We start from the raw sequence: 144,179 nt of genomic DNA on the forward strand, positions 1-144,179 counted from the left end.
TGGGAGTGCAAATACGTGTGGGAATAGATGGAAAATTCATCAAGATAGTGGAGTCTATATATAGCAAACCTACAGCCAACATCATACTCAATGGTGAAAAACTGGAAGCATTTCCACTCAGATCAGGTACTAGACAGGGCTGGCCACTATCACCATTATTATTCTACATAGTGTTGGAAGTTCTTGCAATAGCAATCAGGCAGGAGCAAGAAATTAAAAGCATACAGATTGAAAGAGAAGAAGTCAACTCTCCTTATTTGCAGATGACATGATAGTATGCATAGAAAAACCTAAGGAATCCAGCAAGAAATTTTTGGAACTCACCAGGCAATGCAGTAAGGTGTCAGGCTACAAAATTAACATTCAAAAGTCCATGGCATTCCTCTATGCAAACACTAAGTTAGAAGAAGTTGAAATCCAGAAATCAATTCCTTTTACTATAGCAACAAAAACAATAAAATATCTAGGAGTAAACCTAAGCAAAGAAGTGAAAGACTTGTATACTGAAAATTATGAGTCCTTACTCAAGGAAACTGAAAAAGTGGAAAGATATTCCATGTTCATGGGTTGGAAGAATTAACATAATCAAAATGAATATACTACACAGAGCCATATACAAATTTAATGCTATCCCCATCAAGATCCCAAGCACATTTTTTAGGAGAATAGAACAAATGCTACAAGTGTTTATCTGGAACCAGAAAAGACCTAGAATTGCCAAAACAATCTTGAGAAGAAAGAACACAACTGGAGGCATCACATTCCCAGATCTCAAACTGTATTATAGGGCCATTGGCATCAAAACTGCTTGGTACTGGAACATCAATAGACACACAGACCAGTGGAATAGAATTGAGAGCCCAGAAGTAAGCCCCCACACCTATGGACATCTAATCTTTGACAGAGGTTCCCAGACTATTAAATGGGGAAAGCAGAGTCTCTTCAACAAATAGTGTTAATGGGTTGAAACATGCAGAAGAATGAAACTGAACCACTATGTTCACCAAATACAAAAGTAAATTCCAAGTGGATCAAGAATTTAGATGTTAGACCACAAACTATCAGATTCTTAGAGGGAAATATTGGCAGAACTCTTTTCTGCCTAAATTTTAAAGACATCTTCTATGAAACGAACCCAGTTACAAAGAAGACTAAGGCAAGTATAAACCTATGGGACTACATCAAATTAAAAAGCTTCTGCACAGCAAAAGAAACCACTACCCAAACCAAGAGACCCCTCACAGAATGGGAGAAGATCTTTACATGCCATACATCAGACAAGAGTTTAATAGCCAAAATATATAAAAAGCTTGCCTAACTCAACAAGAAAACAAATAACCCCATCCAAAAATGGGAGGAGGACATGGACAGAATATTCACCACAGAAGAGATCCAAAAGGCCGAGGAACACATGAAAAAATGCTCCAAGTCTTTGATTGTCAGAGAAATGCAAATAAAGACAACAATGAGATACCACTTCACTCCCATGAGAATGTCATACATCAGAAAAAATAATAGTAGCAAATGCTGGAGAGGGTGTGGGATCAAAGGAACCCTCCTCACTGCTGGTGGGAATGTAAATTGGTCCAGCCTCTGTGGAGAGTAGTCTGGAGAACTCTTACAAGGCTAGAAATGGACCTACCCTACAATCCTGCAATTCCTTTCCTGGGGATATATCCTAAGGAACCCAACACACCCATCCACAATTTGTCATAGTGAAAACCTGGAAGCAACCCAGGTGTCCAACAACAGATGAGTGGCTGAGCAAGTTGTGGTATATATACACAATGGAATACTACTGAGCTATTAAAAACGGTGACTTCACCGTTTTCAGCCGATCTTGGATGGACCTTGAAAAAAATCATGTTAAGTGAAATAAGTCAGAAACAGAAGGATGAATATGGGATGATCTCACTCTCAGGCAGAAGTTGAAAAACAAGATCAGAAGGGAAAACACAAGTAGAACCTGAACTGGAAAAGGTGGTGTATTGCACCAAAGTAAAAAGACTCTAGGGGGCGGGGGGGCGGGGGGGGAGTACAGTTCCAAAAAAGGATGACAGAGGACCTAGTGGGGGTTGTATTGTTATATGGAAAACTGGAAAATGTTATGCATGTACAAACTATTGTATTTACTTTCAAATGTAAAACATTAATTCCTCAATAAAGAAAAATTTTAAAAAAAGAAAAGAAAATGTAATAAGTCACAGAGAGGAAACTCAGACTCAGAATCAGGTTCCACACACCAAGACCACTGTTTCTTACTCTGCAACCCCACAATCACCCACACACATTTTCCCCCTTGAACTTTAACAAAGCTCAAACTAAGTGGTAGCACAAATTCCTCTCATACCTTCATTTCTTTTTTCCAACACTGTCTAAATTTTATCTTTCCTTTGCCCCAAAACATAAAAAGTCAGTAAGGGCTATCATTCTAAACTAAATTAATTTTTTAGATAAATTAAACAAAAATTTCCATAACTTTTTCTATGTCCCACCCTTTCTTTGCTAATATCTCCAAATCCCTTACTGAGAGGACACAAAATAGAATCTGAACGTTACTCAGTTACTTGAAAATTTTTCATTTTTGACATAAATCTGATGTAGGATGGCAACAGGGATGGTTGTGTCCTCTTAAAAGATTTCACACTAAATTCTAAGAAAATGATATCAAAGCTCTATTTCCCTTTCTCTAGTATCCACCAGTAAGGGCTAGGTAGGTGTTCACTGTTTTAATCTAAGTTCCCCATCTGCTTTTGAGATTCATCATCTGCTAGTAAATTCTTAGTCACTCAATGGAATTTCAGTATTGGGGTTCAGTGTTAGTATGATTCAGAAATTTTGTAGATGTATGTGTGTATTTATGTGTCTACAGAAGACATGTAACACTTTTGTTTAAATCAGACAGTACCTCCTCTTTGTTTAAGATTCTCACCTTACAATGTCTCCCTTTTTTTTTTCTCAAGTTAAATTTTCCAGTTGAGTTTATTCTTCTGACTGCTGTCAGTCACATGATGCAAAAGGTATTTTCTTCCTTATGCTTAATTTTTAAATTTTCCATACTTACTTGATTGTTGTATAGTTTATAAACATATACACACACACACAGCCTAATTTGGAATTCTAGGTAAATGTAAAGTCCTCTTCCTCCCTGTCTTTGAAGTTGTCCAACTGGAAATAATGGTTTTACATTTTTTTTGTCCATGTTACTGGTGAAAATATCTATTACTACTTTGGGAGTCAGACCCACTAAATTTTCCTGGTGCTGTGCCTGATGGAGTCTGAGCCTGATTTGTAAGACAAAGAGGTTTAGATGAACCATCTATACTTATATTGTAAATTCCCACTTTGGCAAGTGATGTCTTGATTCCACCAGGAATATCATTTGCCAACATAAGGAAGCTCTATGATATTTTGAATTATCTGTGGACCACAGTGTAGATTGCATAATACAATCCTAAGAAGTGGCAATCACTTAGGCTATAATGTGAACAGTACTCACTCCCTGTCCTGCTCAACTATATTTAAGTCTTCACTGGGAGATTTACTTCCCCTTGTATAAAGTTTTCTGTACTTTTAATAATTGATAGCTGCTTTCTCGCTGACCAGAAAATAGGTTTCACCAAATTGTAATCAAGGTTTCATAAAACTAAAAATTACTTGCGGCCAGACCCCATAGACCTAACACTGGTTTGGATACAACAAATGACACTAAACAGTTTAACAGCTTGGAGAAAGTCCAAGTTCATCAGGCAGAGAACGGACTATAAAAGATGGAAAAGGGCAAGAGACTGGCTCACTTAATGGTGGCCTTTTTGGTCACTACCACTCCACCCAATGTGATGAATCTAGACCTCTAATAGACCCCTCTCTCCACCATCACTGGTAATTTCCATTGGAACATCATAATAAGCCCTTTCGAAGGCCTCTTCAGGACTATTCCCTCACTATAAAGTAATAATGGTAGGGACTACCCCACTTTCCAAAGGGATTCTGGGTCTTGAGGAAGATTGCCACTTGAGGAAGACTGATCCTGAAATGAGTACAGCCTAGAATGTTACCATATGTGACCATGGATTATGAACTCAGACTGACAGGGTCTCAGAAGTTACACAGGTTCCTGTGCTAAATATGAATATACATGGGCCCTGGATCAAATTGATGTAATAAACAGTTCATTGTATTTGTATATTTTCTTCAAGTTTGGGAGGTACTGTCTACCCTGATCCAGATTTCTAGTTCTATCTCAACTCTGTCTAAATCTACCCAGTCTTAGTCCACTTCCATTTTAACTATAAAGCTCAAGCAAAAATTACTAAAGCCATGGACCCCTAGGAACATACCTAAAATAGACTTCCTAGCTTCTTTCCACCCTAAAATCCCTATTTTCACCTGCTCTATTCCTACTTTCTGGTTCCTATTTATTAAACATTTTGTCCTGCTTCAAATCTTAACTAACTTTCAGATACCAAGTTGCAGATGCTACTGTTATTCTATCCTGAATTCCCTGGGCAGATGACCTCACCAATATGTCATGGAAGCTCACCTCTCCAGAGCCTTACCCCACTAGAGAAATATAGAAACAGATTGGGGTAGGGGTAAGCAAAATCAATTTTGGCTGTGTTTGGAGTATTTCACCAAAGTAAAAAACTCTGGGTGGAGGGTGAAGGTAGATTTTCAGCTTCACTATATGGGGGTGAAGATAGGGACACACATATTTGGTGGTAGAAATGGTGTTAGTATATACTGGAGCTCCGCTTCCCCAGAGACCCACCCTACTAGGGAAAGAGAGAAGCAGACTGGGAGTATGGACCAACCAGTCAAGGCCCATGTTCAGCGGGGAAGCAATTACAGAAGCCAGACCTTCTACCTTCTGCAACCCACAATGACCCTGGGTCCATGCTCCCAGAGGGATAGAGAATGGGAAAGCTATCAGGGGAGGGGGTGGGAAATGGAGATTGGGTGGTGGGAATTGTGTGGAATTGTATCCCTCTTACCCTATGGTTTTGTTAATTAATCCTTTCTTAAATAAAAAACAAATTATTAACTTATAATATTATAAATAACTATTAAAAAAGAAAAAGGCTGGGGGTATGGATTGACCTTCCAATGTCCATGTCGAGCAGAGAACCAATTAAAGAAGCCAGTATTGGGGGTCGGGTGGTGGCGCAGTGGGTTAAGCGCACGTGGCGCAAAGCGCAGGGACCAGCGTAAGGATCCCGGTTCGAGCCCCCGGCTCCCCACCTGCAGGGAGTCGCTTCACGGGCGGTGAAGCAGGTCTGCAGGTGTCTATCTTTCTCTCCCCTCTCTCTCTGTCTTCCCCTCCTCTCTCCATTTCTCTCTGTCCTATCCAACAACAAAGCAACGTCAACAATGGCAATAATAACCGCAACGAGGCTGCAACAACTAGGGCAACAAAAAGGGGAAAAAATGGCCTCCAGGAGCAGTGGATTCATGGTGCAGGCACTGAGCCCAGCAATAACCCTGGAGGGGAAAAAAAAAAAAAAAAAAAGAAGCCAGTATTTCTACTTCTGCACCCAAAATAGAATTTTGGTCCATAGTTCCAGAAGGGGAGAAATGTTAGGGGAAAGGGTTCTGAACTCCAATTCCATCAAGACGTAGAGAGAGAAAAGGGAAAAAGGAAGGACACTAAGAAATAGTAATAGGTATAGGTGTGACCTAAAAAAAGAGAGAAGGCAGGACCATAGAAAAAATGAACAAAAATATAGATAGTAGATAGATAGATATAGATGATATAGATATAGATAGATATAGAGATAGAGATAGAGATAGAGATAGAGATAGAGATAGAGATAGAGATAGAGATAGAGATAGAGATAGAGATAGCCAACTGTTGTTAAAATTTTCGGAGGCTCTTGCCGGGCTGGCTTGCTTCACGGCGGGTAACAGAGACGCGGAGACAATGGCTGGGCAGGGAAGCTGTATTTCTTTATTCAGGAACAACGATTCACAAACTAAGACAAACTAATCACCAAACAGAACTCTGCTGTCTCTTTGCGGCGGCACAAGCACTCCCTCTTACTCTGTAACTCGGGAACTCTCCAACTCTGGAACTCTGGAACTCTCGTACTAGGGAACCCTCTGAAACTCTGGCACTCTCGAACTCAGGAACCCTCTCTTACTCTGGAACTCTGGAACTCTCGTACTGGGGAACCCTCTGCAACTCTTCCACCGTGGAACTCTCTCTTACTCTGTAACTCTGAAACTCTCGAACTCAGGAACTCAGGAACTCAGGAACCCTCTCTCGGGGTTCCTTGGGGCAGGGCCAAGCAGGCCCGCAAAATTAACAGGACTGATCCAATTTTCTTGACGGGGGAGGGCTAGAACAAAGCAATGTAAAGCATACGACAGCCAACCAACCAATATCTATGACCTTGGGAGAACCACTGCAATTTCCAGTAGAGGGAATAGGGACACAGAACTCTGGTGGTGGGAACAGTGTGGCATTGTATCCCTATTATCTTGTAATTTTGTAAACCAATATTAAATCACTAATACAAAATAAAATAGAACTATCTCATTAAAAAGTTAAAGATCACTCATTAAAGAGTTAAAAATAAGTGATAACAGGTGTCCATATGTCTTCCAAATCAGATGTCAGGATCAGGCAAAAACTAGTAAAGTCATGGACCCCTTGGAATATACCTAAAATAGACCTACCAGCTTTTTACAAAACAGAGACCACAAATCTCCATCTGCAATATTCTTGCCTTTAGGTTCATGACTAGCCAACAATTTGTTCTGCTTTATATCTTAACTCTTTTTCAGCTACTAGGTTCCAGATGCCAACCTGACTTCCCTGGGCAGACGACCCCACCAATGTATCCTGGAGCCTCACCTCTCCAGATTCCTGCCCCACTAGGGAAAGAGAGAGGCAGGCTGGGAGTACGGATTGATGTGCCAATGCCCATGTTCATTGGGGAAGCAAGTACAGAAGCCAGACCTTCCACCTTCTGTACCCCATAATGATCCTGGGTCCATACTTCCAGAGGGATAAAAAATAGGAAAGCTATCAGGGGATGGGATGGAGTTCTGGTGGTGGGAATTGTGTGGAATTACACCCCTCTTATCCTATGTCTTGTCAATATTTCCATTTTATAAATAATAATAAAACTTTATCTTTATTTCTCCCAAAGCTTTTATTATTTCCTAACAGAGACTTTTTTTGTCATGTTATGAAACTATTTGAGAGATGAGAGATGACATTATCCTCATTAAATCAAAGCAGATTATTGATAAGAAAGCTCACTCATAAGAGGCAAAATGTCAGAGTTATCACACCAAAAAAGCAGCAAACACATCATATTTATTTCACAATATAAAATTTATTCCAGACTAATAAATACTTTTAACACTGAATGTAGAAAAACAGCTGTGTATATTTTGCTAAGATAGTTTGCTAAAGAATGAGAGTAAAGGTAGTCTTTCATTTATAGGACATAGGTACAAAAAATTTGAGAGTAGGAATATCCTCATGGATGTCCACCACCACAAACTCTGACTAGACCTAAGTTTTTCAATACTATCTTTGTTATGTCCATTAACTTTCTTCAGACTAGCCTCAAATGAAAGTAGAATATGTCTGCTTTGGTGGCTTCATGGAAAGATGTCTCGGTTATGCTTGTTTTCTCAGACCTTTTTATCAAATCATAGGCTATATGTAAGTGATAGAAATCTTTGACTTAAAGCCACTCCTACAGTTGTGACTCTCAGGAAATGTCTAGATAGAATGAGGAAGGAAGAAGAGAGTTCTCCTTCATTTTGATATATACTCTTGTGGCCAAGAGAAGATAGCTAATGAGAACCAGAGACATTTATGCCAAGTAACTTTAGTACTCTTAGCACAAACTGACAATGATTTAAAATTGAAGCATTGTCTCAGGCTCTGAAGACTAAGATTTAGTCAAGGAAAGATACCAGTCAGACAACTAAAGAAACTTCCATAACCATGGGTATTAGAAATACAGGGCTTTTGATTTTTTTTTTTCTTTAAGCTAGGGAGGACTTTGAGAATCTCCTAGTTCAACTCCCTTGTTATCTAGAAGAACTTGAGGCCCAGAGATGATAAGCAGTGTACTGAGGCCACACAGGTGGTTATATTTGCTTTGGGATGGAGGGAGCATGGGGAGTGGCAGAAAGGCTTCAGTGAGTGATGTGGCCAGTGCAGGTGAACATCACACAATATGTGGTTAGTTATAGTTAGAACCCCTGCAGATGGAAACTTCCCAACCCTGGGCTCTCTCTTATTGATTTGTCACTAGAAACAGACAGGTCCTGGGCCACTTTATCTGTGGGGTTACCCCAGGAAGCAGATGAAGATATATGAGGATATCTTCACTTCCCAGTCCGGGAGGCCACCTGGATGGCTTTGATCCATTCAGTGCGCTCCTTGGGGGTGGCTGCTTGCAAGAAATAGTGAATTTCATCTGATGTGATGATCTCGAAGAGGTTCTCTTCTTCACTCCTCTTTCCTGGTGAAAAAGAAAATGAATGGCAGTATGTCCATTGGCAGCAGAAAGCCTACTGCATTCACCCTCATTCTGCAAGGAATGTAATCCTTATCTTGGGAGTGTTCTGAGATAATTAAAGATGTGTTTTTTCAAACTTACTGCCATTGTATGATTATGTATCATAATATTATAATTATAAAGTATTTGCATAGATAGACATATTGCATGTTTGTGAGAGATTATGTGTATACTTAAAAAATAAGAAACATGCTCAAGAGGGAACATTTTCTTTTGTAGTTTATAAGCAAAGTTTCTTTCTTTTGCACATATTTACTATTGAAAGAGTATCTAATAGTATCTAATAGCTACTTACTCTCTGCTTTTAAACATAAGCCAAGGCTGACTCTAAGATATAAAAATATAATCTTAAAAATACAAATCCAGGCTAGGGAGATAGCATAATGGCTATGCAAAAAGATTTTCATGCCTGAGCCTCTAAGATCCCAGGTTCAATCCCCAGTACCAACATAAGCCAGCACTGATCAGCACTTTAAAAAAAAAAAAAAGAAGAAGAAAGGAAGGAAGGTAGGAAGAAGAAAGGAAGGAACGAAGAAGGAAGAAGAAAGAAAAGAAAAAATACAGGACCATCACCAATACTTCCAATATTGTCTGGACTAGACTTAATCAAGGGTTAAATCAGAGTCTCTGCTAAGAATTTGAAAGACAAGAAAAAAAATCATCAGGGCCCAGTAGTGGTGAACCTAGTAGAGTACACATGTTACAGAGCATAAGGATGTGGATTCATGTCTCAAGTCCCCACCAGGTAGAGACTTCACAAGGGGTGAAACACTGGTCTATCGTTCTCTCCCTCTCTCTCTCCCTTTTCCATTCTAATTTCTCTGTCTCCACCCAAAATAATTTTAAATATTTTTACTTATTAATAGTTTGTTATAAGATTATAATGTATAGTTCCATACCACATTCGTCACCAAAGTTCCATATCTCCACCCTCCTACCTTCCAAAGATAACCACCATAGTTCTCTCAAGTCTTACAGTTTGCATGCTTCTGTTTTGTTTGGATTTTTTTAATCTAAAATAATTTTTTAGAAATACTCAAGACATTGTAAGGTGAGAATCTTAAACATAGATGAGAACGCTGACTGACTAAAGCATACACCTCAATTTTTAAAAAGAGCATTCTCCCTCTACCAAAACTAAAGCATAACTTTCTGTCAAGAAGAATGTGTATAGAACCAGAGGTAGTGTGGTCCGGTAAATAGTGCAGTGGGTAAAGCACTAGACTCTAAAGCCTGAGGTTCTGAGTTCAAGCCCCAGCAGCACTTGTACCAGAGTGATGTCCGGTTCTTTCTCTCTCTCCTCCTATCTTTCTCATCAATAAGTAAATAAAATCTTTAAAAAAAAAAAAAAAAAAAAAAGAACCAGAGATAGTAAAAGTCTAGACTTTTGTATTTGCAAAGTTTCCTGTTGGCCTTTAAAATATTATAAATCTATATTAAGAAGACACAAAGGGGCTTGGGTTTCCCCAAAGGGATAAGGTCTCCCCAGTGGTACCACCCCTGCCCCCAAGAAGACAATCTATACCTACATAGTTATTCCATGCACCAATCACATACTTGTCATCTGAGACTCAGAGATCATCTGGTTCAAGGCTCTCTCAGAGAAGGAATGTTGGCCCAGATTTGGTAGCAATCCATCCAGGGTAATGCCACTAACCATCCATCACAGACCTAACTAAAACCCAAGTACACTTCCCACTCACCACAGTGCCTCACAGCACAAATGTTTATTTAGTTGTGGGATATTTCCTAGCGCAAATATGTTAAAGGCCTCTCTAAGCAATGTTTTGGCTCAGTTACATTTATTAGGAGTTAGCAAGTGTGTGGGGGGGATTAGATAGCATATGGTTATGCAAAAAGATTCTTATATCTGAGGCTCCAAAGTCCCAGGTTCAATCCCCCACACCATCATAAGTCAAGCTGAGCAGTGCTCTGAAAAAAAACCAAAACAAACAAACAAAAAAAAACAGAGGACCTAGTGGGGATTGCATTGTTATATGGAAAACTGAGAAATGTTATGCATGTACAAATTGTTGTATTTATTGTCAAATGTAAAACATTAATGCCCCAATAAAGGGGGGAGTAGCAAGTCTCTCCATCTAAGCCAAAAGCTTTATCTCAGCCATGTTTGATCAAGGTATTCACAAAACCATCCCAATTCTCCAAGGCCCAGAATCAGGACAGCAATTGGTAAAGAAACACTTGGTGTTTCCAAAGATTTCAAATGATGGATTCATTCATGCTTACACCAGATAGTTTGAGTAAAAGAGCAATTAGTTGTCAATGGCTTAGCAGCATGCCTAGGTATGGGAAAGTGACCTTGAGTAGATATACTTCTCTCACCAAAAAAAAAAAAAAAAAAAGATTCTTACCATCTGAGTTGCTCTCCACTGAAGTCACTACACAGCCTCTCAAGTGAATTGCTCCTAATGGATCTTCCCCCTGGAAGAGAGAGGAATTTATCTTTATCCTTTCAAAGTACAATGTACACATATACCTTCCCTTGCTAGTACAAGAGCCACACTGACTCAGTATGCTGTAAATCAAGCCCCCCCCCAATATGGAGTAGAACACAAGAAGATTAAAGAAAACCCCTTCCAGATTTTCCACCTTCTACTTTAGTGGACGCAGGAAGAAACTAGACAAGGAAAAATAAGTCAACCTGTGTTTCCTCTCTTGAGGAAAATGGCAGAAGCAGTAGAGAAAGTGGAATTGCCATTTCCTACCCAAAAAAGAGCTGTTTGCTTCTGGAACTGTTTGGTATAATGTTCTGCAAGCAGAAGCTGAGGACCCATTCCATGTGGAGTTGACTTAGCAAAAAAGATAACTCAAAGCAATAACCAACAGCCCAAATATCTGTACTGAAATATTGCTCAAATCCAAGTTGGTCTGGAAAAGGAGTTCTCACTTTCTTTGCAAGCTAAACTAAAAGCATTCCACTGCATTAGTTTCCCTGAGAATAAGATATTGGATCTAGCAAAAAAAAATTGAAATGTTTGAGCTAACTAAATAAATAACAATAGAGTAATATTTTCTCCCACCCTTGATCTTATGCTAGCCTCAAAGCCCACTAACAACCACTTTTAGTAACTAGGGACAGGGAAAATTAGAGGGTGTGGGAGAAATAGAAGTGGGCTGGTGAGGAGACAGCAGGGTAGGAGCAGATCAGAAAGGATCATGAGAGGTCCTGTGAAGAGATTCAGCAGAGGCACCATCTGAATAGATTTATCAGCCACAGGCACTCACTCCAGCAGGGTCATAATAGTGCAAGTATGCTGGGTCTTCTCGCAGGACGAACTTCCTTACTTTCCAGTTCTTTCTTCGATGTCCCTGTATCCAGGATCAACACATCAAAAGGAATGGTGAGTTATTTATGTCACTCTAGATACACAGTGCCTATATAGATAGAAGGAGGAGGGGGAAGGAGGAGAAGAAAAAGAAGAAGAAAAAATCCTAACTCCAGTAGAATTAGCCCACAAACCAAGTCTTTCTCAGAGCAATAGTTCAAGAGCCAATAAACAATTTGACTGTTATTCAGGTATGAAATAAGTCCTTTCTTGTTCTATATGAACTGGGACCTCATGCATGATTTCACCATTCCTGGGCCATTCTTTCATTTGGAAATATTGAGAAAGAGAGAGAGAGAGAGAGAGAGAGAGAGAGAAAGAGAGGGAACAAGTCCAGAGTTTCCCTGGCTTCCATAGTACTGCCATGTGTTCAATTCTGGATCACGTTCCTGGCATGGCATAGGTCCCACCAGTACAGTGATCTATCTATCCCACCAAATTCCATTGTTTCTAAGACTGCTATTCCACTTTGGCATTAAACAAGATAGTACCACATAAAGAACACTATGTAGGTAGTGTGGGCTACAGGCAAGGATTTGCTCTCTTCAGAGTTTATATACTATGAGGAAATACAAAACAACAAGTGTTCAAATTAAATTAATGACTTCAAAGCAATTAAATGTATATCAGGATTTCAAAGAGAGTCTTCTGAATATCTTCACTTATTCACATAAGACACAGCAATAAGAGATGAAGTGAAGAGCTACTGACAACAAGCAGTAGAGATGGGGATGTATAAAGCATGTTCAGATGCAAAGGACCAAGCCCTGTCTGGTAGCAAAGTGGGGTTCTTAAGGAACTGCAGCAACCAGGTTACTCATGTTATAATCTGTTTTGTTGATTCTTTTAATATTTATTTATTTTCCCTTTTGTTGCCCTTTTTTTTTATTGTTGTTGTAGTTACTACTGTTGTTTTTATTGATATTGTCATTGTTAGATAGGACAAAGAGAAATGGAAAAAGGAGGGGGAGAGAAAGATAGACACCTGCAGACCTGCTTCACCACCTGTGAAGTGACTCCCCTGCAGGTGGGGAGCCAGTGGCTCAAACCAGCATCCTTATGCCAGTCCTTGCGCTTTGTGCCACATGTGCTTGGTATAACCTATTTTTTTAATAAAATAAAAAAAACATTCTACAGTCTGAAGGTTAGGTTTTGGTTTTATTTATTTATTTATTTTCTTTTTGTTGCCTTTGTTGTTTTTATTGTTGTTGCAGTTATTATTGTTGATGTCGTAGTTGTTGGATAGGACAGAGAAATGGAGAGAAGAGGGGAAGACAGAGAGGGGGAGAGAAAGATAGACACCTGCAGACCTGCTTCACTGTCTATGAAGTGACTCCCTGCAGGTGGGGAGCGGGGGCTTGAACCAGGATCCTTATGCCAGCCCTTACACTTTTCACCACGTGCGCTTAACCCACTGCGCTACTGCCCAACTCCCAGTTATAACCTATTTTTAAGACAGTTCCCAGGATAGCCACAAAGGCAAGATCTAGACCTGTAAAGCAACTCTGGGTTCTACAGCTTTAGGTGCTGGTACCTGCTTGAAGATTCTCACTTCTTCCTGCTTTGCAAGGTGCTGGCTTTGACTTCTTCTATTGGCTCTAGCCCTGTACCCACTTAATTCTTGGCATCCTGTGCCTTGGCATTTGGTAACTAGTCAGGGATTTTCAGTTCTTACTCCAAACAACAGTGAATTGCACATGCAAAACTTTCTAACGGCTGTGTTTCCCACCCAGGACTGAGTCCTTGCAATCAGATTTGACTACTACAACTCTGCCACTACTTGAGTAGAGTTGAACTCTACATCAGGCATGCTCTGATATAGTCTCACCATTTCTTACCCACAGTCCAGATGGCATTTCTTCCTTTCAGTCGTATCTATGGCTCCTCTCCTGGGTATAACCTACTCCTAATTCCTGGTAACTTTGCAGGAAGGAGGTATAGGCAAATGGAAATAGCAATCATTTCTGTCTGTTGGATGACATCCCTGAAACAGTTAATTTCCTACAACTAACAAAATGGCTTTTTTTCCTTGAAGCACCTTTTTCTGATGATACTGGTTAAAAAAAAAATGGGGGGGATTTCCCCAGTTCAAGTTGTTTCCACAGTCCACCTAACCTAATGCCACCTTGATCAACTCCTTAGATGTTTGTCTTTAATTCACTATTTTTTTTCTATTGGACTATTGTGTTGGTCTGCTTCTAAATTCTGCTTCTAAGAGCCCTTCTGTTGCATTGCTTGCGCTGTGGTCTATTTACATAATCATTGTTTCCCCCCCCCCCCCCCCCCCCGCACTAGTTTAATCCCCACTGGTTTGCGCATTTTCGTTCTCCCCACCCCCTATCCTATGTATTTCCTCTTCCTGACACTTCCACCTCAGGAGGTATATAAGGACAGGATTGTGATTCGAGATAGCTAGCTTGCACTGCATCCCCACTCCTCAATAAAGATTGAACTGTCTCCCACTCAGCCATGAGTCCATGGTCATCGCTCTCATGCCCGTGAAGCTAGACTGGCAACTGGCACCCAAACAGGGACCAGCACTATTGGTCATACAAGCACAATGCCACATTTGAAATGATAATTTAGAAATAAGAAGAATCTGGTAAAGAGGGGGTGTCCACCCACCTGCTTCAGTAAACATCCTTGCTTGATGATGACACCTCTGAATTCTTCTTTCAGGATCACATCATCATCGCTGGAATTCTCTTCACAGAAGAACCCACTGTCTGGCTAATGGGAAATCAAACAGCAAATTTATTTTATCATTCTTAGGCAGACTAATATTTCTTTCATCTTTCTCTACCCCTCCCCTCAAGTCACTGGCTTGGCTCCTTTTCCTTCTCCCTGTGGTTCATATCAACCTGAACTTGATTTATTTATTTTGTCACCAAAGTTATCACCGGGGCACAGTGCCTGCATGACTCCTCAATTCTGGGGTCATTTTTCTTTCTTTTTGATAGAAAGTGAGAGACAGAGAGAAGGGGAGATATCATCACTCCACTGCTCGTGAAACTTGCCCTCTGTAGGTGAGGACTAGGAACTTGAACCTGGGTCCTTGCACATGGTGACATATACACCCTACTAAGTGCACCACCACTTAGCCCCTCAACCTGAACTTTATAAAGATGCTCTTTTCTCTGATAATTCTTGATTCCAGACACTATTTCTTATTGCTAAAATGCTCTTTTATCTCCCCTGAAGTGTCAATATCATTTCTTTTTCTAATGTTTCCCAAACTGTACTTAATGTCTAGTTCAGAGAATTTCTTCCTTCAGAGGATTCCTTTTCTTGAGATCTCAAAGCAACATTCTTGTGAGCAGAGTTAACCTATTTGTGATGCCACACAATGTTATCTCCAACAAAACTTCTGATACTTAGCTCCATCTACTTTGAGACCAAGAGCACATACCCAAATTCAAAGACCAGAAGGGAATTTGGATTCACTCAGCTATATAGGCAATGAATCATACAGAAAAAGAGAAGTTACCAATGGCTATTTTTAAAATCCTATTACCAGATCAAAAGTCTGAAAAAAAAATACTGAGAGTGAAACTCCCCTGCCCCAAGTGAAATGAAACTCTCTCTGGTGTAGCCACTTTATTTTTGTAAGAAGACTGGTTCTTTTAAGCAGCTTCCTAACTTTTGTACTCTAGTTCCTAATAGAAATGACACCACTCCAAAAATCCCCCAGAAATGTACTATTGCTGAATTTCCCCAGTGGCCCAAGATTAGATACAAACTATGCAATATAATCTTTCCCAATCTGCAATTAGTTCAAGATGACTGGAGGAGGGGATATGTATAGATACATTTTGCATTGAGTTACATATTGGGTGGTGAAGATGGCATAATGGTCATACAGACAGATTTTTCATGCTCCAGGGTCCCAATTTCAATCCCCTGCACCACCACAAACCAGAGCTGATCAGTGCTCTAGTAAAAGTAAATAAATCACATATATTTTAAAGTACAGCTAGAACATTGTGAATACAACTCTCCCCCAGAAAGGAAGTTCTACGGGGGCTGTAATTTTTGCCCATTATTTTTTTAATTGATATATCTCTTTAATCCAGGAGAATGCCTGACATTTCTTAGGGCTTAATACATTTTTATTACTGAACTATTACGTAGAATAAGAATATATGACATAAGAGCATGCATTATCATTAAAAAGAGGTCTGTGGTGGTATGCCTGGTTGAGCACACATGTAGCAATGTGCAGGGGTCCAGTTTCAAGCCCCTAGTTCCCACCTGCAGATGGAAAACTTCATGAGTGGTAAAGCAGTGCTGCAGATGTCTTTTTATCTCTCCCTTCCCTCTTGATTTTTCTTTGTCTCTAATAAATAATAAATAAAAGTCAAATTAAAAAAATTATCAAAAGTTATTAGAGAAATGCAAAGCAGCACCACGATGGATATCATCTTACATGTGTGATAAGGCCTGATATCAAAAAAAGACAAGCAACAGCATTGGCGAGGCAAAGGATCTGGCAGACACTGTTGGTGCGAATATAAAGGGGTATGACCTCTATGCAAAACAGTGCAAAGGTTCCTCAAAAACATCTAAACTAAAACCACCATATAGTCCAGCAATTCAACATCTAGGTATCTGTCTGAACAATATGAAGACATTGATATAATTTAGTTTTATATATGTAGTTTGTGATTATTTAGTTATTTATTTTTCTTGCCTCCAAAGTTTTTGGTGGGGCTCAGAACATGCACAATGATTCCACCACTCCTGGAGAGGCCAGTTTTTCCTTTCCTTTTTCTTTCATTTATTTATTTATTTTTCTTGGCAGGGAAGGAAACAGGAGGAAATTGACAGGGAAGGAAACAGGAAGAGAGGGAGTCACCTGCAACACTGCTTTACCGCTCCTGAAGCTTCTGCCCTAGAGGTAGGGACAGAAGCTTGAACCTGGGTCCTTGCACATGTACACTTTAGTGGTGTACCACTGCCAGCCACAAAGATACTAATTTTAAATGATATCTGCACTTGTATGTTTATTGCAGAATTGCTCACAATAACCAAGAAATAGCCTAAGTGTCCACCAATGATTTATTAGACAAAGAATACACAGTAGAATGCTCAACTATAAAAAAAAAGTTAGAAAATCTTGTCATTTTGACAATATGAATGGCAATGTGGTGGTTAGGCTAAGGGAAACATGTCAAAAACATGAAGGCAGAGGAGACAGCACAATGGTTGTGCAAAAGTATTTTCATGCTTGAGGCTCCAAAGTCCCAGGCTCAATCTCCCACACCATCATAAAGCAGACTTTAGTAGTGCTCTGGTGTCTCTCTTTCTCCCTCTCTGCCTGCCTCTCTGTCTCTCTCTCTCTCTCTGTGTATTTATCTCTCTCTAAAGAAAGAAAGACAACTAGCAACTGTCTTCACTCTGTACAGAACATAAAGAATTGAAACAGTCAAACAAAATTAAATGAAAGCAGATCTTTAACCTTTAACAACAAAATGGTTGTTACCCAAGGTGAAGGGGCTGGGGTGGGAAGAAAGAGGGAGAAGACAAACGTTCTTCTGGGTGTTGGTGAAGGTGGGTGTGTTGGTGAAGGGTTACGAAAGCATCGGGTGGGGCATATTATCACACTTATGAAGAGGTGTGACTCTGTACTCCTAAAATGACATAGTATTGTAAACCAATGTTATAATTTTAAAAAATAAAAAAATGACATAGTAAACTTTAAAAAGTCAATTTAAAGAAAAATATTCAAGAAGACAAGAGTATCTTTGAACCTAATTCACTTGTACATGGAAGAGGAGGGGAGAGCTATTAAGTTAAGGCTTAGGTTATCTATCTGTTGGTTCTCTCGGACTGATCTTTCCTTTCCACTTGCCATCCCCCCTCACCCAACAATCTCTGTAGGTCTTTCTTTCACATTTGTAACTATAAACTGTAACCAACCTCAAATTTTCCCAAGGAGCCCCCAAGACAGGAAGAAAATGTGGGTAACCTCTCTCACTTACAAAGTAGTAGAAGGCATCGGGGTTGTCTAGGAAAGGATTGTCAGCCGTTCCATCCATAGCAGTCTTGGACAGGTCTCCAGCGGGGTGCAGGTACCCTTCATTAAGCAGTGAAGAGGCAATCATTAGGCCTTCCTGGCGATTCCGAACAGACTGGTTGGAAACCAACCAATCGATGACACAGTTACCTAGGTGGAACCATCAAAGGAAAGATGAATTCCTTAACAAGCCACTGACAGTCATCCCTGGAAGGCTCCAAAGCCTAATTTGTTTCATCTTCCCTATTACTCCAAGAAGGCAAAAAGAAAATCAATATAGGAGGATACCTAGAATCAAAATGGCCATGTAAGACTTTAAAACAATATTTATTTAAAATATTAAAAGGTTTAAATAAGCAGTCCATGCATTGAAGTAGATTTTACTAATCCATTCTTCTTTTTTTTTTTTTTACATAGAGACAGAGAAAAAATGGAAGATACCACAGCTTCCTTCAGTGTGGTGGAGTCCAGGCTTGAACCAAGTTGTGTACATGGCAATGCAGCACACTGTCCAAGTGAGATATTTTGCCAGTCCCTAATCCACTCATTTAATATATATATATATATATATATATATATATATATATATATATATATAATTATTCTTTATATAATGAGAGAGACTAGAGCACTGCTCAGCTCTCGTTTAGGGTGGTGGTAGTCACTGAACCTGGAACCTCACAGCCTCAGGCATGAAAGTCTTTTTGCATAGCCATTATGCTATTTTATTATCCTAATCCACCCATTTTTAAGGTTTATTTGTCTATTAGTGAGAGGATTTTGCTCATGTTTCTTTCTCTAATAGGTTAAATTTATTGAGAAAGAACGTGTGTGTGTGTGTGTGTGTGTGTGTGTGTGTGTGTGTGAGTGTGTGTGTGTGTGTGTGTGTGTATTCAATACCCTGTCCAAAAGAGAGGGAATAAGATAGTTAAGGATAAAGGAGTTATGACCTTAGGTTACTGTTGTAGCCACACTAAATGTTGGAAGCCTAGATTCCATACTAGTTCAGTATGTATAGTGAAGCTTAAAAGGCAAATTCAATCTAGTCTCCCTATCACCTGACATTCAGGAACCCTTCTTTCACATCAGCAATGTCTGAGTCACAATCTCAACTGTAGACTTGTCTCTGCACTGAGACCCACTGACTCCTATGTGAAAGTTCCACCCTCCTGAATTTCTGGAACCACCTTGACTTTTGACAGGAGGAAGTTATGAATTTCTAGCAAACTACACCAGAACTTAGAAACCTATTATGTAATAAATTTCTGACTTGCACCTTGTAACTAGATCTACACTGGAACCTCCCCCTCATTTCATTCACCCAAGCTTCTATCTTGGTGACCTTAGCCCACCAAGACTTAGAACTTTGGTCTTATAATTTTCCTTTACTGATATCCACCATCTAGTATCTTGATCCCAAATATCAGTCCTCAATTTTCTTATACTAATGAACTTGAGTCTCTGAGGCTGAATTCTCATGGAGTACTAGCTTCTTATCCCAGAACTTGCTTGCTACCTTTCAACCTTCCTAATCTTTACTGGATAGTTTTTATGAAATGTTAACTGGAAATCCTCCTGAATTTTTTAAAATTATTTTATTTATAAAAAGGGAACACTGAAAAAAATCATAGGATAAGAGGGGCACAACTCCACACAATTCCCACCATCAGAACTTCGTATCCCATCCATCCCATCCCCTTTCCTGACAGCTTTCCTATTCTTTAACCCTCTGGGAGTACAGACCCAAGGTCGTTGTGGGTTGCAGAGGGTAGAAGGTCTGGCTTCTGTAATTGCTTCCCCACTGAACATGGGTGTTGACAGGTCAATCCATACTCCCAGCCTGCCTTTCTCTTTCCCTAGTGGGGTGGGGTTCTATCCCCCTGAATTCTATATCTATCATTTCTTCTCAGAGTTTTCCTCCCTTGGTCTCTCTAGTACATGAACCATGTCTGGTATCTGACAAACCTTATTCAACTAATGAGCCATTAGTTCTACCAAGATGGTTGCTCTCTTTTCCTGAGTTTATATTCTAAATACCCCTGCACCATAACTTTGTCCTTAGCATTCTCTGTTCACTCTTTTTATTAGAATTCCTTCAGAGTCAAGCTTAGACACTACCTTCTGTTCATCTTAAAAACTCTATGACCTCTCTCATCCTCTCTCTCTACTCTCTCTCTCTCTTCTTCTTCTTCTTCTCCTTCTCCTTCTCCTTCTCCTTCTCCTTCTCCTTCTCCTTCTCCTTCTCCTTCTCCTTCTCCTTCTCCTTCTTCTTCTCCCACGTGGTACTAGACTCAAACTCCAGGCTGTGCACATAATAAGGAGCACACTCAGGTAAGCCATCTCCCAATACCCCTTTTCTTTTCTGAACTCACAGAATTTATTATTATATGTGCAGACATATGACCTCTTAATCATAATAACCATAATGTGTGTTTGCACAATTGTGTATTCAGTGTATTCCAAGAACTTTTCTAAGCAAATTACAGCAAAATAAGAGTGTTGTGATTGCCCTCATTTTTTAGCAGTGAAAGTGAGGCACAGAGAACTGCTATTTGCCTAACATTTTATAACTAGTAAGTTTCCCAGCCAGGATTTGAACTAAGGCAATCTGACTTCAAAGAACATGTTTTCAAACACTGCACTCTCTACCTAAATGTTTTTATGAGACATAACTGACAAGTTTATATTAGCTTCAGGTGTACAACATAACAATTTGATATTTGTGTACATTTTGATACTACCAGTGTAACAAGTTTAGTTAAAACTTATTGCAGGCCAGAAAATTAGCTCAGTTGGATAGCACACTGCCGTGCCATGTACGTGATCTAAGTTGCAGCCTGGCACCTATCCCCTGCACAAAGCTTTTATGCTGTGGTATCTATATACCTATCCATCAATATAAAATATTTAAGTAATAACTTTATCTTGAATAGCAGAATTCTTCTTCTTCTTCTTCTTCTTCTTCTTTTTCTTCTCCTTCTCCTCCTCCTTCTTCTTCTTCTTCTCCTTCTGCTCCTCCTCCTCCTCCTCCTCCTCCTCCTCCTTCTTCTTCTCTTTCTTCTATTTCTTTTTGTTTTTCTTTTTACTAAATCCCTGCTCATCTCTATGGTGGTGTGGGAGATTGAACCTAGGATTTTAGAGCCTCAGGTATGAGAGTCTCTTTTGCACAACATTATGCTCTCTCTGCCCTACACAATTATTTTCTGTCTTTCTTTCAGTTTCCCTAATAGGGTGTTGTGTTTGTCAGAAAGAGTTCTGTGACCACATCAACCCAATATACTCCACACCACCACTCTACACATAAGGCTTCACCCTCCTACCCCTTTTCAGACTTGCAGTTCTTTTACCTGTGAAGCAGTGGTTAAATATCTTCTTGTCCTTTTCTAAGTTCAACTCCTTTACTCCTTTTTCATTGTCTTTCATAGACAAATACAAGGCACTGCACAGAAATGAAAATAGATGAATGAGTAGGGAATTTTTCCCAATGGAGAGTTCTCTCTGGGGTCATAGCTATGGAGAGACTGGCCTCAAACATCTAACCCCCAAATATGGCTCCTGAACCTAATTTTTCCACCACCTTGCTGAGGGCAGACTTTATTTTTACATAACTCTGGCCTGTTCAGCATCCAGCAAAATGTAATAAGAGGATCTTAATTTATCTTCAATTTACTATGTTTCTGACTTAACTTCTGATACCAGAGATGGAGAGGTACCTTCCGTCAGATGTCAGAGTTCAAAGATTTCCAAGACTTGTTTTCTTTCTCTTTTCTTCTATTTTAAATATTTTTATTTATTATTGGATAGAGACAGAACAAGACCAGGAGGGGATGGGAGATAGAGAAGGAAAGACTGAGAGATACCTCCTGCCCTGATTCATCACTCATGAAGCTTTCACCCTGCAGATGAGGACCAGGGGTTTAAACCCAAGTCCTTGCACACTCTAATGTGTGCACTTAACCAAGCGCACCACCGCCTGGCTCCTTTTTAAAAATTACCTTTATGTATTTATTGTATAGAGACAGCCAGAAATTGAGAGGGAAGGGGGTGATAGAAAGGGAGAAAGAAAAAAGAGACACCTGTAGCACTGCTTCACCATTCACAAAGCTTCCCCCTGTAGGTGAGAACTGGGGGCTCAAACCTGGGTCCTTGTACACTGTGTGACATGTGCGCTCAACTGGGTGTGCCACCACTCAGCCCCTTCCAAGGCTTATTTCCTATCCCCATTCTAGATTTCTAAGATTCCCTCAACCTTGACGTTGAGTTCCTTAAATTTATTTCAAGAACCTATATGCTAGTAGACCTTTGTTTATGAAAGGCCAGGCAGTGTCACCCTTGGTAGAACACATGTTACAAGGACCTAGGTTCAAGACCCTCATCCCCGATTGCAGGGGAGAAGCTTCATGAGTAATAAAGCAGTGCTGCAGGTTTTTCTTTGCCTCTCTATCTCCCTCTTGATTTCTGTCTCTATCCAATAAATAAGTAAGATATTTGTTTCTGAAAAGTGAACGTTCTAAGACTATAGACAAAACAGTGGCAAGTACTAACTTTTGTCCTTGAAGCAATAAACTAAGAAGATTTACCAGCAAAAAGCACAGGTAATAAAACAAAAATCCACATTTATGTAGCCTGATGCTCCACATAGTACCAGCATCATTCCTCCATGCTTCCACAGTCATGACAATTTATGCTGTCTCTCAACAATCCTTCAGTTGCCTCCTCATTGGTTTTAGCCACAAAGTCTCCTTGGTAATAGAAACTACTCAGTTGCAGCTACTTCAGTACACAAATAATGCACAATGAACTCCTGTGGCATGCCCAGTCTCATGTTACTATTAGAGAAGGGGTTTTCAGTTCTCTTACAAATATTATGTCCTCTAGAAACTCCTAGAGTTCTAAAAGAAGGGGTTAATAATCATAGGAGAAGAAGTAAAGCATATAGAAAAAAAAAAACCTGTTCATTATCCATGGCAGAAACTGAGTTTACCATCAAAGTCAATAAACCAGGTCAGGGCACAGAGAGCTTCTGCCCAGAAAAAGTATTCACCCTGCTAGCCCTTGATCACTATGAATGTGTAAACTTGAACTTGAATTTAAACACAGCCTTTGACTTTTCTTACCTACCCTTATGTCCTGAAGGTTTTTCTACAAGACTAACTTTCAAGAGTAACTTCTACAGATAGTTTACAAATATAATGATATACTATCCCTCTCCCCCCTCCCCCCCTCTCTCTTTCATTCTTCCATAGTTACCCAAAATGAGAGTCTGTATACTCCATTAGTCACCTCTCCTCAACTGTTAGACCATGAAAAAGTTACAGTCATTCCTTAAGATCCAAGTAAGTATTCTAGTACACTAAGTGACAGTATTGACCTGGAGGAGTAAATAACTCTTTAGAGCAGACCAGAGAAAGCCTTGAATCAGGATCTGGTATGAGGTGTCTTCAAAGGATAATGGGGAGAAAAAAAGGGTAGAGAAACCAACAGAAAATCACCCTAGGTCAACAGTTTCTGGTAGTCGAATGGACCTCCTGGTGGATTTCCTCGCAAACTTCTGTCCTCCTTCAATGCACTTTATGGCCTTCTTGATGTCTCGAACCCAGCCATCTCTCTCCTCTAGGAAAGCTGCCTGGAAGAAGTGGTCCTGCTGCTTGGTCGTAGTGATCTTAAACACAAACTGAAACCCAAGACACATTCCATTAGAAATCAACTCTTTTCAAGGGGCTAAGGGAATGTTTGAAGGACAACAGTTTGGCAACCCTTCCCCTCTATAAATGCTTGGTCAGTGGGGCTAGGTGGTGGCACAACTTGTTAAGTGCTCACATTACAATGTGCTAGGACCTGTGTTCAAGCCCCTGGTCTCCACCCGCAGGGCGGAAGCTTCATGAGTAGTGAAGCAGGGCAGCAGATGTCTCTCTGTCTCCCCCCTCTGTTCACCTTCCCTCTAACTTTCTTTCTGTCATATCCAATAAAATTTAAAATATAAATAAAAATAAGCATCCTTTAAAAAAGAAAGAGAGAAAGAAAGAAGTAAGGAAAGAAGGGAAAAAGAGAGAGAGAAATGAATGAAGAGAGAAAGAAAGAAAGAAAGAGAAAAAGAATGAAGGAAGGAAGGAAGGAAGGAAGGAAGGAAGGAAGGAAGGAAGGAAGGAAGAGGGAACTGCTTGTTCAAGAAAGACCCAAGTATGAGGGAGAAATGTGTGATGTGGGTGGTGCTGTGAAGGACTGAACCAAAGATACTCTTCATTGTAGACTATACCTGTCTCAGTGCCTAACAAAATATTCATTGTGATTAGTGATGTTAACCTACCATCCTTTTGCCGAAGTCCTGACAAGGGCTAGTCAGAGTGCTTCCCTTCAGGGGAATCATTCCTTTGGGGCTGTTGTCACTTTTTTTCTTATAGAATTCAATTCCATCTTCTAGTAATACAACCCACATGGGTTTCCAGGTGTTGAACATACTCCCCTGTAATGACAACAAAAAGAGCTACAAAACAATGGTTTCTTAAACTATCCTACAAAAGATGCAAGACTTTGAATAGCCTAGCTTTGGTCAGCGTGGAGACAGATGACCTATATTTGTATGGACAGGTTGCTGCAGAAAAAGGCTTCTGTTAAAGAAGAGAATTGCTATTCTTCTAGAACATGACAAAGAATATTTCAGATAAAATTTATACACATCTATAATCAGCCCATAAGCCGTGTGTCATTACCAACAGAATACAGTATTTTTCTCTCCTTGCGCATTTCAAACTGACATGCTTGGCTTATTTTCTGCTTACTACTCTGCCCATTGTGTTCAGTTCAAATCATGGGTAGCAAATTGATTTTATCTCAAACTCCAACTCAGGCTAAGAAGCAGGAGATACCAGAAACTGTACCCACTGGAAAAGTGTCGTGACCCAGTGGTGGTGCTACCATGGACAGGGAGGCCATAAATGGTGGCAGGTATGCTGCAGTAACTTTAACTCTGTGGGCTAATTACATTTTATTTGAATATGAATGTCAAAAAAATTGAGACAATAACCTCATGTGAGGGGAATGTCTATGTAGTCTGAAAGTTACAATTTGTAAAATGGTCAGCAACGTCATAGTGATGTCAGTGTAGCCTTAAGGAAAATCTTCATGTAAACATTCAAAGTTTGGGTTAATAACAGTTTCTCCTTTAGCAATCAACTGACCAAACTGACTAGGTCAACGAAGTCTTTCTTATCTATGTTTGGAGGGATCTTTTCAAAAGAAAGAGAGCAGGGTTCTCTCATCTTTGGACCCTTGATGTCACCCTGTCATAGTTGCCACAAAAGGGAATTATCATTCTGGCCCCAGCACATCCTCTTGCTTATCTTAAATACTCAGAGCTTCTATATAAAGGTTCAGTTACCCCAAAGGAAGGCTATTTATGCAAAGGACATACTCATGACTGTCATTTTGCTTGTCCAAGTGTTTCTTTCATTTTCTTATCTATGGTACTAAACTTTTCTAATTTATTCATATGAACTTTTTTTTAATTTAAGAAAGGAGACATTAACAAAACCATAGGATAGGAGGGGTACAACTCCACACAATTCCCACTACCCAGTCTCCATATCCCATCCCCTTCCCTGATAGCTTTCCCATTTTCTATCCCTCTGGGAGTAGTGACCCAGGGTGTTGTGGGTTGCAGAAGGTGGAAGGTCTGGCTTCTGTAATTGCTTCCCCCATATGAACTTTTAATTATTCCCCTTTTAAGAAACTGAACAAGAGGATGGGTTGTGGCACACCTGGTTGAACAGACATTACAATGTACAAGGACCCAGGTTTGAGCCCCTAGTCCCTAACTGCAAGGAGAAATCTTTATGAGTGATAAAGCAGTGTTGCAGGTGCTTCTCTGTCTCTCTCCCTCTCTATAACCCCCTTTCCTCTCAATTTCTGGCTGTCTCTATCCAATAAATAAATAAATAAAGATAATAAAAATTTTTGGAAAAAAATTGAGCAAGGTCAAACATATATGAAATATTTTATTTTACTCAAATATCCTTCTGTTTTGCATATATGAGAGTCATATCCAGAACACAAAGAATTCCTGAAAATAAATTTAAAAAATTAAAGATAATCCATTTAAAATGGTCGGAAGACTTAAAATGATACTTAACTAAAGAGAATGTAAAAAAAACACCTGAGAAATAATGTTTAAATCATTATTCATTGGGGGAAAAGTGCAAAACTTGGCAGGGATGCTAAGTGGATCCTTCATGTATGGCTAGCAGGGGGTATATCCGAGTTGGAAAACTGTGGATATCCTTATTTTTAGAAAATACTGAGGGAGCCAGATGGTGTCTCACCAAATAGAGTGCACAAGTTGCCATGTGCAAGAACCCAGGTTCCAAACCCTCAGTCCCCATATCCAATGAGGAAATTTCATGAGAAGTGGGGTAGTTTCTTCTGTCTCTCTCTCTCATCCTCTTTTTTTTTTTAAAGATTTCATTTATTTATTAATGAGAAAGATGGAAGGAGAGGGAGAAAGAACCAGATATTACTCTGGTATGTGTGCTGCCGGGACTAAACTCGGGATCTCATGCTTGAGAATTCAATGCTTTATCCACTGCGCCACGTCCAGGATCAATCTCATCCTCTAATTTTTTTTAAAGGTACAGACCCTAAGCACTGGTGAGTTGAAAAGAAGAAGGAGGAGGAGGAGGAGGAGGAGGAGGAGGAGGAGGAGAGGAAGAAGAAGAGGAGGAAGAAGAAGAGGAGGAGGAGGAAGAAGAGGAAGAAGAAGAGAGAGAGAGAGAAAGGAAGGAGGAAAGAAAGAAAGAAAGAAAGAAAGAAAGAGAAAGAAAGAAAGAAATATTGAAGTATTTTGGAAAAAGGAAGCCTGATGTCTTCAACTTAGTTTCAAATATCAGCATAAAACTTATCTGTATGGGAGGGGCCAGCGGCAGTGCACCGCACTGGATTAAGCGCACTTAGTATTAAGCATAAGGACCAGCACAAGAATCCCGGTCCTAGCCCCAGGCTCCCCACCTGTAAGGGGGCTCCCTCACAAGCAGAGTCTTCCCCTCCTCTCTCAATTTCTGTTTGTCCTATCCAACAACAATGGGGGGGGGGGATAGCCTCCAGGAGGAGTGGATGCATAGTGCAGGAACTACTGGGGGGGGGAATATATATACATATGGAAAAATACAGAAAAGAGAGCAATTGTGATCATGTGATGTACCAATTGATGTATCTCTGTAAAGAACAGACATTTAGGGAGTCGGACTGTGGCGCAGTAGGTTAAGCTCACGTAGCGCAAAGCGCAAGGACTGGCATAAGGATCCCGGTTCCAGCCCTCGGCTCCCCACCTGCAGGGGAGTCGCTTCACAAGTGGTGAAGCAGGTCTGCAGGTGTCTGTCTTTCTCTTCTCCTCTCTATCTTCCCCTCATCTCTCCATTTTTCTCTGTCCTATCCAACAACAACGACATCAATAACCACAACAATGTTAGACAACAAGGGCAACAAAATGGAGAATAAATAAATATAAAAAGAAGAAAAAAAGAATAAACATTTAATCATAATATTTTCCTATTCGTTGTGAGCTTGAAATTATTGGTAAAATAATACATAAAAAAATCAATTCATGCCACTACTATGTATTGAATTTTGGGATACAATTCTAGGGAAATATATAGATAAACCTAGTCAATTAAAAACTTAACAAACTGAAAACAACTGAAGATATATCCACAGAGCAAGAAATATGAAGTTGAACTAGATGACTGTTAAATGACTTTCAAGTCTTAACGTTTTTAATAGTATACCTCAGGCCTATGGAAAATTAATAATGGTCACTCAGGACTTACGATTTTGGAATTGCGATAAATTTGAAAATGCCAGCCAACACTGTTTTCCCTCTGTAGAGGAGTAAAATAAAGCTACTTTGGAGCAGCTGTTCAAAATGAGTTTGTGTGCTGCTAATGAGATGTAGCCTTAGGGGTCTGCCAGAGCACTCAGGAGAATGAGTCATCTCCTCTCAAGGGATGCAAGGATTCAGTATCATTATGCCCATGGAGAAAGCCGATTCTGATTGAAACAATAGGAATCTGATGCTTATCAAGGAGAAACTTCCAGATTTGGTAATTGGATTAGTTAAAATGAGGGAAATATTGTTGACTGTAAACCCCATTGAATTGATGTGATCTGGGGCCCATATTCAGCTTAGGAGCCTATGTGACTTCTGTATCCTTGTGGATCTGAGCTCACATTCTGTGGTCATGAGGAGGAATATTCCAAGCTGCCCTAATTTCAGGACTCATCTTCCTCAGGTGTAGCATAGAGTTTGTTGTCCATCCTCCCTTTGGAGGATGGATTATTCTCTACCATTGTTGATCCAAGTTGAGGGCAAGGTCCTATGGGGGCCCACAAAGGTGTCTAATGTGTTGTTCCTGATAGAGACAACTGGAAACAATGGAGAGAGGGATTTATTCGAGGTCTAGGCCCATCATGTCTGTTTGGGAATCTCAGGACTCGCTGAATAGGGCCCCAGCTGATGGGGTGGCCTGATAGTGACTAAAGAGCCATTGTTAAAGTATTCCAGTCTCTTGCCCTTATTCAGCTTTTGCAGTCTTTGCTTTGATAAGGTTAGCTTTGGAGTGAGTGCGAGGGCTGTAATAGGAAATAGGTGAGGAGGGTATCTAAGTCTAAGTAGACACTAATTCATTTTGAACTTTATACTGACTCACTGCAGACTATTGTGTACTTTTGCTTTCAGGTATATATTTTGCCCTAATTTATGGATATATGAACCTATGCTCTATCTCACAGGACCTGGTCTATATCTAGGTTTACAATCAACAATATGTATACATCTTTCCCATATTAGGGAGCTACTCTCTTCCCTGATCCAGCTTTCTGGTCCTTTTTCCAGCCATGACATCATCTCCCCAGACAGTAACTTGGATCCACCTGCATATCAGATTTCAGGCTCAGAAAAAAAAAAAACTAGTACAGTCACAGACCCTTTGGAATATAACTGAAATATGCCTATTAGCTATCTACAAAACAGAGATTCCCCCAACTCTTCACCTGCACTATTCTAGCCTTTAGGTTCATAATTAGTCAACAGTTTGTTTGGCTTTATATATTAACTCTCTTTTCAGCCACCAGATTCCAGATGCTAGCATGATGCCAACCAGACTTTCCAGGACAAACAACCCCACCAATATGTCCTGGAGCTCTGATTCCCCAGATTCAACCTCACCCCACTAGGGAAAGAGAGAGGCAGGCTGGGAGTATGGATCAACCTGTCAACGCCCATGTTCAACAGGGAAGCAATTACAGAAGCCAGACCTTCCACCTTCTGCATCCCACAATGACCTTGGGTCCATACTCCCAGAGGGTTAAAGAATAGGAAAGCTATCAAGGGAGGGGATGGAATACGGAGTTCTGGTGGTGGGAATTGTGTGTTGTACCCCTCTTATCCTATGGTTTTGTCAGTGTTTCCTTTTTATAAATAAAATAAAATAAAAATGAGCGAAATAATCGCTAATTTCTCCTATTCTGGGCCAATATTGCAGCCACCAACTTTTCACCTTTGTAACATCCTTAATGATCTCTATTGTTTAAAGGGTTTAGAGACCAACCTATTGCTCAGCTCTGGCATGTGGTGATGCTATAAATTCAGTCTGGGTCTTTCTAATGCTCTACTCCCTGGAAATCTCTCTAGTCCTACTAGTTCTACTTTTATTGCTTTCTGTTCCAAGCTCTTAGAGTTCAGCCAAGAACAAACATGAAAGCATTATCACGGAGAAGCAATCAGGATCATCTACCAACATTACCATCATACAAGTAAAAAAATATTGAACTCCAGTTAAAAGACTGCATCTATATACCTGACCAATTAATGTAGAACTAGGTTCTAGAACCCAGAACCTAGTTATGGGTTAGAACCTACTGATTCTCAGGACTATGGTCTTGCCATTTTCCATCAGATGCCATCCCAATTTGGGCTCTTACATAAATTTGGGTTTTTTATTTTGTTTTGTTTTTTGGGGTTTTTTAAATTTATTTATTCCCTTTTGTTGCCCTTGTTGGTTTATTGTTGTAGTTATTAATGTTGTTGCTATTGATGTCATGGTTGTTGGAAAGGACAGAGAGAAATGGAGAGTGGAGGGGAAGACAGAGAGGGGGAGAGAAAGATAGACACCTGCAGACTGCTTTGCCTGTGGAGCAACTCCCCTGCAAGTGAGAAGCCAGGGGCTTGAACTGGGATCCTTATGCTGGTCCTTGTTCTTTGCACCACTTGCGCTTAACCTGCTGAACTACTGCCTGACTCCCTCTTACATAAATTTGAATCATTCTGGAATTTGAGTCAGTGTCGGGGGTAGGGAGACAGCTTGGTAGCTCTACAAAAAGACTTTCATGCCTGAGACTCCAATATGCCAGGTTCAATCCCAAATAATTAAATACATAACTAAGTAATGTCTTTAGGTCATTTAGCTAGCTATACATAAACTCACATATATGCAAATGTACATGCATCTGTATAAACATACATATGTATATGTACAGATAAACCAAAGACTGTTCAAAAGGACATTTTTCTTGAGGAGTAGTAGAAGAAACTTAATAGGGCTTACTCCCAAATAAGAATAGGCAGAGATGAGAACTATCTGTAGTATAAACTAAACACTCAATCAAATCATAATATAATAAATGCTTTAATAATAGATATGTACACTGTGCATAGAAATAGAGAACATATGTCAGTTTTTTCTCACTATGTAACAAAAGCATGCAATTAAATGCCACAACTGGTGGGCTTAGATACTGAGTCAGATTTAAAGTGTCCCAGTGAACAAAATGTATGGAACTGAAGGACATTATGCTTAGTGAAATAAAGAGATTAGTGGAACTGGTCGGTAGCACAGCAGGTTAAGTGTAGATGGCACGAAGTGCAAAAATTGGTATAAGAATCCCGGTTCGAGCCCCTAGCTCCCCACCTGCAGAGGGGTCACTTCACAAGTGGTGAAGCAGGTCTGCAGGTGTTTATCTTTCTCTCCCCCTCGCTATTTTCCCCTCCTCTCTCAATTTCTCTCTGTCCTATCCAACAACAATGACAGCAATAACAACAACAACAATAACCACAAAGGCAACAAAATGAAAAAAATGGCCTCCAAGAGCAGTGGATTTGTAGTGTAGTCACGGAGCCCCAGCAGTAATCCTGGAGGCAAAAATAAATAAATATAAAAATAAAAATCAAGAGATTAAATACAACTACCAGATGATTTCATTTATATGTGGAATCTAGGGAACTGATATATATGAACTTTAAAAAAAAACTGTCTCTAAGACTTTTTGAGAACTACGGTGGTAATCGTTGAGAGGGTAGAGGCACAGAACTTTCATGGTGGGTGCAGAGTGAGACTACACCCTGTATCTTACATTCTTGTAAGCCACTATTAATCACAAGGGGAAAATGACTTGAGAAAAGAAAAAAAAAAAAGAAGAAGAAAATGAAAGAAAAAAAATTACAGTGAATTCATCATAGGACTGTGATAGTTAATGCCGAAGAGTCTAACATTAATTAACACAAAAAGAAAAAGAATCTTAAAAGATAAGGGATTTGATTAAAAAACTAAGCTTCTGTACATTAAAAACCAACAAATGAAAGTGCATGAATACTTGTATTTGTATTGAATATTTTGTATTGTCTTAGTATCCTTAAAATAACTGTAAAGTTCCTAATAATCAACAAGAAATATACAAATACAACCCCCACCTTTTTTTTTTTACTGAGAATGCAATATAAACAGTTCTCAAAAGAAAAAATACCTAGGTCCAATAAATATTAAAAATGAATTGCTTCAACCACATTCAAAGAATTATAAAGTAAAATTAATTAATATATGATCATTTTCTTCAATCATTTCTTAAGGATAAATAACATACAGGTAAAGATTGGGGAAATAGGGCTTGTAAAAAACAAGGAAGCTCTGTGAGTCAGCAGTATGATGTGGGCTGTTAAACTAAAGGCATTGTAGACTATGTAAATGGAAGCATGTAAGTTAAAGTGAGAAAAGTCAAATTCAAAGGGAGCATAAACAGCAGGTGACCATGGGCTCTGGAACTGGATGACCAAGGATCAAACCCAGCTGTGACTTTCTATTGAATGTGTTTTTTAAACTCATTTTCTACAACTGGCAGGTGGAATTTATGCTACTGTATAATTCTTATAACTAAGGGACTATTAAGCAAAATAATTCATGCTCACTTTGGCAACACATATACTAAAATTGGCTGCTCAAAGGAGAAGGAGAGGGCTAGGAAGACAGCCATATGGTTATGCAAAAAAACTCCCATGCCTGAGGTTCCAATGGTATCTTTTTCAATCCCCAACACCACCATAAACCAGGGCTGAACAGTGCTTGGATAAATAAATGAATAAATAACTAAAATTAGAGAACGAATCAGATGAGGGCAAGTAGGTGGCTCACCAGTAGAGTACACACATTACTATGCACAAGGACCTGGGTTCAAGCCCCAAGCCACCATATGGGAGCCCCAACAGGTAAGGAAGTTTCACAAGTGGCACAGTAGTGTCTCCCCTTCTCTCTCTGTCTCTGTCTCTCTCTCTCTCCTTCTCTCTCTCTCTCTCTCTCTCTCTCTCTCTCTCACACACACACACATACACACACCCTTTATCAAAAAATTAAAAAAAATTATGGGTGGGGGCTAATGATTAAAAAAAAAAATTTAATAGCCTCCAGAAATAATGAAGTCATGCAGGCATCAAATCCCAGTGTTAACCCTGATGGCAAAAGAGAAGGAAATGATGGTCTGCGGCCATACCACCCTGAACATGCCTGATCTCGTCTGATCTCGGAAATGATGACATTCCTCTTGAAGAATTTCTAAAGGAAATGACTAGGTTTCCCCACACACATACCCCAGTCCACCCCCCAAAATAAAGGTTGAGCAGAGCAAAAGAGGTTCTATTGTCCAAGGTATAAAACATTGCAGTGGACGATGTCAAGCTCCAATAGGTAGAAAAAAAGTTTACTGCATAACTCAAAAGAAGAAGCGAGTTCCCTGACAAAAGAAATATGCAAACATTCTTAGTAACAGGTTAATAAAATAAAATCATACTTCAGTGGAGGTGTTTCAAATAAATTCTTAGTTAAATGCTAATCTTCCTTTCAAACTTTAATTTCTACATATCTATTGCAAAAAAGTCTGTTGTCCCTAATAACTACTGGACCTCACCTGAAAACTAAAAATAGATAATTCCTAAAAGTAGATGTAACATAGTCAACTAAAAATGATGACTATGTTAGGTTTCTGTGAGCTTATTTTCAGTAAGTTCTTTTTACTTCTTTATTGGAGGATTAATGTTTTATAGTCAACAGAAAATACAATAGTTTGTACATGCATAATATTTCTCAGTTTTCCACACAACAATACAACCCCCACTAGGTCCTCTGCCATTAGTAAGTTTCTTTCTTTGAGAGAGGTTCATTCAATAGATGATAAAGCAGCCTATGCTTCAAATACTGGCCTGGATATTAGAATACAAAAATACACAGTATGTGGTCCAGGAGGTGGCACAGTGGATAAGGCATTGGACTCTCAAGCATGTGGTTCTGAGTTCAATCCCCAGTAGCATATGTACCAGAGTGATGTCTGGTTCTTTCCTTCTCTCCTCCTATCTTTCTTATTAATAAATAAATTAAATTTTAAAAAAATACACAATAAACAGTTTCTGCTCTCCTATGGTTGGCTATCTAATGGGAGAAAGTAGCCTTGACTAGTATCCCCAGTTCAGTGTTTATTAACAAGCCAAAACAAGCCATTCTGGGTAAGAGTGGCTACGTGGAAACCAACCACGACTCACTGCTGAGAGTTGGAGCAATTTTGGTGTTCAGAAGCTCCCCTAGACACCTCCCCCAGAGTAAAGACACCCCGTTCAACTTCTCCTTTTTCTCAAACTTCCCTTTTCATATGCTGACCTGTAGTTAGAAGTCAAAGAAAAATTTCCTTATGATCAAAAGCTACATGGTCAATTAAAGAACTGATACTATGAATTACTATCCTCTAGTCTCTCACACTCCTGTGGCATGCTATTTAAGTTAATGCTACGTTAAATTGTTTATTTCTGCTTCATCATAAACTTGATCAAGTAGTTTTCTAGCCTAGTCCATGAAATCACCTGAACAACACCCCCACACAAACAGCATTTTGATTCCTTTTAAAATACTTATTTTAGGGACTGGACTGGAGCAAGGATCTAGGTTTGAGCCACCCCCACCCCCACCCCCTTCCCCACTGCAGGGGGGGGGGTCGCTTTACAAGCGGTGAAGCAGGTCTGCAGGTGTCTTTCTCTCTCCCTCTCTGTCTTCTCCTCCCCTCTAAATTTCTCTCTGTCCTATCCAGCAACAGCAAAAACAATAACACCAACAACAATAACAACAACAATGAAAAAAAGACCGCCAGGAGCAGTGGATTTGCACTGCAGGAACCAGGCCCCAGTGACAACCCTGGAGGCAAAGAAAAACAAATCATTTCATTATTTTTATTGGATAGAGATAGAAAGAATTCAAGAGGGAAGGGGGAGATAAAGAGACAGAGAAAGAATGACAGAGAAAGAGAGGGCAGTTAAGTGCACACATTATAGTGTGCAAGGTCTTGGGTTCAAACCCCTGGTCCCCACCTGCAAGGGGAAAGCTTCAAGAGTGATGAAGCAGAGCACCAGGTCTCTCAGTCTTTCCCTCTCTATCTCCCTCCCCTCCTGATCTTGTTCTGTCTCCATCCAATAATAAACAAAAATATTTAAAACTAGAAAAAAATAAAATAAGCCTTGGAAATCTTTAAACTTTGGCATCTAATGGAAGGTACCTCTCCATCTCTGATATCAGAAGATAAGTGCTTGAATATTGTAAGATTTGCACTCAAATGGGTATGCCTCCACCTGACTCCTAGTGTTCAAATCTATTTAAATTATTTGAGGGCAAGAAACTAATATACTCAGATATATATCTCCCAGATTGGGCAATTTCTCAATAAAAACTATTCTTTGAGCAATAAAGAAATGTCACTGCTGTCATGGTCTGGGAGGTGGCATAGTGGATAAACATTGGACTCTCAAACGTGAGGTCCTAAGTTCAATCCCCAGCAGCACATGTACCAGAGTGATGTCTGGTTCTTTCTCTATTTTTCTCATAAATGAATTTTAAAAATCTTTAAAACATAAAATAAAAAAGAAATGTCACTGCCAAATGGGGGCTGTATTGTTATGTGGAAAACTGAGCAATATTATGCATGTACAAATTATTGTGTTTACTGGTGACTGTAAAACATTAATCCCCCATTAAAGGAAACAAATGTTAATAAAAAAAAAAAAAGGAAGAGGAGGAGAAATGTCACTGCTGATTTCTGGAATCTTTGGAACTTGAATTCAAATTTCCATTTTGCTTCTTCCAATCTGTGGTTTTAGCCAAAGTATTTCATTTCCCCCAAACAAACATTAGTTCATTCATTTCTAGAATGAAGGTAGCCATGTCCTTCACTGTCATGACTAAATGAGACAATAAGCTTAAAGGGCTTGGCAGTGGCTATTTATAGTAGGTATTCAAAAGTATCAACCATATAGGTACACTAGATTATACTGTTTTGTAGGCAAACTGTTAAATAACTCTGGCATAAACTCTAGAATAATACCCCTGTCCCCACCTGCAAGGAGAAAACCTCACAAGTGGTGAGAAAGGCTGCAGGTGACTCTGTCTCGCTTCCTCTCTATCTCCTCCTTCCCCCTTCAATTTCTCTCTGTCTCTATCCAGTAAATAAAGATCATTTAAAAAAAAGTTTTAAATAAAAGTAAAAAAATAATAATAATAAACCACTTATCCTAATAGCAGTTACTTTAGAAAAAAAAATAGTTATAATATGAGCCCATGAGAACCACAAGTAATGTGGTTATGTAATATTCCTAACTGCTGAATTTTAGTCCAGTCCTCTCCCTTAGCTATATGGTGTTAGCAAGGCTCTTTTTCTTTTTGTACCCTGATCCCTCACCTATAAACTTAGTCGTACTCATCTGGTAGGGTCATTATAAGTACTAAATGCTTTAAATGGTCCCTTCTGTGGGATATGCACCACATGCATTTGCTATTATGATGTTGAATCAATAGGTGCAGGTCACCGGAGACTATATCATGGCATTGGTCTGTATGAAAGAATTTTAGGGCTAAGACTTCTGATTCTTTCTTTCTCTTTCACCCTAAGAGCTTTCCTTTCTGTGACCACTCTCTGCAGCCCCACTTGTCTTTTTTTGTATTAACCTACCCCAATTCCTGGGCCTTCTGCCAGCCACAAAAACCACCCGTATTCTTCAGCTACTCTTTGTAGTCAGTTGTGCTGTGTGAACACTCTAGATTAGTTGTCAAACTGTCAATAACAGTTAGCTCCATAAACCTCTAGAAATTAAGTCAGTTTGGTATGTGATAGGGGAGTGTAGGTTATTGACTCAAGATTCTAATATTTTTTTAAGTTATCTCCATAAAAATACTCAACTGCTGATATGCAGATCAGTCATATGTTTGCAAGAATCACCAAAATACTTCCACCAATTGCAAAACAACACCGTACTTAGAGATAAAAGGAATTGAAGTTATTTTTTTAATATTTATTTATTCCCTTTTGTTGTCCTTGTTTTTTATTGTTGTAGCTGTTGTTGATGTCATTGTTGGACAGGACAGAGAGAAATGGAGAGAGGGGAAGACAGAGAGGGGGAGAGAAAGATAGACACCTGCAGACCTGCTTCACTGCCTGTGAAGCGACTCCCCTGCATGTGGGGGGCTGGGGGCTCAAACTGGGATCCTTATGCTGGTCCTTGTGCTTTGAGCCACGTGAGCTTAACCCGCTGTGCTACTGCCCAACTCCCCAGGAATTGAAGTTATTAAGCCCAGTCTTGACACTACAATTTCTCCAGACCCTGCTGTGGCTGTGGTAAGTCCATCTGGCATCACTTTTGTTGGCTTGAATAGGTCTGCTATTCATAATACTTCATGAGACCAATGAGAAGTTAGGTTTTGATGTTAAGCAGACCAGGGCTTAAATATCCCAGATGATCCTCCTACCAGCTGTTCAGTTTTAGCAAATCACTTCTCTCTGAGCCTAGGTTTTCTAAATCTGTAAGATAGAGGTAAATATACTATTTCATAATGTGGTTATTACTACATTCTGCTGGCTTTATGGTAAATCTAAGTGTCCCCCCTTTTTTAATAAAAAATAACAAGACTCAAACAAGGAAATCTGGGTCTTATGTAGAATAAGTATGTTGCAAAATGACAGAATTATATATTTTCTTTCCTTTTACCCATAATCATGACTTAAGGATATTGGGCAAAAGGCAAAGGGAGAAAGTTGAATTGTGAATAAGAGCAGTTATTGTGCTCAAGAAAAAAATTCAAAAGCTGGAAGCATCATATAGTTGTCGCTGACCCTAAGATTTCTGACTTGAAAAAGCCCTTGCATGAACATTTTCTCTTCCTTTCCTTTCCTTTCCTTTCCTTTCCTTTCCTTTCCTTTCCTTTCCTTTCCTTTCCTTTCCTTTCCTTTCCTTCCCTTCCCTTCCCTTCCCTTCCCTTCCCTTCCCTTCCCTTCCCTTCCCTTCCTTTTCTTTTCTTTTCTTTTCTTCTTTTCTTTTCTTTTCTTTATTGCCACCAGGGTTATTACTGGGGCTCAGTGCTAGAACTGTGAAAGCACTGCTCCCAGTGGAGTGCGGGCTTATACCTGGATCCTTGTGCATGGTAAAGTGTGCATTCAGTGGGTGCACCACCACCCAGCCCCCTGCACCAGCTTTTCTAACTTGTGTGTATGTCCACCCAAAACATCATATCTTCAACAGAATTATTCCATAAAGTAAAACAAAATGTAAAAGATTTTTTTTTATCACCCTGGCATCTCAAACATATTCTAGAAAAAAGTAAATGAAGGTAAGATTAAGGTATTACTGCATTTTGTGTTGTAACATCAATAATCACAATTAAGGCATCTAACAGTCTGTCAAAGAATGATTTCCATGATCCTTTCTTCATTATTAACTTGACAACCCAGGAGGAAGATGTACATATCCCTTTCAGCATTCTTGACCTATGGAAGTGTGTTTTAATACTGATACTAGTAATCATTGTCATCTGCGTGGTATCTGCTCTATGCTAGGTTCTTGACAAACAGGGTTTAAACCACATAAAGAAGGTACCTGAAAGAGGCTGAATGTCTAAAGTATTTTAGCAACCTACTGGGAAATTCTGACTTCAGGAGCAGTTCTGCAGCTAATGCAGAACCATACATTTTTTTTAAATAACAAATTAAAAAATATTAGTATATTACCAATGGGAGTGTGAAAAAAGATAAGATCACAAAGGGCAAAAATTATGAATACAAAAATCTGAATATGAAAATTCACTACTTATTTTTTCTAGATTAACGTTCTCAGTTGACTTTTATGGGCCACAATTTGAGAGAAAAACTCACTGATTTTAAAAACTACTTACTAATTTAAGTCAATATGCTTGACAAACCTAACTTAAGCCCATGTTCTACTGGGGCAGTTATTAGAGAGTCAGCCTTCTACTTTTTTTTTAAGTTAAGAGGTTTCAAATGTGAGTAAATAAAATTAATAGCAATGAAAACTGGTGCATCCCCTTTGGAAGACTGTACATAAAGTCCTTAAACAAATAAAAATGGAACTGCTTTGTGACCCAGCTGTACTGCATAAAGGCATTTACCCAAAGGACAAGCAAACACTAAGTCAAAGGGACACATGCACCCCTGTGTTCATAGCTGCATTCTTCACATTCACCCAAGAGTAGAAGCAGCTTAAGTGCCCATCAACAGATGACTGAATAAAGAAGTTTGGAATATATATGTCAGGGAATATTACTCTGAAATAAAAAATGATCATATTATGTCCTTGAGATGGAACTGAAGGTGATTATGCTTAGCAAAATAAGTAAAGAGATGAAAGATACTAGATGGTTTCACTCATTTGTGGTATCTAGAGAACTCATAAAAATGAACTTTCAAAAAAAAACAAAAGCAGACAAGTTGTCTCTAAGATTTTGTAAGAACTATGAAGGTTATTTTTGGGAGAGTTGGAACACAGAACTTTGTTGGTGGATGTGATGTGGAACTATACAACGAATTCTTGCAAACTTGTAAACCACTATTAATCACAAAGAAAGATTACTTGGACAAACAATAAAATAAACAATTTTCATGGAAGTTACTTTGAACTGTTAAAAAAAAAAAAAAAGGCTTCCGAAAATGTTTCCATTCATCTACTCTCCTCAAGATACTAACTAAGCCAAGTAGTCAGGAAAAAAAGCATCAGTACTAATTATTACTCATAGAGAATAATAGTGCCAATATCAAAGACTCACTCTCTCTCTCTCTCTCTCTCTCTCTCTCTCTCTCTCCACACACATAAATGCCCAATTTTCAGGTATCAGTTTCCCCTTCTGACAGTGTAGGGAATGAGACTAAAGGACCTAAGATTCCATTCTGCTCTAAATAAAAATAGAACTGAGGGGGGCCAGGCTAGGTGGTAGAACACTGACTTAAGCACACACAGTGTGAAGTGCAAGAACTGGCTCAAGGATCCCAGTTGAAGCTCCCAGCTCCCCACCTGCAGTGGGTGGGTGTGTGTGGGGGGGTCACTTAGAAAGCAGTGAAGCAGGTCTGCAGGTGTATATCTTTCTCTCCCTCTCTCTGTCTTCCCCTCCTCTCTCAATTTCTCTCTGTCCTATCCAATAACAATAACAGCAACAACAGTGGAAAAAAGATAGCCACCAGGAGAAATGGATTTGTAGTGCATCATGCACAGAGGTGAGAGAGAGAGAGAGAGAGAAAAAAAATAATATAGAACTGAGTGGCATGGTGTGCTGCTGGACTGTCAGAAATGTTGTGATATATTTTTTCTATAGTTTTCTATGCAAAAATGTTTCCTTTTCTGACAGTCCAATATTTAGCCCCTGAAAAAGGAGGACATTTTAGGCTAAAATGTAGCAAATAAATAGCTTAAAACAAAGCTCCATTAAGTACTCGGTTAATTAAAAAGCTGGACATCAGTCTAGATATGATATGCTGATCTTACTTAGGTCAATGTGAACATATTTGCTTACACTGGGCTTGCCCACAGGATGCCAACAAGCCCTGTGTGAACTTACTGCAGAGTTTCACAATGACAAGAAACACACCCAGCTTTAGAAGAAAAACCAAGAGTGCTAATAAAATTCAATTTCCTGATATCCATACCAGTGAGACTAAGCATTTCTATTATTCTTATTGCCTCCATTTTCTAACCTTTAAAACAGTGTATCTTGCCTTGTATCTTAATGGCATATTATACAAACTCATTTATAATTGTGAATGAAGCAATGTCAGCTTAATTTTTAAAAAACTAAGTTTCCTTAGAACCCAAGAAGTAAACTATGTAGCAAGAGACTGGTATACTTTAATGATGACTCTTTAGTTACTATCAGACCATCCCATCAGCTGGGGCCCTAGTCGGGGAGTCCTGAGATTCCCACACAAACACGATGAGCCTAGACCTCAAATAGATCCCTCTCTCCATTATCACTGGTCATCTCCATCAGGAATAACATAATGGACCCCAATGGAGGCCCCCATAGGACCTTGCCCTCAACATGGATCAACAGTGGTGGAGAATGTTCCATCCTCTGAAGGGTGGTTGGATAACATACTCTATCTACCACCTGAAGAAGATGGGTCCTGAAATTGGTGCAACCTGAAATGTTCCTACTGATGACCACAGAATGTAAGTTCGGACCTACAGGGATGTAGACATTACATTGGCTCCTATGCTGAGTATGGGCCCCAGACCAGATCAAATCCATGGGGTTTACAATCAACAATATTTATATACTTTTCCCATATTTTGGAGCAACTCTCTTCCCTGATCCAGCTTTCTAGCCCTTTTTCCAGCCATGACATTATCTCACCAGACAATAACCTGGGTCCACCTGCATATCAGATGTGAGGTTGAGGCAAAAACTAATAAAGTTATGAGCCCTTTGAAAATAGACCTACTAAAATAGACCTACTAGTAGGTCTAAAACCTACTAGCTATTTCCAAAACAGAAACCCCAAATCTTCATCTGCAATATTCCAGCCTTTAGATTCCTGATTAATCAACAATTTGTATGGCTTTATATGTTAACTCTTTTTCAGCCACCAGGTTCCAGATGCTACCATGATGCCAACCAGACTTCCCTGGACAGATGACCCCACCAATATGTCCTGGAACTCTGCTTCCTCTGAGTCCTGCCCCACTAGGGAAAGAGAGAGACAGGTTGGGAGTATGAATCAACCTGCCAACACCCATATTCATCAGGGAAGTAATTACAGAAGCCAGACCTTCCACCTTCTACACCCCATAATAACCCTGGGTCCATACTCCCAGAGGGATACTGAATAGGAAAGCTATCAGGAGAGGGGATGGGATACGGAGCTCTGGTGGCGGGAATTGTACCCCTCTTATCCTATGGTCTTGTCAGTGTTTCTATTTTATAAATAAATGTATTTTTTAAATAATAATAATAATAAGCTATGTGAACAAGACAAGACAGCATCATGGTTATACAAAAAGTTTCTCATGTCTGAGGCTACAAAGTCCCAAGTTTAACCCCCCAAAACCTCATAAACCAGAGTTGAGCAGAGATGTGGTTTAAGAAAACAAAAAAGAAATAAGGTCCAATTAATTCTATTAGCTCATCTTTAATTGTTTTTTAATTCCTCTCTCCAAAAATAAAAGAGAAGGTGGTATTTAAATAACAAATAAATAGGCTGAGTGATCACCATAGCAGAGGAATTTGAGTCTTCCAATATACATCTCTGCTTCTTGAAAAGAATTATTCTTTAAAGCATGAGAAATTTTGCTTAGGTTCCTACTTTCCAGAATCTGAAGTTTGGGATTCTCAGACCCATGAGAGCAAGTTGTACTAATGTCCGACCTGGAGTCATGCATTTTAGAAAATCAGAATGCAACAGAGCATGTACAGACTTCTCACCCCACATTCTATATATGCTACAATGCTCTCCTATTTAAACCCAATAAGTTTGCCATTAAAATTTGTTTAATGTATGAAATGACTATTGCAAAGCTAGATTTCAACCCCCTAACCCTGTCTCCAGTGACACCTTCATAGGTGGCATTTTTGCTTACCCGCTTGACAAGGTAGCCCTCCCGGATCCGCTTTGGTTCCATGTCAGGCAGAGAGACAGTTGAGTCAACTCTCAAACAAGACCTCAGAAGCTCAGCCTCTTCTGAAAACTGAAGCAGTTGTGGGCTGTTTCTCTATAGCAAGATCTCTTTTACAATTTCCCGTCTGCTGATGAACTCATGATCACATCCTCTTCCTTTCTGTAGGGTGGAAGGTCAGAATAAGGAACTGCAGAATAAAGCACACCGTTCTTTGCTAATTCTGGAGACAGTAAAATTAGAGTTGATCTTTAAACTGAGAACTATGGTGGTTCTCTTTGGGAGGTGGGAGGGTGGGGATGCAGAACATTGGTGGTAGGTGTGGTGTGGAACTACACTCTGTAATCGTACACTCTTGTGACGTACTATTAATAAATACAAATTTTAAAGTAATAAAATAAAATAAATTACAGCTGAGTTGACCACAGAATTCTTTTTGGAACAATGTTTATTAGCATTCTTGTTATGGGTTGAGATGTGTACCCCTCCCCCCCCAGAAGTCCTAACTTCCATGTCTTAGGATGTTACTTTATTTGGAATTAAAGTTATTACAAATGTGACTGGCAAGATGGGCTCATACAGGAGTAGGTGGCCCTTTACTCCAATATGACTAATGCCAGTCTAAGGAAAAGAGAGACTTCCAGAGAAGACAGTCATGTGGCTTCAGAAACTTACACTGGATTGCTACATCAACAATCCAAGAAAAAACAAGGATGATCAGCAAATATCAGAAGCTAGAAGAGGCGCACAAGGTCATAGTGATCAATTGCCAACACCTTAACCTCAGACAGCTAGCCCCCAGAGCTGTGAATAAACTTCTGTTATTTTAAGCCACCAGTTTGTAGTATTTTATTACAGAAGCCTTGAAAAACATACAATTCTGAAAAACTGATATTCTATGGAACAAATTTGGAGAAGTTTAATCTGACCATGTTGAAAATGGACAGGTTGTTAAGTCACTCTGGGCCTAAATTTTCTCATATGTAAACTGAGAAGAATAGTCTTTTGAATGGAGTCTTTCTAAATATCAAATAAGTTAATACTTGAAAATGTTTCGAAAAGTGTCTGCAACATAGTGTCAGTTAATGTTAGTGATTCCTCATTGTCAAGAAGTTTCCATTATCCTTGATCCTCTCTAATGATAAATTGCACAAAGGTTACAGAACTCATTATAGATTTTTTACTGGTTGCCTTTATTTGTTAGACCCTTAGCTCCTTTGTAGTCATCATAAATCAATTCTGGCCAGTATAGAAATTTACTGGAAAATTTTGGAATAGCTCACAGACTTGAGGGAAATACAAGGACTCCAGTCTTTCAAGATTAAAACCCAGGGTAATCATGGGATTCCAGGAACATGAATTATGGAGAATCTCTTTAAAATACCAAGATGAAAAAATTCCAATGGTTTCAGGGTCCACAACTGTTTTCATGGTACAAGCATATAGTTAGCTTAGTGCTTAGCTCTCAGGTATCTGTATGGAAGCAAGTGAACTGACCAGCACCAATGGGGCTGGTACCTTCAAATAAAATCAAGATACAATTAAAAGTTTAAGAATGAAATGTCCAAGGGGGCTGGGCAGTGGCACACTGGTTAAGTGCAAATAGTATTAAGTGCAAGGACCCACGCAAGGATCCAGATTTGAGCCCTGGCTCACCACCTATAGGGAGGACAATTCCCAAACCATGAAGCAGGTCTGCAAGTGTCTATCTTTCTCTGCCACTCTCTATATTCCCTCCCCTCTCTGTTTCTCTCTGTCCTATCCAAAAAAAAAATGGCCACCAGTAGTAGTGGATTCACAGTGCCAGTACTGAGCCCCAGCAATAACCCTGGAGACGAAAGAAGAAGGAAAAGGAGGAGAAAAAGAATGAATGAATGAATGAATGAATGAATGAAATTCATTCATGTAACACTAACAAATGTCCATAGAAGGTATTGCAGGCCTTAAAAAATTCATGTTAAGTGAAATAAGTCATAAACAGAAGGATGAATATGGGATGATCTCACTCTTTGGCAGAAGTTGAAAAACAAGATCAGAAAACACAAGTAGAACCTCAACTGGAATTGGTGTATTGCACAAAAGTAAAAGATTCTGGGGTGGGTGGGGTAGAGAATACAGGTTCAAAAAGGATGACAGAGGACCTAGTGCGGGTTGTATTGCTATGTGGAAAACTGAGAAATGTTATGCATGTACAAACTATTGTATTTACTGTAGAATGTAAAACATTAATTCCCCAATAAAGAAATTAAAAAAAAAAAAAGGTATGGCAGGAAGAAATTCTGTTTTCAGTTTTTTCTTAAGAACCTACTGATTCACTTTCTTCCCCACCTTTTTTTTTTTACTTTGTATCTAACCACAGCTATGCCACTCTATCTTTTCACTTTTTTAATTAATTTTTTATTTATTCATTCCCTTTTGTTGTCCTTGTTTTATTATTGTTGTAGTTATTATTGAAGTTGTTGTTGTTGGATAGGATAGCAAGAAATGGAGAGAAGAGCCACTATATTCCATCGCTGGGGAGCCAGAGACGACCCCAATTGCCCCTGCGGCTACAGACAGACTATGACCCACATAGTCAATGACTGCCACCTCTCCAGATTCAAAGGAGGTCTCGAAACTTTACATCAGGCTCAACCTGACGCTGTTGACTGGCTACGGAAGAAGGGCAAACGCTAGAAGAAGAAGAGAGAAGAGAGGAAGAGAAAGACACCTGCAGATCTGCTTTACTGCCTGTGAAGCGACTCCCCTGCAGGTGGGGCCCCAGGGCTGGAACCGGAATCCTTATGCTGGTCCTTGTGCTTTGCGCCATGTGCGCTTAACCCGCTGCGCTACAGCCCGACTCCCATCTTTTCACTTTTTTATGGTACTGCAAATAGCATTAAATTATCTGAATATATACATACCATCGGTTTCTCATTGTGCTAAAATTTGTTCTAAAATATTAGAATATTCTGAAGACATGAGCAGAAGAATCAACATTTAATGATGCCTAAGCAAGTAAAAACAAAAGGGTAATTTGCTATGACTGTATTTAAATAAGTAGCTTGCTATGTCTCTGCTTGTATAAGCAATAGAAACAACTCATAGCTTTCTTAAGTATAGGTTTGTGATTAAATATGTGTCCTCTTATTTAACCAAGTAAAATTATAATTTGTTAGGATTTCTCCTTTTGTTTCTAATTAAGGCCAGTGGTCTTAACCTTTACACACAGAGAGAAATGCCATTTTGTTTGTTTTTGTGGTTTTGATATCTACAATGTAAAAGCACACCTTACACTCTGAATAATTCATTTTAAGATCATGCTTATTATGTCCCGGGTCTCCACCACTTCCAAAAACTCCCCTAATTTGCTTATCAGCTGATCATTGCTAAGTGTGGGTTAGATGTAGTCATTGCTCTTCCTCCAGCTGTTATCAGTCATTATGCCTTCTTAGCAACACCTAGTGGTCAGTAGGGGGAACTGTCTGAGTCAGTGACATTTCTACTTAAGACTTCCCTTTTTCTCTACAAGAGTTTGCGCAAGTACTCTTCCGCTTTATCAGATCTCATTTTTAAAGCAAATAATTATAACTTGTTCCAATATCTCTATGTTATAAGTATTCATATTTACCTTTAAAAATTTATTTTGAAAAAAATTCTTTCGGGGACCGGTGGTGGCGCACCTGGTTAAGTGCACACATTAGTGTTCAAGGACCCGGTTCAAGGCACTGGTCCCCACCTACAGAGGGAAAGCTTCACAAGTGGTGAAACAGGACTGCAGGGGTCTCTCATCTCTTTCCATCTCTATTTCCCCCCCTCAATTTCTCTCTCTACCCAATAATAAGTGAAAATTTAAAAAATAAACCAAAAATAAATATAAAAACTTCATTCTCAGGCTAGATCAACTTGCCAATGCCCATGTCCAGCAGAGAAGCAATTACAGAAGTCAGACGTTCTTCCTTCTGCACAAAAAGAGCTTTGGTCCATATTCCCAGAGGGTGAGAAATGTTAAGATGACTAGAGGGCTCTCAAATCCAGATCCATCAGGACCCAGAAAGAAAAGAGGGAAACAGTAATAATTGTAGTAGTAATAGGTGTATCTGTAACATAAAAAAGGAAGAGAAAAGAAGGCAGGACCATAGAAAAAGTGGGAAAATATACATGATGATAGATAGTTATAGAAACTATATCAACCCATATCTGTGACCTTGTGAGAGTCACTGCAGTTTCCAATGGAGGGAATAGGGACACAGAGCTCTGATAGTGGGAACAGTGTGTAATTATACCCTTGTTATTTTGTAGTTTTTTAAATCAATAACAAAAATAAATTTTAAAATATCACACTATAAGAAAGCACTTCTTTCTGTATTCTATTCAACTGTCCCATATTTTAATAATACTTTGGAAATAGTACAGTTTAACAGTAGAAGAAAAATTCAATACTTTAGGATAAATAAAAAAGATGCATGCTGCCACACAATAGTGGGGAAAAAACTACACATTATTTATAATATAATTTTCAAGTTTATATAACTACATGGAGTTCCTGCTTTTCCTAGTATCTGAATTATTTTGCAACTCTGCAAATTATGGATAATTGATAGCAATGCAAATGATTCTTGTCTGTAGACATGCAAATAAATTTTGTCAGATGGCTATTCAATAGACTCTATACCACTGCCCACTCCTCAAGGGAAAAGTCAAGGTTTTGTGTTGTTGTCCATTTGTAAGTTTATTTTACTCAATATACATTTTTCCTTTACTACTCCTTTGAACCAGTTGTGACATTGGCTGTCTTCCTAGTCCATTCATCATAAATAAATTTTTTATTCCATTTTCCTTTTGTTATTTATGAGTCATGATTTTATTTTTTAATTTTATTTTTTAAATTATTTATTTACTTTTAAATTATTTTTTTAAATAGAACTCAAGGAAGACCTTACATTTGGCTGAAAAATATCAGGATGCTGCTTGTGCTAAGCCTAAATGAAGGAAAACTTTTCAAATCTTGTGATGAGTCAGGTATTTTATCCTGCTAACAAGTTTACCTTCCACAGTTTCATGGACACTTACATACTTTGTCTCAGAGAGTATAATCTTTTTTAAAAATTTTTATTTATAAAAAGGAAACATTGACAAAACCTTAGGATAAGAGGGGTACAACTTCACACAATTCCCACCACCAGAACTCCATATCCCTTCCCCTCCCCTGATAGCTTTCCTATTCTTTATCCCTCTGGGAGTATGGACCCAAGATCATTGTGGGGTGCAGAAGGTGGAAGGTCTGGCTTCTGTAATTGCTTCCCCACGGAACATGGGCATTGACAGGTCGATCCATACTCCCAGCCTGTCTTCAGAGAGTATAATCTTTAACATGACTATGAGGAAATCTGCCTTTCATTCTAGAAAGGGATACTATCAATATCATTTGAGGATTTTGTTCACTCTTCAAATACTCCTGAAATGATAGTGCTTCTGCTTACTGGCTGTAGAGAAACACAAGAGGTCCATGGAGCAAAAAGAAGGCCTTGAAGAATCTATTCATTTATCACACCTGCTTGTCAGCTATCAGGCTAAGACAAAAAGTGCTAAAATTGTGGGCCCCTTGTAAAATACCTAAAGTAGACTTCCTAGCTTCTTCCCATAAGATCTTTAATTTCATCTACTCTATTCTAACCATTAGGTTCCTGATTGTTAAACAATTTGTCCTACTTTATATCTTACCACTTTTCAGCCACCAAGTTGCAGCATTACCATAACACCAATCTGATTTCTCCAGGCAGACAACCTCACCAATGTGTCCTGGAACCTCACCTCCCAGAGCCCTGCCCCACTAGGGAAAAACAGAACAGGCTTGTTGGATAGTATGCCAGCTCCCCGTGGCTTTTGCTTAACCATATGCCTATATAGGGATAGATTTAATCCCATTCAAAGCTTTGGTCTATTTACATAAATCACTTTTACATTTACATAAAGCACTCCAGGGCATTGGTGGTTCAGTGATAGGATTCTCACCTGCTCTGCCCCCTCCTTGTCACACTCTGATTTTCACCAGTCACTTTTCTCTCCACCCTCTCTATGTCACATCCTGTTTCCACCCTACTTGGCAAGTATATATAAAGACAACATTGTGAGTTTTAGGGTACTTGAGTTTAGCTTAGCTGGTCTTAGATTGTGCTGCGTCCTGCATGAATAAAGAGATACTGCCTACAGCTCAACCATGAGTCCCTGGTCGTCTGTTACCCACCCGTGAAGCCAGCCCGGCGAAAACAACATAACCCGCTGAAAACAACACAGGCTGAGGGTATAGATTTGCCTGCCAATGCCTATGTCCAGTGGATAAGCAATTACAGAAGCCAGAACTTCCAACTTCTGCATCCCATAAAGATCTTTGGTCCATGCTCCCAGGAGGATAAAGAATAGGGAAACTTCCAGTAGAAGGGATGGGATACAGAACTCTGGTGGTGGGAATTATATGGAATTATAGCCCTCTTATCCTACAATCTTGTTAATCATTATTAAAAACTAATAAAATTTTTTTAAAAAACATGACAGCAAAATAAACAAAAAAGTATCCATTTAATCCCACTAGTGAATACTCAGATGACCACCAGCTCAAAATGCTAAGTTAAATATATATATATTGAGCAACTCCCTCCCAACAGACACAAAAAGAATACACAAGGGGCAGGTGGTGACACATCTGATTGAGCACACATGCTAATCAATGCACAAGAACCCAGGTTTGAGCCCCCCCACCCTGGGTCTTACCAGCAAGGGGAAAGATTTGCGAGTGGTGAAGCATTGTTGCAGGTATCTATGTCTTTCTCCCTAGCACCCCCTACCCTCTTGATTTCTGTCTCTCTCTACCTAATTAATACATTAAAATAATTTTAAAATTAAAAAAAAACAAAAAAGAATATGCATGTGCCATTTATTTCATATAAAACATTTCCACACATATAGTTCCTTGCCATATAGATGAGAAGGCCTCAATACCTTGGGGTTTTTTGGGGTTTTTTTTTTTTGGTTTTTGGTTTTTGGTGTTTTTTTGTTTGTTTGTTTGTTTTTTGCCTCCAGGGTTATCACACTATGAATCCATCACTCCTGGAGGCCATCTTTTTCCCATTGTTGTTGCTGTTGCTGCTGCTGTTGCTGTTGGATAGAACAGAGAGAAATTGAGAGAGGAGGGAAAAACAGAGAGGGGAAGAAAAAGATAGACACATGCAGACCTGTTTCAAAGCTTGTGAAGTGACCCCCCCCTGCAGGTGGGAGGCCAGGGGCTCGAACCGGGAATCCTTCCATGGGTCCTAATACCTTGTTATTATATTAATGAAATATGTAGCCCCTCTTCCAAATTGTATATGTTAAAATTACAGTTATATCTATCTAGAACTTTTATGCAATAGATCCAGGGTCCAATTAACAGACAGATGGCATTCTTGGGTGTCAAAGTGCCCTCATTTTGGGAATAACTTTAACAAACACTGAAGGTTCCAGAAAAGTAAGCATAGCTATTTAGGGGTGCTGGCTCATCAGCACTGCTACTGAGAGTAGTACTTCCACATGGCTCCACACTGAAAGGAAGTACTGGCATCACAGACACCAGCATCCTTGGCATCAGACAGCTGCATTCTGGATACAGCAGGGCTCACCAGGCATTGTCTTCTGTGGTGGCCACTTAGTCTACAGAAGAAACTAATAAGAAGAGCCAGTGGGGAAACCCGATGTAATTAATAGGGCCAGGCCCATCTGCCACATGAGTCATCTTTAGAATCTCCACAATACGCAGAGGACCAGAGTTCATGTCACTGAAAATATGTACAGAACTCAAGAAATGTCATGTGCAACTGTTGTTAAACTAGATTGACCCCAGACTTGGGGGCCCGGTGACACTCTAGTTCTATATCTGCATCACAGACACTGGATACCAAGGATATCTTCAACCTTCAGCTTGTCCAGACTAGTCCTTTCCTAAATCAGGCTCCTTAAGATACAGCTGCTTGGAGTTCCAGGTGTCATCCTTCCTTCTGACATTTCCTGCCCACACTAGATGAGCTAAGTGGCATTAAGTGTAGCTGAGGTCACTGAAGAAATTTTTAAATAAGCTATTTTAAAAGTTACTGACATCATCAGCTCAGAGCTCTGATTTCTAGGTCAGCATACCATTTTCTCTGCAGCGGCAGCAAAGAACTGGACAGACAGTGGTAGAGGGTGGGGCGGGAGGCACCTTAGGGGACTGCCAGCAGCTAAGTAAGATCCCATTAGCAGCAGGTTTCCTATAAAAAGTGGAGAAAACCCAGCATAAGGATCCTGGTTTGAGCCCCTGCCTCCCCACCTGCAGGGGGGTCACTTCACAGGTGGTGAAGCAGGTCTGCAGGTGTCTTTCTCTCCTCCGTCTATCTTCCCATTCTCTCTCGATTTCTCTCTGTCCTGTCCAACAATAATGACAGCAATAAATAACAACAACAACAGTAAACAACAAGGGCAACAAAAGGGGGGAAAATGGCCTCCACAGGCTGGGAGTATGGATTGACCTGCCAATGCCCATGTTCAGTGGGGAAGCAATTACAGAAGCCAGACCTTCCACCTTCTGTACCCCACAATGACCTTGAGTCCATACTCCCAGAGGGTTAAAGAATAGGGAAGCTATCAGGGGAGAGGATGGGATATGGAGTTCTGGTGGTGGAAATTGTGTGGAGTTGTACCCCTCTTATCCTATGGCTTTGTCAGTGTTCCCTTTTTATAAATAAAATAAAATAAATAAATAATAAAAATAAATAAAATAAATGGCCTCCAGGAGCAGCAGGCACTGAGCCCCAGAAATAACCCTGGGGGCAAACAAAAAATGGAGAAAACCATCCCAACTTAAATTTAAGCCAAATGAAATATCAGATCATGATAAATTCTGAAAATATGTTCACACTTGAAAGTTTAGAAAAGTATATTTGTATCTCATTCTGATTCAAATAGACTTCCAATTTCTTTAAAAGACACCTTAATCTCATTAATGAAAAAAAACTTAATTTCGGTTTATTTAAACATTTACCAACTAACTCTGGGAACAAAAACTGAACTGGATAACATCTAAACTCCTTTCCAACAACCAGATTGTGTAATTATCTCAAATGGATAATATTTGTTTTTAGTAGTTTAATCCTTTTCAAGTCTCTTATTAAAACTAATGACAAAAGAGAAATGATTCAATTCTTCACAGGAAGGACAGATGTCAAAACATTGAAAGCTTGTGTTATTCTTCCAAATGTTGCTAACCATACTCAAAATGGCATGCTTCTTAAAACTTTAATTAACATGAATCCATAATAATAATAACTTGCAATTGTTGACTGACTACTATGTTACCATTGTGCCAGATCCTTGACCTATTTCTAATCTCATCTAATCCTCCAATTTCATATGGAAGCTATTATTATTATCCCTGTCTTACAAATGAGACAGCAAGCACAAAAAAGTAAAGTACCTTGTCCAAGGAAGCTCAGTTTATGAAAGCAATGAACTAGGGTTTGACCCAGGCCACTCTCACCCCTGGGCCTGCAAACTCGACAAAATACAGTCCCCTCTAGGCTGACTAGAAACCAAGAGAAATCTCTCATTAAATTCACACCAACCTTGGGGGGAAAAAAAAATTCATCACTTCCACAGGAGAAACAAAGCTTCTTTGCCTTGCCATTCTTTCTTTTAAAAATAATAATGACTACGGGGGTTGCAGGAGGAATAACTACTAGAGTGTGCATGTTATAGTACACAAGGAACCAAATTCAAGCCTCTGCCCCCCACTTGTGGGGGTAGGGGGAGCTTCGTGAGCAGTGAAGCAGTACTGTAGATGTCTTTATCTTTTTCACCTCTTTCAATTTCTCTCTGTCTCTATCTGAAGTAAATAAATAAGTATAGATTTTACAGAAGTCAATGAAAGCCGGAGATAACTTACCTGTAGATTCTGTACCTTTCCATGAAGGGTCTTGGGAAGTCCATATGGGAGTAGCGTGCACAGGACTGGATGAGCTCAATAAATGATGCTCCAGTGCTGAGGGATCTGTGTTTCTTCCTTTTTTTTTTTTTTTTTTTGCCTCCAGAGTTATTGCTGGGGCTCAGTGCCTGCCTCCATGGGTGGCCAACACTATATCTTTTCTTCTCCAAAACAGAAGATTCCGGGTGCATCTGGGTGACAAGTCTAGCAGATGGAGACTTGTCTCAAGTAGCCTCCCCCAGGGCTCTGTTCTGGCTCCTACACTATTTAATATTTACATTAATGACCTCCCAGAAACTTCTTCAAGGAAGTTCATCTACGCCGATGACATCTGCTGTGCAACTCAGGCATCCAAGTTTGACATCCTTGAGGAAATACTCACGAAAGACATGCCTCTGATATCTGATTACTGTAAAAAATGGCGACTAATCCCTAGCACTGCAAAAAATGGTATCATCTGTTTTCCATCTACACCATGCCTCGGCCTTGCGCGAGCTTAATGTGCAACTTGACGATACAAGAATCCAGCATGAAGCCCAGCCAGTCTATCTTGGCGTTACTCTCCATCACACTCTGTCATTTCACGAACATCTCATAAAATCTGTAGCAAAGGTGGAAGCGAGGAATAACATCATTGCAAGACTGGCCAGCTCCTCATGGGGTGCGAGCACTTCCACACTACGATCATCATCTCTGGCATTATGCTATTCCACTGCAGAATACTGTGCCCCAGTATGGTTCCGTAGTCCCCATGTCCACTTGGTTGATTCCAAATTATATTCCTCCATGAGGATAATTTCTGGAACCATCCGTTCCACCCCGGTTCCATGGCTGCCAGTTCTTAGCAACATCGCCCCGCCAGATATTCGTCGGGATGCGGCATCATCTAAGTTCATTTCCCACGTCTACGCTCGACCGGACCTGCCAATATACGTGGATATCTTCACCCACCCTGTCCAACGCTTGACGTCTCATCATCCAATCTGGTCCCCTACGCCTACACTGAACTTCTCTGTTCCAGACTCTTGGAAACAGAGTTGGCAGTCAGCTGAGGTAAAGAACAAACACCTCATCACAGACCCCTGCAAGTGTCAACCCGGCTTTGACCTAGCACGTTATGATTGGGCCCTCCTCAATCGCTATCGAACAGGCCATGGCCAGTGCACCACTGTGTTCCACCGCTGGGGAGCCAGAGAGGAACCCGGCTCCAGACAGACTATGACCCACATAGTCAACGACTGCCACCTCTCCAGATTCAAAGGAGGTCTCGAAACTTTACATCAGGTTCAACCTGACGCTGTTGACTGGCTATGGAAGAAGGGCAAATGCTAGAAGAAGAAGTGCCTACGAATCCACTGCTCCTGGTGGTCTTTTTTTTTTCATTTTGTTGCCCTTGTTGTTATTGTTATTGCTGTTGTTGTTGGATAGGACAGAGAGAAATCCAGAGAGGAGGAGAAGACAGAGAAGGGGAGAGAAAGATAGACACCTGCTTCACCACCCCTGAAGTGACACCCCTGCAGGTAGGGAGCTGGGACCTCCAACTGGGATCTTTACCCTGGTCCTTGCACTTAGCATCATGTGTGCTTAACCCACTGAGCTCCCAGCTGCCCCCCCCCTTTTCATCCCTCTTATCTGTCTCTCCTCTCTTCTTTCTTTCTCCCTCTCTCTAAAAATAAATAAATAATTGGGTGAGTCTCACTGATCAGGAGTAACATGTTTATTAATACTGTTTATTTCCCCATGAAGCATTTTTTAAAAGTCATATGAATGGACAATCGTTTCAGTAAATATAATCTTGAATTTTGTATAGCAGTATTTTTAAATCTCTCAGAAAATATGATATAAGGAAGTGAATCGTCAACTTGAAAAGACATTTCTTCTGCTAGACATTGAAACACAAGGAATTGCTTAAACAAAACATTCTCATCACTTGCCTCAACTCAGAAGTAAATCTTAAAATATAAATATACATCACACACATGAAATCTCATATTAATTGTCTTTAAACAGATTTCCAGATAAATCCTTTCTCATCACAGTGTTTAGGGTAAAAATTGAAGTTAGTCTATGGCAATGGCCTAAAAGTTCAGAGCCCTAGTCAACATCAGCAAAGGGAGGGAGGAGCTGTAGATATCTCTACTTCTCTCTGTCTCACTGTCTCTATGTCTCTCCCTGTGTCTCATTCTTTATCAAAAACAAAGAAAAATGAAAAACAAAACTAGTATAGTCATGGGACCTTTGGAATATGCCTAAAATAGACTTACTAGCTATCTGTAAAATGGAGACCCCCCAAATCTTTATCTGCAATATTCCAGCCTTTAGGTTCATAATTAGTCAACAATTTGTATGGCTTTATATGTTAACTCTTCTTTCAGCCATCAAGTTCCAGATGCTACAGGATGCCAGTCAGACTTTCCTGGACAGATGACCCCACCAATATGTCCTGGAGCCCCACTTCCCCAGAGCCCCACACCACTAAGGAAAGAGAGAGACAGGCTGGGAGAGTATGGATCCACCTGTCAACACCCATGTCCAGCAGGGAAGCAATTATAGAAGCCAGACCTTCCACCTTCTGTACCCCACAATGACCTTGGTCCATATCCTAGAGGGATAAAGAATAGGAAAGCTATCAGGGGAGGGGATGGGATACAGAGTTCTGGTGGTGGGAATTGTGTGGAGTTGTAGCCCCTTTTATCATATGTTTTTTGTCAATATTTCCTTTATAATAAAAGAAGAAGAAGAAGAAGAAGAAGAAGAAGAAGAAGAAGAAGAAGAAGAAGAAGAAGAAGAAGAAGAAGAAGAAGAAGAAGAGGGGTCTGGTGGTAGCGCAGCGGGCTAAGTGCACTTGGCACAAAGCACAAGGATCTGTGTAAGGATCCTGGTTGGAGCCCCCCAGCTCCCCACCTACAGGGGAGTCTCTTCACAGGCAGTGAAGCAGGTCTGCAGGTGTTTATCTTTCTCTCCCCCTCTCTGTCTTCCCCTCCTCTCTCCATTTCTCTCTGTCCTATCCAACAACAAAGGCATCAACAAATTATACCAAAGTGAAGTAAAATAAATATACCTCTGCAGGTGGGGAGCCAAGGACTCCAACCCAGATCCTTGTGCTGGTCCTTGCTCTTCGCATCATGTGCGCTTAACCAGGTGCACTACCATCCAGCCCCCAATAACATATATTAATACCGTAAGTAAAGCAGCTTGTGGAGATGATCCTGAGCTTACTCCCTCATAGCACCACTCCCTGTACAAACATTGTCTATAAAAAAAATAGACTATAATATACCATGAGTTGGTTTTCTGTCTTGGTCTATACTTGTTCATCTTATCTACTTGGAAAGCAGCAAACCAACACTCAAGTAACTGGAGTCAAATGAAGAAACAATTCACAAATTACATCAGTGCATTCTCTGTTTCAGGATGAATCACACATATTTTTAATCTTGTTTTTGGAAATTCTATTTACATACCCTGCATGAATTTGCTGGAATGCTGATGAGACCAAATAAGCTTTCCATGATCTTTTTTTTTCTCCTGACCTGCTTCTGTGTCTAAAATATTCTTCATGCTAGACTCATTTCCATTGTGTCTCACTGGTTGGCTTGCCAGTATGAACCAGCAACTACTTCTAAAAGTGGGGAAATGTAAAATCCCCCCCCAAAAAAATAGACTGCATTCCTGTATCTAGAATAAGATTAGAAATTCAATAAATAATACTTATTTTTTAAATTTTTTTGTTTATTTATTTATGTTGTTTTTTGTTGTTGTTGCCCTTGTTGTTTTTCATTGTTGTTGTTGTTGCTGTCATCATTGTTAGATAGGACAGAGAGAAATGGAGAGAGGAGGCAAAGACAGAGGGGGAGAGAAAGATAGACACCTGCAGACCTGCTTTACTGCCTGTGGAGAGACTCCCTTGCAGGTGGGGAGCCGGGGGGGGGGGGGGGGGGGGGGGGCTCAAACCAGAATCCTTATGCCAGTCCTTGCACTTTGCACCATGTGCATTTAACCCGCTGTGCTACCACCCGACTTCCAATAACTTTGGTGCAATGTTGATCTTCCTTCTATCTCTCTGTCTCTCTGTCTCTCTATCTGAACAAGTAAAGAGGCCTGGAGTGGTGAAACTATATGTGCAAGGCTCGGTTTCAAACAAACACATACACAAACTATTCCCACCCTTGTTTGGGTTCCAGGAATATTCTGACTTATTACTTTCTGACAGTTCTTTCTTTTCTGGTCTCATAGAATTTCCCCCTCCATGTGCACAGATTAGTAAGCAGCCAAGACTCAGTGCTGGGTGGAGGTACATCGAGTAGAGTGCACACATTACCATGCATGAGGACTAGTTCAAAACCTAGGTCCTCACCTGTAGAGGGGAAGCTTCCAAAGCAGAACAGTGTTGCGGGTTTCTTTTTGTTTCTCTCTCCTTCTTTATCTTTCTTTCTGTCTCATCTTCTATCCAAATAAATAAATAAATAAAATTTAAACAATAACTCTTAGTCTCTTTCCAGTCTCCCCTCACTGGTTTTCTGCTGTAAATTCTAGCCAGCCACCCTTACTTCTGATCTCTGTTCTTCAACTTAGTACGTCAACTAGGCTCTGTTTCTGGCATGCTTACTGGCCCAGAAATTACCTTGGAAGTGAGTTGGAATTATCCTAGGGCTTCTCTCATGTATTTCTCTCCTTTCAAGCTTCACAGTTCTACAGTGCTTCCTGCCCACTATCTGAAAAAAAATAGTAATTACACTTATTTTGCTCAGTCTTCTTGTCATTCATTACATAAGAGAAATATTTTTTAAATATTTTTATTTATTATTGGATAGAGAGAAATTGAGAGGGGAGGAGGGATAGTAAAAAGGAAAAGAGACAAAGAGACACCTACAGCCCTGCTTCACCACCCATGAAACTTACCCCCTGAAGGTGGGAACCAGGGGCTTGATTCTCTGTCCTTACATTCTGTTAAATAAGAGCACTTTTCAGCTCTGGATGATGGTGCTGCAGGGGATTGAAGCTGGGACTTGGGAGCTTCAGGCATGAGAGTCTCTTTGCATAATCATTGTGCCATCTACCCCTGCAGGGTAAATCTTTTGTCAGTTAAACCTTCATCGGAAGAGGTAATTTTGTTCTTTGTAGCTTTGTGATAAAGAAGTAATAATGAGCAACTCCAAAGTCAGTTTAAGTGAGTTTGTAATCATGCTAAACACAAACACACAATTCTTATCTGTCAGAAGTTCTACTGCTATATCTATAAACGTTCTACTGCTATATCTATAAACTAAGCGATAATTTCTGGGATTTGCTTAAAAGACATGTGTGAAGTGGTTTTGAGGGTGATCTAGCCAAAACATCTGTCATCTCATTAACCACCAAGTTGTTTCAGCTGGTCTGACTGGCTATGTGGATGTCCCCCTCCTCCCTCACCTATCCACGTGTTTCCTACCCTAAATGGAAGTTGTGCACTCACTAGAAGACTTCTTCTTCTTCTAGCGTTTGCCCTTCTTCCGTAGCCAGTCAACAGCGTCAGGTTGAAAGCTGTCAGGAGCTGCTTGTTTCTGGCTTTGAAAGTGACTGGGATCCATGTGGATTCAGTCGGCTAGGAAGGATCGTCAGTTTCCCCAATGAATGGGTACTCACGGGATGCGCCACGAGAAGGTCGATCCAATGCATGACTAATTGCCCAGAACAAAGACTCACCTCCCTTCCTTTCAGTGGAAGGCTCCTCTGCTAAGAACCTCCAAAAGAGTTCTCAAAAATACGTGTCAGGGTGAAGTAGCACACTGAGAGACATTGATCATAAACTGATAATTATAAAGTTGAGTGATGAATGCTGTCTACATTTTTTATGCTTGAAGTTTTCCATAGTAAAGCATGTTCTTAAATCAATTAAAGATACTTCTATATGGCAGCCCATTAACTGATACCCCTCCTCCCCTGTGCAGGTATTTGATGGCAGAAAGAAACAGTACACACGGGGAAACTGTGTACAAAGAAAACTGCAGGAAGGGAAACTGACAAGGGCAAAAATTCAAGGGTGCTAACTCATCAGTTCAGATGACCACTCTCATTGATTCAGTACCTAACACCATACCAGGCTGAGGAAAGTTTTTCTACTTAGAGCATGGCTGTAAAGTGACAGAAGTTCTGTCCAACATCATGCTGTTTCTGTGACTGCCTACCTGGTCCTTATTTTAGAGAGTGAGATTTCACAAATTACAAAAACAATCTGTCCTGTCATAAAAATTTTTAAAAATCCATGGTAACCACACAGGCATACAATTGGGGAGGGGTGTGTACACTTTGTCACAACAGCAGAAAAGAAAGTGAACAACAAAGATGAAATGTAGCAATTTATACAGCCCTAGGATGCAGCCTAGAATTCTGCCTCCTCTCTACCCTGTGACCTCTTGTAAGCAATTACATTTATAAAGCTACAGTGTGTGTATCCAAAGAAGATACCTCCCCTGACTTAAAGAAAAAGGCTAGAGATACTAAGTAACTCTTTAAAGTCTAATATGTATCAAAATGGGCTTGAAGCCAAGATCTACCTGATACCAAGAACCATATCTGATCCTGTAGCCTTAAACATTTGCATGAGCTCATTCAGAATCTCTCCATGCAAACCCCTATATCATCACTTATAACTAAATATGATGAACATTATAAAGGCAAAAGTAAACATAACAATAATTTTAAGCACTTAAAGGTCCTGAGTAATTAGGAGACTTATATTCTGTCCCTCTCCTCTCCTAAATTTCAGCCACATAAGAATATAACATGAGAATAAAATGAGGGTGGATTCTTAAAATGAGATATGTTGCGGATGCTTTTCTTCTGATGACTCTAAATCCCTTTCCATTCCTTTTCTAACCTCTAGAATGCACCTGCATTTTTTATTCATAGCTCCAGCTTCCATTTTTAAAATCAGTAGCATCAATTTCTCTTCTTTTCTCTTGCTGCCTCCCTTTCTTCCTGTTTATTGTCTACAATGTATCCATACTACAGTTGGTGGGCATTTGATTATTTCCCAAAATATATGGTATTTTTTTAATGGATTGTTGCTACTTAGTCTAGTTGGATTTTAAAATTATTCTTGGGAGTCAGGCAGTAGCACAGTGGATTAAGCGCACGTGGTGCAAAGCTCAAGGACTGGCATAAGGATCCTGGTTCTAGCCCCCGGCTCCCCACCTGCAGGGAAGTCGCTTCATAAGCAGTGAAGCAGGTCTGCAGGTATCCATCTTTCTCTCTCGCTCTTTGTCTTCTCCTCCTCTCTCCATTTCTCTCTGTCCTATCCAAAAACAGCAACAATAATAACTACAACAATAAAACAACAAGAGCAACAAAAGGGAATAAATAAATTTTAAAAAAGTATTCCTATATCTACCTTGAATATATATACTTTACAGTCTCTTTTGACCTAGTTCATATCTCCATCATCCATTCCTTTAAATATTTCAGCCACAGATATATTAAATTTCCTGTATGATAGTCCAACATCTGAATTTTTTGGTGGTATGGGTTTGTTGGTTTTTATTTGTAAAGAATCTTGGGGTATTTTTTAATCTACATGATTTTGTGATCCTTAGTTGTAGAGTGATATTTGGTTAATATTAATCTGTTGAAAAATGTGTAGCCTATGCTGAGGATTCTGTCTCCAGATAAGATTTTTAGTCACTTCTTCAAGGAGTCAGGAACTGTTACACATCTGCAAACAGTTTACATTAATACTTGAGCATAAAAATTTAACTACTTTTTCCCCACCAGGATTATCACTGAAACTCAGTACCTGCATAAATCTACTATTCCTGTTGGCCATTAATTTTTATAGAGGATGAGAGACAGAGAGATAATAAAGAAGAGAAAAAGAGAAAGAGAAGAGATATAGAGAAGGAGAAATACCAGCAGTACTACTCCACCACTTCTGAAACTTCCTCCTTGCAGATGGAGACTAGGGGCTTGAACCCAGGTCCTTGTATATTATAATGTGTGCACTCTACTGGCAGGTCACACCCATTTTCCAGAATTAAACTACTTTAAAAATTGTTTTAATTATTTTTATTTATTTATTGGATAGAGACAGCTAGAAATCAAGAGGAAAGGAGGGATAGAGAGGAAGAAAGACAGAGAGAAACCTGCAGCACTGCTTCACCACTCATGAAGCTTTCCCCCTGCAGGTGGGGACTGGGGACTCAAACTTGGGTCCTTGTGCATTGTAACATGTGCGCTCAAGCAGGTACACCACCACCCAGCCCCAAGTTAAACTACTTTTAATCAACTTTGGGGGCACCAGGAGTTTTCCCATTCCCTTACTCCATTTTGCTCTAGTCTAAGAAATTTGTTTATAGATTTCAGAGCTATTACCAAATTTCTCCACCCTCTTGCCTTCAAATGAACACAGCACATCAGAGAGCCTATAAATTGAATAAAATACTAAAATTTCATTCTGAGATATTAACCCCTAATACAGATTCTATTATCAATTTAAAATTCTTCATGTTACTTTTTTAAAGCCACTTTCTAAAATTTATTAGTAATAATGTTGTTAACATTACAGGGAATAATTCCATACCACTCACACCACTACAGTCATATTCCCTTATCACTTATAAATAACAAGAACATGATCTCAAATATCCTTTTAAATCGGAGATTGGCGAACTTTTCTTATGAAGAGTTAGACAGTAATATTTTAGAAGTTGTAGGTTCTATTGCTGTCTGGCAATTAATTACTCAGCCCTTGTTAGTTTAGTTTAATAAAAGAGCATCTGTAGGCAATACAAATAAATAGGTATGGCTGTGCTACAATACAATTTCATTTGTGCACACTAAAGTTTGAATTGCATAATTTTCACAATTAAAAATGTAAACTCATTCTTGGTCCATAGTCATAAAAAAAAAAACAGGGAGATCCAAATTTGGTCCAAGACCCATGTAGTTTGCTGTCCTGTGATTTAAGTATTTGTAATGCAATCTCAGTCTTTTAAAGGTCACATGTTCAAACAAACAAACAAACAAAATCTCTAAGTTTTTGTCCTACCTTATTAGGCAAATGCTAGAAGAAGGAAGCTGTCAAGAGTTGGTCTGACTTTCCTTAGTAGAACAATCTCAATAAATGATTTTGGGTCCGTGGCATCTAATCTTCCAATGTCCTCAGTGACCTTCTACTTTTGGTCATTACTCTTTATACCTTGTATGCTCCTCCTCCCACATTACAGCAGCATAAGGTAGATGTGGCAATATTTCACTTCTAAAAGTAAGTTATCAAGACAATGATTCTTTTTTAACAGTTTATTGGGAGGGGGCTAATGGTTTACATTACAATTGTTGACACTTGGATACAGTTTCTAATCTGACCATGTTAAGTGTCTGTAAAATATTCACCAAGACAAATGTCTGTGAAGTCTGAGCTTAGGTCCTTGTCTACCACCAAGGCTTGGGTAGACTCTCCCTCTCTTTGATCTCTGTCATGTTGTGAGGTGAGGTCCACATGACACACAATGGAAGCTTCCATCCAACAGTCAGAGAGGAAATGTGAGCTCCAGGTAATACCCACATGAATGAGTCTGGAAGCAGATCCTCCACTCCAAGTTGAGTCTTCAGAATGAGTCCAGCTAACAGCTTGAAGGTAACCACATGACATGAGTCTGCACCAAAATCAGTCAATTCAATTCCCCTGGACTCCGTAAGTGTAAGGTAATAAATACACACTGTTTGCAACTGTTAAGTTTGGAGAGGGATGGTAATTTTTCACACATCCAGAGATAACTAATACAACATTAATGTTAGCCCAAGATCTGCTGAGCTCTTAACACTAATCCCTCATATGTTGCTGCTTTCCAGATTCTTCTGTTCTGACTCAAACCCAAACCCTTGCCTGGGTGTCCAGTTCATGAACTAGCTCTGTTGCACTCAGACACTCCCTGAAATTGAGACTTAGTTCCAGTATTTGGAATGTCTATGTATCACATATGGGACTAGTCAGAGATGGGAAAAATTCCCTGCACACTATTTTCCATAAAATACTGCTCAGACTTTCTGAATCTCATAGTTTAATAGTGTATTTCCACCTCCAAAAAAAAGTTTTTTTGTACATTTAGTTCTTGCTTCCTAGCCCACTCGTGTGACAACCCATCTCCCCTCTTTCACAATAAAAAAAAATGCAGACTGATGACTGGAGTTGGTGTATTGCACCAAAGTAAAAGACTCTGAGGTGGGTGTGGGGAGAGTTCAGGTCCCTGAACATGATGGCAAAGGACCCAGTGGGGGTTGTGTTGTTATGTGGAAAACTGGAAAATGTTATGCATGTACAAACTATTCTATTTACTGTTCACTGTAAAACATTAATCCCCCAAAAAGGAAATTTAAATTAAAAAAAAATTCACACTGGAGATTCAGAAACCTGGTGGTAGAAACCGTATGGAATTATACCCCTGTTGACATGTAATTTTGTAAATCAATATTAAATCACTAATAAAAAATTCAGACTGTATACTATGGTGATTTTTGTCTTTAAGAGCTGTGATTTGGTGTGGTCCGAGAGGTGGTACAGTGAAAAAAGCATCAGACTCTCAAGCATGAGGTCCTCAGTTCAATCCCCAGCAGCACATGTACCAGAGTGATGTCTGGCTCTTTCTCTCTCCTTCTATGTTTCTTATAAATAAATAAATAAAAACTTGAAAAAAAAAAAAAGAGCTGTGATTTGTTTCTCAATCACTTGACTTTCCTCTGTAATGCACAATCTTTTCCATTGTTTATTGTTTCTCATTCATCAACATTAAAAGTCCTGTGATTATTCAAGCTGACATTCTGTCAAACATAAGGCAGGAAAAGCAAGAAAACAATGGTCACTCTGCCAAATCAATCACATGATACTGACAGAAGCTTGGAGCAAGAGTAGTCATCATCAGACAAAAATAACTTCACTGTATTTTGTGATTTGAAGGCAAAAAAGTTTCTTAATGTTCACAAATACCTCCTATGCATTAGAAAAGCAATTGAAATTATTCATTCTTTAATATTTCTGTGTGGGGTAATTTCAATCATATAAGTATATGGGCACAAGTGTGTGAATGATAAGAAGGGGGTGGAAAGTGGGAAATATTCAGTTGCTGTAAATGCTCTTACTCAATTTCTTCTTTTTTTTTTTGGCCTCTGGGGTTATTGTTCTGGCTCGGTGCCTGGACTACAAATCCACTGCTCCTGGCAGCAATATTTTCCATTATTGTTTTACTATTATTATTGTTGTTGTTGTTGCTTCTGCTGTTGTTGGATAGGACAGAGAAAAACTGAGAGGGGAGGGGAGAGATAGAGAGGGGGAGAGAAAGATACCTGTAGACCTGCTTCACCCCTTGCTAAATGATGCCTCTGCTGGGGAGCTGGGGGGGGGGGTGGCTCGAACAGGGAACTTTGAGCCTCTCCCTGGGCTTGGTACTGTGTGCACTTCACCCAGTGCACTACTGCCCACTTCTCCCCCCCTCTTTTTTTTTATCAAAGCTCAGTTCAGCTCTGCTTTGGCTTATAGTGGTGTGAGGGATTGAATTTGAGACTTTGGAGTCTTTTTAAAATAAGCATTATGTTAATTCCCCCCACTTAATTGTTTCTTTAATCCCAGATGTAGAATACACTTTGGAAATCACTCAAAATTATTATCTTGTCTTTGAAATCCTAAATTATGTCTACTATAGGATTAGATAAGGTCAAGGTAATGTTATACATAGGGGGCTGAAGGTGACTAGCTTGAAATGGTCAAAGGCTCATCAGACATGATGCTAGACTATGACTGTCTCAGCTCAAATTTCTCCTGAGTCATTCCTTTTTAGGAAAACAGCACACTCTAATAAGTGACCCTACCACTTCAACAATCTGGTTCTAAATAGTCTACCTGGGATGCCAGAGATTGTACTCAGGACTTATACCTACGAGTTCAATACTTGGTCCACTGCATTACCTTCCAGGTCCCTTAACCATAATTATTAAAAGGTCTATATTGACATCAGAAAATTAAGGAAGGCATCTCCATGAAATCTCATTGTAGTTAAATTGGTTTTTGTGGAATTATGTAGAAAAACTATACCCTGCCATCCTAGTTCATGAATAACACCTATGTCAGGAATAACAGAAGCTTTATTTAGATACAAATAAATAAATGCAGGGGGCTGGGTGGTGGCACACCCATGCAGGAATCCAGGTTTGAGCCCCTGGCTCCGCCTGCAGAGTGGAAGCTCCGCAAGTGGTGAAGCAGGTCTACAGGTGTCTATCTTTCTCTCTCCCTCTCTATCTGCCCCTCCTTTCTCAATTTCTCTCTGTCCTATTTAAAAAATGGGGGAAAAATGATCACCAGGAACAGTGGAGTCATAGCATTAGCACTGAGCCCCAGTGATAACCCTGGAGAAAATAAATAAATAAATAAATAAATAAATAAATAAATAAATGCCTGTGCTAAACTGCTGCAGAGCAAGTGCAAGAATGAGTACTCAGACTACCATCACTGAGTCAGTGTCTACCTATGTGACTGTATGAGAACCTAACCAGCTTCCCCTTAAGAGTCAAGCAGACAAACAGAGGCATACTGTCTCCATGGCTACAACACCTCTTGGGCCTAAGGCTCTTCAGAATTGGTCCAGGACAATGGCTTTGTCTTCTAGCCTAGCAAAAGTAAAGCAGAAAATAAATTCATAATACAAATGTACAGTGAACTACTTGAGTCTCTGATGCTAGAGCATCTTAAGACAGGAGAAGGGATGGAGTCTGACACATCATAAGTCTGACACACTGATTTAAAAATAAATGATTCTTGGCATATTGCACCAAAGTAAAAGACTTTGGGGTGGGTGGGTGGCGAGAATACAGATCCAAGAAGGATGACAGAGGACCTAGTGGGGGTTGTATTGTTATATGGAAAACTGGGAAATGTTATGCATGTACAAACTATTTTATTTACTGTTGAATATAAAATATTAATTCCCCAATAAAGAAATAAAAAAATAAAAAATAAACGATTCTTGCAGATGTTAAGCTAGACCTAAACATAGACTTAATGAAAAACAAAGTAGTTAAGTGCACTAGATTGAATGATATACATGTTCATGCATACACACACAGAACCATGCCCCATGTCATAATACTCAGTGAATTTTAAAACCTATAATATGAATTCATCACAGAGACCAAATAAAAAGCATAGGACATTTTTGGCTTGAGCTGGGGAGACAACACAATGGTTCTGCAAAAGCCTTTCAAGCTTGAGGCTCCAGGTCCCAGGTTCAATCTTCAGTACCACCATAAGCCAGAACTGAGCAATGTCTGGCTTCTGGAACTGCTTTCCTGCTGAACATGGGCATTGACAGGTCGATCATAATTTTTTTTAAGTCCTCTGACAGGCTGGGAAGATAACACAATGGTTATGCAAAAAAACTTTCATGCCTGAGTTTCTGAGGTCCTAAATTCAATCTCCAACATCATTATAAGCCATCGTTGAACATGGTTCTTCTTCTTCTTCTTCTTCTTCTTCTTCTTCTTCTTCTTCTTCTTCTTCTTCTTCTTCTTCTTCTTCTCTCTCTCTCTCTCTCTCTCTCTCTCCATCTCTCTCTCTCTCATTAACAAACAAAACAATTTTTAAGTCCACTGGGGCAGTGGAATTATGTAGGCACAGAGTCTTCCTCCCTTCTAGTGGAGTCTGAATGGCATAGTTAATGTAATAATTATTTGAAGGGCCTCCTTTCAGAAATCCTGTGGTAGATACTGTTGGGCAAAGTCTTAACTGGGGAATCAAAATACACTTATATGTAAGGAATATGCATCACTGTTTTTAAGAGGGTTATTTAATATCTGTAGCTCTGGTGTGGTCGGGAAAATATGTCCAATATCAGATAAATTAGTAGTCACACAAAATTCTGCAGTCCTTCAGAATTTAATAATCACTCAAAACATGGCATAGGGACTGTGAATATAGCTCTCAGGACTAGCATGCATGAAGTCCTATTCCAACAGATTTGCCTAGGCTGAATTATGAACTATGTTCAAGGCTCTTCTCTCTCTCTCTCTCTCTCTCTCTCTCACACACACACACACACACACACTTTTTGTTTTCATTTGAAAATGTAGTGAAAGGGATATTGCATATAATTCTGAAGAGTGCTAAAGCTTATTTACTTTCCTAAGGAAAAAAAAATCACTTTCAAAATGACGTCATTTCTAAAGAAAAGCAGGATAAACCTGAATGAGAACTGTGGAACAGACCCTCCCCTACCCATTCATTCTCCATAATCTGCTTCTCCATTGCCCAGGTGTGCTCACCGGCTCTGGTGCTATCCACCTTGGTGGTGCTGAAGCAGGTGCTCATTCTCTGCGAACGCCATTCCTAGCACAGTCCCATACCTTTGGTCTCTCCTCGCGTCCAAAATCATAAACTGTCAACGCATTTCTGCCATATGGACACTCTGCAATAATGCTTACGGTACAGATATAAACTTTATGTCGTCAATGTGCCCTTTTGATTGATCCCTCCTTTTGATTATTGTCACCACTTATGTCCTAGATACACTGTTAATTGCCTTCTGCAGAGTTAACAGCATCGTGATCTTGTGGGGAATACATATGGTTCAGTACAACACATAAGATTCTTAAAACGGGAATAGGGTAATGGAAATTGATACCCACAAGAAAGTGTAGGTCTTTTAACACGTATTGGTTATCTTCCTTTCCATTTCTTTGGGCACTTTGCTAATCCAGAGTGGTCTGCAGTCTACATTCGACGGGAACTGTTTTCCCTCGGCCATTTCCACCAAGCTTTGGAAAGGCTCTTATTTCCTGACATTTAAATCACTGGTTAAGCAGTTTCCTGCTCCGCTTCGCATCTCCGCTGGGCTGCTCCGCAGGGGCGGGATCCGAGAGCAATGGTGTCAGCACCGTTTAGCTGACCCTGGCGGTTTCCAGATTCCGGAGGTCTCGCTCCCTGCTGCAGTGTGGCCGAAGCCCAGTACCTTTGCCTTCCCTTCCTGCCCTCCCCTCCACCAGCCCGTCACAGTTCTAGGAGGAGCCTAAATGTCCTCTTCCCCAGATGAAGGGGATTGTGGTGCGTAAACAGGTTTAACTCTCTCCTCTCCGACTGAGTGGATTTGCCGGAGGCCTGCCGGCCAGAGCAAACTCACCTGCGCGCCTGGCACCGAAGCGGGAGATGGGGCCTGTCGGGGCCTCACAGATGTCAGTGCTGGGCTCTGCCTGGCGGGGCTGGTCTGGGGGCCTCAGCCTCAGCCGATGCTCTTCAGAAATCCGGACGGAGGGCCGCAAGGGCGCGGGCTCCTAGCCGCAGCCACCCCTCCGCCCCCTCCCTCTCCCTCCGCGCTTCCTCTCCGCCCCCGCGCTCCCGCCGCCGGGTAGCAGCAGCGCTGTCCTCCGCCCCCGGGAGCCGCCGTGCCAGCGCCGCGCAGCAATGGGGGACCTGCCCGGCCTCGTGCGTCTCTCCATCGCGCTGCGCATCCAGCCCAACGACGGCCCAGTCTTCTACAAGGTGGACGGGCAACGCTTTGGCCAGAACCGCACCATCAAGCTGCTCACGGGCTCTTCCTACAAGGTGGAGGTCAAGATTAAGCCCACCACGCTGCGGGTCGAGTGAGTGCCTGCGCGCTCGGGTGCACACTGAGATAACCCTGGTCTCCCCTCCGGGGGGGGGGGGGCTGCTATACCCTCGCGCCTCCGCGCAGAGGGCTGGGGGCGGGGGGGGGTGGGGAGACTTCAGCTCCCTGGCCCCCTGGGTCTCTTCTGCCTTTACGCCTGTACTTCCTTGCACCTCTCAGTTCACCCATCCTCCAGTGGGATATTTTTAAAGCTACTGGAAGCGCGGAGTGGGGGGGGGGGCTTATTTGTAAATTCTCTTCCTCTTGATCCTGCTAGCGGCATGGATCCCCAAATAACCAGGGTGGGGCAGAAGGGATGACATCCCTGCAGGGGTTCACCCACCGCAGCCCTGGGCCCCCACCCTCCTTGGGTCTTGGCGAGGTGCCTTGTTCAGCCCAAGGCTGAAAGTGGGAGAAAGGCTGAAGAATCAGGTGTGTAAAGGCAGAGGGAAGGGAGTGGTGTCTGGATTTCTTGAGGGATGGTTCCAGATCCTCCATTCGCCCTTCCTTGACTGGGGACCTGAGAGAAAAAACCGCAAGCCAACGAGCAAGCAGCCTCTCCTCTGCTTAAATCTATTTTCAGTTTTCCTTGCATAGTGTATTACCCCCTCTCCTGAGTTGTCTCAGCATGGTGATGGTGCCTGGACACAGTAGGATCCTTACAACAAAAAATTATTTATTTTGGCTTATCTGTGGCAGGAACAATCTCTCCCCTGCTATCACAGAAGGATGCACCTAGTAGACCTCTGGCAGAGGTCAGCAGCTGGGCAGTGTGGGCAGGTGCAGTGGCTCATGGGGAAGTACCCAAGGGTAGGGCCCTTTACTTCTTGGTTTCTATATAAGCAATGAGTGTAGTCTAGTGTGAATGGAAGATAAGCTAGCATTTATATTATCTACCTTATACTGAAGGTCAAGCAAGGAGCGTCAGGCAGGAAGGAGGGCTTTGAATCCCACCATGCATTGCTTAACTGTCCATCAGTAGGCATAAATTTAATAAACTGGCCTGGTAGGTATCAAACCTAGATTGTTTCTGATGCTGGTGCTCCAGACAAATCTTTATGTCCACATCATATACCTATAGTATTACCCATCACACTTCCCATTTTTTGTTTGTCTCTCCTGGTAACTGCTCTCCCAAATTATCTCCTCTGTCCACCATGTTCTTTTTTCCTTTCTTTCTCTCTTTCTTTCTTTTTTTTTTTTTTTTTTTTTTTTTTGTCTCCAGGGTTATCGCTGGGGCTTGGTGCCTGCACTATGAATCCACTGCTCCTGGAGGCTATTTTTTCCCTTTTCTTGCCCTTGTTTATCATTTTTTGTTATTATTATTATTGCTGCTGTCATTGTTGGATAGAACAGAGAAATTGAGACAGGAGGGGAAGACAGAGAGAGGGAGAGAAAGATAGACACCTGCAGACCTGCTTTACCACTTGTGAAGCAACCCCCCTGCAGGTGGGGAGCCAGGGGCTTGAACCAGGATCCTTGTGCTTGTCCTTGCGCTTCGTGCCATGTGCACTTAAGCAGCTGTGCCCACCATTTTCTATATGGTAGTAGTTCTCTGATTTTTTCCCAAGCTAAAAAAAAAAAATCAGGAGAAAACACAAGTAGAACCTGAGTTGGAGTTGGTGTATTGCACCAAAGTAAAAGACTCTTGGGAAGGTGGGGGGTGGGGAGAGTACAGGTTATGGAAAAGGATGACAGAGGACCTAGTGGGGGTTATATTGTTATGTGAGAAATGTTATGCATGTACAAACTATTATGTTTACTGGTGACTGTAAAACATTAATCCCCCAATAAAGAGGAAAAATGTTTTAAAAAAAACATATTTGTGCAGCCAAGGGAGGTAGTTAATAATATAGTTTAAATAAAGTACCTAGTCTAATATATCAGGCCCTGGTTCAATTTGCTGCACTCAAAAACAAAACAAACTCAAGGAAGCAGAACTAGAGGGTTTATACTACCTTCCCTAAGGACTAGATCATGCAACAAAATTATTTTGGCTCTTTATATTTTTTACATTTCCAATCTAAAAGATTTTTACATAATTAGCTATGTATTAGGACTAGAATTTGTGTTGATGACAAAACTTTTTTTCTAGTTACATTTCAGTGTTATCAGTGGTTTTTCAGTGCCCTAAAGCAACTGTTATCAGACTTAAGTGACCATCAGGATCACCCAGAGGACTTGTTAAGACACAGATGACTGAGCCCCACTCCAGAATTTCTAGTTTACTACTCTAGGTCAGGGCTTAAAGTTGGCTTTCTCATTGGTTGATTGATGATTCTGATAAGGCTTTGATAATGTTACCCTAATACAAAAGAATGACTACTGAGAATTTCTGTTGGTGTGACTGACTTGAGAAAGAAAATAACCTTAAATCATCAAAATTCTGGTTGTTGAAGAAAAAAAAAAAAGTAAAATCATAAGACAACTAGGTCAGTGGTTCTCAAACCTACTGTACATCAGAATCACGTAAGGAACCTTAAATTTATTAGTGTCCTAAGTACATCAAAATCAAACGCACTCCTAGAATCTGAGGTTTGGGGTGTGGTTGAGTATGGGAAGGTTAATATTTTCATGGAAAAGAGATTAAAGAGGCAATGTGGGGGCCAGGTGGTAGCACAGTGGGTTAAGCGCACATGGCGCGATGTGGGATAAGGATCCTGTTTAGAGCTTCCAGCTCTCCAGCTGCAGAGAGTCGCTTCACAGGTGGTGAAGCAGGTCTGCAGGTGTCTAACTCTCCCCCTCTCTGTCTTCACCTCCTCTCTCCATTTCTCTCTGTTGAGTAGCCTACTCAACAACAACAGCAATAATAACAACAACAACGATAAACAACAATGTCAACAAAAGGGAGAAAATAAAGCCCCAGAACTAACCCTAGAGGCAAAAAAAAAAATCTTAAAAAAAAAAAAAAAGGCAATTTGATGAAGTCCATTCTTGGACTTTTCCAAAAATTCTGAAATCAGTGATCCCAGAGGTGGCAGAGTGGATAAGGCACTGGACTCTCAATCATGAGGTCCCAAGTTCAATCCTCGGCACCACATGTACTGCTTCTTTCTCTCTCTCCTCCTATATTTTTCATTAATAAATAAAATCTGTATAAAAAAATAAGAAGAAGAGAGTCGGGTGGTGGCGCAAAGCGCAAGCACCTGCGTAAGGATCCCGGTTCGAGCTCCTGGCTCCCCACCTGCAGAGGAGTCACTTCACAGGCGGTGAAGCAGGTCTGCAGGTGTCTATCTTTCTCTCCCCCTCTCTGTCTTCCCCTCGTCTCTCCACTTCTTTCTGTCCTACCCAATAATAACAATATCAATAACCACAATAATGTTCAACAAAAGGGAAAATAAATAAATAAAATAAAATAAAGAATTCTGAAATCAATCCACAAATTAAGTAGTTGGTGTAAGGTGACATTGGTTACTTGGAGAGCACAAGCCTCTTTAGCTTTCACGACTTTCCACCACACTATAGCGTCTCCTTTTTGCCAAACTCTAGGGTCCCAGCCTGGGGTCATGATACAGAGCAGAACAGTCACCTAAGTGAATTCCTACGGTAAACTCAAATTCATTGCAGGAATATTTCCATTGGTGGTGTGCTTGTCCCACTGGAGCTGAAGTCTAAAGAACCTGATGGAGAAAGAATTGTTTATACCGGTATATATGACACAGAAGGTGTGGCCCCAACCAAGAGTGGAGAACGGCAACCTATCCAGATCACCATGCCGGTAAGGCCAGCTTTGGGGACATCACATAGTACAAGGGCAAGTAGAAGCCATAGAAGAGAAAACAGACCATAGGACCAGGTGGTGGTACACTCAGTTTAGTGTACATTATTATACTATACAAGCCCTTGGCCCCCATCTGTAAGAAGAAGCTTCACAAGTGGTGAATAGTGCTGCAGTTATCTCTTTCTTGCCCTATCTCCCCCTTCCCTCTCAATTTCTGTCTATATCCAAAGCAAATAAGTAAATATATATACACACATTTATAGAGAAAGAAAAAGGGGTGGTGCCCTGGGTAGAGTATACACATAATCATGAATAAGGAATCCGGTTCAAGCTCCCAGTCCCCACCTATAGGCGGGAAACTTCATAAGCAATGAAACAATGCTACAAGTCTCTCTCTTTTTTTCCCTCTTTTTCTCCCCCTTCCCTTTCAGTTTCTCTCTGTCTCTATTAAAAAGAAAATAAAAAGAAGGGAGCCCAGCGGTAGAGCAGTGGGTTAAGCGCTCATGGCGCAAAGTTCAAGGACCGGCGGAAGGATCAAGCCCCGGGCTCCCCACCTTCAGGGGAGTCACTTCACAAGTGGTGAAGCAGGTCTGCAGGTGCCTATCTTTCTCTCCCCCTCTCTTTCTTCCCCTCCTTTCTCCATTTCTCTCTGTCCTATCCAATAATGATGACATCAATAACAATAACTATAACAATAAAACAAAAGGGAAAATAAATAAATATTTTAAAATCTTTAAAAAGAGAGAGAGATAAATACCATCTGGTGTAGTGGATTCATTGTGCAGGTACCAAGTTCCAGTGATAGCCCTGGAGGGGAAAAAGAGAGAGAAGAGATTTTTCTCTTAACAAAAAGTATAAAATTAAATGCTGTGAGACATTCAATTCATAGTTATATACTGGAATCTATTTGTCCATAATATCCAATATAGTTCACTCATTCATTTATTCATTCATTCATTCATTTATGCTGCTATTATAGTTGATTTCATAGAAATTTCATATGTGGCAACAAATTTTTTAATTTTTCAATATTAATTTTATTTGATAGAAATTGAGGGGAAAGGGAGAAATGGGGAGAGATACCTGTAGCACTGTCTCATTGTTCATGAGCACTGCTCTGCACTAAAGACTGGGGGCTTAAAGTCGGGTCTTTGTACACAGTAACCTGTATGCCCAACAAGATATGTGTGGCAAAATTTTTAAGTTTGACTACACTTTCTAATCAATTTCACTGATACATCTAGTATATCAGTACTATATTGTTTTAGATATATTGCTTTTAATTATTGTGTTTGTATATTTTGTATCTGACTACTATAATAGTGGTTTTACTAAATTTTTCACTTACTATGTTAGATTTTTCATATAGACAGTCATAATCCACATAATTGTGTCATTTTCTGATATCCTTACCACCACTAACAGACAGCATTATTTGAAAGCATTAACTAATGAAATAAAGCCAGAAAAAAATCATGAAATAAAACCTGTTTCTAAGTTTTCACTCTTAGGTATAATATTCATTTCAAATATTCATTGTATTAAATAATCCTTCTGCTTATTCACTAAACGCTATTTTTTTTAACTAGAAGATGTACTAAATTACATCAAATTTCTTTTTCTATGAAGATATTTGATCCTCAGGGACTGGGTGCAAGGATCCAGGTTCAAAGACCCCCTCCCCCACTTGCTGGGTGGATGTTTCATGAGTAGTGAAGCAGATCTGCAGGTGTCTCTCTCTCTCTCTCTCTCTTCCTCTCTATCTTCCCCCTCCCCTCTCAGTTTCTCTTTTTCCTATCCAAAAAAAAAAAAGGAAAAAATTGGCTGCCTGGAGCAGTGGATTTGTAGTGCCAGGACCAAATCCCAGCGATAATCCTGGAGGCAGAAAAATAAAATAAAATAAAGATAAAATTTTGACCCTCTAATTTATATGTAATAATTATATAATCAATTTCAAATATTAAAGTACCTTTTATTTCCTAAAGTGAACCCTACATTTATACCATATTATTTTTAGTATACTGTCAAATTTAATATGTTACTGTTTTGTTTAGGATTTTCATTGTATTATTTGATTTGTGAGCAAACACTTGAGGAAAGGTTTCCTACATATCTGGGAGAAGAATGGCAAAATTAAACAGATATCCCTAGTTTCATGAGGCTTCTAATCTACAGGATGAAAATATATTTTATACGTGACTGCCAATAACAAAGTATGTAAGTAATTATTATAAAATGTAGTCAGTAAGTACAGCATACACCAGGGATCTTGTCTAGTGTAAGACATTGGGGATGGCTTTCTCCAGAAATAAGTATATACTGAATAAGAACCAAAATAAGTGGGGGAACCTTGGGAAAGAGGGGCTGTAGTCAAGAAATGGGAGAGGACATAATATGTGCTATTAAAAGAGAGAAACCCCCACACGATTCAAGGTTCACATGTGTGAGACTCTGGCCAAAAAAAAAAGGAAGGAAGAGAGGAAAAGATACTGTTTGACTAATATGTTTTACTTTTTTTATTGAGTAGAGATAGAGAGAAATTGAGAGAGAAGAGAGAGAGAGAGAGAGAGAGAGACCTGCAGCACTGCTTCACCACTCATGAAATTCTGAGTGGTGAAGCTTGAACCCCAATCCCTGCAATACTGTAATATGTGTGCTTACCTTGGTGTGCCACTGCCTAGCCTTGACCTAATTTATTTTACTTGGTCTCCCATCCAATTGCTAACCAGACCCTATTTTGCTTAGCTTTCAGGATATGGCAAGATCAGTTTTCAGGGTGGTTTGGCCATATACTTACTTCTTTCACTGGTTTAATATTCCTGAGATCCATGAATGTTATTGAATGTATATGTAGTTGGTCCCTTATATAAATAATCTGTATTCCATTGCCTTTCCTATTCATGTTTTTTTCTTTAATAGTTCCACATGAATTTTTGCATAAGTTGTTCAATTTCCTTGAATGTGTCATTAGAACATTAATAGAGATTGCCTTGAGTCTGTAGGTTGCTTTTGGCAGGACTGCTGTTTCAATGATATTTATTCTTCCAATCCATAAACAGGGAATGTTCTTCCATTTCTTTGTGTCATCCTCTATTTCTAAAAATATTTTATAGTTTTCATTGAAAATGTCCTCACCTCCCTTCTTAGATTTATTCCTAAGTATTTTATCTTTTAGGGTTCAATTGCAAATAGAATTGCTTCTTTACGTTCCCTTTCCTGTGACCCATCTTTTGTGTATAAAAATGTGGCAGATTTAAGAGTATTGATTTTGTAACCTGCCACTTTACTGAACTTATTGATGATTCCCAATAGTTTTTTTTTTTTTTTGGTAGGGTTTTGGAGATCCTCTAGGTGTAAAAGCATATCATCTCCAAATAATGATAATTTAACTTCATCCTTTCCAATTTGAATTCATTTGATATATCTTTCTTGCCAGATTGCAATGGTGAGGATTTTTGAGACTACGTTGAACAGAAGTGGTGAGAGTGGACATCCTTGCCTACTTCCTGACTTTGGGGAAAAGCTTTCAGTTTTTTCCCCATTGAGTATTATGTTAACCATGGGTTTGTCATACCATAGCCTTTATTATGTTGAGAAACTTTTTTCCACTCCCAGTTTCTTGAGGGTCTTTGTCATAAATCAGTGTTAGACCTTGTCAGATGCTTTTTCAGCATTGATTGATTGATTGATAAAACCATATGATTTTTACCTTTCTTTTTGTTGATGTGGTATACAACATTAATTGACTTGTGAATATTGAACAGTTCATTTCCCAAGGATTAATCCCAGTTGGTCTGTATGGATTATTATGTTAATACATTGTTGGATTTGATTAGCCAAGATTTTGTTGAGGATCTTTGCATCAATGTTCATCAGGTATATAGTTCGATAGTTTCCTTCTTTAGTAGAGTTCTTTCCTGCTTTGGAGGTAAGAGTGATATTATCCTCATAGCATGTGTTTGGGTGTGTTCCTTCTTCTTCTGTTTTCTGGAAGAGTTTGAGGAAGAATGGAGATTAGTTCTTCTTTGAATGTTCTGTAGAATTTATTAGTATAGCAATCTGAACCTGGGCTTTTGATTAATGTTTCAATCTACATTAGTAGTTGGCCTGTTGAGTTCATCTGCTTCCTCTTGTGTGAAGATTGGCAGTTGATATGACTCTGTGTCCAGTTCTTCTATGATGTCTGATTTATTTGCATATAAGTATTTATAATAGTCTTGCATGTTCCAAATCTCTGCACCATCAGTTGTAATCTCTCCTCTCTTGTTTCTGAATGATTTTACTATAGCTTCTCTCTTTTTCTCTTAGTAAATATAGCTAGGGGTTTATCGATTTTATTTATTCTTGCCAGAACCAGCTCTTGGTTTCATTAATCTTCCTGATGTACTTTTCTTATTGTCTGTTTCACTGATTTCTACTCTAGTTTTAACTATTACCTGTCTCCTGCTGACTTTTTGATCTGTTTGTTGCTCCATTTCTAATTAGTTTGGCTAGGCTGTTAGATGGTTTAGTAGTGGTCTTTTCTCTTTTTTAATGTGGGCCTATATTGCTATGAACTTTTTTCTCAGAACTGCTTTTGCTGCATCCTATAAGGTCTGATAGCTGATTTCTTCATTTTTGTTGATATTGAGGTAATTTTTAGTTTCTTTGTTGATTTCTTCAATGACTCATGTGTTATTCAGAAGCATGTTGTTTACTCTCCATATTTTGGCAGTCTTCCTTTTAATTAATTTATTTTTTTATGGTTTATTCATCATGGTCTGAAAAGATGCTTTTTATGATTTCAATATTCACATATTTGCTTAAGCTGTTTTTTTAACCCAGCTTAAGAATGTTCCACGTGTACTTGAGAAGGTTATGAATTCATTTCTTTTGGGATGGAAAAACTTTGTGTATTTGTTTCAGTCCATCTTATCTGTGGTTTCATTTAAGACCACTATTTCCCTTTTGATTTTTTGAGCAAATGATCCGTCTCTTGCTGTGAGTGGTAGGTTAAGCGCTCCTGCTATTATTGTGTTGTTGTCAATGTCTCTCTTGAGTTCAATAAGTACTTGTTATGTTTGAGTTCACCTGTTTTGGAGCATATATATTTATTATTGTTATGACTACTTGTTGGACTGATCCTTTTTTATCATTTTGTAGTGACCTTCTGTCTCTAATGATATTCGTTGCCTGAAAAATCTACTTTTTCCTGCATTATTGGTGTATAACATCTTATTCCAATATGTCACCTTAAGTATCTGTTTTTTTTTTGTTTGGATGTGTGTTTCTTGGAGAAATAGAATAGGTAGATCTTGTTCTTTTATCCATTTATCTACTCTGCTTCTTTTGACAGATCAATTTAGGCCATTTACATTTAGGGTAGTTATTGATATATATGGTTTACTTATATCTGTTCTGGTTTTTTGAAGTTGTTTTAAGTTGTCAATTCTTTTCCCATTTGCTTCTATCTGTTATTTTGTATGGATGGGTTTTTTATGATGATTTTCTCCACTGAACTCATTTCAGTAGGTCTTCTTCCTTATTTTGAATTGTGGTTACTGTAAGCATAATAATTAGTATATCTTTTTTAAAAAGTGTTTTTAAATTGGTCTTGATTTACTAGCATTTGATAGTGCCACTGTGCAATAATCCCCTCCCCTTTCCTATTTTATTGTTCTTTCCTATTTATGTTGTGTTCTTAGTTCTAGTTTACTGCTGATCACCTTACTTAGATTGTGTAATCCTTTCTGCTTCTTTTCTTGTGGGACTCCTTTCAATAATTCTTGCAAGGTGGAGTTGGTAGTTGCAAATTCCTTGAGTTTTTGTATATTTGAGAAGAACTTTATGTCTCCCTCATATTTAAAGGATAACTGTGCAGGGTAGAGTATCCATGGCTAGAAATTCTTAATCTTTTACTACTTTGAATATGTCATTCCACTCTCTCCTTGCTTCTAGGATTTGTATAGAGAAGTCTATGAAAACCTTTTAAGATCCATTCTTTCCTTTCCTTAGCAGCCTGCAATTCTTTTTCTTTGTCATTGAGTTTTGACAGTTTTACAGTGATGTGCCTTGGTGTTGGTCATTTTGCGTTCAAGAACGTAGATGTATCCTCTGCAACCTGAATGCTTATGTTCTGAGGATTGTCCAGGTGAGGAAAAATTTCCGCTATAATATCCTTGAATATGATCTCTGTTCTCTTTTACCCTCTCTTCTTTCTCAGGAATTCCTATCACTCTTACACTTGAACTTTTGATGGAGTCTGATATTTTACAGTCTGCTATTTTTAAAGACATTTAAAAACAGATTTTAGTTTCATAAGTTTTGCTCTACAGTTTTTCCTTTTCTACAGCATTGATTTCTACACTCTGTTTTCCTTTTTTTTTCTTACCACTTACAATCATTAAACTGGCTAAAATTAAAAGGGTTGTGATGCTATCTGTTGGAGAGGACACAAAGCATTTAACTCTCATCTTGTTGGTAGGAATGTACAATGATAGTCATTTAGAAAATTTTTAATTTAAAGTTAAAACATTCTGCTTATTTACTTATAAGAAACATAATTTATATTTCTATTTATTCAGCTAAAAAAAAAAAGGAAAAGGAAAACAAGGGTCTGGGTGTCCAGTGCACCTATGGTAAAAGGAAATGGCAACTTAATGGTGGGGGAGGTGAGCTAGTACATATTTGAGGGAGAAATGATAACAGCAGCCTTGTAGTTTTTAAAAAAATAAATGGAAAATATAGTTACTAGTAAAACTTTAAACAGTATAGGATTAAGAATCTTGAAAAGCCACAGAAATTGATAGATCATATCACTGAAAAAGCCACAGATGTTTATTTTTACTGTTTTTTGTTTTGTTTTGCTTTGTTTTGCTTCCAGGGTTATTTCTGGGGCTCAGGTGCCTGTACTATGAATCCACTGCTCCTGGAGGCCATTTTTTCCCCTTTTGTTGCCCTTGTTGTTCATCATTGCTATTATTATTGTTGTTGTTGTTAGTGCTGTCATTGTTGTTGAATAGGACAGAGAGAAATTAAGAGAGATGGGTAAGACAGAGAAGAGGAGAGAAAGATAGACACTTTCAGACCTGCTTCACTGCTTGTGAAGCGACTCCCCTGCAGGTGGGAAGCCAGGGGCTTGAACTAGGATACTTAAACCGGTCCTTGCACTCTGCGCCATGTGCGCTTAACCTGCTGCACTACCGCCCGCCCGGCCCCCTATTTTTACTGTTTTTTTCCAAATGAAGTAACATTATGTTTCTACTAATATAATATGCTTGCTCAGTGCTCCCTAATGAATGGACTTCTGGATAACTTTATTCTTGGTATATTTCATGTGTCTCCCTCCAATGGGGACAGATGGTCTGGTGAAGAGTAGAGGACTCTGAGGGTTTTAGGTGAACTGGTTGGAAGACCACAGAAAGCTTAAAAGAAACCCTTAGATTAATCATTGATTTTTATGTTTGTATTATTATTATCATAATTTATGTATTTTGTTTACTATATAAGTGAGAGTTTTACATGAGACAGAGAAAGGGAAGCCAGAGCACCATTCCAGTACATGCAGCAGTGGGAATCAAAGCAGGAACCTCAGACACTGAAGTCAGACGCTGCTCCAGTCTGATTCATCATTTATTATTGAGGACATCAAGTGAGTCTCCTCTCCTCGGAATTTGATGTGTTCTCTTCCACATTGGTTGTGTCCTGCAACTTATAAGGGCACTGTGGCAAATTAACTGCCTACATGGAGTGCCAGTGTGGGTAACTATATAACAAACTATCATACTTTGGGGGGTGGCTTAAATAACATTGCTTATAGGCTAAAGGCTAGAAATTTAATGTCGAAGAATAAGCAGATCTTGTATGTCATGAAAAAGCACTCTTTCTTAAGTTATTGCTTTTTTGCTGTGCCTTTACATGAAGGATATCAAAGGGATTGTTTCTCTCATGATTTTTTTTTTAATTGCTTCCAGGATTATGGCTAGGGATTTGTGCAAGCTCTATGAATCCACTCACTACTTCCTGCTGCCATTTTTACCTTTTTTTTTTTTTTGTTAAATTTTTTTCTATATTATCTGATAGGACAGAGAGATATTGAGAAGCTATGGGAAGATAGAGAAAGAGACCTGCAGACCTGTGGCTGCTCCACAGTGAGAACAAGGTCCTAGAGTGGCCCATAAGAGGGTTTATGATGATGTCCCTGATGTAAGTGACCAGTGATGGTGGAGAGAGGGATCTATTAAAGGTCCAGGCCTATCATATATTTGTGGGAATCCAAGGGTTCCCTGACTAGAGCCCCAGAGGAGAGGGTGCCCTGGTATTGACCCAGAAGGCCATCATTAAAGTGTGCCAGTCTCTTGCCGTTATACAGCTTTTATAGTCCTTACTTTAACTGACTAGCTTAGACTTTCTCCCAGTTGTTAAAGCATTAAGTGTCATTTGTTATATCCAAACCAATATTGGGCTAATGGGACCTGGCCTCAAGTTAGGGAGGGACTAGACCTAGAGTTTAGGTGGAATCTAAGTTATCCTTAAGTTTTACTGCATTATTGCATAATTACTTGTTTAGTGATTATAATAGAGGTTATCATAGGGGACAATAATTGTCCTTTAGTTGATATATATACTTTTGCCAATATATCTCATGGCCAATTATATACAGCATTTCTTCTAAAAATTATCAAGAGAGTAACATTAATGCTGTTGCTATCAGAAGAGATTAGGAGGGAGTCGGGCTGTAGCACAACGGGTTAAGCGCAGGTGGTGCTAAGCTCAAGGACCGGCGTCAGGATCCCAGTTCGAGCCCCCGGCACCCCACCAGCAGGCAGGTCCCTTCACAGGCGGTGAAGCAGGTCTGCAGGTGTCTGTCTTTCTCTCCCCCTCTCTGTCTTCCCCTCCTCTCTCCATTTCTCTCTGTCCTATCCAACAACAACGACATCAATAATAACTACAACAATAAAACAACAAGGGCAACAAAAGGGAATAAATAAATAAAATAAAATATAAAAAAAATTAAATCTTAAAAAAAAAGAAGAGATTAGGAGATATCTCTTACTGTCTTTTGTGTAGTTAATTGAGTAAAGTGATTGGTACTAAGCTCATATGTGAAGACATGTCCCTCAAGACTTTATAGTCTTGATAGCAGAGCCAAGTCTTTGCAATATAATTTTACTGCCTGGACTATATTTTCATTCAGGGAAATAAAGGGAGACAGAGAGGAGGAAGGATACCATAAAACCTCCTGTGTGGTGCCAGGCTTGAATGTAGTTCATGTGCATGACCCTACAAAGTGAACTATCTTTCCAGCTTCATGTGAATTGTTAAAGAACAAAAATGTTCTGTTCATAGCAGTGTCCAAAAACATTGTACACATTTTGTTTCTCAGAAAAAAAATATACTGTTCATTAATTCATACCCCTTTGCTTATATGGACAGACTGGTTCATTGATAATGGTTCCTGAGTACAGATTGAGAAACCTAGGTTCTTGACCTGCTTTGTGATTAGCTGACTACATGGTTTAGTCCTAGAGCAAATCATTTAACCTCTCTGAATTTTGGTTCTTTCATCCATAAAATGGCAATGTAAAAACAATAACAAGATTAAAATGGAACAACATAAGGTAAAGTGTTGTATAAAATAGTGCTATGCAAATGCACAGAATTATGCCTGTGTATAAATTGCATCACCTAGGCAGTCTGTTTAACCAAATTTTCCTTAGAAAGCACAGATGGACTGAGAGGGAATGGAGAGTCTTGTAGTTGCTTCTGCTCTTTAAGAATGTCAGCTTTGGAAATCCCATCTGTTCTTGGTTAGATAAGAATAAATTCTGAATGCTATGATGAGAGACCCAAGCAAAAGAACTCTAAGAGAAAGAATGCTATTAGGAAGTTAAAGCAGCTAAAATTTGTGAGAGAGGAATCATATGCATGATTAATAGCAGTTAAATTTACTACAGTATGACCTTGAGCCAACACTAATTAAAAAAGTGAATGAAGCAGGGGCACAATGGTTATATAAAAAGTCTTATATGACTGAGGTTCTGAGGCCCCAAGTTCAACCCCACCATTATAAGCCAGAGCTGAGCAGTGCTCTGGTTAAAATAAATAAATAAAATATAAAATAAATAAAAGTCAAAGTAGAAACACCCAAACATTCCGTCTATTCAGTTGTGACTATTCCTGTCTGTAAATTACTATTTTTGTTCCTTGCTTTATATTGAGACTTTCTTAACTTTGTGGTTATTTAGACATAAGTGTAATCATAGTCATGTTGATTGGTTGGTTATTTGCTTTTTTACGGTCTACATTTTATCTGTTTCAAAACAGACCTCAACATAGTTTCTCCTGCATGGTTTCAAACTGCTTTATCTGCATGGTTTCAAACTGCTTCCCTCAAAGGATAAATGAGTGTTTCCAAAGTATTTTCTAACTTAATTCAATTGCATTTAAGAGGTATAATAAGTTGTACTGACCAAAAAAATTAGAAGTAGTACTAAATTCTCTTTAGAAGTTTTGATGATTTATAAAATGAGATTTTAACTTATTCTTACTAATGCTACCCTATTGTAAATAAGTGTAGATTTGTTATTAGAACTTATGAATCCATGGGCCAGGGAAATCATCAGTAGTGCAACAGCCATTCACATCAGAGGCAGTGAAAGTCTTGTATTCAAACCTTGTCAACACTATAAGCCAGCCAGAGCTGAGAAGTACTCTAGCAAAATAATAATAATAATAATGTAAACCATATTTTTTTTTAAAAAAATAGCTTATGTTCCCTTAGTAGAATTTATAAAACTCCAGGATTTGAGGGATATAAAAATACTGGTCAGGGAGACAGCACATCAGTGAAGCAAAATAATTTCATGTATGAGGCTCCAAGGTCCCAGTTTCAACTCCCAACACCACCATAAGCCAGAGATGAGCAATGATGGGAGTTAGGGGCCTAGGGTTGGGGGAGGAGAGAATATCCCCAGCTGGAGCAATATAGCTATAAATAGATTCCCCCCCCCCCCCCCCCCCCCCGCCATCAGGGTTATTGGTGTGGCTAAGTACCTGCATGACAAACCTACCACTCCTGGCAGTCTTTCTTGTCATTTCTTCTCTCTTTCTTTCTTTCCTTCCTTCTACTTTCTTCTTTTTATTTTTGTTAGTGATTTAATAATGATTAAAGGGATTGAAATACTATATTCTTGCCTTTAGGTTCCAAATTATTAAACAATTTATTCTCTTTTATATCTTAATGCTTTTTCAGACACCAAGTTACAAATGCTACCATAATGCCAACTTGACTTCCCCAGACAGATGACCTCACCAATGTGTCCTGGAACCGCACCTCTCCAGAGCCCTGCCCCACCTAGGGAAAGATAGAAATAGGCTGGGAGTATGGATCAACCTGCCCACACCCATGTTCAGCAGAGAAGCTATTTCAGAAGCCACACCTTCCACCTTCTGCATCCCATAATGACCCTGGGTCCATACTCCCAGAGAGATAAAGAATAGAAAAGCTTCCAGTAGAGGGGGTGGGGTATGGAACTCTTGTGGTGGGACAAATGTGTGGAATTGTACCCCTCTTATACTATGGTTTTGCTGATATTTTCTGGTTTTGATTTTACAAATAATTTTTTTAAAAGATTGTAAGATAACAGGAATACAATTCCATACAGTTCCCACCACCAGAGTTCCATGTCCCATCCCCTCCACTGGAAACTTTCCTGTTCTTTTATCTCCCTCTAGGAGTATGCATCAAAATTCTTTATGGGGTGCATAAGATGGAAGATCTTGCTTCTGTAATTTCTTCTCTGTTGGACGTGGGTATTGGCAGGTTGATCCATACTGCCAGCTTGTTTCTATCGTTCCTTAGTGGGACTGGGCTCTGGAGAGGTGAGGTTCCAGGACACATTGGTGAGGTTGCCTGCCCAGGAAAACCAGGATGGTGTCATGGTAGCATCTGCAACTTGGTAGCTGAAAGGCAATAAGATATAAAGCAAATTATAGGACTAGAACATATGAAATTAGGAGTCTTCCTGTGGGAAGAAGCTGGGAAGTTTATTTTTGGTATCTTCCAATTACTTTAGTAATTTTTGCCTGAGCCTGACAGTTAACATGCAGGTGGACTAACAGTATTGTCTGGAAAAATGTTCTCAGAGTTGAGAATAGGACTAGAAAGCTGGATTAGAGCATAGAGTAGCTCCCAAACATGAGGAAAATATATAAATACCATTGACTATTTACCCCATCAATTTGAGTGAGGGCCTGTATCTATTCCTATTTAGCACAGGAGCCTGTGTGACCTCTGATTCCCTGTCAGTCTGAGCTAACATGGTCACAGCTAAAAACATTTAATTTGATGCAAATTACCCCCCTATATAATTGATCAGTAATATTTGAACATCTGTTATTCACTAAAAGCTACACTTTGAGTTATAGCTTGGGTATAGTAAATACATCCTTTTAAAGCATACTGCAGGTATCTATCTTTCTCACCCACCTCTGTCTTCCCCTCCTCTCTCAATTTCTCTCTGTGCTATCCAACATCATCAAAAACTGTAACAACAATGGAAAAATAAGTAATTTGAAGTAGCATATTAGCAAACATGTAACCAGCACCCCAACTAAAATATAGAATGGCTCCATGACCTCTTGCACTTTTCCATCAGCCATTAATCCCTCTCTCCCTTGGTTAACTACAGATTATTCCTGTCAGTATGATTATATACTATTACTTCAGAGTGTGTGATATGTATATATGTGCGTGTTTATGTGTTATACTGGGTGTGTGTTTATGTATTATATTGGGTTGTCAGAAAATTCATGACACATTTTTGCATAGGAAAACATGGATAATAATAAGTTGTGAGGAAAATACCTCACAACTTTCCTGACAACCCAATATACATGGAACCACACATCATGTACTCATTGGGGTCTAGATTATTTTCTTTAGCTCATCTGATATTCATCCTCACTGTTGCCTAACCCAATGTGTTCTTTCTCATTGTTGAATAAATTCCATTTTATAATTTTTTATAAATTTTATAAATGCAGTGTTATAAAACTTCTCCATCACAGGTGAATGATGAAACATTTCAGGGCTGATTCCAATCTGCAGTTATTGTGAATAAAGCTATATCCCTGTATATATCTTTAAGTCATGACTTTCTAAAAAGAGATGTGTATTTTCTTACCTGGCGGAAAAAAATTTCAGTATGTCACCCACTACTTCAAATCAAGCAGATCTCCCAAAGGAAAGCCAGACCTTTTCTAAGGATCAAATTTACAGGATGATGCAATGATGCAGGGTATAATTTTGAGAGCATCTTGGAAAACTATCTGGAAAGCACCTGATTGGCCTCCCCCTATAGTTACCACAAGCTTAAGGCTCCTATTGCTCACTGTCCTCCCCCTGCCATGTTGGCTGGCTCCTCACAAGTCTAAGAACCTTGCCAAGTCAGTCCCTGTCCCCTCCAATGACAGGGAAGGGTCAGAGAAGAAAATAAGACAAGCATCATGCTGATTAATGCCAGATCCCCTAAATAGCTTCAGGCGATGGTAGTAGGGTCAGGCTACCCCACAGGCCACTTGAACACCTGCCCAGTAACCTCCAGGGTACTCTATGCCCTCTTCTCAGCTACATGACAAATGAGTCCTTACAGCTCAGGAAGAGTTCTGTACAGTGATTTATCAAGCCTTCTGAGAATAGAATGCAAACTTCTTAAGAACAAGAATCATACCTTACATAGAAGACATGTGAATATCACATAGAAACTAAGTATGATCTTGGATAATGTATCATCAAAGCCAGAGGAGGAGTGAGAATGACTTCCTGACCTGTAAACACATAATATTTGCAAGTTGTCTTTATCATTTATCAATCAATTTGCATTGTCTTTATCAGATATTTTCCCCTGGAGCTAATAATGAATAGGCAATTGTATCTTATATTTGGCTATGTTGTATATGTTTTTCCCTGTAGTTATCTTTTGAAACAAAAACTAAAAAACAATCACTAAACTCCCCATCCCACCTCTTTTCAGTCCTCCATCTGTGGCAAGTTCTGAAATCTTTTTAAAAAAAAATTAAATGGGGTGTTTTTAAGGAGAAATAATATATCTCATACATTGAGAATAAGACTGTATAGAAATGATAAATGCTTCTTATACAACCAGGATAAGATTATATAGGGGGAAAAAAAGGTTTAAAGACAGATTTTCAGGACAACATCTCTCATGATCGAGGTTAAATGCAAGTGGTGCAAAGCACAAGGAACGGCATAAGGATCCCGGTTCAAGCCAAGGCTCCCCACCAGCAGGGGAGTTGCTTCACAGGCAGTGAAGCAAGTCTGTAAGTGTCCATCTTTCTCTTTCCTTCTCTGTCTTCCCCTCCTCTCTCCATTTCTCTGTGTCCTATCTAACAACGACAACATCAATAACAACAACAATAATAACTACAACAATAAAAAAAAAAAACAAGGGCAACAAAAGGGAAAATAAATAAATATATTTAATAAAGATAAACGCCTAAGCTTTATAGATCGGGAAAATCTTGATTAATTTCATTTCACTTTGTAGGAACTCTTTTACAGAGGTTAATTATTTTATGCTATTTGGTGTAAAGTATGGCATTTAAATGCAGAATGAAATCTTTATGGGGCATGCTTCTCTTCCCTCAGTTCACTGACATTGGGACCTTTGAGACGGTGTGGCAAGTCAAGTTCTACAATTACCACAAACGAGATCACTGCCAGTGGGGAAGCCCCTTCTCTGTCATTGAGTATGAGTGCAAACCTAATGAGACACGCAGCCTCATGTGGGTGAACAAGGAGTCCTTCCTCTGAAGACGGCCTGTCCGGAAGTTGCTGGACAATCTCTCCAGAAATCTACTTTTAGGTAACCCAGCACAAGCCTTCACCAAGGCATGCACACTGTTACTATTTCCCATCGGGTGCTGATGACCTACTAGCCCCGATTCTTTTGACAGTATAACCTCTCAATGTTCCTGACTTGAAAGATCATGACATACCACTCCCACCCCCCCAAAAAAGTCCCTTTCTGTGTATTCTGTGCTGGTGTTCCTGCATCGATGTGTTACTATTGGCTGTTTGTGACTAGAACTCAGTGGAGTTAGTCCACCACTGACTGGTGTTTTCTTTCCAAGTTGAAGGAATCATTGAGTGATTCCCCTCTCTTTTTATTACGTGTTAAATTTAAAAAAAAATGTGTGTGGGTTCTCCCCAAGTGTAATATGGTGATATGTAACTTCAAAAGTTTTCCAGCTCTCAACACAACCTTTGTGAAAATATGATGCAAAATGTAGTGAATAGTACTAAGTGTTGTGTTCTAAAAACAGCTCAACCTTTTCGGCAAAGGATAATGACAAAATAAAAGAAGAGTTTTTTAAGTGTTTATAATGTAATAAAACTCATTCAGGTAATTTAAGGTATTGTGTTGTTACCTAGTGAGAGTGGGGAAAAGGTCATTGTGGACCACTGTTCAACAAGGTGACAGAGGCTAGAGTCACCTCTTTGACAAGCTGCCATTGTGCTTAAATAATCAAATTGATAGCATCCCTTTTTTTCCCCCTTTGACTTGAACTTTGTAAAACTGTGTATGCAATTGTAATCAATTTTTGATATTTCTTGATAAAGGCATTGAAAAGCATCTCTGATTTGCCTTCTTAATTGGATGACATCTGTCTCACAGGTGGGCATCTCCTCCAGGCCAGCTCCATTCATATCTCCATCTCTGCTTTGGGGTGAGTGGAATACACCTGGAGTAGAATTGGCACACTGTAACTCATAAAAAACTCTTGATGGTTTAACAAAAGTGCTATGTCAATTTTAACATGACTAGCTTAAGTGCAGGCATTTGATGGGGCAACCTGAAATGCTTGTTCCTATCATATCTCCGTTTCCTTCTTACATGGTGACCACTCTTCCCATCACTGGCTAATAGCTGAGGATGCTGTGCTGCCATACAGCGCAGATACATTGCTACCAGGGCACTGCCACTGGCACAAAGTCCTTACACCATATAGTTTGAGTGTGAATGCCCTAAACAAATAAATTTCCTCTTGAAAAGTAATATACAACTTTGCAACAATATGTAATAATCACTTGGGATACACAAATCTGACTGTATAGGGAGAAAGGTTTTTTGGTTTTTTTTGCTACCTGTAAACCTTTCAAGTAAGTCTATGCAAGATTTAGAGGAGTATCATATAACTGAATTGAAAAGATTGGAATCAAATCCTTGTACCTATAAATTACTTCCCTGCAATGAAGCTGTTACCTTGGATTTGGTCTCATCATAAGCAATGTTAAAAGACAGCAGAATGTGTTTCAATTTTCTCATTTCTCAAATATAAATGTGCCTATTACAACAATTATTATATATTAACATTAACCCAGTTTTTAGTATTATATTTTAAAATCAGTGTTTAATTATTCACAGAAAAATTGAGATATTTAAAATAATTTATTTACTGTAAACAGAGACTTACTTCTTCCAGAACATTCCATAATTCCAGAACATAAAAGTGCAGGGTCAGGCATAGGTAGATAGTATAATAGTTATGTAAACAGACTATCATGCCTGAGGCTCTAAAGTTCCAGGTTCAGTCCCCTGCACTACTATAAGCCAGAGCTGAGCAGTGCTCTGGTTTAAAAAAAAAAAAAGTGCAGAGTTGTAGCCTGGAAATGGCAAAACAGAAGATCATAGGTCTTGCAAGCATGAAGTCTTGTATTGGATCCCTAGCATGTGCCAGAATGATGACATGGTGTTTTCTCTTATAAATATAGAAATACTTTTAAAGAAATGCAAACATTAGTAGTCTTGAAAATGTAAAAAAAAAAATTTATACACTTCAATGTTTAAATCATTTGACTAGTTAATATTTTCATTTGTGAAACAGTAGTCTTTAAGATAGTGACTTGTCAGAGCTTTAATGTTTGTTTGTTTTTTAAAGAAATATTTGTTAGGCTCTAATACAGATTTTTTTTCTTTTTTTTTTCTTTTTTCTTTATTTATTCTCTTTGTTGCCCTTGTTGTTTTATTGTTGTAGTTATTGATGTCGTTGTTTTTGGATAGGACAGAGAGAAATGGAGAGAAGAAGGGAAGGCAGAGAGGGAGAGAGAAAGACGGACACCTGCAGACCTGCTTCACCACCTGTGAAGCAACCCCCCTGCAGGTGGGGAACTGGGGCTCGAACTGGGATCCTTACACCAGTTCTTCCACCACGTGCACTTAACCTGCTGCGCTACCGCCCGACTCCCTAATGTTTGTTTTGAAGGTTAGAATCAATAGTATCAGTTTTGAACTATTACAGGGTTTTTTGTATGTTTGTTTTGTTTTTTGCCTTCAGGGTTATTGCTAGGGCTCGGTGCCTGCACTACAAATCCACTGCCCCTGTGGCCAATTTTTTTCCCTCCATTTTTATTGGATAGGACAGAGAGAAATTGAGAGGAGGGGAAGATAGAGAGGTAGAAAGACAGACATCTGCAGACCTGCTTCACTGCTTGTGAAGCAACCGCTCTGCAGGTGGGGAAGCGGGGGCTCAAACCAAGATCCTTGCACCAGTCCGTGTGCTTCATACTATGTGCACTTAACCTGGTACGCCACTGCCCAGCCCCCGTTCCAGGTTTTCTTTTTTTAAACTAGGGGCATCATTTTAGTTGGAAACTATGCATAGCATACCTGAGGGAAATATGCTCTTACAGAGGAGTAGAAAGATGAGCCCCGAGCAAGAAGCTAAAGCTCCTGAGTTCCAAGAACACACTTGTTGAGACTAAGTGGTCACTGTCTTTCTGTGTGTCTAAAACAGGAGTTAGCCACAAAAATTCTAAAACTCCTTAAGTTTAATGATTAACATACATACACATTTCTCTACTCTATACTATCTTGGTTTTGGGGTGTGTGTGTGTGTGTTTTCTCTGGTACTAAGAGCTAAGGTTGAATCAAGGGGTGTGAGGAGTTGGAAATGCAGTAAACAGGAAATCTTAATAGCTAATTGGCCATGTTAAGTGATCTCTCCTGGCATATACTGTTCTACTTATGACTGGATTCAAGCCCAGTCTCTGGCTACTTCTCACATAGCTTTCCTCCCTCTCTAAAATTTGAATGCTCAGCTATATCAAGCTGCTGAGTTGTAACTTTGCCCCTCAGCCATCTGGAAAAGCTATTTTTATACAAGTTGTAGCCATGTATGTCTCTCTACTTCTAAGCATCAAGCTACCCAGAAGCTTGAGGAAGTAGGCCACCCTTCTAATTATGATGATGACTAAAACACTTTTGAACAGGTGGAAGAATAGAAATGTTTTGAATTAATATTTTGTGACACCTCACTTATTAAGAAGTCATTTATCCAACTATCTAAACTATCTGGATCACAATTAAGAACAGAAAACATTCCAGAAAATGAACAATTTTGTCACAGATGAAACACAAATCCATTCACCAGTGGCTTGAGTCTTCTCTCAAGAAATTATAACTCTTATTTTAGGCACAGGTCTTACATTTTAAGCCATTTGGGTTCTGACTCTTAGGGAACTGGGAGCAGAATAATTAAAGAGAAGAAAGCAAGATGTAGAGGTAGATATGCAGTCGTTTGTTTTCATAGAGAAAGCAAGTAAAAAGAGCAGCAACAACAACAACAAAAAAAAAAACAGATAATGGGGTGGAGGGGATAGCATAATAGTTATTTACAAAAAAAAAAAAACAACTTTCATGCTAGAGGCTCCAAAGTCCCAGGTATAGTCCACAACACCACTGTAAACCAGAGCTGAACAGTATTCTGGACTGAATGACTTTCTCTCTCTCTCTCTTTCTCTCTTTTCCTCCCTCTATCACTCCTCCCTGTCTCCCCTCTCCATATATCTATGTCTCATTGAAACAAATATCATGTTACTACTTTAAAAATAAAAGAAAATAAGCATAATGTAATTGTAACAGTATAACAGGGACACTCCTTTAAGTAAACAATGTGTACTGAAATAATAGTTCTTAATAATAGTAAATACAAATGAGTATGCATAATCATGGTTCTGGCTAATTAGGAAGATCATCCATTATCTTCAGAAAATTTCAGTATTACTCAGTGTATAAGACTTGACTTTCTAGAGCTGAAATGACTCAAAACAAATTCTGGTTCAACATTGCAAATGGTCTCTTAAGGCTTTGTGAGAACTACAGTGATTATTTGGGGAAGGTGGAAGGAGGTAAATACTCCATTAACCATTGTTGCTGGTGTGGAACTATCCCTCTATAATTCTGTAATCAAGTAAACCACTATCAAATCACTATTAATTTTTTTTGTTAATTTAATTTAATTTTTTTAACTTAATTTTTAGCACTTTTCTGCTCTGATTTATGGCAGTGCTAGGAATTGAATCTAGAACTTTGAAGCCTCAGTCATAAAAATCTTTTTTCATGCCCACTATGCTATCTCCTTTGCCCAAAAATTTTAAAATAAAATAAAATAAAACCAAATCTGGCTCAACCACTGAATGTCTGTATGACCTTAGGCAAGTCATTTAATATCTCTGTGCTTCAGTTTTCTTACTAGAAAAATCAAGATGGAAATACTGGGTTGTCAGAAAAGTCATGATGTTTTTTTTCTGTGTTTTCTATGTAAAAATGCATCTTACCTTTTTTGACAACTCAACAGTATTTACCTTGTGGAATGGGTAAATTAATTAGTGCATGTGAAAACTTTCTGGTATGTAACATTATTATTTAATGCATTTTGTCTTAAAAGACAGGGCAAAGGGTGCAGGGGTAGATGGTTATGCAAAGAGACTCTCATGCCTGAGGCTCTGAAGTTCCCAGTTCAGTACCCTGCACCACCATAAACCAGAGCTGAGCTGTGTTCCGGTGTTAAAAAAAAGATGGGGCAAAATACATCTTATCAAACAAAAATAATTATTTCAAATGCCAAGAAAAAAACTGAAGACACTTGTGAAATGAGTGAAGACAAACTCATTTTCCTATGATATTACATATATGAACTTGAAATAATGACCAAGTTTTTCTCAAATTGTAAACCCTCCTGGACTGACCTGCTAACTCCCTTGTCCAGTGGAAAAGGAAGTGCAGAAGCCAAAACTCCCACCTTCTGGACACCAAAAAGAATTTTGGTACATACTCTCTGAGGGATTAAAAAATAGGGAAGTTTCCAATGGAGGGGACAGGACACAGAACTCTGGTGGTGGGACCTGTAAAGAATTATGCACCTAATATCTTACAATCTTGTAAATCATTATGAGATCACTAATAAAAAAATTTAATTTTATACCCCCCAAAATGCATGTTGAGATAATATTTTAATTATTTAAAAATAAGTAATTTGGGAGTTGGGCGGGTAGCGCAGCGGGTTAAGCGCACATGGCACAAAGCTCAAGGACCCGCGTCAGGATCCTGATTTAAGCCCCCGGCTCCCCACCTGCAGGAGTGTCACTTCACAGCTGGTGAAGCAGGTCTGCAGATGTCTATCTTTCTCTCCCCCTCTCTGTCTTCCCCTCCTCTCTCCATTTCTCTCTGTCCTATCCAACAACGACGACAACAATAATAGCTACAACAATAAAGCAACAAGGGCAACAAAAGGGAATAAATAAATTAATTTAAAATAATAATAACATGTAAAAAATAAGTAATTTGCAGGGCTGGGCAGTAGTGCATGAGGTGCTAAGTGCAAAGACTGGCGTAAGACTCCTGGTTGGAGCCCTCCTTCCACCCCTGCAGGGGGGTCACTTCACAAGCAGTGAAGCAGGTCTGCAGGTGTCTATCTTTCTTTCCCTCTCTCTGTCTTCCGCTCATCTCTCAATTTCTCTCTGTCCTATCCAACAACATCAACAGCAGTAACAATAACAACAATGGAAAAATAAGTAATCTGATGTAGTATATTTTAAGATGTTGTAGGAAAAGACATTTCTGCCAAAGTCAACTCCATTAAGACTGCTTTAATAGAGCTGAGAGATAGCTTTAAAGTTATACAAAAAGACTTTGATACCTGAGCTAGAAGGTTACTGTTTCAATCCCCAGCACCAACAGGAGCCAGAAATGAACAGTGCTCTGGGGGGTTGGGGGAAGGAAAAGAAAAAGAAAAAACTACTTTGATAAAGACACAGATTTGAATAATGTAAAAGCATCATGACACAATCAGTGAACTTAGAAACTCTAGAATGATGTCAAAAGTTTTATTTGTGGTTTCCTCCAGTCTTTCTAACAACTCTGCAGGATAAGCAGTGCATTACCATTCCTCTCTTTATTTAAAAAATTAAGTCTCCAGAGTTGAAATTATAATACTCAACTTTAAATAGTTCATTATTATTTCTTAAAAACCTTTTCTTTGTGAAGCCATCATTCATGAACTGGTGCCAGTGATATGTACCTCCCAGGATGCATTAGGATTAAATAACATATCACATGCAAAGCACCTTCTATCTCTTCTTTCTATCACCTTCCTCCTGACACATTTGATTTTAAATTACTTCATTATATGCCCACACTCCTACAGTGTTTGTGTTTTCTTTACTTGTTTTTGTCATTTTAGTTCAGTGTCTTTACCTTAATTGACTTGCAGCCTAATAGGTCTAACTATTAGTATTTAACTTTTGGAAACTCAGTTTTTATACTGTCTTCAGCAAACAGAAGGTGGTCTTTTCTTTTTGAAGTCATAATAACTATTGCTGTAGCACATGACAAGACAGACTGCAATTTTCCATAACAAGTGTGCTATTGCATTCTCCCATTTGCTAATAAGTGAAAAATACAGCAATATCCTTGGTCACACCTAAGATTCTAACAGTAATCCTGACAGACACTTAAGACTATCATGGGGAATTTCTGAATCTCCTTCAGATAAAAAAAAAAAAAAAAAAAAGAATACTTTTCTTTTTTTTTTTTTAATTTTTTTATTTAAGAAAGGATTAGTGAACAAAAACATAAGGTAGGAGGGGTACAACTCCACACAATTCCCACCACCCAATCCCCATAACCCATCCCCTCCCATGGTAGCTTTCCCATTCTCTAGCCCTCTGGGAGCATGGACCCAGGGTCGTTGAGGGTTGCAGAAGGTAGAAGGTCTGGCTTCTGTAATTGCTTCCCCGCTGAACATGGGCGTTGACTGGTCGGTCCATACTCCCAGTCTGCCTCTCTCTTTCCCTAGTAGGGTGTGTCTCTGGGGAAGCTGAGCTCCAGGACACATTGGTGGGGTCTTCAATCCAGGGAAGCCTGGCGAGCATCCTGGTGGCATCTGGAACCTGGTGATTGAAAAGAGAGTTAACATATGAAGCCAAACAATTTGTTGTGCAATCATGGATCCCAAGCTTGGAATAGTGGAGAGGAAGTGTTAGGGAGGTACTCACTGCAAACTCTAGTGTACTTCTGCTTTCAGGTATATATTTTGCAGTAGTTTATGGATATGTGTGCACATAAGCTCTCTCTCACAGAAACTGGTGTATATCTAGATTATGGGACTTTGTTAGAAAGTGAACTACCTGAGATGAAATTAGAGTGTACTATAAAAGGAAAGGTCTCACCCGAGTAATGAAGTTAAAGGGTTGTCATTCCACACGTGAAGTCTCTGGATACAGTCTGAGGTGAAGCATGTTGAGGTGGCAATAGTTGCTTTGGTTAGGTTGTGATCGGCGGATGCAATATTATTTGGTTTGGATTGGGAGATGCATACGGGAAAGTGGGCCCTATCCAAGGGTTCCAGGACTGGGGGAAGTAGGGGCTCTATAGTGAAGATGTGAGGTTCCTGCTGTCTTAGGGTTTAAAAAGACAATCGATAGTTAATATTATCATCACATTATTTGTTAATTGGGTTAACTTTGAAAAGTCCCTTTGTTATGGTTTGCTGTACAGTACCCAGTATCTTGTATAGAGCTGTGCTATTGGATGCTTCTAATCTACTTCAGAATACTTTTCTTGCCACTGCACAGCCTATTCCCTATGTCGGGCATGCCTGTTCCAATTTTCACCTAGCAAATGCCTTCAAGTGCCAGCTCAAATGTCACCTCAGCTATGAAGTCTTTCCTGACTCCTCTAAAATGTTGAGTCAAGAAAAAAATCTGAAATACTGTTTATTCAGATATTTTATTACCCTCTTCTAAAAAGCCTCATCAGCTTGCATCTGACTTTTCCTTCACTTAAATTCTCTGAACAGCTTCCACCTGTTCTTACTGGCTCAGTAAAAATGAGCTGACTCAATAAAAAGGTGATGAGACTCTAGAAAGAACTGGCTGGCTGGCTGGCTGGCTGGTTGACTTGTTGGCAGAAAGAATAGCTAGCAAGAAGTTTAAAATATATTAGCATTTAGAGGGTTAGTTGTGCTCCCTTTAAAGAAGATTTTTAAAAAATCATGCCTGGATCGGGCAGAAGTGCAGTGGGTTAAGTACACATGTTGCAAAGCACAAGGACCAGCATAAGGATCCCGGTTCGAGCCCCCAGCTCCCCACCTGCAAGGGAGTCGCTTCACAGGCAGTGAAGCAGCTCTGCAGGTGTCTATCTTTCTCTCTCCCTCTCTGTCTTCCCCTCCTCTCTTGATTTCTCTCTGTCCTATGTAACAACAACAGCATCAATAGTGACAATAATGACAACAAGGGCAAGAAAATGGGGAAAATGGCCTCTAGGAGCAGTGGGTTCATAGTGCAGGCACCAAGCCCTAACAGTAACCCTGGAGGCAAAAAAAAAAAAAAATCATGCTAGTAAAATAGCACATTTGGATTGTGTGCTGCTTCGCCACATGTGCAACCCAGGTTCAAGTCCAGCTCCCACTACACTGAAGGAAGCTTTGGTGAAGGGGTTTCATTCACATTCTTTCTCTGCCTCTGCATCTATCAAAAAAATGGGGGGTTGAAAGCTTCTGAGTGCTCTTAATGTGATTTCTTTAAGTGAATATGCCTTTTTACACTGGTATTATTGTCAATGATGCTACATGTGTATAGCTCATTGGTGTTGGGTAATCATTTGTACTGCACACAAAATGTTTCTAGCTTTCCCCTGTGTAGACACATGATAAGACCATACTTCCATAGCCTGGGATAGACGACCATGAAAGGAGCTCATGCCAGTAAGATGTGTGCTGCTTTTAGTCTGAAAATCCAGCTATCAATATCCAACAGCACTCTCTTTCCCTTGGCCATGACAATCAGCCACTTTTAAGAGGATTCATCATCCAGGGTCCTGGAGTAAGAACAATATGGACTGGAACTCTAATCAACCTTTGTTGACCTTACATGAAAAGAAGAATTAATTTTGTCTCCCTGATATTTTATTGTAAAAAAAAAAAAGTTAATATATACAGAAAAACTTGAAAAAGCAGTATCTACATCCCTTCACCTGGATTTCATAATTAATATTTTGCACTATATTCACTATATTAGCACTTATCTATCCATCTACCTACTCATCCCTTTTATGCTGTTTTTGCTGCCATTATTTTTGTTGTTGTTGTGAAATGAATGTAATGCTATTGTAAAATGCTATTAAGAAGGAGTCGGGTGGTAGCACAGCAGGTTAAGCACACATGGCGCAAAGTGCAAGGACCAGGGTAAGGATCCCGGTTCGAGCCCCAACTTTAAGGATCCAGGTTTAAGTCCCAGCACCCCACCTACAGGGGAGTCGCTCCACAGGCAGTGAAGGAGGTCTGCAGGTGTCTATCTTTCTCTCCCCCTCTCTGTCTTCCCCTCCTCTCTCCATTTCTCTCTGTCCTATCCAACAATGATGACATCAATAACAACAACAACAACAAAAAGACAACAAGGGCAACAAAAGGGAAAATAAATAAATAATTAAAAAAAAACTTTTAAAAAAATGCTACTAAGATTTTAAAGTTGGTGATTGTCTACCACAACATACTCTAGACTTTCCTTAATCTACATCAGGCAAGATTTGACCAGCTACTCCCCTTTTCTAAGAACTACTAAAGTGAAACTGCACCCCAAAAATGAAGTAATAGTTTTAAGTTAGTTTTAAGAAAATCATTTCTTAAAAGTTAAAATCATGAGATGCATTCAGAGAAGGACTAAACCATCTTCCTCCTAAGCCTCACCCCCTGTGGATTTAGAAAACAAGACAAATGCCAGATTGAGTTAGTTTGGAGAGGTCTTTATTTGGAGACAGAGGAGTGGAGTAAATAAACAGGGAAAAGTAAAAAATCAAAATGATTGATTGGGCATTGGTAAACAGTATAATGGTTATGCAAAGAGACTTTCATGCCTGAGCCTCTGAAATCCCATGTTCAATCCACATAAGGCAGAGGTAAACAGTGCTCTGGTAAAAAACAAACAAACAAACAAAAAACCTAATTAATCAAAATGATTGGCTTGTGGTGGGGCAGAAATTTTACATATTCTAATCCATTAAATCTTGACAGTTACTCTGTAAAGCATACATGATTTCCATAGTTTAAATGAGGATATTAAGGGTGGTGAAGATAGCACATTGGTTATGCAAAAAAACTTACTAATGAGGCTCTGAGGTCCCAGGTTTGATCCCCTGCACCACCATAAACCAGAGCTGAGGAGTGCTTTGGTAAAAATAAATAAATATTTTAAACTCAAAGAGACATGTAAAGCTGCCTGTCCAAGGGCACACAGCTAGTGTAAGTGGGAGAGGCAGAATAAAAATTCATGACTCAATATACTTACCTCCCCTGGAAGTGTGTGAACCTTTGCTCTCTAACAGCCTGAAAACTGTTCTCATTGCTAAAGCTATCCATAGAGAAGCACAGATCCTCAGGTAATAAAGGTGTTCATGGCCACCTCTTTCATTGCTGGAAGCATAATTTCAAATAATGGCAAAATTGTTTGACAAGAATATTTTTTGAATGTTCAGAAAAGTTTAGCAAGCCTATTTTACAGGAGCACTGTGAATTTCTGAAAGCTGAAGCAACTAGATTTTCCTTTGCTTTTATCAGTCACTTCCTCTGACAAACTATATTAAGAATAGTAAACTTTCAGCTCAACACGTGGTTAGAACTTGATCATCTCACAGTTTGTTAGGCTTATTGTGAAAGGGGGAGGGGCTATACATATATATGCATGCCATGTGCAAAAAATGCATTTGATTTCCCCAAATCTAGATAATTATCCCTTGAAATCAATTAACATGATCACACTTTGAGACTTTATGGCTTCAGCCTAGTGGTTTTGGATTCATATTAGTTATACTCAAAGGAATGGATACAATCAATATAACTTAAAACATTAGGTTCCCATTCATGCCAAGAATGATTTTTCTGGACTAAGAATGCTTTATTTGCCTAAGTAAGAAGGACTAGCTCAGCCAATTTGCCTAAGAAGACAACCTAGTAACCCATTTGGATCTTGGAATCATAATAATTTATCCTCAGTCTATAGAAGTAACCAAAGCCTGAACAAGTGCTTTTAAACACTGAACACGGGCTTTTTTCTTAACCTCTTTAGAGAATGTGACCTATCTCTAGTCATTTTTATGAACTTACAACCTTAAAATACAGAACAAATTTAAAGAGGCAACATGAAGAAAAATTCTAGAGCAATGGGACTGTTCTACATCCTGATAATGGAGGTGGTTACGTGAATATAAATGTGTTAAAATTCATGTAATTTTATGTACACATAAAGAGTTAATTTTAATGTATGTTTACTTTGTGGAGGGCTCTCAGAGTTCTCAATGGGGCTCAGTGCCTACACAACTCAACTGTTTCTGGAAGCCATTTTGATAGAGGGGGAAGAGCTAAAAAGGTGTGTGTGGGGGCAGAGACAGAGGCGAAATACCTGCACTTAGGAAGTTTCCCTCCTGCTTGAACCCTGGACCTTGAGTATGATAGCTTGTATACAATAAAAATTTATAAAATAAAAAAAAATTTAAGAATTTTATCTGGATGTGGGTGGGGGAAGGAGTTGGGCAGAGCACTTGTTGAGCACACATGTTACTATGTGAAAGGACCTGGGTTCAAGCCCTTAGTCTCTACTTGCAGGGGGACAGATTCACCAGTGTCTCTCTTTCTCTTTCTATATCTCCCCTTTTTTCTCTCTCTTTTTTAATTATCTTTATTTATTCATGGATAAAGACAACTAGAAATCAAGAAGGAAGGGGAAAGAAGACAGAGAAACACCTGCACACATGGCACAAAGTGCAAGGACCGGGGTAAGGATCCCGGTTCGAGCCCTGACTGCTTCAGCACTCACAAAGCTTTCCCCCTGCAGGTGGGTACTGGGGGCATGAACCTGGGTCCTTGCACATTGTCACATGTATGTTCATCCAGGTGCATCACCACCTGACGTCTCTCCTTTCCTTCTCAATTTACCTCTGTCTCTATCCAATAAAATAAAAATAAATGAAATATTTATATTTAAAAAGGAATTCTACAAGAAAGAAATGACAAGATTCAAATATTCCTCATAAAATGTCTGAGGTGTTTTCTTCAGATGATTTGTTTTGAATATACACGTCCTGTTTTCATCATGTAGTGGTATTCATCATCACAACTGAAGTGAAAACATTGAAGAGTGTGCATGCTAAGAAGACCTCTCTGTTGGTGTATTGCACTAAAGTAAAAGACTCTGGGATGAGGGAGGAAAGTTCAGGTCCTGGAACATAATGATAGAGGAGGACCTAGTGGAAAGTTAAATTGTTGCGTGGAGGGAGTCGGGCTGTAGCACAGCGGGTTAAGCGCAGGTGGCGCAAAGCACAAGGACCAGCATAAGGATCCCGGTTCGAGCCCCGGCTCCCCACCTTCAGGGGAATCATTTCACAGGCAGTGAAGCAGGTCTGCAGGTGTCTATCTTTCTCTCCTCCTCTCTGTCTTCCCCTCCTCTCTCCATTTCTCTGTCCTATCCAACAACGACGACAACAACAATAATAACTACAACAATAAAACAACAAGGGCAACAAAAGGGAATAAATAAATAAAATAAAATATAAAAAAAATTGTTACGTGGAAAACTGGGAAATGTATTGCATGTACAGACTATTGTATTTTACTATCGACTATAAACCATTAATCTCCCCCCCAATAAAGAAATTTTAAAAAGAAGAAGATAACCTTTCTGTCTGAGAGGCAGAATCTAACAGATACAGGAGTAGAAAAGTAACTAAGTCAGAAACTGCGTTAATTCAACTGGGTTAACTTCAACTGACATAAAGAAACTAAAGTCTGTAGAACTGGCAGGGGATTCATCAGAAGGAAAGTCATAGGAAAGAGGATTCAGATAAAGTTCAGGCAGATTCCCTAGACCCTGGGAAAAGGATGCTATACACCCAACTTAGGGAACATCTGCTATATGAGGATTCTCCCTTCTGAGATATTAGCTCTGTTACCACTGTCTGCAAAAATTCACTGGTTTGTGATATGAAATCCTTGTCAGTCCTGCATTGTTTTGACCCTGTGACTCATTTTTGTAGCTTATCTATCTTGAAGGAGAAACTGTCTGAGTAGACTTGAAAGCAGGGTGGAAGCCACCTGTTAAAGACTAGTAAGCATTTGGCAGGGTGGGTGGGGGAAATGAGACAGAGCAGAGGGAAGGGGGCTGGGAATGATCCCACTCTCTCCCTCCTGCCTGTATCTCATGCCCCAGGAGCTGCTCTTGAGCAATGCCTCTCTAACGAGTTGGTGTGAACTTGTGCTTATGCCTCCCTTGGGGAGTGAGGGAAGGCAGGCTTAAAGCTGCCAAAATGCTTAAGAACATGTTAATGAAACCTGACACAAATGCAACATGTTAATAAAAACAGCTTGAACCTGGCTAAATTGTGGCTATTCAGACAATATAAACATATAGAAGTTGATATAACAAAGTGCAAGGACCTGTGTTCAAGCCCCCTGTCCCCACCTGTAGGGGGAAAACTTTGGGAGTGATGAAGCAGGGCTGCAGGTGTCTCTCTCTTTCCAACTCTCTCTCTCCATTCATCTTGATTTCTAACTGTCTCTACCCAATAAATAAATAAAGATAATAAATTTTTAAGTTGATGTCAATGGTCTTTAACTTAAACAAAAAACCTGGGTTAGGTTTGGTGTATTGCACCAAAGCAAAGGACTATGGGGAGGAAGAGTAGGGTAGGGAGTGAAGAGGCACTGGGGCTCTGGTGCATGATAGTGGAAAAGGACCTAAGTTGGGAGTGAGGGTATTTTGCAGACAACTATTGCAGGGAGATGAGAAATTGTACTCATGTGTCAACAACTGTGATGCAATACATTAACACCCTAATAAAGAAAAGGGAAAAAAAAAAAAAAAGAGATCAGGTTTTGTACATAGAACCTGGGACCTCTAGAGCCTTTGTGAAATTTACTTCACTGTAATTTTCTCAGACTTAGGCCGGTATCTATTTACTCTCAGGCATGCCAAGAACAGCTTCCTCAAAGAATCTCTTACAGTCATAAGCATGTTCTTCATAATAAGCTATCTCCTGGAACAAATGTTCTTTGCTATATTTCAGAATTCTTGGGAAGGTTTCTCAGTCATCATGGTTGTCTGGAATGCTTGTTAAAATGCAGGTTTCCAGGCTAGCTTCGCTGGAGAGATGAGGAACTTGTGGCAGCGTGGTAATACAATTCTTTATTGATGCAGATGCCCCAGAGTTGGGTGTGAGCATAGCAGGTTTAGGCCATGTGGAGCTAGCAAAATGGTCGTCTCCCACTATGCATGCCAGCCCTTCTCCAGGTCAAGACATGGAAGAGAAAGAGAGCAAAACCAGGAACAGCAGCAGGCTCTATAGGGTGAAAACTGCAAGTGGCAAGTCGGAAACAGAAATGGCTAGGAAAGGGGGTGGAGAGAGGCAAAAGGCATGCTGGGAAGGTGGAAGCGTCCTTAGCAAGTGTTGTGATGGTTTTGACTGAATTAGCAATACCCTGAGGGCATAACGTGGTGGGGATCTTTCAGGCAAAACAATGATTATGTAAATGGACCATAGTGTCAGCAATGGAGCATTGAGCAGAGCGGGGGTGGGGGTAGGTGGGGTGGGGGGTGCTGGCTTTAAGGCCCGACAGCAGGTTGTTGAGTTCCTTTTTTTTTTTTCTTTCAGATCTGGAGCTCAGCAGCACTATGAATCCACTGTTCCTGATGGCCTATTTTCCTTTTTTAAAAAAAAAAAAAAATCTAATTTTTATTAGATAGGATAGAGAGAAACTGAGAGAAGACAGGGAGATAGAGAGAGGGAGAGAAAGGTAAACACCTGCAGACCTGCTTCATTGTTCATGAAGCAGATCTCTGCAGGTTGGAAGCAGGAGGTGGGAACTCTAACCCGGGTCCTGGCTCTTGGTACTATGTGTGCCACCTCCCAACCCCCAGATAGGCCCTCTTAGAGTAAAGCCAAAACATCTGTATCTTAATAAACATTTTGGATGATCTTATACATTAAACTTGGGAGGGCACTTCCCTAAGATGTATTTACTATAGTCCTCTTTATTGTTCATTCATTCATTCAACCAATATTCTTATCTCAGTGAACCTATAGGACAGAAAATTGTCAAGTGGCTCATGTTCAGAGAAATGAAATATGGGGAGTGCTACACTAGAAAGGGATGTAAAGTATAAAAATGATAGAGGAGGAACCTACAGAAGTTGGAGGAAGTTTCACAGATGACAGTTGAGCTGCATCTTGACCAAAAAATAAATTAGAATCTGATCAAGAGAAAAAAAAAAAAAAAAAACTTCAGGCATAGAGAAGCTATTACAGTGTATTAGCATCAGAGGTCCAGATAAGAGATCCACAGTGGAAAATGGGGTTCTGTGCCAGGCCAGTGTTGTGGGCAGGAGAGAGGATCCAGGAACTCATGGCGGCATGGTAATACAATTCTTTATTCACACAGGAACACCCCAGAGTCGGGTGTGAGCACAGCAGGTTAAGCTATGTGGTGCCAAACCACAATGGCTGCCTCCTGTTCTGCACACCAGCCCTTCTCCAGGTTGGGACATGGGAGAGAAAAGAGAGGAAGAGAGAGTGAAACCAGGAACAGAAGTGGGCTTTATAGGGAAAACTGGAAGTCAAGTCAGGAATGGAGATGGCTGGGAGAGGGGGTGGAGAAAAGAAAGAGCGAAGGTAGAAAGCTTCCATAGCGGAAAAAGGAGGCTCTCTTCAATAAATGGTGCTGGGAAAACTGGGTTGAAACATGCAGAAGAATGAAATTGAACCACTTTATCTCACCAGAAACAAAAATCAACTCCAAATGGATCAAAGACCTAGATGTCAGACCTGAAACAATCAAATACTTAGAGGAAAACATTGGTAAAACACTTTCCCACATACACCTCAAGGACATCTTTGATGAATCAAACCCAATTGCAAGGAAGACCAAAGCAGAAACAAACCAATGGGACTACATCAAATTGAAAAGCTTCTGCACATCCAAAGAAACTATTAAACAAACAGAGAGACCCCTCACAGAATGGGAGAAGATCTTCACATGCCAGACATCAGACAAGAAACTAATCACCAAAATATATAAAGAGCTCAGCAAACTTAGCCGCAAAAAAGCAAATGACCCCATCCAAAAATGGGCAGAGGAAATGAACAAAACATTCACCACAGAGGAGATCCAAAAGGCTAACAAACATATGAAAAACTGCTCTAGGTCACTGATTATCAGAGAAATGCAAATCAAGACAACACTAAGATACCACCTCACTCCTGTAAGAATGGCATACATCAAAAAGGACAGCAGCAACAAATGCTGGAGAGGATGTGGGGACAGAGGAACCCTTTTACATTGCTGGTGGGAATGTAAATTGGTACAGCCTCTGTGGAGAGCAGTCTGGAAAACTCTCAGAAGGCTAGACATGGACCTTCCATATGACCCAATAATTCCTCTCCTGGGGTTATACCCCAAGGACTCCATAACACCCAACCAAAAAGAGGTGTGTACTCCTATGTTCATAGCAGCACAATTCATAATAGCTAAAACCTGGAAGCAACCCAGGTGCCCAACAACAGATGAGTGGCTGAGAAAGCTGTGGTATATATACACAATGGAATACTATGCAGCTATCAAGAACAATGAACCCACCTTCTCTGACCCATCTTGGACAGAGCTAGAAGGAATTATGTTAAGTGAATTAAGTCAGAAAGATAAAGATGAGTATGGGATGATCCCACTCATCAACAGAAGCTGACTAAGAAGATCTGAAAGGGAAACTAAAAGCAGGACCTGATCAAATTGTAAGTAGGGCACCAAAGTAAAAACCCAGTGGTGAGGGGTAGGCATGTAGCTTCCTGGGCCAGTGGGGGGTGGAAGTGGGCGGGAGGGATGGGTCACAGTCCTTTGGTGGTGGGAATGGTGTTTATGTACACTCCTAGCAAAATGTAGACATATAAATCAGTAGTTAATTAATATGAGAGGGGGAAATCAATTGTATGTCTCAAAGTTTCTCAAAAGACAAACTGAATCTTTTTAATATATAGGCTATGTATTTGATATGCGGACTCTCTCAAAAGCCTAGACCAAGTAGATTAGAAGCTTCCAATAGCACAGCTATATACAAGATACTGGGTACTGTCCAGGAAACCATAACAAAGGGACTTTTCAAAGTTAACCCAATTAACAAATAATGTGATGATAATATTAACTATCAATTGTCTTTTTGAACCCTAAGACAGCAGGAACCTCACATCTTCACTATAGAGCCCCTACTTCCCCCAGTCCTGGAACCCTTGGATAGGGCCCACTTTCCCGTATGCATCTCCCAATCCAAACCAAACAACATTGCATCTGCCGATCACAAACTAACCAAAGCAACGATTGCTACCTCAACATGCTTCACCCCAGAATGTATCCAGAGACTTCAAGTGTGGAATGACAACCCTTCAGCTTCATTACTCGGGTGAGACCTTTCCTTTAATAGTACACTCTAATTTCATCTCAGGTAGTTCACTTTCCAACAAAGTCCCATAACCTATATATACACCAGTTTCTGTGAGAGAGAGCTTATGTGCACACGTATCCATAAACTACTGCAAAATATATACCTGAAAGCAGGACTACACTAGAGTTTGCAGTGAGTACCTCCCTAACACTTCCTCTCCACTGTTCCAAGCTTGGGATCCATGATTGCTCAACAAATTGTTTGGCTTCATATGTTAACTCTCTTTTCAATCACCAGGTTCCAGATGCCACCAGGATGCTGGCTAGGCTTCCCTGGATTGAAGACCCCACCAATGTGTCCTGGAGCTCAGCTTCCCCAGAGTCACACCCTACTAGGGAAAGAGAGAGGCAGACTGGGGGTATGGACCGACCAGTCAACGCCCATGTTCAGCGGGGAAGCAATTACAGAAGCCAGACCTTCTACCTTCTGCATCCCTCAACTACCCTGAGTCCATGCTCCCAGAGGGATAGAGAATGGGAAAGCTATCAGGGGAGGGGGTGGGTTATGGGGATTGGGTGTTGGGAATTGTGTGGAGTTGTACCCCTCCTACCTTATGCTTTTGTTCACTAATCCTTTCTTAAATAAAAAATAAAAAAAAAAATAAAATAAAATAAAAAAAAAAAAAGAAAGCTTCCATAGCAACGGTTGCTATCGTTTTAACTGGCAGGATTAATGTACCCTGCAGGCAGGGTCAGTCTGGAGGTAGAAAGAAGATAGACCAATGGGTGGGGATCTTTCAGGCAAAACAATGATCATGCAAATAGGCCATATAGTATCAGCAATGGAGGAAGTGGGGCTGGTTTAATGTCCAACAGTTCTGTATAGCTGGAGCATAAGGAACAGTTGGGAAGGAAAGGCATAGACTACACTATGAAGGGCCTTGCATACATGCTAAGTAGTTTAAGCTTTGCTCTATAAAACAGAAGGAAGCAGGGTGGTAGGGACAGGTAAGCTCAAGTAGAGCTCAGGGCCTGCATGTATGAGGTCCCCAGTCTGAACACCAGCCCACTGTATACTAGAGATGCACTGTGGTTCTCACACACACACACACACACACACACACACACTACTTTTCTTTTCCCAAGAGTACTGCTCAATTCTAGCTTATACTGTTGTGGAGGATTACACCTGGGACATTGGAGCCTCAGGCACTAAAGTCTTTTTGCATAACCATTATGCTGTCTCCCCAGCCTTATCACTCATTCTTTACTTAGACAGCTCTTTTTTAAAAAATAAAATGGGGGGTGAGGGCAGGCAGTGGTGCATCCAGTTGAGCACATATGTCACAATGCACAAGAACCAAGATTAGAGTGCCCACTCCCTATCTGCAGGGGGAACACTTCACAAGCAATGAAGCAGGTCTGCTGGGGTCCATCTTTCTCTGTCCCTCTGTGTCTCTCCCTCCCTTCTCAATTTCTTTCTGACCTATCAAATAAAATAAAAAGAAGGGGAGAAGGAAAAATAAATATCTTCTAATAGCAGTGGATTTGTAGCCCTAATACCAATCCCGGTAGCAGGGTAGCAATAAAAAAATAATAAAGTGAGGGGCCGGCTGGTGGTGCACCTGATTGAGCACACACATTACAGTGCAAAAGGATCTGGGTTTGAGCCCCTGGTCTCCCCCTGCAGGGGGAAATCTTCACAAGTGGTGAAGCAGTGCTGCAGGTGTCACCCTGTCTCTCTCCCTACCTCCCTTCCCCCCTAATTTCTGGCTATCTCTATTCAATAAATAAAGATGATGTTTAAATTTTTTTAATGAAGTGAATTGCAAATGGAAGAAAATTTTGAGCATAAAAGGACAGAATTGGGGGTCGGGCAGTAGTGCAGTGGGTTAAGCGCACGTGGCACAAAGCGCAAGGACCCGCGGAAGGATCCTAGTTCAAGCCCCCGGCTCCCCACCTGCAAGGGAATTGCTTCAAAGGCGGTGAAGCAAGTCTGCGGGTGTCTATCTTTCTCACCCCCTCTCTGTCTTCCCCTCCTCTCTCCATTTCTCTCTGTCCTATCCAACAACGAACAACATCAACAACAATAATAACCACAACAAGGCTACAACAACAAGGGCAACAAAAGGGGGGGGAATGGCCTCCAGAAGCAGTGGATTCATGGTGCAGGCACCAAGCCCCAGCAATAACCCTGGTGGCAAAAAAAAAAAAAAAAAGACAGAATTGTATATGCTTTACCAAGTGATCTCAGGGAAAGAAACATTTGCAATGGCAAAGTGTAGTAGGCTAAATTCAGACAGTGGTGTGTGAGGGCAGAGAGATCTCCATGGAAGCAAGAGAGGTCTCTGAGGTGCAGAAAATAGACTGTGAGAAAATAGGAGAGAAGACATGGAAGAAGGTCACCAATTGTCAGCCTAAGATACAGGATGCAAAGGACAAAGTTCTATTCCTTGAGGCAGGGAAGAGATAGGTGCTGATTCATCAGGGAAAGTGATAACATTGAGTCTGAGTTAAGAACCTTATCCAGGGGGCTGGATGGTAGCACACTGGGTGAAGAGCACATGGAGTGAAGCACAGGGACAGGGGTAGAGATCCTAGTTGGAGCCCCTGGCTCCCCACCTGCAAGGGGGTCCCTTCACAGGCGGTGAAGCAGAACTGCAGGTGTCTTATCTTTCTCTCCCTCTCTGTCTTCCCCTCCTCTCCCGATTTCTCTCTGTCCTATCCAACAACAACAACAGCAATGGCAACAATAACAACAACAATGGCAACAACAATGGGGAAAATGGCCTCCAGGAGAGTGAATTTGTAGTGTAGGCACTGAGCCCCAGCAATGACCCTGGAGGCAGAAAACAAACAAACAAACAAAAAACACCTAATCCAAGTACCTAATGTGTCAAATTTGTAAGCAGAATGAATTCAGACACTGGACTTTAATTGTTAAGGCATCTCTGATAATACTAATTTTTTGAAATACTAGATTATCCATAATCTTAGACCAGGTAGATCAGAAGCAACCAGTCCTATCAACATCTAAGATAGTTATTTTTAAATAGCATTAAATGATATGAATCATGGTAAGGTCTTATATGGTACAGTAAATCCTAACCATGAGATTTTTAAAGTAAACCAAACTCCCAAATAACTTGGTTATAATAATAATTATCTGTTGCCTTCTTAAGCTCTGAGATAGCAAGGAAATTTCCTCATTCTTTTTAAAATGCATATTTCGGGAGTCGGGCGGTAGCATGTGGCACAAAGCTCAAGGACCGGCATAAGGATCCTGGTTCGAGCCCCCAGCTCCCCACCTGCAGGGGAGTTGCTTCACAGGCGGTGAAGCAGGTCTACAAGTGTCTATCTTTCTCTCCCTCTCTCTGTCTTCCCCTCCTCTCTCCATTCCTTTCTGTCTTATCCAACGACGACGACATCAATAACAACAACAATAATAACTACTACAATAAAACAACAAGGGCAACAAAAGGAAATAAATAAAATATTAAAAAATAATAATAAAATAAAATCCATATTTCTCTCACTCCTGAAACCTCTGGGACTTTGATAATATTTCTTCATGCCTCTCATCTTGATCCCCTACCATGTGATACTGCCACCTAAATCAGTGCCACCATGACATATTTTACTTCAGACTGTATCCAGAGACATCAAGCCATCAAGAGATGACAACCCTCCAACTCCAATAATCTGCTGAGACCTTTCCTAACTTTAACATGGGATGCCCTACTTCCATTTCAAATGGTGCATTTCTTAACAAAGCTACAGAACCTAGATAACAGACCAGGGCCTAAGGGACAGGGTACATGTGCACATACATACATCCATAAATTAGGAGAAAATGTATACCTCAAAAAAAAAAAAGTGCTCAATAGTCTGCAGTGAGTAGACTTTGACTCAATAAATTCAGCAAGCAAGTAGAAAGACCTAAAGAAAACACCATAAACAACCTAATCAAATATTTACGACTTAGGCCTAAACACCCTTCTCCCCAACCCCCTAATTCACTTCTCTCAATCACTTTAAGTCTAACCTTGTCAGATAAAATACGGACTACAAAGGCTGCATAAGAGCAAGAGATTGGCACACTTTAATGATGGCCTTTTTTGGGCAATACCAGGCCACTCCATCATCTGGGGCTCTAGTCAGGGAATCCTTGGATTACCACAAAGATACGGTATGCCTAGACCTCTAATTGATCCATCTCTCCACCATCACTGGTCATCTCCATCAGGAATATCATCATAAGCCCTCTAGTGGGCCTCTCTAAGACCTTGCCCTCACTATAGAACAGCAATGGTAGGGACAGCCCCACTTTTGAAGGAAAGCTGGATCAACCTATTCTGTCACTGGAGAAAGACTGGCCCTAAAATGAGTGCAGCCTAGAATATTCTTAGTTGTGACCATGGAGTGAGAACTCAGACTGAAAGGGACTCAGACTTTTCACAGATAGGAGTAGATATGGGCCCTAGGTCAGATTGATGGGGTTAACAGTTAATAGTATGTATATACTTTCTTCCTATTTGGGAGCTACTCTCTGCCCTAATCCACCTTTATAATTCTAGTCTCAAGTCTGACACCATTGTCAGACAATACTTTTAGTCCACCTGCATGCTAGCTATCAGGCTCAGGCAAAAAGTACTGAAGTCATAGAGACGCTTAGAACATATCTAAAGTAGACTTCCTAGCTTCTTCCTACATGAAGACCCCTAGTTTCATTTGCTCTATTCTTAGCTTTGGGTTCCTGTTTATTAAGCAATCTGTCCTGCATTATACCTTACTACTTTTCAGCCACCAGGCCACAGAGGCTATCATGACACCATCCTGACCTCCCCAGACAGATGACCTCACCAGTGTGTCCCAGAACCTCACCTCTCCAGAGCCCTAGCCCACTAGGGGGAAATAGAAACAGGTTGGGGGGTATGGATTGATCTGCCAATGCCCATGTCCAGCAGAGAAGCAATTACAGAAGCTAGACCTTTTGCACCCATAAAGAATTTTGGTCCATACTCCCAGAGAGGAATAAAGAATAGGGAAGTTTCTAGTGGAGGAGATGGTGGAAACTGTGTGGAATTGTATCTTACAATCTTGTTAACATTATTAAATCACTCAGAAAAAATTTTAAAGAACCTCATCGAAATGAGGTTCTGCATAACTCACAGTTCAGAATTTGAACATTGACCTGACATTTGAACTTGTGAGTAAACTATGCCTGGGTCTGTTTGTGATGGTTTCTGCTGTGGTAGAGAATAGGTTCAACAATAGCTGTCAAATGGGGTGGGGGGAAACCACTATGTCATATGTAGTATGGTTCCATTTATTTTTTTATGCTAACTCAATGTATGTATTATCATTTCACATTATATGTGAACATCAATCACACCATCCATTTATGTTTTCCAAAGCTAAGGAGAGAAAATATATGGAGGTAAGGGCAGAAACTGAGAGCTGAAATGTAGAACAAAGGCAAGATGCTATATTTTATGTTTCATTAGTGATTTAATATTGATTTTCAAAACCATAAGATAACAGAGATATAATTCCACACCTTTCCCACCACCAGAGTTCTGAGTCCCCATTCCCTCCATTGGAAACTGCATCACAAATATGGGCTATTATTTATACATCTATCTATACTTGCATATATTTTCCCACTTTTTCTATGCTCCTGCCTTCTCTTCCTTTCTAAGTCACATCTACTACTTCTGAGTACTTCTGAGTACTTCCTTCCTTTCCTCCCACCCCTGTATTCTGTCCAGGTCATGATGGAATCAGAGTTTAGAGTCCTCTGTTCATCTTCCTCTAAAATTTACCCCTCTGGGAGTATGGACCAAAATCCTTATGGGGTTCAGAAGGTAGGAAGATTCTGTAATTGCTTCTCTGTTGGACATGGGTGTTGGTAGGTTGATCCATACCCCCAGCCTGTTTCTATCTTTTCCAAGTGCAAGAAAATACTTAAAGGAAAAAGAGTGAAATTGAGAGATAGAATGGAAACATCCTTGACTGTGAATTCTTGAACATTTTAATCATTTTTAACAGTGAGTTCTATTTTTTTGTCATTTTTTAAAATTATTTATAAGAAGGAAACACTGACAAAAACCATAGGATAAGAGGGATATGACTCCACACAATTCCCACCACCAGAACTCCGTATCCCATCCCCTCCCTTGATAGCTTTCCTACTCTTTATCCCTCTGGGAGTATGGACCCAGGGTCATTATGGGGTACAGAAGGTGGAAGGTCTGGCTTCTGTAATTGCTTCCCCAATGAACATGGGCATTGGCAGGTCGATCCATACTCCCAGCCTATCTCTCTCTTTCCCTAGTGGGGTGGGGTTCTGGGGAAGCAGAGCTCCAGGACACATTGGTCTGCCCAGGGTAGTCTGGTTGGCATCATGTTAGCATCTGGAACCTGGTGGCTAAAAAGAAGAGTTAACATATAGAGCCAAAAAATTATTGACTAATCATGAACCTAAATGCTGGAAAAGTTCATATGAAGAGTTGAAGGGTCTCTGTTTTGTAGATAGTTAGTAGTCCTATTTTAGTTAGATTCTAAAGAGCCCATGACTAAACTAGTTTTTTTTTGTCCTGAGCCTGACATTTGATATGCAGGTGGATCTAAGTTATTGTCTGAGGAGATGATGTCATGGCTGGAAAATGGACCAGAAAACTGGATCTGGGAAGAGAGTTTTTGTCATTTTTTTTTTTCCCTCCAGTGTTATTGCTGGGCTCAGTGCCTGCACCATGAATCCACTGCTCCTGGAGGCCATTTTGCCCCCTTTTTGTTGCCCTAGTTGTTGCAGCCTCGTTTCGGTTATTTCCATTGTTGACGTTGCTTTGTTCTTGGATAGGACAGAGAGAAATGGAGAAAGGAGGGGAAGACAGAGAGAGAGGGGAAGAAAGATAGACACCTGCAGACCTGCTTCACCGCCCGTGAAGCGACTCCCCTGCAGGTGGGGAGCCGGGGGCTCGAACCAGGATCCTTACGCCGGTCCCTGCGCTTAGCGCCACGTGCGCTTAACCCACTGCGCCACCGCCCGACCCCCAGTTTTTGTCATTTTTAAGTAATTTTAAAGATGCTTACATATCTTCATGGCTACCACTAGGTGGTACTAGTGGCAGGACAGATTTGGATGGTCCTTACACTTCCTGTGCTCATCCCTGTCCTATGTCTCGCTTGCTTGCTTGCTTGCTTTTTTCCTTCCTTCCTTCCTTCCTTCCTTCCTTCCTTCCTTCCTTCCTTCCTTCCTTCTTTCCTTTCTTTCTTCCTTTCTTTCTCTCTTTCTTTTTTTGCCACTAGGGTTATCTGGAGCTCATTGTTGGCATTATGAATCTACTGTTCCTTGGGACTATTTTTTTTCTTTCTATTTTATTTGATAGAACGGGGGGGGGGGGGGGGGAGGAGATAGAGGAGAAAAAGAAAGACGCCATCATATCTATTTCATCAGTCATGTAGTGTCCTCCCTGCAAGAGGGGATTGGGGATTTAAATCTGGTCCTTGTGCAAGGTAATGTGTGTACTCAGTAGGGTGTACCACCACCTGGCACCCACTTTCTGACTTTTCAAAAGTGAAATAAGTCAATAAAGCATTTATTACTAGCTTGTGGTCTTCACATTTCTCAAGGCCGCCAGATTCTTTAATAGGATTGATATTAAATTTAAAGTTCTTTGGGGCCAGCCATGGTGCACCTAGTTAAGTGCTCACATTACAGTGCTCAAGAACCCGGGTTCAAGCCCCTGGTCCCCACCTGCAGGGGGAAAACTTCTCAAGCAGTGAAGCAGGGCTACAGGTATCTCTTTGTCTTTCTCTTTCTTCCCCCAACCCCTCAAAATTTCCCTCTGTCTCTATCCAATAATAAATAAAGATCTTAAAGAGTAAAAGTAAATAAACATAAATAAATTTAAAGTTCTTTCTGCATTTAAATTATATAGTTTGGTTCACATGTATTCAAATTGTTCTCAAGAGCTCCACTTTACAATAACATCCGTAAGACAAATCTTAATCTGCAGTATAAGATAACTTACCATTAGGCCAGGCAGTGGCACACCTGATCGGGCATAAAGGTCACCAAGTACAAGGGTCGAGGTTCAAGTCCCTGGTCCCACCTGCATGGGGGAAGCTTCATAAGCAGTGAAGCAATGCTACAAGTGTCTCTCTGTTTCTCTCCTACTCTATCTCCCTCACCCCTCTCAATTTCTATCTCTATCCAAAAATAAATAAATAAGTAAATAAAAATATATAAAAAGGATAATCTACCATTTCTCTGTGATTACAACCTTCTGAGGTCCCTTAATGCCAAGACTAAGCCTTTCTTTCTCTCTACTCACTCTTTTTTATTTGTTTTTTTAATTTTTTATTTATTTATAAAAAGGAAACATTGACAAAACCATAGGATAAGAGGGGTATAACTCCACACAATTCCCACCACCAGAACTCTGTATCCCATCCCCTCCTTTGATAGCTTTCCTATTCTTTAACCCTCTGGGAGTATGGACCCAAGTTATTGTGGGATGCAGAAGGTGGAAGGTCTGGCTTCTGTAATTGCTTCCCCGATGAACATGGGCATTGACAGGTCGATCCATACTCCCAGCCTGCCTTTCTCTTTCCCTAGTGGGGAAGAGCTCTGGGGAATCAGAGCTCCAGGACACATTGGTGGGGTTGTCTGTCCAGGGAAGTCTGGTTAGCATCCTGCTAGCATCTGGAACCTGGTGGCTGAAAAATGAGTTAACATACAAAGCCAAACAAATTGTTGATCACTCTCCACTCACTCTTAAGTCTCTTGGATAGACACACCTTCCATAAACCTCAATCAATGTAAGGAGGAGACAGAAAAGATGCCACCTATCTGCTTACTATAAGCATCCAACTATAAAGCAGTGTTTATAGTTTAACTTCTGGGGGCTTTTCCTTTTTTAAGGAGTATTTACCTCCTGTCTTGCAACAATGAGGTATTGCCCTTTGGTTTTTGTTTCTTTGTTTGTTTGTTTGTTTGTTTGTGCCTCCAGGGTAATCACTTCAGTGCCTGGGAGGCCATTTTTTTTTCCTTTTTCTTTATAGGATAGGGCAGAGAGAAATCGAGAGAGGAGGGGAAGATACAGAGGAGGAGAGTAAGACACCTACAGACTTCCTTCACCGCTTGTGAAGCAACCCCCCTACAGGTGGGGTGAGGTGGCTCAAACTGGGGTCGTTTTGTGGACCCTTGCACTTGAGAGTCCTGATCCCAGCATTAGCATAACCAAGCAGGAACACTGTGAAAACACTGCAGTGCTTTCTGTGGTATGTCAGTGAGGTCAGTCTACTTAACACAAAACTGCTCAGCTGCAAAGGATGTAAAGCCTAGAGGTATCTGCAGTGGCTCTAACTTGGCTAAGGCATGCTCTTAGTTGTAATCACTGGACCTGACACCTTCTCAACCCCCACCCCCACCCCACTTTTCCAGCACAAACCGTGTGCTAAGTTGGCCTTTGGCTCAAACTCAAGAAGAAAGTGATCAAGATTACAGAGTTGTACTTGATACTCCCTGTATGGTCAGTTGAGCCACTGATAAATACCAGAGAAGAGCGTCAAAACATCCCATGCCAAAGGATAAGAAATGAATATTAGTCACTATCTATCATTAACAACAATATAAAAGACTGTTACTTGGGCTCTTGTTATTTTCTAAGCCCTGTGCTAAATATATGATTTTATTTTATTTCTTTCACCATCTTGTAAAGTACAATTATTGCTCTATTTTATAGATGTGAAAACAGAGAGTTGGAAAGGTTCAAGAGACAGGCTCTAGCCCAGGAGGTGGTACAATGGATAAGACATTGGACTTTCAAGCATGGATCTCAAGTTTAATCCCCAGCATTGCATGTGCCAGAATGATTCTCTCTCTCTCCTTCTCCCTCTCTCTCTCTCTATCCTCTCTCTCTATCTCTCTTCATCATTCTCTCCATTTCTCTCTCTCTCCATCTCTCTCTCCCTTCCCCTCTTCCTCTCCCTCTCCCTCTCCCTCTCCCTCTCCCTCTCCCTCTCTCTGTCTCTCTCTGACTGTCTCTCTCTCTCTCTCTCCATCCCCCATTAATAAATCTTTTGGAAAAGAGAAGCAGACTCTGGGTTATATATTTCCCAAGTTTCTCATCTTAATTCCTATCTTATTCTGAAGATAATACAGAGATTTTATTATACTTGTTTACTATATCTCTAAGGATCTCATTTTCCCTCCTCCCTAGCCCTTAGTTCACAATTCTTTTCAAAGAGGGAGAGAAAAGATCAAGGCTTATCCAAGCACCTTGTGCTAACATTTACACTTGGTCATATACTTCTTAAAGGCAAAAGCTATGCTTTTCTGTTACTTTTTTATTTTCCCTCAATATCTCCCATGATGTTCCACCCAGAATAGTTTCTCTATACTCTGTTGCTTCAGTAACTGAGTGACCCCTTGATCACATTTGAGGTCATGAAGCTAAATAACAGAATATAATTCAAGGTTTGTGGTTGCCTGTGAGCTCAAATAATTCTATTGTACCTTTCTCCTTTCTATGAATTCTTGAAGATTAAATGTAAATTGGTCACCATGTAAAAATTAAAGTACCACCTAATTTTGCTAAATAAGTTTAGTTTTATTATTTCAAGAAAAAAAGGAGTCGAGTCTGGTTAGTTGAATGTGGTAAACAAGAACAAATCAGCACAACCTTTTCTTTCCAAGGAAGTTGGAGTTAAAGTTTTTTTTTTCATGATATAATTGGGCAGGGAGTCCTGTGACTTAATTTAAAAGCCTGAATTATAATCACCTTTTTTTTTTAAACAGTTTGCTCCTCTGCTACCCCCTGGATGAACCTGGCTCTGCTTCTCCAAATTCAATGATGTCAGGTCAGCAGGGAACAAATGGAGACTCTACAATTCTCATCAGCTATTAGCCAGGGAGAGCTTTTCATCCCCAGGGTCTAAGTTCAACTCTAAAGGGCATGTTTTCTTTTCAACGTAAGTGGTTATCCCTTATTAACAATAATTGGAGCTTCGCGTGAACATGCAGAAGACTCTATGCCCTGAAGATTTTCCCAAGTATGAATTTTCACAAAGCCAAAGTAAACACATTTTTGCTCTTTGACTCCATCCTTCTCCATGTTCAGCTAAAGGGTAATGCCTGAATAATAAATACTCTAGGTGATGAAATGCCAACATGTGGCATCTTCATATGTTATCTAAATGATGAGAGTTTGTTAAATATAGGTGTTTTTTTGTTTGTTTGTTTTTGTCTGCCTAATTTTTGACCTGGTAAGGCATTGTAGCCTTGCAAGGATGGCAAGAAAACATTTTGAACAGTTTTTTTTATTATTATTTTTATATATGTATTTACTTTCCCTTTTGTTGCCCTTGTTTTTTATTGTTGTTTTAGTTATTATTGTTGTTGTTGATGATGATATCATTGTTAGATAGGACAAAGAGAAATGGTGAGAGGAGGGGAAGACAGAGAGGGGGAGAGAAAGATAGACACCTGCAGACCTGCTTGACCACCTGTGAAGCCACTCCCCTGCAGGTGGGGAGCTAGGGGCTTGAACCAGGATCCTTACATTGCTCCCTGTGCTTTGCACCACATGTGCTTAACCGCTGTGCTACCACCCCACTCCCATGAACAGATTGTTTTTTTTACTCAGGAATTTTTAAGCTTTTATTAAGGAAAAAAGGACTCACTGGTACAGAGAAATGCATGAAAAATAGTAGAAAGAAGCCAAAATTGCAGTGAAGCAGTGAAGCTGATCTTTTATGCACTTGTAGGGACCTGCCTCCCATGAACAGTTTTAATACACAGATAGCATACAACTTGTAGTGACTGAGCTATACCTAAAAAATACATCAGTGTCCAACAACTACCAGATGTGGAAGGTAGATGATTAAAACAAAAGAACTTGCAGGGGAAAAAAAAAAAAACAAGGTAACCAAATTATCTCTTGGACTTTGTGAAAATTATGGTGGTTATAGGAGCAGGGGAATAAGGTAAAGGGTACAGTGACTTACACACTCAATGTGTGCATATAAAATTAGACCTCTGAAATCTTATAATTTTGTGGTACACTGTTAAATCACTAACTTAAAAATCAAGCCAAAGAAAAGAAAAGAAAAGAAAAGAAAAGAAAAATTAGCGTCCTAATCTGAAATCCTTGCATCCTAGTATAGCTTCAGTTGATTTTATCAGTACTAGATAAGCTGATATCATAATGTGAAAAGCAGACACTTAAAAAAATAATGAGGGTGACTGGAATATGAATAACAAACTGTTCAAGCCGAGACAGTCAGTTCTAGAGGGCTGGCTCCACTTGCAGGAGAGGTGCGTACCAATGCCAAATAAGCCGAAATAAGAGGCAGCCTTGTTTGTATAGTACTTAATAAGCCCCTGAGGGAAAAGGACAGCTCAATGAAACAATCTTGCCTCATTTTTTTTTTCTTAAGTTCTTTACTCTATTTCATGCAGCTCCTGATTCTCATATAACTAGTTAGCTTAACCCAGAAACAGGAAAGATCGCCAAAATGTGACAACTCGAAGAACACTAATCAGCCAAGGCTCTTAAAATGTTTGTTAAAGGCTTTAATCTTGATGTATATATAGATCTCCACTGCAGCAATGGCATTTAGCTGGCATTTACTTAAACTGAGTAATTCCTGCATATGAAGGACTTCACTGGCATTTACAAATATTGTGCAGAAAAAGAGTGGGAAATGACACAATTAAACCTTAGATGGAGACTTTCATTTCTTCTGAAATTATTTTTAAGGATATAAAACCTTCTTTGCTGCTATGAAGCACAAAAAGTCAACTTGTGGGTTACCTTTTCATAATTATTGGCCTCAACTCCTGGCTAAGGAATTAGATAATATAAACTGGTTTTATCTTGTTTGGAAAACTAAAATTAAAAGCTCAGTGATTTATTCTAATCCTGAAAGAGAGGGGGAAAAAACTCATAATAGTTTTTCAAATGTGTGGACTTTTAAAGTTAGTTTGAATCTAGAAAAAAAATTATATTTTTAATGTATCTTTCTCTAGTTGCAATTGGATATTTTAGGCTTTATTCTCATCTGTCAGCTACTGGCATGTCATAATCTAAGAAATGACTGCCTAAATTACTATATCCATAAATATTCTAGTGGAAAACATTTGCAAGACTCATTTTTAGAAGTAAATGGCAGTACTTTGAAGTTAAAGTCTCATAAGAACAAATTCAACTCTGCTTTTCTATAGTATATTCAACAATTTCAAGAGATTATATTAAACATTGCAATTTGAAATGAATGACAGAAAAAATCTATACGGATGTCATATCAACAAATATTGCAGTTTACTGTGGAAAAAAACCTACTTGGTATTGGTGAATTTTGTGTATTATGTTACACCGTATAGATATCCAACACTCTTGACTAGGATAAGTGATTTTTCTAAAAGCAAAATTTGGACAAATGTACACTATAGTAGTTCTTTTTATATGATGCTCTGTTTGGTTTTTTTAAAATAATATATTAGAGGGAAGTTATCAAATTTTTAGTTTGTGAGGAGACAGCCTTAGATATATTAAAGAGTTAAACTTGAAATTAACTAAGTTGAAACAACCATAAATAATTCTAGTTAATTTCTGGAATTCTTTTAATCACAAATTACTTGCTTAAATGAGTAAATGTGCTATATTAGCTGAATGCTTGAATGATCAGAGTTATCTATACACTTCGTTATAGCCATCATCCCACATTATGTACAAGTCATTGCTCAATCTATAATTGGAAAGGTATCTTATTTCAGCCAGTAAGTGTTTATTGAGGGTCCTTTTCTTAAATTTATTAATTTATTTTTCCCTTTTATTGCCCTTTTTTATTGTTGTAGTTATTATCATTGTTACTGATGTCATTGTTGTTGGATAGGACAGAAAGAAATGGAGAGAGGAGGGGAAGATAGAGAGGGAGAGAGAAAGACAGACACCTGCAGACCTGCTTCACTGCCTATGAAGTGACTTCCCCTGCAGGTGGGGAGCCAGGGGCTCAAACTGGGATCCTTACAACAGTCCTTGGGCTTTGTGCCACTTACACTTAACCTGCTGCACTACCACCTGACCCCTTTGAGGGTTTTTTTTTTATGCAAAGGAGACTGGAAAAGAAGAAGAGATCACAAAATAACCTCACAATTACCTTACAAATTTTGATTTTTCAAGACAAGTAAAAGTAAAACCACACTGGATTGCAGTGGGGAGACTGAAGATTCAGAACTCTGGTGGTAGAAATGGTATGATTTCAAATCCCTGTTGACATGTAATTCTGTAATATAAAAAAAAAATTTTTTAAAGTAAAACCACACTAAGTAAATCATTTATCTGAATAAGGGGAAAATCTTGTTTCTTATTTTTGGTCTTTATGATTTTTATTAAATTTGATTTTAATCCATTTATACAAACAACTTCACGCTTACTTAGCAGGGTTAGATACAAATATTAAAGTGCAAAAACAAAATAAAAAAATTTAAAGTGCTACTTCTACACTGCTGGTGAAAGTATAAACTGGTGCATCCTTTGTAGAAAATAGTCTGGAGATTTCTCACCTCACTAGAAATGGACCTACCCAATGATCCAGAAATTTCTCTCCTGGGTATTTATTCATAGGAAACAAAAATATCTATCCAAAGAGATCTATGTTGGGCCAGATGCCACATCACAATGTGCATAGACCCAATTTCAAGCTCCTGGCCCTTACCTTTAGTAAGAAGTTTCACAAGCAGTGAAACAGTGCCACAAGTATCTGCCTCCCCCTTCTCTCATAATTTTTGTCTCTGTCTGAAATAAATCTTAAAATTGATCATTTTTAAAGGAATTTTTACTTTTTTATTCATGAGAAAGATAGGAGGAGAGAGAACCCGACATGATTGTGGTACATGTGCTGCTGGGGATTGAACTCAGGACCTCATGCTTGAGAGTCTAGTGCCTTAGCCACTGCGCTACCTCCCAGACCACAAAAATGAAATATTTAAAATATAAAATAGCTTTAAAAAGAAATCTATGTACACCTAAGTTCATAGCAGCACCATTCACAATAGCCTAAACTTGGAAACAACCCAAATGTTCAGAGTAACTAAGAAAGTTGTGATTTATATATATAATGGAATACTATCCAACTATTAAAAATGATGACATCATCTTCTTTGCCTCATCTTGGTCGAAACTTGAAGGCACCAAGTTAAGTGAGATAAGTCAAAAAGATGATAAATACTGAGTAATCTCACTTGTAGGTGGAACTTAAAAAACAAGAACAGAAAGGGAAAACACAAAGCAAAATTTGGACTAGATGTTGTATGTTATAGCAAAGCAAAAGACCCTGGAAAAGGAAGAGAATAAAGAGGGCGTTGGGGTCTTAGTGCTTGAATATGGAAAAGGACTTAAGTTGTGGGTGAGAGTGTTCTACAGACACCTAGCATGGAGAGATAATAAATTGTACCCATCTGTCAACAACTGTACTATAAACTATTAGCCACTGCCAATAAAATTATTTTAAAAGCTGAAGTGTTATCATTTTTCTGCAAGTCCTGGAGTCAAATAATAAACATTTTTAGGGGTCTCAGTAGGACTCACAAACCACATCCCTCAACTGTATCAACAGAAAAAAGCAGAAATGCTTTTATGTCTGAGGAATGAGTCTTTTCTTAAGTTGTAAACACGTAGGGCTTCAGTTCCAACCTCCTGGGTTCCCTTTTCTGGCTCAGTAACTTCTTACACACATCCCCTGGGTGAGTTATTTGGCCTTGTAGATGAGATGCCTCCTTTCCCAGCCTGGCAAAGGAAGAGGTGAGGGTAATAGTGCTTTTACCACAGGGGTGTTGGCATAAATTAATTAGTATTTATAATGTACTCCATTAAGGTCCTTGGGTGATTCATAACTTAGAATTTATATAGTACTTCATCAGCAGTCCTTGACTTTTCAACTTGGGGAAGGAGGGGGACAGTCATAACAAATCCTTATACTTCAATTAGTAGGATTAGGCATAGGTACATTTTGACTTCCCTCTGAACAATTATTTTCCCGAGGTGAAAATAATTAGCACCTTACAACAGCTTATTTCCTCAGTTCTAGATGATGAATAGAGTAACTCTCACTCAGGGTTACTAAAAACCAAAAGAAAGTTCTATAAAAAGCCATTTTAATGTCAAATACTGGTATCCTTGGTCATCTGTTAAAGTACTCGCTATAGGGCAGGGGAGATAGCATAATGATTATGTAAAGAGACTCTCATGCCTGAAGTTCAATCCCCCACACACAATCAGAAGTCAGAGTTGATCAGTACTCTAGTTACACAAAACAACTCATGTCACTATTGAAAGGAAATCAAGTCCTCTACCTTGTGATTATGTAATTCTGACACTTAAAAGAAACGTAAGAGGTTAAGTTAGCTGCTGTCCCCTGCCAGGAATAATAGTATGAAATACTTACTGTAGCAAAGCAATATTCTCATCCTATAGAGGAGGAAACTAAAGATCTGCAAACTTCAATAATAATACAGAGATGTAAATTTACATACCATTGGATTTCCCTAGTCTATTCTCTTTCCACCACCTCAAACAACAACTTTCAAAAACCTATGCCTGAAGTTGCTCTGTGCAAACATATTCCCCCTTAGACCCTAACTTCTCTCTGATAAAACATCAGCCTTATCCACAGAAAACTTGGGAGTATCCCAACCATTCATTAAAAGTTCTTTTGGAGGATAAGAAGTTTAAAATTACTTCTTTCAAAAAGATGTATTTCTTTTAATTGAAGAAACAAAGCAACAAAAATCCTTTCTTGAGAACTGATTTAGTTCATTCAGCATAGTAATTCTCCGTGTGTGTGTGTGTGTGTGTGTGTGTGTGTGTTGGTGCTCCCACATCATGCCAAGGTTCAAACCCAGGACTCTGAGTATGGTACAGTGTGTGCCCTTCTGGGTAAGCTATATCTGGCCCTACTCTATGTAATAATAAACTCATTCATGATGCATAAATCAGATCATATACCTTTGGGTGCTTTGAAGTTTAAATCCACTTAAATTGAGATACTATTTGGTAAGTTATTGTTATTATTATTATTATTATAAATGTGATGATGTTTTTAAATGATAATGGTATATTTTTCATGCCTTTGAGAAGAAAGAAAAGAAAGATTAAAAATTATTGGGGGCACCTCTATACACTATCACTCTCTTTAAACAATGACCAACATACTACATATAAATTGTGTCCATTATCTTCACTGCCTATTATTGAAACTGGCCAAAGTTCAAAAGTACCTACAAATTTGCACAGCATTCAAGAGAAGTCAGAGTTAAATTGATACCCACCCTTGTCCTTTTAACTCGACATATATTCCTCTGTTTAACATTTACTGATAATTAAATGAACTGACCTTATTACAAGAAGTCATGTCATTGTTCAAAACTGGTAAATACAGACCCCCAACTAAGGTGGCTCTTTGATGTTCCTGAGTTGCTCACACATATTTACTGAAACATTATCAATAACAGACTTTATTGTGTCAATTTGTACTCTTATCTTTAGACAGTAGTCCTACATTTCATTTAGATAGAAAGACATAGGCCACCAAATATTCTGGTCTACACCAAGACTCAAATTAAAGGAAGCAAAATAACCATTCCATTTAAATGGATTTACTCCTATTCTTAGATCTACTGTGGTTAAACTGCCACAAAAGCTGAACTGTCCTCTGGGTCTCACATCTCAGCTATGCAACTCCCTCTTGGTCTTGTCACTCCAGCACCATTAGCTGAAAACACCATGAGAAGGCTCCCTAATCGAGGGTGAATTCAGCTTTTGTCTGCCTGGTGAAAAACATAATTCTTCTCCAACAGTTCCCCTAGGATTTTCCCTAGAGAGTACCAAAGTACAATAACCTGACTCAATTTGAAGAAGCAGCTAGCTATTTGAGTTTATGTCTCCATAAATTTATCAGCTGAATTAATTTGCTGTCAAATATAGATTGATTATGTGGGACTATACCTCTGTTGACTTATAATCTCATAAACCATTATTAAATCAATAATAAAAAATTAAAAAGAAAAAATGGATTATACTCTTTATAGCAAAAAACAGAGTAGCTAATGTAATATAAATAATTCAAAAATTATTGAAATGTTCTTATTTGTTTTGTTGAAAGTAGCAAGTTATTTATAAATTTTATTATAGTTCAATTTCATGATACAGTGAAATTTGATTTTCTTTTACCCCTTAGAATTGAAATTTTTATACTGTTTCAGTTCCAAAAAATATTTTATTTGGAAATGTTGTAAATGTTTTTCAAATATTATATGATACCAGGATGTCAACAATTAGAATAAGAACAATAGAAAAGAAGTTATATGGGTGGTGAGTAATAAAATTTTATCCATTACTCATTTATTCTGATAAATCAGGGGAATTCTAGGTCAGCAAGAGAAAAGCTATTCAATTTTTCCTTATAAATACATGCTGATACTCTTAACAACTTTCATGGTGAAAAGTGTTTGTTTTTTTGTTTTTTTTTTTTTTTTAAACTGTGCTTTATTTAGGGCTAAGCTGGAGAAAGCGTCATCCAATAGTTACAGAAGGTTACAAGGAGTTTTAGGGAGTGTGAAAAGAGCAGTCTTACTGAACTGCACCTGTTTTGTTTGTTTGTTTTGTTTTTTACATCTGGACATCCTGAAAAGGAGGAGCCAAGAAAAAGGAAACTTGAAAAAAATAACAAGTCTAATCTGATCAACAAAACAGAAAAAGAAAGAACATAAGAAAGGAAAGAAGGAAAGGTAGGAGGCCTGAGAGGAGCCAGATAGTTGTTCTTGAAAAGCAAAAAAAAAGAAAAAGAAAAAAAAAGAAAAATGGTAGATCCGAGATCCCCCACCCCACCCCCAAATGACCTGGATGTCAGTGATAGGAGGGTCTCAAGGCAGAGCGCCAAAGCAAGTCTTTCCAATGGTGCAAATAAATTATAATAAATATGTTATACTTTAAAATATATGTGTTCTTAAATAATTCAGTGTTTTTTTCTGATCTGAGTTTTTAAGCAATGTCTTTTTTTAACTGCTCTAAAGTCATTTACCAAAGATAAATATCGTGCTTTCATTAAATAGTTTTCCTTGTTTTTTTCTCTATCATTACAATTAAAAGTCCTACAAAATATGCAAATTTATTTACAGAAAAACAGAGCCGGCATCATTTAAACATCCCTGTTTTTCAAAATTCCTTGTAAACAGTTTCAGAAATTCTTCAAAGATTGTTTGTGTTCTCTCTCTTGTTTAAGGTTTTTGTGTGTGTGTATGTTGTCTAGTTGTTTGAAGATGAAAAGGTCCCAGGTCTCCCTTGCCTGGAAAGCATGGAAGGCGAGTGAAGCGGAAGGCGTCCAGGGCTTGCAGAGAGCAGGCGAGTGCACGCAGCTCCGGAGCAAAGCTAGGATAGGGTGGAGGCGGCGGCAGGCCTTCCTGTCCTGGTGGCGGCCTCTACCATGCGGACTGACGGGCAAACGGACAGACAGACAGATGGGCGGCGCAGCAGCGGGCATCCAGGAGCCCGCACGCAGTTCCTGGGCAAGTCCTGCCTGGCCCGTGGGAAAACCGCTTCCGACAGCACTCGCGGGGAGAAGGAATTTGATGCTCAGTCTAAATTCTACAAAAGTACAGTCCTACAACATCTGGGATTTTTAGCACTTACGCTAACTTCTATAGTTTTTTTTTTTTCCTTTTTTATTTTTATTTTTTTATGTTTTGCTTTCCTCTAATTTTTCTTCTATGATATAGGTATTTTAAACTTTTCCTTTTTTTTTTAATTCTGTACAACTATTATGATTTTAAGAGGGGTAAGAGTTAGAAGCATTTACAGACTGTTCACAATCTTGCCTTGTGAGTCCTTTTATTGTTGTTGTTTCTCCCCTCCTAGTTTTCTCACTCTTCGTGGTTAATGGGTTGTGATGTTTTTGTTGCTTTCCCCAAATATCCACTGATTTGTTCATCCAACAGCTCCATCCAGACAACAGAATACAGAAAACCATAGGAAAGTGTCTTAGACTTGAATGAGGGTAATCAAAGCGCCTCTCAAAGTATCAAAGAACTATTATCTTGATGTTTTAAAAGCATTGAAGCATTCTTTTTTCTTTTTTTTTTTTTTTTTTTGTTTTTTTTTCCTTTTTTTTTTAATATATATATATTTTCATAGAATTGCTCTAAGCTGTTCTGAGAACAGCCATGAGGCAGGAAAGAAGGTGATTCTCCCTTCCCTCTATGTGACATAGAGCTACATACACATTTGCAATAAAAAGTTTGGTCCTTTGGTCCCTAAATAGCTAAAGGAATGACAGATAAGATGCTCCTTGGCGGCCTCCCAGCCGCCCCTGGGGACCAGGCCCTACCACACTGCTGGCCCCAGCCTGCCTCAGGCGCCCGAGGGCTGAAAGCCCGGGGATCCGGAGCGGTAAGCAGCGGGTCTCTTCCCAGCTCCCAGCCCTTCAGCCTCCCCAGCTGGTCTTAAGTTGTCTTTTTTGTTGTTGTAAAGTTGCCTTTTATATGTGTGTTTTTTTTCTTCTCGTTTTTCTTCATCATCTTCTTTATGTCGTGTAATTTTGTTTGTATTCCCCAAACACGTGCCCTCTGAACTCCATAAACGCTAGACTTTCCTCGAAGAAATGTTACAGTCACAGAGAGTGTCTGGAGTCTTCCTTCAGCTTGCGTGGTACTGGCTGATATGTCAAAGGTGTCATCCAACAATTCTCATTTATAAATACAGAGAGAGAGGTTTTTTTTTTTTTTTTTTTTTTTAATGTAGCCCGTTCAGCATCCTGCCCTGCGAGAGTCCTGGTCTCCCTCGGGAGACGCTCCCGCCGGCGCTCAGTACGGGCGATTGGCGTCTTTGGGCCGCTTCAGCTGCACCTTGAGCCTCTTCATGCCGATCTGGAAGCTGTTCATGGCCTGGATGGCGGTCTGCGCGCTGGCCGGGTTGTCGAAGCTCACGAAGCCTGGCGAGACACGAGGGGCGAGGGCCTGGGTTTCCACGGGCCGCCCCGGCGGGGAGCGGGACTGTTGTTTTTTTTTTATATATATATTTTATTTTCTCTTTTGTTGCCCTTGGTTTTTTTTTGTTTTTTATTGTTGTAGTTATTATTTTTGTTGTTATTGATGTCATTGTTGGATAGGCCAGAGAGAAATGGAGAGAGGAGGGGAAGAAAGAGGGGGAGAGAAAGATAGACACCTGCAGACCTGCTTCACTGCTTGTGAAGCGACTCCCCTACAGGTGGGGAGCCGGGGGCTCGAACCTGGATCCTTACTCCGGTCCTTGCGCTTTGCGTCATGTGTGCTTAACCTGCTGTGCTACCGCTACCGCCCGACTCCCGAAAAGTGTTTTTTAGATAACTGAACCTAAGTCCTTGTGTATGCATGATAACAGACAGTGAGTGTCCTCCCACTCCATATTTTCTTTTTGGAGAGACAGAGAGATAATCAAAGAGATAGGAGGGACAACACATAACCAGTCTACTGTCTATGGAATTCTATCAAAGTTTCCATGTGGTGTCTGGGCTTAAACCCAAAGCTCTCAATTCGTGAGCTATCTCATGACCCCTCGTTATAGATTTAACTAGAAATTAATGGTGAAAAATGAGTGATCTATGTAGAAACATTATACTTTTGGTACACAACTCAGAAAAGAAAGCAACAAAATGTAAGTAAAATGTCTGTATGAATCTATTTCACAGTCTAAAAAAAGTCTCTAGACTAATTTAAAAAGTATCAGCTTTTCCTCCCCTTCAAACACTATCTTGATTTCCTTTACCTACTAGTTACATAACTGATTCTGTGACTTGTAAACAAATGGTCCCATTGCTTGACAATTCTGGAACTGTGGGTTTGTACTGCTGTTTCTCTGTGGAGGTTGAGAGCTGCATAATGATTTATTCTTTCTCCGCCCCTGCTTCTTTTTCTGTTTTGCTCCCCCTTTTATTTTTGTCAAAGTGTGTTTTTTAAAAATCCAAGGGAACTAAATGTGAAAATAAATGCTGACTCTAGGCCTGAGGCCACCAATTTCAACACTCTAGGAATAAGAAGTACAAAATGCAAGGATCTCTTATGGAAAACTGGGAAATGTTATGCATGTACAAACTACTGTATTTACTGTCGAATGTAAAATATTAATTCCCCAATAAAGAAATAAAAAATTTAAAAAATGCAAGGATCTCATGTTCAGTTTGGCTCCCGTAGGGAGACTACTAATATGTAGTGTTTTTCATAGCTGCTGGACTCCACATCATATGCTTCTGTATGAGACAGCTTTGATAACCCTGATATCCCACGCATGGAACTCTCACAGCTTCAAAGAGAAGTAACTCTTCATGCAAAAAAATGCATGGGGGTGTAGTTCAGGAAGAGGCAGAATGTAGTAGGCAGAATGTGGGTGAATTAACATTTGAGTCTGTGCTTTAATTCCAGTGCTACCTTGTACTGGTGTGTCCCAGTTAAAACCCTGAATGCAGGCACATTAGAAACCTTCCATTTCTAACACCAACAACATCAATAACAATAATAACTACAACAACAATAAAAAACAATAAGGGCAACAAAAGGGAAAATAAATAAAATATTTAAAAAATTAAAAAGAAACCTTCCATTTTGGTAATTAGACTTAATCAATTGCCTATAATTAAAACACACCTAGTTCCACCATAGGGAAGTTAGATTGGTTGTTAGGTTGTGGATTTGTTTTCTTTTCAATAATTTGAATTAATTGCAATTTATAATATGGTGTGTTGTGCTATGCATTTATTGGCACTTTATATTGCCATGGAATCTTCAGGAAATCTTTTCATTACATAACAATTTTTCAATGTGTCTCCAGGGAATGAACCTAAGTCCTTGTGTATGCATGATAACAGACATGGAGTGTCCTCCCAGTCCAAATTTTCTTTTTGGAGAGACAGAGACATAATCAAAGAGAGAGGAGGGACAACACAGCACAGTCTACTGTCTATGGAGTTCTATCAATGTTTCCAGGTGGTGTCTAGGCTTAAACCCAAAGCTCTCAATTCTATGTGGTGAGCTATCTCACGACCCTACATTATAGATTTATGAATGAGAAGTAGAGAGTAAATTAAGTGTTTTAGGTTCTATTTAAAAAATATATTTATTTCCTTTTGTTGCCCTTGTTTTATTGTTGTTGCTATTGATGTCGTCGTTGTTCAATAGGACAGAGAGAAATGGAGAGAGGAGGGGAAGACAGAGAGGGGGAGAGAAAGACAGACACCTGTATACCTGCTTCACCGCCTATGAAGCAACTCCCCTACAGGTGGGGAGCTGGGGGCTCCAACCGGGATCTTTACACTGGTCCTTGTGCTTCATGCCACGTGTGCTTAACCCGCTGCACTACCACCTGACTCCCGTGTTTTAGGTTCTTAATTTGAGCCAGGAGATAGAATGTTCTTACCCTGTAGCGTATTGACTATGCGTAAAGCTCTAGGTTCAGGTCCTGACACAGGATAGCACAATGAATGACATCATAGGGAAATCTTACAGATGGTAAAGTGTTGTTGTTGATATTTCTCCCTCTTATCTCTCTTTATCTGAAATGAAGAAAGAATGAAAAAGTTGCCTGAGGAGCAATGGGCTTAGTATGTGCAAGGCTCTGGTTTGAATACTACCTTTAGAAATTCGATCTTATTTCCATAAATTTAATTAAGAAATATGTGAGGGCTGGAGAACTATCATAGTGATTATGCAAAATAACTTTCATGCCTGAGGCACTGAGATTCTGACTTCAATCCCCAGTACCATAATAAGCCAGAGCAGAGCAGTGCGGGGGTGGGGGGGGGGACGGGGAAATAGGTGATAATTTTTTTTTAAATATTTTTCTTTAATTTTCTTATTTATTTATTCCTTTTTGTTGCCCTTGTTTTATTGTTGTTGTTATTGATGTTGTTGTTGTTGGATAGGACAAAGAGAAATGGAGAGAGGTGGGGAAGACAGAGAGGGGGAGAGAAAGACACCTGCAGACCTGCTTCACCGCCTTTGAAGCGACTCCCTGCAGGTGGGAAGCCAGGGCTCCAACCAGGATCCTTACGCAGGTCCTTGTGATTTGCGCCATCTGCGTTTAACCCGTTGTGCTACAGCCCGCCTCCTGATAATTTCTTTATAAATTTACCAATCCCCCTTTAAAAATCATTTTGTTGGGAGTTGGGCTGTAGCGCAGCGGGCTAAGCGCAGGTGGGGCAAAGCCCAAGAACTGGCGTAAGGATCGCGATTCGAGCCCTAGCTCCCCACCTGCAGGGGACTCTCTTCACAAGCGGTGAAGCAGGTCTGCAGGTGTCTATCTTTCTCTCCCCCTCTCTGTCTTCCCCTCCTCTCTCCATTTTTCTCCAACAGTGACGACAACAACAACAATAATAACTACAACAATAAAAACCAAGGGCAACAAAAGGGAATAAATAAAAATTAAAAAAAAAAGCTGAAAAGTAATATATATTTTTTAAAAATCATTTTGTTCCTGAGATTTCCATAATAATATATACCCTAACTTTATGTTTAACATTTTGTTTACATGTGTATGCCTTGAATAAGGAAGCCTAATTGTCTTTCACATCGACCCATGTGATCCAGATTGAAATAAAAATAGTGGGTGTTAGAGCTGTAGTCAAAGACTAAAATGAATTTTTTTTTAAGGGAAGCATTTATTAAACTCAAGAAATTGCCAGGAGTTCCTGTATTTCTCTCAGAAGTTGCAGTTGGAACGTCCTAGTTTTGCACTGACAGATAGGTCTACTAGAAACAATAGGAGCACAGATCTTTAGAGCTAGGAGGGATGAATCTTTGTCCTCATCTATTCTAAATCTTTCATGTTTGAGAGGAGAAAAATTGCCTCCAAGTAGTGGTTGTAATTTTTGAGACACATTTAAAGTTTTGATTCCTTTTAATCAACCATATCAAATTCATCTTTATTATAACAATATTCATCCCTCACTAATCATTGTGACTGCTCTGAACACAAGGTAAAGGAATTGGAGGAAAGGGCTCTCTTGGAAAGTGGGATATAGCACTGGGCAACACTTAAAGAACTGAAGTCACTGACCTTCGTATTAGTAGTTTACTTTATATAGTTGCAAACTTCAACTATGAAATACTATTACATACTGTATATGTAAATATAGCCAATATGTAATATTATTTTAAAGCAGTATTATGGAGGACTACAAGTTTACATGATAGAGCCAGTGGTTTTTTTTTAAGGCTCTTAAAATTTTAATTTCTGGGGGTTGTGTGGTGGCACACCTTGTTAAGTGCACATAGTACTAAGCACAAGGACCCTTGCAAGGATCCAGGTTCAAGCTCCAGGCTCCCCACCTGCAAGGGAGACGCTTCACAAGGAGCAAAGCAGGTCATCAGGTGTCTATCTTTCTCTCTCCCTCTCTATCTCTCCCTCCTCTTTCAATTTCTTTCTGTCCTGTCCAATAAAATGGAGAAGAAATGACAAGCCCAGAAGTTGAATTGAAATGAAAGGCAATAGTGGAGTTTCTCTGAGTTTATAAAAGCAGTTCGATCATCTAGACCTTTGGGGATATTCATGAGGAGAGAATCACCAACTATTTCTTATTTGGAATGATATGAACTATTATGTAGAAATAGCAGAAACATACTTTCATTTCAATTCAATTTCTGGGCTTATCATCGATAGATTGATAACGCTTTACATTAGTAGCTTTAGGGCAGCCTTCTAGAACTGGTCTTTATGGAAATGACATTTTTATTTATGAAAAAGACAAGGGGAGGGAGGGTGGAAGGGAGGGGGAGAGGGAGAGAAAGGAGAGGTCCAGAGTGGCTGGGTGGTGGCACACCTGGTTAAGTGCACACATTACACTGGACAAGGACACAGGTTCAAGTGAGTGGTAAAGCAGTGCTGCAGGTGTCTCACTGACTCTTTCCCTCTCTGTTTCCCTGTCCTCTCTCAATTTCTGTTAATAGTATGTATATACTTTCTTCCTATTTGGGAACTACTCTCTGCCCTAATCCACCTTTATAATTCTAGTCTCAACCCTGACACCACTAGACAATACTTTTAGTCCACCTGCATGCTAGCTATCAGGCTCAGGAAAAAATTGCTAAAGTCATAGGACCCTTGAAACATACCTAAAGTAGACTTCCTAGCTTCTTCCCATATGAAGACCCCGAGTTTATTCGCTCTATTCTTAGCTTTGGGTTCCTGTTTATTAAGCAATCTGTCCTGCATTATACCTTACTACTTTTCAGCCACCAGGCCGCAGAGGCTATCATGACACCATCCTGACCTCCCCAGACAGATGACCTCACCAGTGTGTCCCAGAACCTCACCTCTCTAGAGCTCTACCCCACTAAGGAAAGACAAAAACAGGCAGGGGGACACAGATTGACCTGCCAATGCCCATGTTTATCAGAGAAGCAACTACAGAAGTCAGACTTTCTGCATCTGTAAAGAATTTTGGTCCATACTCCAAGAGAGATAAAGAATAGGAAAGGAGGCTGGATGGTAGTGCAATGGGATAAGTGCACATGGCACAAAGTGCAAGGACAGGAATAAGGATCCCGGTTAGAGCGCCCAGATCACCACCTGCAGGGGGGTCACTTTGCAAGTGGTGAAGCAGGTCTGCAGGTGTCATATATTTCTCTCCTCCTGTCTTCCCCTCCTCTCTCAATTTCTCCCTGTCCCATCCAACAACAACAACAGCTATAACAATGATAACAATAACAACCACAACAATGGCAACAAAAGGGGAAAAATAATCTCCAGGAGCCGTGGATTTGTAGTGCTGGCACCGAGCCCCAGAGATAACCCTGGAGACTAAATAAATAAAAAGATAAATAAAATCAATTAAAAAAAAAAAGGATAGGGAAGCTTCCAATGAAAGGAATGGGACACAGGATTCTGGTGATGGGAACTCTGTGGAATTGTACCCTGGTTATCTTACAATCTTGTTAATCATTATTAAATCACTAATTATATATATATATGGCTTTTACACACACACACACAGGTGCACACACACACACACACACACACACACACGAATAACCAAAGGAAACTTGAGAGCAAAAAGAAAAATGGAGTCATCATACTTCCTGACTTCAAAATACCCTACAATGCAATGATAATTAAAACAGTAAGGTATTAGGAACAAAATAAGGACTCTGGCCAATGGAATAGAGTAATAAACCCAGAATTAAATCCACACATATATGAACATGTAATCTATGCAAAAGAAGCCATGACTATACAATGGGAAACAGGAAGTATTCAACAAATGGTATTGAAAAAAAAATGAGACAGCCACATGTTAAAAAAAAAAAAAGAAAGAAAGAAAGGAAAGGAAAGGAAAGAAAAGGGAGTCCGGTGGTAGCACAGTGGGTTAAGCCCACCAAGACCCATGTAAGGATCCAGGTTCAAGCCTCTGGCTCCCCACCTGCAAGGGAGTCGCTTCACAAGTGACAAAGCAGGTCTGCAGGTATCTGTCTCTCCCCCTCTCTGTCTTCCCCTCCTCTCTTCATTTCTCTCTGTCCTATCCAACAATAAAAACATCAACAAAAACAACAATAATAAGACAACAAGGGCAACAAAAGGGAATAAATAAATAAATAATTTTTTTAAATTTATTTCTTTATTGGGGAATTAATGTTTTACATTCAACAGTAAATACAATAGTTTGTACATGCATAACATTCCCCAGTTTCCCATTTAACAATACAACCCCCACTATAAATAAATATTTTTTAATTTAAAAAAAAGAAAGAAAAAAAGAAAGAGGAGGAATTAAACTATAACTTAACACCATATAAAAAATTAATTCAAGACACACTGACCAGTGGAATAGAATTGAGAGCCCAGAAATGAGGCCCCACACCTATGGACATCTAATCTTTGACAAAGGGGCCCAGATATTACATGGGGAAAGCAGAGTCTCTTCAACAAATGGTGTTGGAAACAATGGGTTGAAACATGCAGAAGAATGAAACTAAATCACTGTATTTCACCAAATACAAAAGTAAATTCCAAGTGGATCAAGGACTTGGATGTTAGACCACAAACTATCAGATACTTAGAGGAAAATATTGGCAGAACTCTTTTCCACATAAATTTTAAAGACATTTTCAATGAAACGAATCCAATGACAAAGAAGACTAAGGCAAGTATAAACCTATGGGACTACATCAAATTAAAAAGCTTCTTCACAGCAAAAGAAACCACTACCCAAACAAAGAGACCCCTCACAGAATGGGAGAAGATCTTTACATGCCATACATTAGATAAGAGTTTAATAACCAACATATATAAAGAGCTTGCCAGACTCAACAACAAGACAACAAATAACCCCATCCAAAAATGGGGGGAGGACATGGACAGAATATTCACCACAGAAAAGATCCAAAAGGCCGAGAAACACATGAAAAAATGCTCCAAGTCTCTGATTGTCAGAGAAATGCAAATCAAGACAACAATGAGATATCACTTCACTCCTGTGAGAATGTCATACATCAGAAAAGGTAACAGCAGCAAATGCTGGAGAGGGTGTGGGGTCAAAGGAACCCTCCTGCACTGCTGGTGGGAATGTCAATTGGTCCAATCTCTGTGGAGAACAGTCTGGAGAACTCTCAGAAGGCTAGAAATGGACCTACCCTATGACCCTGCAATTCCTCTCCTGGGGATATATCCTAAGGAACCCAACACATCCATCCAAAAAGATCTGCGTACATATATGTTCTTGGCAGCACAATTTGTAATCGCCAAAACCTGGAAGCAACCCAGGTGTCCAACAACAGATGAGTGGCTGAGCAAGTTGTGGTATATATACACAATGGAATACTACTCAGCTGTAAAAAATGGTGAATTCACCATTTTTTCATTTTTTCAGCCGATCTTGGATGGACCCTGAAAAAATCATGTTGAGTGAAATAAGTCAGAAACAGAAGGATAAATATGGGATGATCTCACTCTCAGGCAGAAGTTGAAAAACAAGATCAGAAAGGAAAACACAAGTAAAAAGGTAGATGCCAGGTTATCTCACTCCGATGTCAGACTTAAGAAACTAAATAAGGATGTAAGAGTAGACACACATCAGCGGAACAGCAGAAAGGCTCTGAAACACATCCTTATGTATATAGTCAGATAATTTATGAAAAGGGGCTGACAAACATAGAATGGAGCTAATAAATTTCAATACATGATGTGAAGAAATGTCTGTAGCTACACACAAAAGAATGAAACTGGATCACTCTCTCAACAGGCACAACTGTTAACTCTAAGCAGAATAGACTTGAAATCATAAAGAACATTCAAGCACCAAGGATTCCCCAATGTAACTTAACTCCAATGGCAAGGGAAGCAGAAATAAGACTGAAACAAGTGGTTTTCCATCCAGAAGAATGATTGTGGGATGATCTCACTCATAGATAGAAGCTGAAAAACAAGATCAGAAGGAAAAACACTAAGCAGAACTTGGACTGGAATTGTACTGCACCATAGTAAAAGACTGGAGTGAGGGGGAGGGTTCAGTTCCTGGAACATGGTGGCAGAAGAGGACTTAGCAGGGGGTGTATTGTTATGTGGAAAACTGAGAAATGTTACACATGTACAAGCTATTGTACTTTATTGTTGACTATAAATCATTAATCCCTCAATAAAGAAATAAAAAGAAAAAAATTAATTCAAAATAGATTAAAGAGTTGGCATTCCCAAAATTTATAGAAGAAAATATAGGTGATACCCTTGGAGACCTTGACATCAGAAATATATTTTGAGATTCAACTCCAACTAGAAAGGGAAACTAAGTGAAAAATAAACAAATGGGACACAGCAAGTTTAAAAAAAAAAAGCGTTTTCACATCAAAAGAACCCAACACAAAAATAAAAAGGCATTAGTTGAGTGGTAGCGCAGTGGGTTAAGTGCATGTGGCGCAAAGCACAAGGATCTAGGATCGAGCCCCTGGCTCCCCATTCACAGGAAAGTCGCTTCACAGACAGTGAAGCGGGTCTACAGGTGTTTATCTTTCTCTCCCCCCTCTGTCTTCCCCTCCTCTCTCCATTTCTCTCTGCCCTAACAATGATGGCATCAATAACAACAATAATAACTACAACAACAATAAAAAAAAAAAGGGCAACAAAGGGAAAATAAATAAATATAAAAAATTTTAAAAATAAAAAAAAATAAAAAGGCAACCTAACAATTGAGAAAAGATATTTGTACATCATACGTCAGACAAAGGCTTGATAGCCAAGATATATAAAGAAGTAATACAACTCAGAGGCCAGAGAGATAGCATAGTGGCAATGCAAAAGACTTTCATGCCTGTGATCCCAAGGTCCCAGGTTCAAGTTCAATCCCACCATAAACCAGAGCTGAGTAGTGTCCAAAAAAATACACACACACACACCAATAGAAAGTAAGCAAAAATTCTTAATAACCATTCTCCAAAGAAAACAGATACCAACAGACACACAAAAAATGTTTACCATCATTTATTAGAGAAATGCAAATTAAGACTACAATGACCTATCACCTCACACTAGTGAGAATGGCTCATATCGAGAAGATTGAAGACCAGTGCTGGTGCAGATGTAAACTAAAAGGACCTTAGGTACACTGCCAGGGGGTGGGTGGGGGGGTGCACCTGGTTAAGTGCACATGTTACAATGCACAATGACCTGGGTTTGAGTCCTTGGTCCTCAGCTGCAGGGGGAAAGCTTTGTGAGTGGTGAAGTAGTGCTGCAGGTACTCTCTGTCTCTCCCCCTGCTGGGAAATTGTGCCGATGCAGTCACATCTGCCATGTTGTCCCCTCAGGCTACTGCTAGTTCCCGCGAGAGTTGGGACATTGTCGGAGTGCCTGTTCAGCCATGTTATGCCCTCAGGACATTGTCTATATCCCCGAGATATCTGGAGTGCTTTGGTTACTCCTCCCCCCTCCCATTCTCACGAGAGTTATCATCCTATCCTGGAGTGCTATGGTTACTCCTCCCCCTTCCCATTCTCGTGAAAGCTACTCCTATAAAAACCCTTCATATTCAGCACCTCTCTCTCTTGCCAGCGCTTCACTCCGGTGTTCAGACGCAGGAAAGGTTACTGCGTGAGGCGGCCATTTTCGCTACCTCCACGTGGCCCAACCTGCTTCTCTAGCACCCAACTCTGAGGTGCCAGCGCAAATAAAGATTTGTGTTTCCTCTTCGCTCCGGACCCCCTCTCTCATCTCTGCGGCCCACGCACAACAACATCTGGCTCAACAACATCCCCCTCTATCTGTTTCTACCCTCTCAATTTCTGGACTGTCTCTATCCAATAAAGATTTTAAAAAGAAGTAGAAGAAAAGAAAAGGTACACTGTTGGTGGACATGCAAACTGATCAAGTCCCTATGGAAAACAGTAGGTAAATTGCACTTTCCCATCTTAAAAAGGGCCATTATAAGACAGGTACCATTCACTGTGTACCCGTAACTTAGTGACATGCATTGTCTTCCCACTCTAAAGAGAAATCAGTGGAGACTTCTGAGGTTAATCATCAAGGCCAAATAATCCTTAGTACCTATGTGTTGTAATCTATAAATACTGTTCCCTTTTCTGGGAATCAGTATGATCCTGGAGTGTATCTCTATATAAATATCAAATGGATTAATTTAATGAATGGATGTTCTAAGAGAGACCAATCTTGCACCAGTACTTATTTCTTTTCCTTTGGAAGTCATTGTCTACCTTGGAAATTCCCTGGAAAAAAAGTCTTAATATGTTGTACGCTCAAAGCCCTGGTTTATCCAAAAGAAATGGTATTTTTTATTTACTTTCATTTTTTTACTTTTTATTTTTTCCCCTCTATCACATGAAAATATTGATACATATTGAAGCGATTTAGATACATATCTTAGATATAGCCCTCTCTTTTTGAGTCACTACCATAAATCCTTACTTAACAATGTGGCAATTGTCACTTTCAGAGAAGAAAGACATAATAAAACCAATTTTATCCCAGACTGATATGAACAAGAGGTAAGTAAGTTCCTGTGGACTAGAAGATGGCACAGTGGATAAGACAATGGCCTGGTGGCAGGAGGTTCCAAGTTGAATTCTCAGCATTGTGTGTGCCAGAATGATTCTCTGGTTCTGCTCTCTCCTCCCCTCATTAAAGAATCAATAAATCTTGAAGAAAAAAAAAAGTAAATTTCCAACGCAACAATTGCCACCTCAACATGCTTCAGCTCAGACTCCGTCCAGAGACTTCACGTATGGAATGACAACTCTTCAGCTTCATTACTCGGGTGAGACCTTTGCTTTCATAGTATTCTCTAATTCCACCTCAGGTGGATCACTTTCTAACAAAGTCCCAAAACCTAGATATAGACCAGGTTCTGTGAGAGAGAGCATATATTCACACGTATCCATAAACTACTGCAAAATATATACCTGAAAGCAGAAGTACACTAGAGTTTGCAGTGAGTACCCCCTCCAACACTTCCTCTCCACTATTCCAACCTTTGGGTCCATGATTGCTCAACAATTTGTTTGGCTTTGTACGTTAACTCCCTTTTCAGTCACCAGGTTCCAGATGCCATCAGGATGCTGGCCAGGCTTCCCTGGACTGAAGACCCCACCAATGTGTTCTGGAGCTCTGCTTCCCCAGAGACCCACTCTACTAGGGAAAGAGAGAGGCACACTGGGAGTATGGACCGACCAGTCAACGTCCATGTTCAGCGGGGAAGCAATTACAGAAGCCAGACCTTCTACCTTCTGCAACCCACAACGACCCTGGGTCCATGCTCCCAGAGGGATAGGGAATGGGAAAGCTATCAGGGGAGGGGATGGGATATAGAGATTGGGTGGTGGGAATTGTGTGGAGTTGTACCCCTCCTACCCTATGGTTTTGTTAATTTATCCTTTCTTAAATAAAAAATAAATTTTAAAAAAGTAAATTTCATGGCATATTTCTAGTGACAAAACAAGAAACTTCTAACTTTTTTTTGCTTTCTTTTTTGTTTTTTAATTAACTAGAGCATTGCTCAGGTTTGGCTTCTGTTGGTGGTGGGAGTTGGGAGTGGGGTGGTGATGATGTAGAATCTTCGACTTCAGAGCCTCAGGCACGAAAGTATTTTGCGTCATCTCCATCAGGAACAACATAATGGACATCTTTGTGGGCCCCTACAGGACCTTGCCTTCAATGTGGATCAACAATCCTCTGAAGGGAGTTTGGGCCAAAATACCACTCGAGGAAGAAGGGTCTGGCAATGGGAGCAGCCTAGAATGGTCCTATCTATGACCACAGAATGCAAGCTCAGACCTACAGGGATGCAGAGGTTACACAGGCTCCTGCACTGAATATTGACCTCAGATCAAATTCATAGGGGTTACAGTTAACAGTTTTTATATAATTTTCCCATATTTGGGAGCTACTCACTGCCCTGATCCAGCTTTTCAGTCCTATTTCCAACTCTGACACCATCTCTCGAGACAATACCTTTAGTCCTCCTGCATGTTAGTTGTCAGGCTAAGGCAGAAATTAGTGAAGTCATGAGCCCTTTGGAATATACCTAAAATAGACCTACCAGCTTTTTCCAAAATGGAGACCCCCAAAACTCATCTACTATATTCTTGCCTTTAGGTTCATGATTAGTCAATAGTTTGTTCTTTATATCTTAATGCTTTTTTTAGACACCAAGTTACAGATACTACCATGATGCCAACCTAACTTCCCCAGGCAGACAATCCTGGAACCCCACCTCTCCAGAGCCCTGCCCCACTAGAGAAAGATAGAAACAGGCTGGGAGTATGGATTGACATGCCAGTGTCCATATTCAGTGGAGAAGCAATTAGAGAAGCCAGACTTTCCATCTTCTACACCCCATAATGATCCATGATCCCAAAGAGATAAAGAATAGGGTGGGGATGGGATATGGAATTCTGGTGGTGGGAATTGTATGGAATTTTACCCCTCTAATCCTATGGTCTTGTTGATATTTATTATTATTATTTTTTTAATATTTATTTCCTTTTGTTGCCCTTGTTGTAGTTATTATTGTTGTTGTTGTTGGATAAGAAAGAGAGAAATGGAGAGAGGAGGGGAGACAGAGAGGAGGAGAGAAAGAGAGACACCTGCAGACCTGCTTCACCGCTTGCGAGCAACTCCCCTGCAGGTGGGGAACTGGGGGCTCAAACCGGGATCCTTACACCAGTCCTTGTGCTTTGCGCCACCTGCGCTTAACCCGCTGCGCTACCGCCCGACTCCCTAAAATTTTATTTATAATATTAAAAATATCAGGAGTCGGGCGGTAGCACAGCGGGTTAAGCACAGGTGGCACAAAGCACAAGGACCGGCGTAAGGATCCCGGTTCAAACCCCGGCTCCCCACCTGCAGGGGAGTCGCTTCACAGGCAGTGAAGCAGGTCTGCAGGTGTCTATCTTTCTCTCCTCCTCTCTGTCTTCCCCTCCTCTCTCCATTTCTCTCTGTCCTATCCAACAATGACAACAATAATAACTACAACAATAAAAAAACAAAAAAGGTCAACAAAAGGGAATAAATAAATAAAATAAATATTTTTTAAAAATGAATATAAATAAAATTTTAAAAGAAGAAAAAGTAGGGGTAGAAAGAATAATGGTTATGTAAACAGACTTTAATGCCTGAGGCTCCGAAGTCCCAGGTTCAATCCCCCACATCACCATAAGCCAGTACTATCCTCACTTTCCCTCTTGATTTCTCTCTGTCTTGACCTAAAAATACATATATAAGTAAATTAATAAAATCTTGTTTAAAAAAGAAAGAAAGAGACAGTGAGAAAGATATCATAGCACTGAAGCTCCCTTTAGTGCAGTGAGGACCAAACTCCAACCTGGGTGGTTCCCTTCACAGAGCAAGCACACTTTCCAAGTGAGCTATCTTGCCATCATACATGTGCCTAATTTCTCTGCTCCTAGGCTGATGCTGCCATTCAGAAGGAGGAGAAGGAGGGAGAGGAGGAGGAGGAAAGGAGGAAGAGAGACACTTCAGTTCTGGGTCTTTCCTTGTCTCAAGACACCTCTTATATGTGGTCAGGGTCAAGCCCAGACCTTGTACATGACACAGCATACACCCTACCCAGTGAGCTGTCTCTCTGACCCTTAATTAGAAATATTTTCACAGCAAAAGAAACCACTACCCAAACAAAGAGACCCCTCACAGAATGGGAGAAGATCTTTACATGCCATACATCAGATAAGAGTTTAATAACCAACATATATAAAGACCTTGCCAGACTCAACAACAAGACAACAACCCCATCCAAAAATGGGGGGAGGACATGGACAGAATATTCACCACAAAAGAGATCCAACAGGCCGAGAAACACATGAAAAAATGCTCCAAGTCTCTGATTGTCAGAGAAATGCAAATCAAGACAACAATGAGATATCACTTCACTCCTGTGAGAATGTCATACATCAGAAAAGGTAACAGCAGCAAATTCTGGAGAGGGTGTGGGGTCAAAGGAACCCTCCTGCACTTGTGGAGAACAGTCTGGAGAACTCTCAGAAGGCTAGAAATGGACCTACCCTATGAGCCTGCAATTCCTCTCCTGGGGATATATCCTAAGGAACCCAACACATCCATCCAAAAAGATCTGTGTACATATATGTTCTTGGCAGCACAATTTGTAATAGCCAAAACCTGGAAGCAACCCAGGTGTCCAACAACAGATGAGTGGCTGAGCAAGTTGTGGTATATATATACAATGGAATACTACTCAGCTGTAAAAAATGGTGACTTCACCGTTTTCAGCTGATCTTGGATGGACCTTGAAAAAATCATGTTGAGTGAAATAAGTCAGAAACAGAAGGATGAATATGGGATGATCTCACTCTCAGGCAGAAGTTGAAAAACAAGATCAGAAAAGAAAACACAAGTAGAACCTGAAATGGAATTGGCATATTGCACCAAAGTAAAAGACTCTGGGGTGGGAGTGGGTGGGTGGGGAGAATACAGGTCCATGAAGGATGATAAATGACATAGTGGGGGTTGTATTGTTAAATGGGAAACTGGGGAATGTTATGCATGTACAAACTATTGTATTTACTGTTGAATGTAAAACATTAATTCCCCAATAAAGAAATAAATTTTTTAAAAAAAGAAATATTTAAAATCTATCTTTTTTTAAAAAAAAAGATTTTATTTATTGATTGATGAGAAAGATAGGAGGAGAGAAAGAACCAGACATCACTCTGGTACATGTGCTGCCGGGGCTTAAACTCAGGACCTCACGCTTGAGAATCCAGCACTTTATTCACTGCGCCACTTCCCGGACCACTTAAAATCTATTTTAAGAGATTAATTTAAATATGAAGAGAGAGAGAGAGTTTCGCATGCGACAGAGAGAAGGAGAGAGAAATCAGAGCACCACTCTAATAGACAAACCAGGAACCTTAGCCATTCAGATCCAGTGCTCTACCAGCTCTAGCTATTTCCCCCAGCCACTAAAAATAGTTCTCATTTTAAGAAGTGTCCCAAAACTGTGTACTAAATTGATTATATAAGTTTTTTTCCTACATTATATATAGTAGGTACTCCAATGATGTCATTGTCACTTGATAAAAAGAAAAAAAGGGGGGGGTCGGGCTGTAGCACAGAGGGTTAAGCGCACATGGTGCAAAGCACAAGGACGGATATAAGGATCCCAGTTCAGGCCCCCGGCTCCCCACCTGCAGGGAAGTTGATTCACAGGCGGTGAAGCAGGTCTGCAGGTGTCTTTCTCTCCCCTCTCTGTCTTCCCCTCCTCTCTCTGTCCTATCCAACAACAAATGTCATCATCAAGAATAATAATAACCACAACAAGGGTACAACAAGGACAACAAAAGGGGAAAAATAAAAAGGCCTCCAAGAGCAGTGGATTCATGGTGCAGGCGCTGAGCCCCAACAATAACCCTGAAGGCAATAAAACAAGAAAAAAACAAACCAGGCAGCTGGGTGGTGGCATGTCTGGTTAACCACACACATCACCATGCACAAGGACCAGGTTTCCAGCCCCGACTGGCCACCTGCAGGGGGAACACTTCATGAGTGGTGGAGCAGGTCTGCAGGCTGCAGGCTGCAGGTGTTTTTCTTCCCACCCTCCTTTTTAAAAATCTTCCTCTCCTCTCTCAATTTGTCTCTGTCCTGTCCAAAAAAAAAAAGGGAAAAAAAGGCCACTGGGAGTGGTGGGTTTGTAGTGCCATTATTGAGCCCCAGCAACAACCCTGGTGGCAAAAGGAGGAGGAGGAGGAAAACAAAAACTGTCTGTATGGAGTTTGTTTATTCTCCCAATGTCTTCATGGGTTTTCTCCAGGTGTTTCCATTTCCTCCAAGTGCCAAAAGTGTGTGTGTTAAGTTTATTGGAATAAATTCCTTCCTGGCCAGCTTTGAGTTGCTATGATAGTCTGTGACCCAGAACTGGAATAAGTGGGATGGAGAAAAAAAAAAAAAAAGGAATGAATAAATAAATATAAATGATTGTTTCGTTCGCTTGCCCGTTTGTTTTTATGCCACCAAGGTTACTGCTGGCCTTCAGTGCCTTCATAATGACTTCATTGCTCCGAGTGGTTATATATCCCCCCCCTTTTTTTTTTCATTTTAGAAACAAAGAGAGGAAGAGAGGGAGGGGACAGAAGGACAGCTAGAGTCTGTTCTATCACTTGTGAGGCTTTCAGTACTACTTCACTGCTCATGAAGCTTCCTCCCAGAGGTGGGAACTGGGGGGCTTGAACCTGCATCCTTGTGAATTGTAATGTGTATGTTCAACCAGGTGTGTTACTGCCCAGTCCCTGTCTCTGTCTTCTATCTGAAAAAAGTTGGTCTAGAGTAAGCATTAATGCCCCAATGACAGCAACAACAACAATAATGATAACAAAGAATTGGGCGTATACAAAGTCCCAACCCTGGAGGTAGGAAAAGGAGATATATAGATATTAGTGCTTTATTATTAGTGCATTATTATTGATTTTTAAATTTATTTAAAATAGTGGCAGAGAGAGAGAGAAAGAGACCACAGCACTTCAATGTAGTGGGGGCCGGGATCAAACTGAGATTGAGTACATGGCAAAGCAGCACACTGTCCAATTATTTTTCAGCCAAAATATCATTTTATTGTTATATGACAGAGGTAAATTGAGAAAGGATGGGGAATTAGAGAGGGAAACAGAAAGAGACACCTGCCATACTTCACCACTTGTGAAGATCACTGTGCATGTGGACAGCAGGGACTTGGACTCTGGTCCTTGCACATGGTAGGCAATGTGCGTACTTAACCAGATGCATCACTGCCTAGCCCCCTTAATTTCTTTTTTCTTTTTTTTTTTTTTTTTTTTGCCTCCAGGGTTATCGCTGGGGCTCAGTCCCAGCACTATGAATGCACTGCTCTTGGAGGCTATTTTTCCCATTTTGTTGCTCTTGTTGTGGTTGTTATTATTTTTATTGCTGTAGTTGTTGTTGGATAGGACAGAGAGAAATTGAGAGAGGAGGGGTTAGACAGAGAGGGGGAGAGAAAGATAGATAATTGCTTCACCACTTAAAGAGTGACCTTCCTGCAGGTGGGGATTTGGGGGCTCTAACTGGGATCCTTATACCGGTCCTTGCTTTTAGTCATATGCACTTAACCCACCGCGCTACCACTCAACCCCCTTCAATTTCATTTTTTAACAAATTCAGATTTATCAATTATCTTATGGGAATTAGAAAAATTGCAAATAAGCTATAATTTAGAATGAATTTAAGATTAAAACTAAAATTTCCATCTACTACTTTGAGTGAGCACATTTAAACTCATTAGTCATAAAGCTATACACAGTAAGCTTTTATTCATAAAGCTATATACAGTATACATTTTTAAAAATTTTTATATGTATTTATTTTCCTTTTTGTTGCCATTGCTTTTTTATTATTGTTGTAGTTATTATTGTTGTTACTGATGTCATTGTTGTTAGATAGGACAGAGAGAAATTGAGAGAGGAGGGGAAGACAGAGACAGGGAGACAAAGGCACCTGCAGACCTGCTTCACCGCCTGTGAAGCAACTACCCTGCAAATGGGGAGCCAGGGCCTCGAACCGGGATGCTTATGTCAGTCCTTGCGCTTCACACCACCTGTGCTTAACCCGCTGCACTACCGACCAACTCCCTACATTATAAATTTTTTTACTACTGTCTTTTCAATAGCAATTATTCAGTGTTTCAGTTACAGTACACTTTAAATAGCCTTTTGTAGAAAGACTATTGTTTACAGAACTCTTAGTGAACTGGTTTCTATGGAAAAACAAGTTTCCAGATGGAACTTAGAACCTTATCGTAAACCTCTGCTGCTTAACACTGCTTAACAAGAAGGGGACAAGTCATCTTAGGTGTCTTTCTTCAGTCACACCTTGGAAGAGGGGGTTGGCAAAAAAAAAAAAAAAGAAAGAAAGAAAGAAAAGAAAAAGAAAGAAGAGAATCTTAGGAAGAAAAGCAATATATTACTCATGCCTCGCCAGCACTCACTACCAAGAGAATTTAATAATATGAAATCAAAAGTTAAACAGGTACAAATAATTTTTTAAATCTGGGGAATCTTTACTGGGCTATATATGCTTTATATAGGAGAAAAGGTAGGTATTTCTTCCAGTATACATTAAAAGAAGATGTGGGCTAAAAAAGAACATTCACTTGTTCAAATTATTTTAACTGAATATCATTTAAAATTTTTTAAATTATCCTTATTTATTGGATAAGAGACAGCCAGAAATCGAGATGAGAGGAGGTAGTAGAGAGGGAGAGAGACAGAGATAAACTTGCAGCACTGCTTTACCACTAGTAAAGCTTTCCCCTTCAGGTGGGGACTGGGAGCTCACACCCGTCTTTGGGCATGATAATGTGTATGCTTAATCAGGTGCACCACCACCCAGTCCCACCTCCCCTTTTTTTTTTTTTAACAATGAGTGGCTATTTGAGGGTGGCACGGTGCTGGAATATCTCAAACAACTATAGGAATGAT

The 144,179-nt window shown here is 39.7% G+C and overlaps 2 protein-coding genes across 2 annotated transcripts; one reads left to right on the forward strand and one right to left on the reverse strand.

Moving 5' to 3' along the window:
- Window positions 1-7,323: 7,323 nt before the first annotated feature.
- PLEK (pleckstrin) lies at window positions 7,324-67,396 on the reverse strand. Its single transcript, XM_060187174.1, has 12 exons — window positions 67,249-67,396; window positions 57,014-57,173; window positions 56,736-56,826; window positions 42,109-42,306; window positions 24,217-24,372; window positions 23,402-23,583; window positions 21,257-21,348; window positions 17,875-18,059; window positions 14,519-14,623; window positions 11,793-11,876; window positions 10,919-10,988; window positions 7,324-8,489 (listed from the first exon to the last, which is right to left on the reverse strand). The coding sequence occupies exons 4-12, from the start codon at window positions 42,148-42,150 to the stop codon at window positions 8,353-8,355; spliced, it is 1,053 nt and encodes a 350-aa protein (XP_060043157.1). The 5' UTR covers window positions 42,151-42,306; window positions 56,736-56,826; window positions 57,014-57,173; window positions 67,249-67,396; the 3' UTR covers window positions 7,324-8,352.
- On the forward strand, window positions 67,382-87,072 carry CNRIP1 (cannabinoid receptor interacting protein 1). Its single transcript, XM_007521264.3, has 3 exons — window positions 67,382-67,708; window positions 71,281-71,431; window positions 86,085-87,072. Exons 1-3 carry the CDS (start codon window positions 67,530-67,532, stop codon window positions 86,247-86,249), a joined length of 495 nt encoding a protein of 164 aa, XP_007521326.1. The 5' UTR covers window positions 67,382-67,529; the 3' UTR covers window positions 86,250-87,072.
- Window positions 87,073-144,179: the final 57,107 nt, after the last annotated feature.

This window comes from Erinaceus europaeus, chromosome 3 (genome assembly GCF_950295315.1).
Source record: "Erinaceus europaeus chromosome 3, mEriEur2.1, whole genome shotgun sequence".
In the NCBI taxonomy this organism is placed as follows: Eukaryota; Metazoa; Chordata; class Mammalia; order Eulipotyphla; family Erinaceidae; genus Erinaceus; species Erinaceus europaeus.

What these genes read in the sequence shown, in the direction of transcription:
- PLEK (XM_060187174.1), bottom strand. Translation starts at nt 42,150, where the DNA reads ATGGAACCAAAGCGGATCCGGGAGGGCTACCTTGTCAAGCGG. An exon ending in AGGGCTACCTTGTCAAGCGG is followed by an intron (nt 24,373 to 42,108) that starts GTAAGCAAAAAT and finishes TTGTCATTACAG; the next exon opens with GGGAGTATGTTCAACACCTG. An exon ending in ACTATTATGACCCTGCTGGA is followed by an intron (nt 10,989 to 11,792) that starts GTGAGTGCCTGT and finishes TCTCTCTTCCAG; the next exon opens with GGGGAAGATCCATTAGGAGC.
- CNRIP1 (XM_007521264.3), top strand. Translation starts at nt 67,530, where the DNA reads ATGGGGGACCTGCCCGGCCTCGTGCGTCTCTCCATCGCGCTGCGCATC. An exon ending in CCCACCACGCTGCGGGTCGA is followed by an intron (nt 67,709 to 71,280) that starts GTGAGTGCCTGC and finishes AATTCATTGCAG; the next exon opens with GAATATTTCCATTGGTGGTG. An exon ending in CTATCCAGATCACCATGCCG is followed by an intron (nt 71,432 to 86,084) that starts GTAAGGCCAGCT and finishes CTCTTCCCTCAG; the next exon opens with TTCACTGACATTGGGACCTT.